The 144,179-nt window shown below is 43.4% G+C and overlaps 3 protein-coding genes across 6 annotated transcripts in view; 2 read left to right on the top strand and 1 right to left on the bottom strand.

Annotated features, from left to right (window-relative positions):
* ppm1ab (protein phosphatase, Mg2+/Mn2+ dependent, 1Ab) overlaps nt 1-10,817 on the bottom strand; it is an 18,297-nt gene extending 7,480 nt beyond the window's left edge. For 2 of the 3 annotated variants that reach the window (XM_076272944.1, XM_076272945.1), the window contains exons 1-5: nt 10,415-10,817; nt 8,371-9,316; nt 7,795-7,912; nt 2,550-2,661; nt 450-507 (exon numbers count right to left, since the gene is read on the bottom strand). In XM_076272944.1, the coding sequence (XP_076129059.1) occupies nt 450-507; nt 2,550-2,661; nt 7,795-7,912; nt 8,371-9,297 (1,215 nt within the window). In that variant the 5' untranslated portion in view covers nt 9,298-9,316; nt 10,415-10,817. The remainder of the gene's footprint in view (nt 1-449; nt 508-2,549; nt 2,662-7,794; nt 7,913-8,370; nt 9,317-10,414) is intronic. The other variant, XM_076272946.1, reaches the window with a different exon arrangement.
* A 65,197-nt stretch (nt 10,818-76,014) lies between these two features.
* On the top strand, nt 76,015-130,820 carry rtn1b (reticulon 1b). 2 transcript variants are annotated; one of them, XM_076272139.1, is made up of 9 exons: nt 76,015-76,403; nt 101,089-101,994; nt 103,059-103,898; nt 126,260-126,467; nt 126,844-126,982; nt 128,763-128,832; nt 129,216-129,262; nt 129,370-129,428; nt 129,601-130,820. In XM_076272139.1, exons 1-9 carry the CDS (start codon nt 76,181-76,183, stop codon nt 129,641-129,643), a joined length of 2,535 nt encoding a protein of 844 aa, XP_076128254.1. In that variant the 5' UTR covers nt 76,015-76,180; the 3' UTR covers nt 129,644-130,820. The 2 variants fall into 2 exon arrangements, with proteins under 2 accessions (XP_076128254.1, XP_076128255.1); XM_076272140.1 differs by lacking the exons at nt 76,015-76,403; nt 101,089-101,994; nt 103,059-103,898 and adding an exon at nt 119,406-119,493.
* A 7,963-nt stretch (nt 130,821-138,783) lies between these two features.
* Nucleotides 138,784-140,415, top strand: avd (avidin). The gene is made up of 5 exons (XM_076272246.1): nt 138,784-138,856; nt 138,968-139,004; nt 139,263-139,464; nt 139,749-139,866; nt 139,979-140,415. Exons 1-5 carry the CDS (start codon nt 138,807-138,809, stop codon nt 140,013-140,015), a joined length of 444 nt encoding a protein of 147 aa, XP_076128361.1. The 5' UTR covers nt 138,784-138,806; the 3' UTR covers nt 140,016-140,415.
* The last annotated feature ends 3,764 nt before the right edge of the window (nt 140,416-144,179 follow it).

Here is a 144,179-nt window from a genome sequence, read left to right as displayed (position 1 = left end):
AAACTGTGAACAGGTAGAAGTAAGTTGAGTTCGGAAACATTCACTCATTCACTACCTAGTCTACTATAGAGTGAACAACAACATGGTGGCTATTCACTACATGTTCACTGTATAGTAGACTAACAACATGGTGGCTATTCACTACATAGTAACTGAGTGAATGTTCTGAATGTTCTGTAGGGCTCATTGTGGGACAGAGGAGACTAGTAATTCTCAGGTCACCTGAATGTCCCGTATTAAACAAAGGCTAAATACTTAAGCATTTTTCCACACGAGCCTCACACTTTTGAGCTGACTCATGCAATGTTGTAATGAGGGCTGGGCGGGGGGTGGGGGGGGGGGCTTTAGAGAATGAAGGTGGATTTTTTTTTTTTTTTAGGTCAGCCCTATTGCCCTTCCTCTCTCTCCCCCTGCCGATGTCAACAATGTGCCAAGGAGGTTGTACTCACTGTGTCGTCGCCTTTGTGGGGATTGAGTCTGTTGTACACGGCCTCCACCACACTACGCCTGGGGTAAGACAACACACACACACACACACACACACACACACACACACACACACACACACACACACACACACACACACACACACACACGAGAGGTGTTTGAATGCCAGGCAGACACTAACCCTGAAAGGCTACTCTCTCTGTCTGTCTTTCTCTGTCTCTCTCTCTCTCTCTCTCTCACACACACACACACACACACACACACACACACACACACACACACACACACACACACACACACACAGCAATGGCCGAGACGCTAAGTGAAGTGTTGGGAGGTGAGGGGAGATGGGAACTTTTTTTTTTTTTTCTTTCCTTTTTAAAAAAAAAGAAATAAACGCCTGTCTGGGTATTGAACTGTGATGAGCAATTTACCCTCTCCGGCTGGTTTCCAAGCAACCTGCACGCCAGGGCGCAGGAGCGTTCTACCTTGTTTGAAAACAAACACACGCAGGCGATTATCCCAATCATTTATTCAATGGGGTCCCCAATTATGTACTTGCCATTGCTCTTGCTTTTTTCCCCCCTCCCTGTTCTCCTCTCACGAAAGGCTCTCAAGAATTTCATTTTCAAAAGGACACAAAAACCAGGAAAAAACAGGAAAGGACAAGAAGCAATGGCCTTCACATGCAGGGGGAGTCCAAAGGTTGCCTCCTCACCCATCCTCTATTCTCCACCAAGAAGTCATATGAGAAACCAGAGGACGTATTCAGGACGACACGCAAATTAAAAATGTGGCATGAAGCATCGTGATGTTATCACGATATCATCCGGCCACGAGGTCTCTGGTGCTTCCTGGTCCCTTCCAAACCAGGGTGCCGCCCCCCTCCACCTTCCTAAAATAATCCAGGAGATCTGCGACGGAAGCTATCGTTGTGACATATTTCCAGCGTGTCGACAAAAGCTCCTTGTGAAAAAGCAGGCGGCGGGCACACAGGAGAGTAAGCTACGGCAGGGTGTGAACAGTAACCACCCCTCTTCCCCCGCACGCACGCACGCACGCACGCACGCACGCACGCACACCTCGGCCAGTACTACGCATGCTCCTCCAGCAAGCGACTAGGTGTGAGCAGAGGGGAGGTGGCGCACATACGGTAACCACTGCGGCAGCAGCGACGGCACCACCATTTCATTTTCCCTGCGCCCATTTAATATTTAATTACATATGATGAATAATTTAACAGCAGAGGAAAAGATACAGTAGGGTGTGTGTGTGTGTGTGTGTGTGTGTGTGTGTGTGTGCGCGAAAAGGTACCGGTTTATAAACAGGAATGGATCGGGCCATGTTGCTGACAAACATAATCTTTAGAGGGAAAAAATAAAAACGAAACAGACACGCACACAAACAAAATAAAAAAAAACACCACAGGAATTCACCTGGAAAAACGGCACAGATAAGCTATGGGATCAGATAGAGAGAGTAACAACACAGGCACAGGGTTTGGGTTTCAGGGTTTCAGGGTTTCAGCGCCGCGTCCAGGTTCTGTTGGTTTAAAACATGTGTGAGCGGATTGAGTGAGCAAGAGAGTGGGAGCGAGCGAGCGAGCGAGAGCCTAGAGATCCATGAGCCTCGCTTTATGAGTGGCGGCGGGGCTAGAGGAACACGCTGAGTACTCTAATGAGCCAGCAAGCCAGACTGGGCAACGCTCTCTCTCTCTCTGTGTGTGCCACAGAGACGTTAATTACAGAAGCACGCAGTGAAACACAGCTGCAACCTGCCAAATGCTGTGAAGAGGACATTAAAAGCCTAAAAATGGGCGATGGATGTTAAAACGCTTTAATGTAAAAATGTTGTTAGTTATATAAAAAATATGTTCCATTTATATGCTGGAGTATACAAAGAAGTGTTTACAGCCGTACTTCAGTGCTTCAGAACTTGGTTAGGACTAATGTTTTAATTAATTAAAATGGGGATGGGGGGTCATAAGTCATACATCAACCTGTGTACTTTGGTGTGGTTTAACTAGTTATGCATGACTGTAACTATATGTATGTAAACATGGTATGTAATGTGTCCGTGTGTGCGAGGTGGGTCACACTCACTTGCTGGCCAGCTCTCCCCCAGGTGGGAGGTTGGGGATGCTCTCCGTCGCTAACGTATGCATCACATGGACTAAGTCCGGGGCCCCCTCGTCGCCCTGCTTCTTAATGATCTCTGGGGAATCACAAGGACTTCTGAGTAAGTGGGGTTTGTATTGCACAAGCATCGTTATTGAATTAAGTGTAAAGTTAAACTAAATATAAACATTTAATAAAATGTATATGTATTATATGCATAACAAACATAAAGTGAGAGAGTGCAAAATGAGAAAAAAAAGGAACTAACTAATGACTAAGAACCAAAAAAAGATCAGGAAAGTTGGCTAGTGTCATTACATGGTTGTCCTTTTTGGCTCATGAAGTTAGCCTAACTCTTACTGCACAGTCCTTTCCTTAAGCTAATACCTCTTCTCTTCTTTCTCTATTTGTTCAAATCTTCGTCTTCACATCACAGTGGTGAGACTACCACTTTGATTATTCTTTTCAAGTATGGCAAATCATGATATTGGTTTTCTTTTGCGTTAATATTCGTGTAAATGTGGAACGAACTCCTGATTAGCATTAGCAACTAGCCAAGCTGCTGCTTGATGCAAACCGGACATTTCAATTCAGGAAGTACAAAAACAGCCCCAAAATGCTCAGGAGGTTCAAGTAAATAACTTTATTTGAATACATCATTTCTTTAATGACAACTAATGAATGACAACATCACAGTTTGTCACTACAGTTTTCTAATACTTGGGTGCTTGCTAATATACAAATAAAATGTTTCTAAATCAAAAACAAATTAAGTACTTGGTGCCTAACCCTGATTCAGTTTATTAGTCTTCTAGGAAAACAGCTTTAGTAAAATCTCTTTTGAAAACGAGCTCTAGAAAGAGAGTTGCCTTCCAAGAGGTTACAACTAATAGACATGCCACAGCCCATAGGGGAAAGAGAAAGAGTGAAATAAAGAAAAGTAAAGATAAATTTTATACATAGCACAAATCTCCATGCTACCCATTCTGAAACTAGCAAATAAGATACAGAGGGAGCAAAATCTCTTTTTTTGTGGGAAGATGAATGTTTTTTTCCTTTCTTTTTTTAATTCCCCACATTAACTGTTGAGAACAGCAAATATATGCAGAAATGTACGATGTGTAATAGATTATATAAATATTATTTCAGTAGCTCCTGAATAGTGCAAATTTTGATGTTTTACTGTAATATACGAGAACAAGGCATAACATTTCAGCTGACACAGTAAACACAGAAACAAATGTAGTGTAACATACAGACGGCTATCCCTCCGAAATGGAATGTGAGGATTTTTTTTTTGGTAAACTATGTTTAAAAAAATGAAAAAGAAAGAAAGAAACAATCAGGAAATATATCATTCACACTAACATAACGGCTTAAGTGTCTGTTGCTGCAGCTGTTGCTGTTTGTATGTCAGTATCGACCCGAGACAGAGACTTCAATGTGCCTCTTCAATGAGATGTGGTGACTGCTTGGACGTTGAGTCGCAGCACCAACAAAAAAAGTCTGCTTTTCTGCAGGGGCTGATCAACTCCTTTCCATAGCACCACCACAGTAAAAGTGCAAAAATACAATCCCCCTTCCACAGGACACATGAACAGATTCAATCAAAATTCTCAGCAGACAAACAAAATCCCACAAGGTTTTTTTTTAGTCAAGTGACACTCTGCTACTCAAAGGTCAGTGTACCCTCTTAGAGTCCTACTTGTTTTAGAAAAAAAAAAAAATACATAAACAAAAACAGCTTAAGCTTTAGCATGGCCCACGTGGATGGGCAAGGCCACTCGAGCTTGTTAGCTGGAGCTCTCAGAAAGTCAGCCTGCTTGAATTTAGATCTGATTCCTTTAATCCTTCAAAGCCAGGCAGAGCACTGTCTGTTGGACAAATCACCACCACCGTAACGGTAAGGCTCTGGGCTATACTTCAGTTACTGGCACAGAAAAAACCCCAAAACATTTGGCTACAAATTGTTTAATTTCTTCACAAAGATGGGACACATTTTTATCGTGCAGACCAGCACGTCCATGCTCAAAGCGCGCGCACACACACACACACACACACACACACACACATACACTTTGGCTATCCAAAACAAGTCGATTCACTTTCCATTACTCAGATTTGGCTTGAGTCAGGTGGAATAAAATGACGCTGCCTTGAAAACCTCCACCAGTATAGGACAGTCCCTACATTGTCCTTGCCCCTGCCAAAGAGCCATGTTTGTACAAGAAACAGAGCCCAGTGCTACACAGACAGGGCTATGCTTTATCTTTGCCTCCAATGTTGACAGTTCTCAGCTGTTTTCAGGTACTTCAGCTTGCAGAACTGCAGAGACAAACCAAATTGTGGTTTTTATGGACTTCCAAATGAGAGCTACCATATGTGAACACCAAGGGTTTTAGTGTCTAGGCTTCCAGTTAGAGCACCTTATTATTCAATTTGTACTTCAAGATAGCTTCCTGTAAGGGAAGAGGTAAACAATTGGATTGGTCCCGACAAGCACCAAGACAGAAAAGAGTGATAGAGAGTGCCTGTGAGAGAAGAAAATAGAGAGAGAGAGAGAGAGAGAAAGAGAGAGAGAGAGGGTGAGAGAGTGCTGGCTCAAACACAGGGACAGAAAAGAATATAAGAGAGAGAGAGAGAGAGAGAGAATGAGTCAGTGGGAGAGGGAGGGAGAGAGAGAGAGCGCACTATGGCTCTGCGTTGGGGACCGATTCCATATAAAGACAGGCACCACGATAAGATGCGAGACTGGTGGTGGGAGAGCCCCATGAGTAATCATGCCTCTCCCCTCTCTCTGGTGCGCAGGGAAAATGGCTGCCGGTGGCACACTGACCAGCAGCCTCCACAGAACCAGGCAACAGGAGGGGAGGTATGGGTTAATAATAATGGACTTGGCTCTCCTGAGTGAGAGGACAGCAGAAACCCAACTTCATACACTCGGGCCTATCACTGCGTCAACTTTGAGACGCCGGGCCCTATTTTAAATTCTGAGCAAAGTACAATGTCTAACTAAAGCTTGCTTAATAAGTTTAAAATAATAACGGAAAATCTATTTGCAAATTTAATGCCATGAGGGCATCTTAAGCACAAACAGTGATGGGTCAGCTAATGGCTGTCTCACACCACACGATGCCGTTAGTTCGTGCTCAAGAACTTTGCTCGCAGACAGACTTTGCACTTTGCCCAGCATTTACATAAAGGGAACACCATTAAGGCAGGACATCAAAGGTTGTAGCTGACTGCTGACAACACACACACACACACACACACACACACACACACACACACACACACACACACACACACACGCCATTTGTGATGGCTAAAGGAGTTACTATGTACAACACAACCATTGTAATGTGGGAAAGGGGAAAAACTACCTGGTCACTGTTGTGGCTACCAGTGACCATCATTTTGAGAGGTGCTTTGTGTGATGGAGGGCTAGCTCATGTGAAAGACAATTTTGCAAAAGAAACCCTAATGCTACTGACTGACTGGGTCCCTCTCATAGTGTGTTAACATCTCCAAAATTCCTCCCATATTACTGTCCTCACGTTCAACCCTGAAAAGAACATCCATAACTTAAGACAAGCCATGATGAAAAAAGACAAATGTTGGTGTGAGGCAAAGAAGCAGTAAACATCTCCCTTATGCTAATAGCATCATTACAAATGTCTTATACAATCTTTCAAATACTGCGTTTAACTTCGAGACATTAAAAAACACTGAAATCTCCAGACATTAGATGACGTTAGTAAACAGTTCAAAAACAATTCGCTGCAAACTTCTACGTCTTAACAGGACGGGGTTGGGGAGGAGGGAGACGAGAAAAAAACTCCAATAATAAAAAAAGGTACTTTTTTTTTTTTTTAAGAAAACTGGATAAAATGGTTTCACGTCACATCTTCTCACAGGAATGTGACGTGCTGGTCAGAAAGACATGCTGTGGGGTACCAGGCATGCATGGGGGGATATCATCTTAAGGATGATTTTATTCCGAACCCCCCCCCCCCTTTCCAAAGTATTACTACTAAAAAATGAACCCTGGAGTAGCACAGGTGCTGTCAAATCTACCACAGCCAACTGAGTTTAGAAGGGTTAAAATAGAGAGGGGACGTATCAAGAACAGGTAAGGCAATTGTGTGTCGCATTACAACTAGGCCTACTGTTTTAGAGGCATGCAGAATTCGACTAACTTCAAGGCAATCAGGTGTCACCATGACTACAGGTGTGAAGAGATCCAGAAAAAAAAAAAAAAAACACCCCACCACAACTAGGCCATTTCTCACACTGTTAGCATACGGTGACTACATCAGTCATTTTCTGATGGTGACTTTACTACAACAAATTAGTGAGAAAACTAACGGCTGTAGGCTCAAATCAGTGGCAAACACCAAAGAACAACAAGAGCACATGCTTGCACAAAGTGACGCCCTAAGGCAAAGACTCTATACTAACAGTAACGGAACGCACAAACAACCAACGAAAAACACTTCACTGACTAAATGATGACAGATTTGGTCTTTTTTTCTTCTTTTCCTACAAATTTGTTAACTCTACTTCTATTAGCAGCTTCCATTGAAGTGTGTAGGAGAAGGCGGTGAGTATGTATGTGTGTGTGTGTGTGTGTGTGTCCGGGGTCCTAAGCCACTCCTTTTGTGAACATTCCTTTGACGTGATTGCACTACCTCTGTCGTAGCTAAAAAGGGTATTCTTCCACACCACAGTGTTTGTGTGGGGGTTGACAAATACTGGAAGAAAAAACAAAACAAAAAACATGCACCCATCAAATGTGGGATGCAAGTGTGTGAGGATAATTTGGTTTAGCTTTAGCCTAAAATGCAAGAGTTGCATTTACTTTTGTGTGCTAAAAATTCAGACATATATTCAGGCTTATTAGTCACTGTAAAAAGACAGAAGGTTTCCAACTTGACGTGAACTTTGCATTCTCTTGAACGTGCCTGGCTACACAGGCAAAGACACGCTACATTGAGTGTATAAAACGTGTGTGGGTCAAACACATCAATAGCAAGACTTTAGCAGGCAAATTTTTTAAGTGGGGTGGAGAGTCCTGAAGCTAACCTGTCTATCTTTGCAGAGGGGCCAAACGCCACCACACAACAAGGTCACGAGACTAATCAAGAATGCACTCACTCTCTCTAATGTGTCTCTCTTTTGCGCTCTCTGCAAGTGCAAAGTTATTTATTAGCCTTTTTAGATGCTCCACCTTCTACTCTGCTCTGCAGGTACTTATCCAGTTCTGCCTCTCTCTTCACAGCTTCAGGGGAGATCTTGGGGGCCCCGGGGAAGCAAACCAGTACCACGCTCATGTTGTCCCGGCTTCCCTGTGGTCAAGGTAAAAAAGATGACAGCAGAGAATTAATGAGGATCCAATCCGACCTGTAAAAAGCCTAGCTGTAAAATAGCCTAAGAAAACATTACACTTGCCATACTAATGCTTGGGAACAAGCTGGAATATAAATTATAAGTAGCATAATAGTTTTTAATAAGTAGCATTACCGTTATTCACTTTTACAATATGTCAAAAAGGATTCTATTGAAACACAAGTAATAGGTAATATTTCAGAAAACATAAAATCGCCAACATTTCCAACTTAATTGACAGAGAGAAAGAGCCAATACTTATGATACATTTCTGGCTCTCCATCTAGAATTGATATGTACAAGCAAGTACATATCATTCCAACCTTTAACCTGCAGACAACCACACAACTACTATACATATGCCCACAGGCAAGCCACAATCTCTCTGGTCAAACAGCGCTTATCTTTGTGACCTTACCTTGTACAAACAGGTGTCGACAATCTCATTGCACACACTCTCCAGGTCTTCGGTCACCTCAAGGCGGGAGCGCACAAAGTCGCATAACTCCTCATTGCCCATGACATCCCAGATGCCGTCGCAGGCCAGCACGACAAACTCGTCCTCGGCATCGGAGCGCTCAATCTCGTAGACCTCAGGCTCGGGTGACACCAACTGCTCAGTGGGGCCCTTGCCATGCACGCACTTGTAGTCGAAGTCGCCAAGGGCGCGCGAAACGGCCAACGAGCCGTTGACCCTCTGGATCATGACGGAGCCGCCAGCATTCTGGATGCGTTCCTTCTCCGCTGGGTTGCTGGGCTTGTGATCCTGCGTGAAGAAGTGCACACGGCCGCCGCGGCTCAGCAAGGCTCGTGAGTCGCCGCAATTGATGAAGTAGATGTGGCGCGGCGAGATCATCACGCCCACGGCCGTGGAGCCACTGCGGTCGGCGCCGTGCTTGCGCTCCGACAGTGCCCGCATGTGCTCGTCGATCTGCAGGAAGCCTGTGCGGATGCCCTTCTTCACGCTCTCCACCGACGGCTCTGTGAACTCTGAACACTCCTCTCCCACACAGCCTCGTCCTCCTCCACCACCACCACCACCACTAAGACCGACACTGACACTCCCACTCCCACTCCAGCCTATGCCTCGAAAGTCTGGGTTGCTGGTGATGTGATCCAGCAGGTGTTCGCAGCAGTAGCGTGCCACCTGGGAGCCTGCGTGTCCGTCATACACGGCGAAGAAGGACCAGGGAGCCAAGCCGTTGGGCAGGCCGATAACTGCAGTGTGCGCATCCTCCATCTCCACCCTCCAGCCCTGCATGCTGCTCAGTGCATAGCGGAGGCCGTTGCCCTCACCATGCGAATTGTGCTTCTCCATCTTTGGCTTGTCCAGAAAAGCCCCCATGTTCTTGTTCTGTTTATTTCTGAAGACAAACAAACAAACAAACAAAAAACATCAGAACGATATTAAATCACTTTGAATTATGCTTAGAATTTAACAGCTAAGAAGCTTAATGCTTTCATTCAGAATGGACATCAATCAATGATTTAGTAAGAAACATAGGTGATAAAAAATAACACAACATAATTGCCTTACTATCACAAATCCTAATGGATCCAGCTGACTTTATAGAATGCCACAAAAAATAAGTTTTTCAACAGGGTTAATCAATCAATAAACGTAGACAGGGAGGGAGATTGATGGTCAGCAGCAGTTGTCTACTTTAACATGATTACATCATGACATTTTAGCTAGCGTTAACTGTCAAAACTAACAAATCAATCAATCATTACAGATGTCTGCCCCTGCCTCTTTTAAACACGTTTACAAGTTAAGTCAATATAGACCTCAATTTCAAGTTTAACAACACGGAAAGAGCTGTATTCGTTGCTTGGCTACAAGTGCGTTCAGTACACTAACCTTAGCTGCCATTGGCTAGCCCGCTGGCTAAAAGTGACATTCGAGTTAATAACATGAACGAGCAATGTGAATAAGCCACTATGACAGTCACTTAGCTAACTTGATAAACTGGTGCCGTTGCAATGTAACAACATTAGTAGAATGTCTGCTGATATTAACTGATTTGTTATGGATGTAGGAGCTAGCTAGCAAGCAAGTTTTGGTAGTCGTAAATGCTAGTCAGCTAGCGATAGCTAATTAGAGAGCAAAGACCATAGGCAAAAACTCATATTTGAGTGAGGCTGATGGACAGCTAACAAATGAATGGCTGAGCTGTTTACAATTAAGAAAAGTTAAATATCTGAAGCACTATCGCCACTGCAATTGTGCAAATAGTGCTAATAAGGCTAAATATTGGGGATTTATCGACATGCGTTTTATGCCTAGCGACTTCACTAGACGGCCTGTTTTTCTCCCTTGAGCCCTCCCTTTGGCTGCAACTGGATGGTTGGTTATGCAACTAGCATGCTAGCTATCTACTTAGCTAACTGTCAGAGAGCTACAAAGAGAACAGAGTTCCATCATTGACATTCAAGAAAATTGAGACAATTTCGTCACTTACCGTTATCCGTATGCTACGATTTGCTGTGTGAAACCATACAGAAAAAGAAGAGGGTGTAGCTAGCAGCACAGTGGCTAGCAAACTATACTTAGCTGAATGGTTGCTAGCTAGCTTACTGCTGGGAATGGAACACCGAGGGAAAAGAGGGATCAGAGCGATTGTAATGAAGGGGAGAGACCGCCTTCAACCGGCTACATTCAGATGGAAAAAACATGGTATCTACATGGGCCAGTCAAAGATATATTATTCTTTGAAAGCTTTATGCGAAGTATTAGAGAACCATACTCTACGTACATATATTTCCCAATGAAGCATATCAGTTGGGTGCCCAATTTTTCCTGCATTACCTACCTAAACACAAGCTATCACTCTTCTTTCGAAGCCCGGATGTAGGTAGGCCTGCATACAGCAGGTTGCGTGCTTCTGAGAATTACATCATCACATACTGCACAGAAATAGCATCAGTTTTGGAGACAGAAATGCAGTGGGTGTCAACGAAAACAGTAGGGCTCAGCGGCAGAATTACGTGCCTTATCATTTCTCTTTTACATTAATCACGGAGTTCTTATACAGCCTGTAAATCGTTGGGTTATATTGGCATGTTTATATATATATATATACATCTGTCTTGTTTTCAGATCTTGCATTATTTATTGTAGGCCTAGGCCTACTTTAAGTCCACAGTAGACTGCTGCCTAATTCAACGTCTTTGTTGGCCTGATCAAATTGTCAGGTAGCCTAGCCCAGTGGTTTTCAAAGTGGGGGCCGGGGCCCCCTGGGGGGCCGCGAGGGGGTGCCAGGGGGGCCTCAGCAAGTTGGAAGGAAAAATAAAAGCAACAAATAAATACATTTGAAAAGTTTAAAATATACCTATTACTATGAGGATTGTTATACAATGGCATTATACTTTAATAATGTGACGCATATCTGAACATTATATTTCCCATGATAATGACTTGGAATAATAGTATAGCGATAGCTCTCATATAGCAGAAAGCCCCAAATACAATTTTTACACACTGTATGCTTCATCGCAAAGTACTTGTGGCTAAAATAATTATTAGGATTAGCTTAATGTATTTTTACATTTGCCATAGTATTGTCGATAGGTTTAATAACACATCAAGGGGGTCCTTGGCCAGAACCTAGTGGTATTTGGGGGGCCTTGTCGTGGAAAAGTTTGGGAACCCCTGGCCTAGCCTATAGCTTAAATGTAGGTTGGCATACAAATGTTTTTTTCATACATTTCAAATATAGGTCTGAAATGTGTTTGCCATTTGTTTGAGATACTACAGGTAGGCCTACTATAGGCTAGGCCTACATCACACTCACTGAATAGCAAAATTGACGTGATGGGATAGCAATTCACAATGCCTGTGACATTGCCCTCTGCTCTCCCATTGCCATTAAAACCCATAAGTGGGGCTTGATGATCTTCAGAAGCAGCCAAATATGCTAATTACTAGGGTAAATTATTTATCTTGAGCTGAGGGGTCAACATTAAAAGCTAAATTAAAGACAGGCAAGTCCACTGGGTGACTTGAGTGTCTGCTTCAGAAGGCTTTCTGCACTTAAGATATATGTTGCTCAAACACCAAGTGCATTAGGCCTACACCAGAGCAAGGGATGTTGTTGATTCAAATTTTTCATGATGATTCAGTGTCACTGAATGAGTGTTGCTGCTATCATGTACAAAAACACAGAAAGCCCTAAGGCTAAACCTGCTAGTCTCAAATGGCTTTACAAAAGCTTTCCTTTATGATGAACAAAAAGCGGAACAAAGGGAAGTCACATTTCAGTCGTTGTTGATGCTAATATGTATGGCGGTGGTAGTGTAGTGGTTAAGGAGCTAGGTTAGCATGCAGTAGCCTGGAAAGTTGGTTCAATTCCCAATTCCCTCTGTGCCCTTGAGCAAGACATTTAACCCCAAGTTGCTCCGGGGACAATGTAATCCCTTGTAATATAGTTGACATATGTAAGTCGCTTTAGATAACATTGTCTGCTAAAAGAATATGTGTAAATGTATCAAGAAGTTGCATAAATACATGAATAACAGTCCAAAATGTTTCTCAATCTTAACATTTGTATCCTGCTGGCCTATTAAAACTTACTTAGCCTCAGGGAGCTAAAAAAACATCTCTGTATGAGAAGATTATGAGTGTTTTCAGTGCAACTAATCAGTTGTGTACAGGCTACACCTGCACTCACTTACCATCTCACCACTCACATTTCGAGTCTTGATTACACATAAGCCTCTGAAAATATTCCCTTGTTCATCCAGGTATTGCAATCATGCGGCAATAAAGGAAAGCATTTCATCTTAGAGTCAGAGTAAAGTGAGAATCGGTGAGAGACGTGCTTTTGTGTACTGTACAATCTCTATCTTATTCATAGAAGTAAAAAAAAACTTTGTTAATAAAGAAACAACACATATGAAGCTAAGATTGCATTGGTCCTTGAGCAAAAGATCTATCTGTACAGATCTGTTTGTGCAAGTGCCTTGATATCACACTGATCCTATGTCTGAGTCAGGGTTGTCAAGGTATCAGATTTACAGGATTATGGTCAACATTATGGTCAACATTATTACACACTTTTTGTGTGATGTCTCATTTTTTGGCTCAATTAATACACAAAATATTAGTGAGTTGAAAAGCCTGTAACCTTATACAAAACAAAATCATACAAAATCATACAAAAAGATGACTTGTTTCTATATTTAATTTTATATCAAATTTATCGTCAAAATACCAGTGTGTGACTCCCTAATTTGTGTATGACCTTGTGAATGAAATTTGACCCTTCATTAAGCGTATGCTTCATTTTAATACTGCACCGCTAGAACATTCTTATGTTTTCATTTATCTATCACTGCTCTCATCTCACACAGAGATATTGCACCAAATGTTAATGTGATGAGTCTCAACTTTCTACTGTAGTGCCAGTGCTATAGAGGCTTAGATGCATGCCCAACTGTGTGAGTCGTTCATACAGACAGGTGCTTCAGACACAGCCAGGGTTACATGCCTTTGCCTCGGGGTGATGCAAGACACTGAGAAGACTGACAGACCACAGTATTGACAGACAGCCCACAGACACCAAATCCCATGTGAGGGTTTGCAAGGAGGGCTGGACCCAAGTGCCACAACAACAGTGCCCTCTTCCAGGACCTCCAGAGAGCCTATTTGGACACGGCCTGTCTGACACAATAACAATATCAACAACAATAGGATCTGTTGGGCTGGGTGAGTCACTATTCTCTGCACAACCATGCCTGTCAGCTGCTTCTTGACTCAGGGGTAACACAAACACGAGAGGCAATGTTTGACGCCAACTGCTTATTGGGGTTACAGCCTTGATGAACCCTGCATATAGTTTTTTTTAGAGACAGAAAGTGGTTTGAGTCTTTTTGAGGGCCCGCTGGGTTAAGAAATAAAGTGTGCACGAGAGCAAAAAGGGGATTTGTTGCTTTGGGTAGACACTCACGGAAGTTTCAATTCTGCGTCTTTTGTAGCCTCCAGGGTTGGTGGTGCAAGGCTCTCGTTTGGATATCTTACTGGAACAGCGGCATCGCCGCATCGTGATGAGCAACGACAAGCAGTGCCAGGCCTCCCTCTCTCTCACTCTCTTTTTTCGCTCTCTCCCTCTCTCTTGCCTTCTAGAGTCCAGTGAGGCAGAAGTTGATCTCACTAAGAGAGAGAGAGAGATAGAGAGAGAGAGGGGCCACAAGAGGAACTATCAACAGTCTTAGATTTGTTTAGGTTTGTTTGTTTGTTTGTTTCACAGGATCCGTAGCCTAATTCTTTTTATTTCAGGACTGATGGAAGAAGCCTCGGTGAAATGTGAGGGTTGATGTGGGGACATTTTTTTGGTCTTGTTTGTTTGTGAGGAGGATCCTCTCCTGTAGTTTCTTTCTCCCTGAAGCCATAGCCCAACATCTCACACTGTGCCAACACAGCAAAGAGAGCTCTACCCAGTTCAATGATGATGTGTACACTTTTTGAGCGAGGGCGTACTGTAAGTGCTGACAGAGCCGCATATTTTAGAAGGGGTTGCTGTCCTGAATTTGTTTTCTGAATCACACTGACTGATCCAAAAGCTACACCAAATTGGATTAACAATTACCAATGCACGACTGGCTAAAACAAGTTTGTTAATAATTGTTGTTCCTTCCCTTTTTGTTTATGGTGTGCAAGTCTGAAAAGTAATTGTGTCCAGTTTTGATGCACCTCTTATTGTCCCAGATTCCTAAGCTGCTTTGCGATCGGACATTTCTGCCTTTAACTGATTGTTATTCAGTCCTGTAGTCACAACAGACTACAGCTCAACCCTCCCCATATATCAAATAATGCAGGTAATTGTCTGATGTATAACATTGTAATAATGGTGTAATTACTATAGTTATACCTTATTTCTTTACATATTTACAGCCATATCTCACAGGAAGTAATAAACAATTGAATATGATTCCCAGCACACTGCAGAAAATCAGTGAAAAACCAATTTGAATATGTGGGAAGGAGGCACCATCCATCAACAGGTAAAAAGCTGTGAAATTTATCTGCCTCTGATTCCCTGGCATGTTCCCACGTCCTGGTTGGAATTTGATATGTAGGAATCATCTGAGCACATTTCCATACTTATACCATTAAAACAACACAAGAGCCCACACAGTCTAGCACAGCAAAATCACCTCCACCATGGCAAATGTCAAGAGGCGTTCACAGTGATTACTCTGATTGCCTCTATATGTTTCCTTTACTCTCTGATTCATCTGTCAAGGACAATGGAATTTTCCCACTTGCTATTTTTCAGTCAATATCTATACATTACATATTTCAATGCAACCAGTAAATATTGTAATCTGTTAGAATAATAGTTACACTTGCACACATCTCTCTGTAATAAGCAAATCGAGCATTCCTATCATTGTAGCATTTCTGTTCATTCGAACAAGTGGTGAAATGCCTTTAACCTGGCTCTGTACAGCAAATATTTATGATAAACAATTCAACAAAAAGTCATCCCCCTACCCACCAAACACACGCCAGAGTACAAAATCGACATTAGCATGTAATCAAATGCATTATTTCATCCCCACAACACAACAGCTAAATGCGCACTATTTTGTTCTGAATCTCAATTGCTCATTTCCACAGATGAACAGCAGCAGAAAAAACACCAATCATTTTAAAGTCTGCCGCAAATATAACACTGCTAACCCCTTTCCTAGATTAGAGGGGCGGGAGGGATTAGTTTACGGTATTCAATCTTTGCATGCCCCAACCTTTCTTTGTCATTCCTCTCATAAATTTGTGTCATCACACTCAAAACAACAAAGGGTCACATCTAAGCTCTTATTGTTGTCTTGCCCCAAGGATTGAATGTCTAAATGAGCATCACTGCCTGGTATACAGGATATTACCCATACAATGCTATCTGATAATTTTACTGCCTTATCCCCAAGTAATTTGTCAAAGTCCTTTCCGGTGGCCTTAATTCCAAAGAAGGATTACAAATCCAAAGACACTGTGGATTATCAATATTGACACTCGCCTCCGTAGAAATACACATATTTTTTAATAAAATAGCAGGCACAAATCCTCCGGGCTTATATTTCTTTTATTGTTCCATTTCTGCTGATTATAGGGATTTTCTCAGGCTAGTCTACACACGCCAGGTCTTATTCTCTCTCTCCTCTCTCTCTTTCTCTCCTTCCACAAGATGATGGTTCAGATGTTATGGTCTCAGTGTCTTGGTCTTGTTGGTGGAGTGTGGTGATTCTGTTTCACTATGTACTGAGTCGCCTGCCGTAATCTCATGCAGTTAAAGTCACCTTTCCCAGGAGGGCAATTTTGTCCTCAAAATGAGTTGTAATTGCTGTCATTCTTGACTATTCTCTTTGTGATTCTGCGAGGATGCCATTAGAGGGGGTGGATTGAAAACAGCAGAAGGTACAGGTCCATAGAAAATATATCCTTCAGCCAGATGAGACTGGAAAATAAGCCGTATCATTGGGGGATCCAGTGTAGTAACGTCATTTTCTGTGTCTCCTGGATCGCTCTGTGAAGACAATTTTCTGGACTGTGGCCTTGCTGGACTTAAGTTGGTAATCAATATTTGGAAATGTAACAGATCTGAAAAGGACAGCTATATGATGATTGATTATGTCAGTAGTTTTTAAACTAGGGGTCGGCAAAAATATTGGAGGGGTCGCAAAATGATTTGCAGACATTTTCTGCCTCTGCTTCCAATGCCCATCTCGCAACATTTCAAAACCAAATTCCGCCAGTTAGAGTGAAGGGGGTTGCGAGACATGGCCTATGTTTTTTTGGGGGGTCACCTGACAAAAAGTTTAAGAATCACTGCCTTATTGAAGTGACATGTTCTCATTTAACCTCGTGCTTTTGTATGCAAGCTGTTTCCCCTCTTTATGTTGGTTTGGCTGCACACAATCACAGATGTTTTCATAGTTTAGTTAGTTCATGACACTAATGCCGTGTTTTGCACGTTTCTCTGGCTGATCTCTTCCTATCCACCCATCCTTCCTTCACACATCCTCACTTTCTTCTTCCTTGTATCTGTTTTCCACTGTCAGCCAAATATACACATGACCTGTCACATTCCATTCTATTAACCAGATCATGATCCATTTACTCCCCCATCCACACACACACACACACACAGAGAGAGAGAGAGAGAGTTGACAGAAAGGGGAGAGACTAAGACACAGAGGGTCTCTTTCTTGCCAATTAACTATTCATGCACTTTATGCAGATGCCACTTAGAGTAGCACAATACTGTAGCTTCATGACATACGCATGTACAGTCCCCCCAAACATGTGACAGCACACGGGCAGGCGGACATGAATATATTTGCAGGCCTCTCCCCTTCTTGATTGGCCGTTGGTCCACGATGTTGGCCCTCAGAGGGTGCATAATCAGAGCTTTAAGCAAATCAGGGCCATCGGTCTCTGAAGGCCTGCGACTTCCATTGCTCATTTGCACTAATGTGCAGAAATGCATGTGCACTCAATCATTAAGCCTGGTTAGTGTGAGGGGGCTTTAATGCAAATCAAGTGTCTCTTGCTTGCCATACACATTTTTAGTGTGTTTGTCCATGTGTGTGTATGTGTTTGTAGGGAGGGATGGGTGCATGTGTGTGTGTGATGTTTCTATTCACAAAACGTGCCCTTGTACATGCAGCTGTATCAGACCTCATCAGTTGTTCTTCTGATGGAGACACAGACCTTGTTTTTATCCATAACCTTGTGAATTGAGGGGACAGAATTACAAAAAAATAAAAGTTTTGTTTGACGGAAGAATGTAGAGAATGGGATCTATCTTTACTTGACTTGAATGACAGTTTATTTTCATTCACCACAATTATATTGCTAATCATTTAACAATCTCAACTTTTTAGAATTTAGTTTGGAATAAGACGACAAAGCAGAAGTATATCAGTGTATCATATGAGTGACAGAAGACACACTTTCTAGTTTGACAGGCAAATCTAGTTTCAAATCTTATCAATAAAAAGATGTTTTAAATATTGGATTTATATTTAAAACAGTGCATAGAATCGGAGGGGCTTTTCACAGTTCACATCACATGCACCTGGTTGTATTTGAATGGATGATCTTTTCCACAGTATGGGATATGATGTGACAAGGCCCCCTGCTGGATAAATAAGGTAATTGCCTAAAGTATGGCTGCCGGCTCCAAGGAACGTATACATATTGATGTTTGAAATCAGATTTTTATGTTTCTTTTTAAAGATTAGATAACGATATCAACATTCTATTAACAATGTTAATAAACGTTAGTTGGCCACAAAAAAGTGATTCTCATTTGTCTCCACATTTCCCATATTTTATATTTCTATTTTTTATTTACATTTAGATTTATCATGCCTTTCTCTCCACACGATCTCTAGTTTAACAAATCTTCCAGAAGAGTCCTTAATGAAACAACACTAAAAGGGAGAAAGGAACTATGTGGTGGGTCCATGTGGTGGAGGGCTGACACAGAGACCTTCCTCTTGTCAGGGCTTTGCCAGGTCACCACTGCTGATCCATTTGGAGCTCGTTCCAGATTACATCTCCATATGAGAGGCGGCAGATTAGCGTCCGCCCCCCAAGAGAGGTGTCCTAAAGCGGGATTATCCACTTGTTGGGCTCCCACTTGACCCGCCAGAATGTCCAGCAGCTGTGAGCGGTTTTAATGGGGATTTCATTTTTATGTTTTTTTTTTCTCCATATTAAAGGCCAGCATCGTCATTAATGTGGAAAATCAGAGAGTGATAGGGCTGTGCAAAATCTGCAGACACTAACTATTTTTTATCATGCATGCTGGCACACACGCATGCAGGCACACATGCACAAACAGACACAGACACACACACACACATACTTGCAATCACACAACGCATGCCGTTTTTCTACATAAGCAAAGTATGCAATCAAATACATTTTTGTCCTTGTTGGAGGAAAGTCATTTTAAGAAACCAGATTCACTCCAAATGGTGAACCAAAATGCTATTCCCACACTACTGTTCAAAAGTACCAAAGAGTGTATCTCTCTGTATGGGACTTTCATTATCCCTCTTTTTTCTTTCTTAGTCTCTCTTTTTTGTCTGAGGCCTGACTTAAAACAAACAATTTGTGACATGCAGTCAGGTTTCAAGGGGCAATAGACATGTCCCCTGAATTAATGGCTATTTCTAAATATTAAACAGTTTGAAGACCTTTGATACATTTTTCCCAATTACACACACAGACACACACAAGCGCGCACACACACACAAACATCATCACTGAAGACAAAATAGCAAAATAAGCTAAATAGACACCACACGACTGTCTCCATAGGGTTAGTATGAGCAGGGCAGGGGTGTGTGTGACAGTGACAGGAGTGTGTGCATGTCTGTGACCCTGTGGTTCACAGCCCTCACACTCCGCTCAGTGGTGCGTCAGAAAGACCCTAAGGCCCCTCTCATCTGTCAGACGAGTCGATGGGTAGTGTTCTTAGCGGCAACTGGAGCGGAAGCGAGACCTTGACCTTTTCAGAATATCAAGGGCTGTCTCTAACAGCCTTGCACAATTCCCCCAGACAAAGTGACCACTCTGCTGTTTAAAGTTTAAGAAAAGAAAGACCCCCACAGACTAGGAGACAACCAATGCATGCAGTTGGAAAAGATAAATTGAATATAGTTATTTAAGTAGATTTGACCATTGGGTGACCCTGAGGTCAAAGTGTCAAGTATGGAGAAGTAAATTTGTGTCAACAGTGACGCTGTGTGTGTATCATCTGAAACTATACTCTGCTCTCAGCTCAGAGTGGCCTTCCTGACACCAGACCGATTCTCAAATCTGGAGACCCTTTATTCACTTCAGATTCCCAATAGGCGTAATCAGCTGTGAAATTAAACTTAAATTGGTACATTGAACTCTTATCAAATCTTTTCAGAAGTACAGCAAACACATCTTTCTTGTAAACAAAGGTTTTAAATGTAGTTGTTTACTCAATTCCAAAGTAAACTGAACACAGATGCGATCAGCACAGCCATTGGTTACCAGCTCTGCTAACTGCTCTCCGCTGTCTGTCATTTGGTTCCTTGGGTCTTGGCGATTCCGAAATCGGTTTCAATGGGAAGGTCATCAGATGGACCTTCAGGGCAAATTCAAATTTGCTAACTGGTTCGTCTGAGTTCCCTCAGGCTAAGCTCAGGGGTGATCAAACATGAGAAAGCTTGTTTTTGAAGTATGGATATTTGTTTGAGTGTGCCATGTTTCATCTGTTACAGTGGTGAAAGGATATTGGTGAAACTTGTAATGTGCCCTCGCTTGCCCTCTCTATCTCAGGAGAAGATAAGCAAACCAGGAGAAGAAACAGCCATCAAACACAGTGGAGCACATTCAATTCTGCATGAAATAAAGTTGTTGGCACTATGGTCAGTGATAAGATACAGTTACCCCACCAAGTGAACACACTTTGCATGTACCATGAAGGAGTGCCCTACAACTGCATCTTGTCCTCTCTCTCTCTCACATCAAAAGCACATCTCACATCTGAAATAAACACTTTGACCAATGTAAGTCATCATGTCCCTGGGTATTTGTTTGGTCACTGTGTTGGTGCCTGGCTACCACCCAATGCACATGGACAAACACATGCAGCCGAAAAAAAAAAAAAGACTCAGAAAAGACTTAGTGGTTTAATGAGGGTTTAGCATGAAAATGTAAACAAGCTATCTGGAGCATTTAGCCATTGCTTCGGGTGAAGGAGCATCAGTAATAAGCTAGAGCTTTGCTTTGCATCTGCCTTTTCAACTGGAGAGGGCAGAGTGTGTGTTGTTGTTGGTATGTGTGTGTGTGTGTGTGTGTGTGCAAACCTATCTGACTGTCTGTGCTGGATGTCTGTATTTGTGTTTGTGTCGATCTTGTCTATAGCTTCTCTCTCTTTTATAAATTCGAGCGAAGATGTCGGTGGTAAATAGCCCTGGGTCCTATTATCTGCACTTATCTTTTGTTCCAGATATAAAGAACAAATACAGCATGGTACCAGTTGTGTGCCTAAACTGCTGAATGGAGAATTGGTTGAGCACTTGGTTATGAGCACTGTGCAGAAACAACAAAAGATACTGTGTGTTGGTCGGTTAAAAAAAAAAAGAAGTTTGACACTGTCCATCCAATAATACCTTTTTTTATTCTCTGTAACTTGCAAAAGGCATTCAACCACCACTTATGTACTGACAAACACAGCAACCGTTGCTCCTGAACAGCTCCTTTTAAAAGTAACAGAGGAAGACGCATCTCTCCATTTCTTTTTCAATAGAACGAGTCTTAGTGATGACACTTCATTGCAAAGCATTCTAAGGTACACTTATGTTGAGGCATCCAACTTTAACAGCAAACATTCCCTGAGAAATACTAATAAAAGTTCCCCAAGCAAAGCACTGTGGGGGGACTACTGTATGTGAAAAATAGCAAACACTTCAGGAGAGTCCAAATCTTCTGCATACTGTTACACTGGTCACTCATTATATTTCTGTTTCTAATGGGGTAGGAGGGAAGAGAGCAGTGCTGATAATGGCTTTAATGGCCTTACTATCCCGCCTTTCTCAACATCATTAAGTTGTTCCCCCGGAAGATTTATTAACTGCAGTCATTAAACAAATGCTGGTGCAGGGCATGCTCTTTGGAGTGGAATAACCTGAGCACCAAACAAAAAAACACACACACACACACACACACACACACACACTCAAAGTGGCTAGAGACTCACTCATTATGCTGTAATTGAACACACAGAAACAACCAGTGGAGAGTGAAGCAAACCGCAAACTTGCTATTGTGTAAATATACTGTCCGAGCATGGTATGAGGAAAGATCGCTCCTCAATCTAAACTATTCTTCATCAAAACCCTTTATCTTCCTGAGGGTATTTATATTAATACCCTAATACATATGGTATACAAGGATACAAGGAAGTTTATTGTCACATGCATAAAGTTACTGGATGTAAGAAATGCAGTATGGCTGTTTCTATAGCAATAATAGGTCACCCAATCAATCAATCAAATCAGTAAATCTAATGTTAACAGATATTACATGAAGAAAATATTACCTCAGGTAGTAATTACAGAATGTGTGGATGCCTGCCATATACTGGACAGGTAACAGAGGTGCGCTTTGCTTATTGGATACCATGATATATTTCTAAAATTATTTGTTTATTTTAGGCCAGACTAAAACACCACCATGTGGACAAGGTCATTTTCTTTGGTTCCCCTAACAGAAGATTCAGGAGTAAATTAAGTAAAATCACTTAATTTATCACATAAATGAATAACTAACTAACTAACAGACAGACAGACAGACAGACAGACACTTTATTGATCCCCAAGGGAAAATTCATAAGATATAATTGCATAATGGCAGAAGTGTCTGTTATTGCAGACTTAAAGCAGTGCACACACGTTTTAACAGACACACACGCATGCACGCACGTACGCACGCACACACACACACACACACACGCACACACACACACACAGTAAACTGCCACAGAGTGACCGTCATACCATTGTAGAAATGTCCTATCTAAAATTAACACCTTCCAGACTCCTCAGGAGATACATGCACTGTGCTTCTATAGTTCCATCAGCATGTTGTGTGAAGGACAGATTGCAGTCAATTTCTGTGCTAAGGGATTTAGAGGTCTTGACCTGTAGCACCTGCCCTTCCAGCCTGAGTGGTTTTGAGAGAGGGTGTGGGAAGTCAGGTGTTCAGCTTGCCCCACAACCAGGCTATTTGGTTTTGCTGATGTTCAATTGCAGGGAGCTCTCCTTGAACCAAGGGACCACATGCCTTTATATGGACAGGGATTGCTCTGTCAGATGGGCCACCAAGGCAATTTCATCAGCATATTTGAAAAGGGACATTCCATTGTGCTTGCAGGTGATTTCATTAGCGTATGGAGAAAAGAATGGGTGACAAGACACAGCCCTGTTATTACCATTATTCAACCATTATTCAAAACAATGTTGCTGGATTTAGGACCCTTCACTCTGACACGATGGAATCTGTTTTTAAAAGTTCTGAAAGTTCTTAATCCTAAACAGCAGTGTTGTGCTGACTTTTAGTTCTTGGAGGCGATGCAAAAGTATGTTCATATTTACTGTGTTAAAAGCTGGTGAACAACCCATGAATAAAATCCTGACGTAGGCCACTAGTTTGGAGCATCAAGATGCATTTAGCCAGCCACTGTGTCCAGAAGATTTAGACTGGCATCCTCAGCTCCGTCTTTTGCCATACATGCAAACTGGAGTGGGTCCAGACTCTCTCCCTCTCTCCATACATTTGCAGAAGATCGAGGTAAGTGCCACAGGCCTGAAATCATAAATGGTTTCAGCATGAGGATTCTTAGGAACAGGGATGATAGTTTTCTTCTTACATGCCAAGGGAACGGAGTTGGTATACAGGTCGGGAAATAGTCTCTGGATAATTATATTTTATTTCATTGATAAAACTACTAAGACAAAAATATAAAAGAGAGAGATAATTGAACTGTCTAGTTTAATTAAATAGGTTACACTCAATAAAATATGAATTTGGGATCATTTGGGTACCTTATGCAGGTATTAGCAATGGGGAAACATATCAGTAATATACTTTGGAAAAGGACATGAATGAAGTCATTATTTTGATGACTGCAGATGTTCCCAGAAATTAAAATCACCTGTTTAAAATCTGCATCAAGTTCAAGAGGCATTAACATTCACATTGGCAAGTTAAAGGCCGTGTTGCAGGGTTCATTTTCCAACGAATTTGCACAATTTGCTTGTTGATAATACACATTTAAACTGTTATCCATTGTATTTGATGTTGTTGGGTATCACAAAACGGAATATAATACGAAAAAGCAGGCACTATTTCACAGCGTTTGAAGTGATTCTCCTTTCCCCCACAATGCATTGCATTACGTCACCTTGGGGAGACTACAGACCAAAGCCCACCTTGAGACCCTTGAGAGTAACCTGAGAATAACGAGAGAGGAGTAAAGAGAGACGAGTAAGGGGTTGTTCAGCAGTAGATAGCGCAGATTATAGATAAATAGATAGGCTATAGAGAGCCTAGATATGTATATAGACAGGTAGATAGATAGCTAGATAGATCATGTCATATGCTGGTCACAGGGGAGCTCCTCGACCAGCGGCCAAAATGCACTCGCTTCCCTAGTTACTGCAGCTCTCCACCACAGTTTCCATCGGGACGGCACAGCCCACACAAGCACCTGCAAAACTGCGACTTGCCCATATCTCCCTCTTTGGTAAGCCGTACCCTGACGATGTCAATGGCAATCAATCACGAGCAGTAGTTATCATAAATATTCATGCTGAACTGAAGACACGACCAGCCTAATCAGCGGCGGCTAGAAGCTAAGTAACTGGGGTGGCTCACAGGTGGGACTAAAAAGTTAGCCCAGCTAGCTATCATGATGCTTCATATTCTGATCTTCTGACTAAGTTTGCCCGGTAGCCTACTTATCTGAACTAATGACATGATCACTATCACTAGATATAAAGAAAATGTTGACTTTCATTCGGTGCTGTTCACTGACAGTAACAAAAAAAGTGTCGTAATGTTATAAGCATAATACATTGAACTGAATAGGTGCATTATGTAGCCTCATAACGAGGCCTCTCAAATTCAGAAAATTGCATTAAACTAAAATCGGAAGACATTGTTATCTTCGTTAGACCATAGGGTCGTTGTCATATAAATGCTGTAACGAAATTCGAAGTGTAAATATACAAACTTTATGTTGAAAGTGTAACCGCGACCGTTTCCCATAGGAATGAATGTAAAACATGCCCTCCAAAACGAGACCTCCCGAAATTCAGAAAAATTACTAAATTGATTTCAGGCACCGTTATTACCATTGGTAGATCATAGGGTAGCTGTGATATAAATGCTGTGACGAAATTCGAAGTGTAAATATACAAACTTTATGTTGAAAGTGTAACCGCGATGTCCATTGAAATGCATTGAAATTAATGAAGCGCAGATCAAGTAGTCCCCAAAGTGACGTCATCACCGAATTGCGTACAAAAAAACCGCTAATGCTAAAAACAACAAAAACTGGCATTTAACACCATTTGGAGACATTTTTAAAAATGATATACATATATTGAGTGCTTTATGTACCCATTAATCAACAGTGGTGGTTAACCTGACCAAAAATGTCTCCAAATGGTGTTAAATGCCAGTTTTTGTTGTTTTTAGCATTAGCGGTTTTTTTGTACGCAATTCGGTGATGACTCTCTTGTGTTCTCTTTTGTGACATCATGCATTCTATTTTGTGACATCACATCTAACCAACCAACCAATCACATTCAAGTGGAACTAAATGACTGGAACATTTCTAAACATGTCATAGAACTCTATTGACAGGTTGCTAAGGAGATAAGATTGTTTTGCTTACTTTCACTAGAAGAGGTTCATTTCATGATACCAGAGTGGAGAGACAAGGTGGGAAGTTAGTTAGTTCTTACTGGTAATCTGCTAATTGTAATTCATATCATAATAGTAATATATAGGCTATTACAATTATACAGAATAAATAATAATAATAATAATAATAATAATAATAATAATAATAATAATAATAATATAATGTTGATATTTCTGCTGGCTAAGGCTGGCTGACCTCACCACTAAGGTCCATTTTTCCCCTCCACTGGAGATCCACTATAGGACCACCACAAGGCCAAAAACTGATGTAATGAAGTAAGGTAAGCAAACTTCAGATTGTAGGTCACTATTGCTGTAAATGATGAACGGTTTAAATTACATTTAAATCCTAAATCAAGCACTAGAATTAAAACTATTAGAGTAAAAGAGGATAGATGACACAAACAACTCTGATGGTTGCAGGTGCTGGTGCTATATGTTTGGATATAGGTCTACAGTTTTCCATCAAATGTCAGCAAGAAGATGGTAAGTACCAGTGAAAATCTGGTTGCTACCCCACTCTGCAGGTAAGGCCACACATACGTTCAGATACAATAATGTTCTCATAGAGAAGAGGATATTACTGAGAGAGAGAGAGTATACTGTTACAACACTCATATAGTTCTATGAACCTCATAGCAATCTTTTACAAAATGTATATGAGGATATTATCTAGGTTTGTGAAGTGTCTAAATGCCAAAAAAAACATGGTTAACTGAGATGAAAGTTGAACGAATAATTACATGAGAATCTGATGTATCCTAATGAATATATGATTAATCTTTTATTTTCATGTAAACCATGGAAACAAATACAGGTTGGAGTTCAGAACAGGGCTGTAGTGGAGGCTAAATTCAAATAAACACAGTTTAGATCAAGGGCATAAAGACTAGATCGATAGATAGATAGATAGATACTATCTATCTAGATAGATAGATACTTTATGACAAATGCCTGACCAATGCTAGGAAATTCAACAATAATTTCAATCCAAAACAACAGGAGTCTTCTTTGGGCAGATGGATGCATTTGCACTGTTCGTGCTGATCAGAATGAGTTCAACAGTAAGGTCCTCATCTGGGAACTCCGATTGAGAGACCTGAAGAAATGAACAAAGAACAATTGTGTGTTAATTGAATATCTAATAGGCATTACATGTCAAGTGATACCATGTCATATTAAGTTTAACATTTTATCTTCAAACTTTTCCAGGGCAGTTGCATTATTGAAATAATTACTTGAAATAATACTAAGTAACTTCCCTGGAGTTTCTTGGTGAAAAAACAAACAGAAAAACAAAAGCTTGAAATGTAACTGCAGCGTTATTCGACACATAGCCCTGTTGTTCGAGGTCACGGCTGTTCGTAAGAATAAAATGAAAAGAATGAAAAAAATTGGTGCAACATAGACTGAGTAGTGGCCCAGGTGCTAGGCTGGCGCGAGTCAACAGTATGTGTAAGCTCCATAGTACACCGAGGCAAATAAATATAACGCCTGAATAGACGAGGATTGGATGAAACGTGTTAAAAACGGTCTCCACTGATAAATATCACACTTGCTAACTTGGAAATTAAGTCCTATGTCCAAAATCCTGAACCACCCATTTAAGCTGCTGGACCAGTATTTGCTTTATGTTGTGCTCAATTTTCTCATTGTTTTTCATTCTAATAGCATGCGTTGACCTCGAAACAACAGGCCATGGGTCGCTTAATGCCACAGTTACGCTTTAAATGTCATGTCAATACAAAACATACTTACTTACATCCCATGTCTTTACAAAAGTGGCATCATCCTCATGGAGGTAGAAAGGAAGGCCACGGAGCGCCACAGCACGTCGGATATTTACATCTGAGGATCCCTGCATGAGAAAACATGGAGTCAAGCCAGTTAATAACTACAAAATGCAATTCAATAGGATTACCTTTCTTTGATAGTACAGCTTCTGAAACCAAAGCATTCTTTTTATCTTAAGTCCATGGAGGAGTTGTAATCTACAAGACCTCTGCTTTCAAAGGGGGTCAAGCACTTGAATATAAGTCAAAGTATGTGGAAACAGGGCCATTGTTAGTAGGCGGTGTGCAATTTCGAGCAAAAACTCAAAATAGGGGGGTAAGTGTAAAGATTTAAAACACATTTGGTCAGAACCACACATGAAATGAATCTATTCAAAGTATTTTTACAAAAGAAATGCTTACCTGGGATTTCAACATGATTGCAGGCAAACCGAACCAATAGGCTATGTCTGCGGGGAAGGACGTCTGATATGATCTCCTTCCTTCTCAATGCCAATGTTGTTTGCATCAACTTCTGAATCTGTGAATTGAAGGACGAATACACATTTGAACATACTGACAATCTCTATTAGGACAATCCACCATCTCATGATGTCGCTTTAAATGCCACTTTAAATGCATCCTTAAATGGCCGAGAACAGTTTGCACATTAAATGGTTGTTTTCACCTACACAGCTGACATGCGAATAATACACATTCTGACTGAGCATGAACTGTGTGTGACCGTGTCAAATGAATTTAGGCTACTGACTTAAATGTGCAGACAGTCAGTAACATGACAGTGGACTAACGTTAATGGAGGAAACATTGCTAACATGCTGTAAACGATAATGTTGCAGGACCTGTGCCCTGTTATCAAGCAGTGCACCACAAAGCTTGCACTTCCAAGCTATTGTGTTAAATAGTGCTAACGGGGGTTAAATAGTTCATATTTTTAGTACTCACATTGGCAAATTGAGTTAGATCGCTGGCTGATCCAGCAAGTGCTGGCATACAGCAGCCAAATTCTTAGCTGCTAGTGCTAGCTAGTTCTAACTGGATAAAGTTACGTCACGTAGCCTAAGACAATATTTTCAAACATTCGGGTTTTTAAACAATATGATAAAGGACGTGCTTTAGGGTCAACATGCACCTCACTTTTCCACTTACGTTTAATTGCGGTCGTCTATTTTCACTGCTCTTGTTCTCGTCTCTTGTCATCTGGTGGTCGACCGTTGCCATTAATTAAAGTGCTTATAGGCTATGCCGAAATAGTTTTCAACATTTTGAATATTAGTGTCGGGTGAATTAGGAAATGTTCTCAAAGTAGCCTTATGGCTGAAAGCTGCTTGTCGGAACTGGCCATTGTAGGCTACGTAAAAATAAACTTCCAAAACTAACTAAAAATATTTATCTTCTTTCAGTTAATTCAAAAGTTTCCAAAAAGTTAAAAACAGATGACGTGATGCACGTCATTGACATTAAGCGCAAATAATATAGCCTAGATATTCCAATATATTCGAATACATGTGTTTATTTTAGAGGGAAAATTCGAACGTCATTTTTGAGCAATTTTGAAAGCCTTAGTCCACTGTAGGCTACGCCAATCGGCTAATACTGTAACACCTTCCACCTAGCCCCGGTGAGTGGGGGTCGTTATTAGGTTGGATTTTGTAGGTAGGCTACTGCAAATGTAGCACCCTCGTTTCTATGAAACTGGAAACAACTGAACCTTGAGACTTTGTCACAAGACAAAACAGATGTCTCAAAGCCCATTAGATTAACGTGAGCCTGTGGTTTAGATTTGTAAGACAAATATTTGGTTAGACTAGGCTAGCTAACTTTACACTGACACAACGTAACAATGCTCTGAAGTTGCGGTCAACATGAAATCCAAAACTTTTTGATCACCAAGTTGAAATTTCCAGCTCAACCACAAATAATTCCGATTATTTTTAATATCATCCAATAACTAATTCAATATTGATTTAGGCCTATAGGCCTAACTCGGCCTACTTAGCAACACCATTGAACACCACTTAAAAGTTCAACGAAGAGTTGCCATTGCTGCTGCTGTGCTGAAGAGATGTGGACGGCACGGCAGGGCATGCCCAATGAAAATAAATTAACGCAAAGCAACACAACACAGACCCCGCTTCTCTCGCGTCAGTCACTGAAATGAACGCAACACAGAACCCGCTTCTCTCGCGGCAGTCACTGACAGTAGCCTAGAATAAATGCATGGGGAAAAACACTTCCCCATGACAAAGACATCGTAAAACACTGAACGTTAATATTTTGTCACTAGCAACATACATCTGTCATTTGTCAAATACATCTCATTCATCTCGCGGTTGCATCCATTACAAACAAACATGCAATGTGAACGTCTGGGATTGGGGAGAGCACAAAATGCTCTACTGAATAAGCACAAAGTCAAACCTTTAAATGAAAAACACTCTTTAATAATCAAAAAAATAAACCGCTAATGAAGTAAACTTGTGACCATCAAAAATCGTTTATCGCCTGTAACTCCATGATAACAGGACGTAACAGGAAGGCATTTGGCTGAGCAACGGAGGTTAATATGCTCTATATTTTGTCCAAATGATGTCTGTCTATCATCGTTGCACTCGGAAAAAAACGGAATGTTTCATTCGTCCTGCGTTTCTTCTACGGCTGCAAACGGGATTCACTCGCAGTTAACCAAATATTTCTTTATTAGGGCAGGGCAGGCATATTTCTGGCTATTAAATTATTTCTAAACCAGTCTGTTAAAGTAGTGAAGTCTGTGTAGGGTTTTCCAGGCTCCATTTCTTTTTACGAGACACCCCGAACATTTAACTTTGTGGAGAAGAGGAAATGTTTCAAGCCTCTTAGAAAGCAGGAAAGTTAAAGACACTAAAGAAAGGATGAGGTTTCATGCCTCTAAGACAGCAGGTATATTACAAGTTTTTTTACAAGTCAGGGTGAGGCACAGTCTCTCAGTTAGCTAGAACCTATACCAGAGATGTAGTAAGGGTGCTTTACTAGCCTCGAAAATAAAAGGCGCACTACTACTCCTAAAAGAAGAGTGAGGTTTCATGCCTATCAAACTACAGGTATGGTACAAGTTCTAAAGGCAGGGAGGGGAGTGAAGCCTTTCAGCTAGCTGGAACCTATAGTGGAGATTTAAGGATGCTTTATTGTGTAGAGAAAAAAAGTATGATTTCCAGCCTCGTAAATAACAGGTATGTCAAATATACTAAAATCAGAGTGATGATTCATGTCTCTCAGACATCAGCTATAGTATAAGGTCTGGAAGCAGGATGAGCCACAAAGCCTCTCAGTAGCTAGAACCTATAGCAAAGATGGTGGGGTTCTATTTTCTTGGCTAAGAACCTGCATGGTTCTATATAATTTAGCTGTCAGGACACATCGACTCAGACAGAGGAATAAGTTCTCAAGTTTATCATGTTTATTGATCCACAAGGAAGTTGTAGGCCCAAGGCTCAGCAAACACACAGGAAACACAGTTTTAAAGGAAAGCAGGCAAAAGGTCCAAAGCACAAAAGATCTGAATTGGAGTAAAAGGCAGTCCAAACAAACTAACCAACTTAACCAGAGTATCCAGCAAACACAGGAGCTGACGTGGGATGTCAGGAGCACAGAGCCAGAGTTCTGTGTCATACGAGTTCATGAGGCCAGACACTGAGTACTGGGAAAGGGAGGTAAAAATAGGACTCAAGTCCAGTGAAACACAGGTGTAGCGAATTCAGTAATTAGGGGAAAGTGAACGGACGACATGAGCTGTGAGGGACTGATTGATTGGCGTGGCTGAGGGATTTGTGGTGCCTGAAGATGAGTGAGTGGGAGTGGCTTCAGGGGAACCTGGCATGGCTGTGACATTTACCCCCCCCCCCCCACGAGTCGAGGGCCTGGTCAACTGGGATGGGAGCGATGGAACTCGGCGAGCATTGAGGGGTCCAGGATGTTGTTCCGGCTGACCCAGGAGCACCCTCGGGCCAGTATCTCTCCCAGAATGAGATACTCCAGACGGCCCCTGCAATGCGAGTTGAGAATATTCTTGATGGCATAGACCGCCCTCGTCCAGGAGAAGTGGCAAGGGGGGTTTTGCCACAGCACCAGGTTCTGGGGAGGAAGGAGAATGGGGTAAGTGATAAGGTTTCAAGAGAGACACATGAAAAGTTGGGTGGATCCTGTAGCTAGTGGGGAGCTGGAGTCGATATGTGACAGGATTAATCTTGTGAATGATAGTGAAGGGACCTAGGAATCTAGGTATTCAGGCGTAGCTCACTGCCAGGCATCAGCATGGTGGCGGTGGATGGCTCGCTGAAGGTGATTGTGAGCTTGACTCCACACACTCTCACTTTCTCAAAACAAGACATTAACTGCAGGAACTTCAGAGGGCTCCCCAGACCAGGGGAAGAGTGTTGGCTGGTGGCTGAATGCACTGAAAAGGGGTTAGACCAGTGGAAGGCTGGAGTAGGTGAGTTCTGTGCGTACTCGGCCCATGGTAGGAACTGACACCAGGTGTCTTTGTGGTGGTGACAGTAGGTATGTAGGACACGGCTCACCTCTTGGATTTTCCGTTTTGTTTGGCCATTGGTTTGGGGATGGTAACCTGAAGTCGAACTCATGGTCACGCCCATCAGATGGAGGAAGGCTCTCCAGAAGCGAGAGATAAACCGAGACCCTCTGTCTGATACGATGGTATTCCAAAGTTTCGGAAAACATGTGTAGACAGAGCTTCTGCCATCTCAGCAGCAGTCGGGAGACCTCCAAGAGGTATAAGCTGACAGGCTTTGGAGAACCGGTCAACGATTACTAGGATACAGGTATTGCCACTAGAGGGGGGAAGATCTGTTACAAAATCAACTCCAAGGTGTGACCATAGTCTTCTAGGAATGAGTAAGGGTACAGTCTTGGCTATGGCGCAATCTGCACAGCCAGCTACAAACATCCATACATATCTTGCTAAGCCAGGCCACCAGTAGCGGTCACAAAGGAGTGAGAGGGTGGCACTAACTCCAGGGTGTCCAGTACTAGGAGATGAGTATGCGGTACTGAGGAGCTGGGTATGGAGGCAGCAAGGTACGTATGTGCAATGAGCTGGGGTGTGAGGGGGTGCATGGACTCTGTGGCTGAGGCAATCTGGTCATCAATGGCCCATTGGATGGGGCTCACAACCACCCCAGCAGGGAGGATGCTCTCAGGCTGCTCACACTTATCTGGGTGGTAAATGCGAGACACTGCAATTACGAGATAACTGATGGAAATGTGGACATGCCACCTAGCTTGCGAGGGTTGAAACGTCTGGCTTCTTTGAGGTACTGGAGATTGTTGGAATGGATGTTTGGATCCCTCTAGCCAGTGACGCCACTCCTCAAGGGCTAGCTTGATGGCCAGCAGTTCTCGGTTGCCGATATCATAATTGTACTCCGCTTGACTCAGTTCCCTAGAAAAATAAGCACAAGGGTGAAGGCGTGGAGGACCTACTCCTGAGGTGGAGGCATCAACCTCTACAATGAACTCCCAGTTGGGGTCTCGATGGCAGAGGCCCGGCGCCGATGTGAAGGCCTCCTTGAGTGTCTGGAGGGCCTGGGAGGCTTTCGGGTTCCAGGAGAGGGCCTTGGGTTTCTTACAAAGCATGGAGGTTAGAGGTGCAGAGATCTGGCTGAAGTTGCAAATGAACCTCTTATAAAGTGTTGGCGTTCCTTGATTGGACATGACAGCACTGATCTCACCTTTCCATTATCTATTGCTACTCCCTGGGAGTTGATGTTATAGCCTAAGAACTGAAAAGTGGTTTGGTGAAATGTACACTTCTCAGCCTTCAAGAAGAGGTGGAACTTGCGCAATCTTGCAAGAGCCAGGGAGACGTGCCTGATATGATCTGTGAGATTAGATGAATAAATTAAAATGTCATCGATGAAGATTATGACAAACTGGTTGAGGTAGTCTCTGAACATTTTATTCATGAAGTATTGAAATACAGAGGGTATGGTATTGATGCCATACGGACATACAGTCCGTATGGCATCAAGTACTCATAGTTTCCAGTAGGAGTCACAAAAGCAGTTTTCCATTCATCCCCCTGACGGATACGAACCAGGTTATAGGCGCTCCGAAGATCAAGCTTAGAGAACACTGAAGCACCACATATCTGTTCCAGTGCAGCAGGGACAAGTGGCAGAGGATAACAGAATTCCATGGTGATCTGATTGAGGGCACGGTAATCGATGCATGGCCTAATCCCACCATCTTTCTTGGCCACAAAAAAGAAGAAGCAGCTGGAGACTTAAGAGGGGCAGATATAACCTAGGTTCAGGGCTTCCATTATGTTTTTTTTTCCATGGCCTCTTGTTCAGGCAAAGAGAGTGGATAGACTTCCCCATGTGGTAAAGGCTGTCTGGGTATTAAGTCGATAGCACAATCCCATGGTCTATGTGGGGGCAGTTAAGCTGCACGTTGTGGACAGAACACATCACTAAAGCCTACATACTCAGGAGGAATGTTGAATGGACGACTCTGCTGAGGGCTCTTAATCGACATAGCCTTAAGGGCAATTAAAGGTTGGGTGTTACGGATAAGTGGGAGCTCAGGAAAGCCGGACGTCAGGCAACGAAGAACGACCAGGAGAGTGTGGGTGACAAAGGCCGCCCCACAATTAAATCCGCAGTAGATTCCTCAATAATAAAAAATGATATGGACTCCACATGCAATATTCGTACTTGCACTTCTAGGCTCTTAGCCAGAGGTGTTGGCAAAGGGCAGGGTTGTGCATAATTTAAATTGCAATTCTATTTCCCGTTTGCTACCTCAATTGAAATGCAAGTCAAATTCAAGAATTCAATTGGAATTTAAGAGCCCGTTTCAATTCAATTCTGGAATTTTGCATACAAGCCTGGCAGAGGAAGCCCGAGATGAAGGCATAAACCCTGGGCCAGGTGTCTTTGGCGCTCCGCTGGAGTGAGCCACATAGTATCCACTTGCATAGGTTCTCCTAAAAACCCAGAGGCAGCACTCGTGTTGGGCAAAGAACAGCCTGATGAAAGAATGAATTGCAGCTCCTAAAGGCAACTCTCCCGCCAGTGTGCCACTCGAATTGCCAGCTGTATGAAACACTCGTGGCATCGTAGGCTCGTGGCTCGTAGGACCATCGTGTCATTGTAGGAGGCGAGCTTGAGACACAAGGAGGGCTCCAGCCATCTGTCTGAAGGTGGTGATAAGGGCAGTCTCATTCCAGCCACTGGTTGGAGCCAGAGTACGGAACTGGAGGGTAACTCAGGGACTGATTGCTTCCATTGTCTTAGTACATGTAACTGGGCCCGAGCAGAAGAGTCTCCCTCTGGTTGTCCAAAAACTTCTCGAAAATGAATCAAAAAGTTGTCCACAGTAGCAGTTATGGGACCATCAAGACTCCATATGCCTTCGGCCCATTGGAGAGCACGACCAGTGAGCAGAAAAATTATATACACTATCCGTGATCGCTCTGTAGGGAATCTGTTAGTCTGCATCTCCAGAGCTAGGGTACATTGGAGGAGGACTCCCTTACATCCTTCTGGTGATCTGGAGTAGGGTCGGGTTTACCACGGGGCTTGAGGGCATTGCCACTGGATTGTGCACTTGTGTTGCCGTAGTGAGAGCCCTGTGGAACTCGTTGACCAGTTCCTGGAAAGGGGCTTCACGCGGAAGTAGTCATTGTGGGTCTGGCCACACGGACTCAGACAGAGGAATAAGTTCTAAAGTTTATCAGGTTTAATGATCCACAAGGTTAAACAAAGAAGTTGTAGGCCCAAGGCTCAGCAAACACACAGGAAACACAGTTTTAAAGGAAAGCAGGGTAGAGGTCCAAAGCACATAAGATCCGATCATGAATTCAAGTAAAAGGCAGTCCAAACAAACTAACCAACTTAACTGGAGTATCCGGCAAACACGGGAGCTGACGTGGTATGTCAGGAGCACAGAGCCAGAGTTCTTTGTGTCATACTCTGATGAGGCCAGACACTGAGAACTGGGAAAGGGAGGTAAAAATAGGGCTCAAGTCCAGTGAAACACAGCTGTAGGAAATTCAGTAATCAGGGGAAAGTGAACGGGAGACATGAGCTGTGAGGGACTGATTGATGGGCATGGCTGAGGAATTTGTGGTGCCTGAAGGTGAGTGAGTGGGTGTGACTTCTGGGGAACCTGGCATGGTTGAGTATACTGTGGAGAGAAGAGATTTCCAGCCTTGCTAAAAAACAGGTGCATCACAGATATTAAAAGCACAGTGAGGTTCATGCTTTTCAGACAGCTATTGTACAAGTTGACAGTCAGGGTGAGGCTTGAAGCCTCTAAGGTAGCTAGAAACTACAGAAGACATGTACCCTGAACGTTCAAATCTGCAGAGAAGAGGAAAGGTTGTGGACCTGTGGACGGCAGGTATGTTAAAGATACTAAAGAAAGGGTGAGGTTCCATGCCTCTCTGTTTTATAACCCAGAAGGATGTACTGTACTTGGTATCAAATGATAGCTCCGTGTCTCCTCTTTCATCTCACATGCTTGGCATATCTATCCGATCACAGGTCCGCGAGTAATTCAAACGAGAGTAATGGGTGTGCAGGATTGGTTTTTGTACATGACATTATTATTTTGCAGTCACTTCGTCTGTTTTCATAAGCCAGAAGGATCAACTTACTTGCTATCAATGGATAGCCATGTGTCTCCTCTTTTATCTGATATGCTTGCCATATCTATGTGTTCACAGGTTCGTGAGTAATTCAAACGAGAGTAATGGGTGCGCAGGTGAACGCAGAGAAGTATAGACTGTAAATATGGTGCAATTTGATTTAATTTCATGTTTTTTTTTATTTTCATACTTTAACGTACAGACAAGTGTGTGGTCTCGTTGGAAAGCCCCACTTCTGCTCTGTCACGCAATAAAGGTTTCATCTCGCTGCGATGAACAGTTGCGGAGCAATGTAACAGAAAAGAAAGGGTGTGTTTTTCGACGCACTTTGCGTCAATCGGGTTCTAAGGGTTAAAATCTCACGTACCCCCAGGGGTACGCGTACCCCCATTTGAGAACCACTGGTGTAGAGAAGTAGGATTTACAGCCTTGCAAATAAGAGGTGTGTCAAAGATATTGAAACCAGAAGGAGGTTTCATGCCTTTTAGACAGAAATTATGGTATAAGTTCTATAGTCAGGGTGAGGCTTGAAGCCTACAGCAGAAATGTACCCTGAACACTGAAATCTGTAGAGAAGAGGAAAGGTTGTGGACCTGTTAGACGGCAGGTATGTTAAAGATACTAAAGAAAGTGTAAGCTCCTGTAAAATGTTTTTCCAGTTTGATACTGTAGTGAACTGAGCCTAGCTGGTTCATGACTGAACTCCCATAATGCTGTGCAGTGTATGTGTGTGTGTGTAATGTTGATGTTGGTTTTAGTATGAGTAATTGCGTTTACCTTGTCATGTATGTGTTAGCTGGTATAGTCTTTCTTTATGTTGTACCTCATGTGTTTATCCCGTGTATTATATGTGACTACCCTGTTTGTGTATCGTAATTGTTTAATTGACTGCTTGCTGAGTCTCCGCCCCTCCCCACACAAGCCCGCAAAACTCAAGCCCGCGGAAACAACAGGTCTCATCCATGTCCGCTCACTGAGGCCGCCACTGCTCAGCTCACGCCCACCAGGGAGGAGCCAAGAGAGCTGGTTGAGCAAACACCACTCTCCGCTCAGAGAGCGCGGCCCTCTGTAGAGACAAGGCAAGCCGTAAATTAACTCTGCACTCGTAGCTGTGAGGGGCTGAGTGAAGCACAGGGTAGCCAGGTGCGGAGACTACTAGCAGCGTACACCGACATCTTCGCCGCAAGAGATGAGGACTGCGCCCGAACGAGCCTGGTCCAACACGACATCGACACCGGAAATGCCTGGCCCATCCGACTTCAGCCTCATCGCTTACCGTTCGCCAAACGACAAGCAGCTGAAGAAAAGATCAAGGAAATGGCCGCAGCAGGAGTGATAGAGCCAAGCAGTAGTCCCTGGGCTGCGCCGGCTGTACTCGTCCGGAAGAAGGACGGCTCGTGGCGGTTCTGTGTTGACTACAGGCGCCTCAACCAGGTAACCCGGAAAGACTCCTACCCGCTCTCCCGCATTGACAATGCGCTGGACAGCATTGCCGGCTCCTGCTGGTTTAGCTCGCTGGACTTACGCAGTGGCTACTGGCAGATTGAGCTAGCCCCAGAAGCTCGGCCGAAGACAGCGTTTACCATCGGGCAAGGGCTGTGGCAGTTCCGGGTACTTCCGTCAACATGCTGCGTGGTTTACCTGGACGACATCCTGTGTCATGCAACAGACAGACCGAAAAAGTGCCACCAGTTCCGGAGGCAAACCGGATTCCTGGGCCATGTTGTGGGGGCCGCCGGAGTGGCCACCGACCCAGCTAAGGTGGAGACGGTGAGAAGTTGGCCTGTTCCGCGTGATGGTGCTGAGCTGTGGAGCTTCCTGGGCCTGGCGTCATATTACCGGCGTTTCATCCGGGAGTTTGCTACAGTCGCCAGCCCGCTGCATCGTTTGACGCACAAAGGCCAGCTCTTCGACTGCCACCGGAGGGAGGAGAGGAGCCTGGCCGCGGCTCAACCGGAGCCCACTCGTCGGCTACAGGCTGCATCACCGCTGACAGAGAGAGAGAGAGTCGCTGTTTTCAACGCTCGCCAGCGTCGCGCCAATGAGAGGGTCAACGCTCGCCAACAGCACGCCAGTGAGGGGGCCAACGCTCGCCCGCAGCACGCCAGCGAGAGACTCAACGCTCGCCAGCGCCACGCCATCAAGAGGGCCACCACTCGCCAGCTTCACACCAGCGAGAGAGTCATCGCTCGCCAGCAGCACCCTGAGGTCGTCTCGCCGCCTTCCGCTACCAGCTACAGTGATCGAGAGACCGGAGACAGCACTGCAGAGCGGCAGCTGGGGCATGGATGTGCAGTCGCTGGTGGATGTGATGTCAAGGGAGGAGATCCGAAAGGCGCAATCGGAGGACGCCACACTCGGCCGAGTGTGGTCATGGATCGAAGCCGGTCAGCGACCGCCATGGACTGACGTATCAGCACTCGATCCAGAGACCAAAGCACTTTTTTCACTTTTTTGGCCGGGAATAGTAGCACGTCAAGGACTGTTGTATTGACACTGGCGAGCTCCCGATAGACAATCTGACATTTTCCAGTTGCTGGTTCCTGCTGGATAACGAGCCCGTGTACTGGAAGAGGTACATGGGGCAGTGGGGGCGGCTCAATTCGGCATTGCAAAAACTCTTCGTCGGCTGAGAAGCCACTTCTATTGGCCGGGCCGAGGCTGGACGTTGAACTGCATGTTCACTGCTGTGACGCCTGCACAGCGAAGAAGGGCCCCACGCGACGCTCGCACGCTCCGCTGCAGCAATACGCAGTCGGGGCTCCCATGGAGCGGGTAGCCGTCGATATCATGGGCCCACAGAGCGGGGAAATCGCTACGTGCTCGTAGCTATGGACTATTTCACTAAGTGGCCGGAGGCGTATGCAGTGCCAGATCAGAGCGCCCAGACGACAGCGGACAGACTGGTCACTGAGATGTTCTGCCGGTTCGGGGCACCGGAAGAGCTCCACATCGACCAAGGGCGGAATTTCGAGGCGGATGTGTTTGCTGAGGTTTGCCAGCGCATGGGCGGGGCGCACAACGCCAGCGTCGCGTCCCAGCCAGGCTCATGGACTGACGTAGGGTAAGACTTGAGTCAAAGGGACATAGACTAAGTCTCGGGGGACTGTGTAGTGAACTGAGCCTAGCTGGTTCATGACTGAACTCCCATAATGCTGTGCAGTGTATGTGTGTGTGTGTAATGTTGATGTTGGTTTTAGTATGATTGCGTTTACCTTGTCATGTATGTGTTAGCTGGTATAGTCTTTCTTTATGTTGTACCTCATGTGTTAACCCGTGTATTGTATGTGACTACCCTGTTTGTGTATCATGCTTGTTTAATTGACCTCCTTTGTGTTGCCTGTGTAATGACGTTCGTGTGTTTTGGTGCGTAACCAATAAAACCATTCTGAGACAACTTTGCAGTTTGTTACAATACTCTAGTACTGCACTGTTGTTCCCCATGCCACTACAATGACCACAACGCTTTGTGTTTTAAATACTCCTACTGTTCTAATGATATTCTGTACATTCATACCAATCAAATGCCTTTGTTATTGTGTTTTTATTTGAGTTATTTAATCAGCCAATGAATTTTTGCCAATGAACACAGAGTCTCCCGATTTGTGTGATTTATAAGTTGTGAATAACGCAAATTTACACTGACACACACACTCAGTTTTTTCGCCACAAGCGACCAGTGATTGGGACGGGCATCTGAGATTTGTTAACTTCTATTTTGTTTGTTTTGTTTGTAAACCTCTTAGAGAGCAGGTATATTACAGATACTAGAAAGGGTAAGGTTCATGCTTCTCAGACAGCAGATATGGTACAAGTTAGTCAGGGTGAGGCTTGAAGTCTCTCAGGTAGATAGAACCTACAGTAGAGATATACCTTAATATTTAACTCTGTAGAAGAGGAAAGTTGTGGACCTGTTAGATGGCAGATATTTTAAATCATTGAATGCCAAGCTGTTTTAGGAAGCTTTGTCCTAGAGTGCCAGCAATCTAGACCATTGTTGATGATTTTTGTACAGCCACAGCATATTCTGTGTTATAGCTATGAACACATACAATGGCTCGTTTGAAAGGTGAGACTTTAAGCTCTCAGTGGGTGCAAACCGCTGTTTTTTTTCTAGAAATGGAGATATAACGTCTTTCATGAAATATGAAGTGTTGCCTGTAAAGTTTCCGGGAAGTTACCTGGCGAGACTGCCACCTAGTGATAGACCCACGAAAATGGCCTGGTTTTGAGCTGACGTGCATGAGTCACTGATTCGACCCAAAGCGGCAACCGAGTTATGATAAAATGTCCAGATTGTGCGTTTTCATTAGTTTTCGATCGTCATATATTTCATTTCCATTCATCACAGAGTTCCCAAAATCACATATAAGGTGTGTTAGAGTGTCTAGTTTCGTAATTTTAAAAAAAAAAGCTAAAAACGTAATATTACGTTTTTGGCACTCAATGAGTTAAAGACACACACAGACACACACACACACTCGGTTTTCACCACGAGGGACCGGTGACTGGCATCTGTGATTTGTCAACTTCTATTTTGTTTGTTCAAGCACACGGGTATTATATATTTTAGCTGAGTAATACCTGCTATAATACTTGCAAACACCTTAGAGAGTACAGTATTTACAGATACTAAAGAAAGGGTAAGGTTCATGCTTCTCAGACAGCAGGTAGGCTACTGTATGTTACAAGTTCTACAGTCTACTCCTCAGTGAGGAGGGAAGCCTCTCAGCTAGCTAGAACCTATACTGCAGATGTAGTCAGGATGTTCAACTATGTAGAGAAGAGGTATGATTGCCAGCCTAGTCAATACCAGGTATCCCAAAGATACTATAAAAGCAGAGGGAGGTTTCATGCTTCTCAAACAGCAGTTATGGTACAAGTTCTAAAGGCAGGGTGAGGAGCGAAGCCTCTCAGCTAGCTAGAACCTATACCGCAGATGTAGTCAGGATGTTTTACTGTGTAGAGAAAAAGTATGATTTCCAGCCTTGTAAATAACAGGTGTGTCAGAGATATTGCAACCAGAAGGAGGTGTCATGCCTTTCAGACAGCAGGTATGGTACAAGTTCTAATAAAGTAGGCTAGTTGGGAGCAGAACTTTTAAGGCAAGCGTTAGACTTGAATTTGATGCGGGCGGCCATAGGTAGCCTAGTCAGTAGGTGATGTAACGTAAACCACGATAAAAATGTTGATAATAACAATTACTGTTTTCATTTCAAATATCTTAATTATCACGTTGGTTGGATTACCACCGTGTAGAAACTGTGTATTTAATCCTGCGCAGGATTAAAGCTGTGCAGCCTGCAACATGCATTTCTTGTAGTTGGAATCATGGCGGAAGAGCGCTCAGGACATTTATCAGCCCTCTAAGAGGACTAAGGGCCCGTCCCAATACCTCCCCTACCCCTAGATTTTTGCCCTAACCCTCGTTTTTGCGCATGCACGTGTAGGGCTAGGGTGTCCCATTACTTTAGGGAGCAAGGGGAAGTGCTATTTTCCCCTTAAAATCAACCCTCAAAATATAGCCAGGACCGATGCAGGCTTAAAACAAAGTGGGAGATGAAATTACCCAGGATACCGTGCGAACTCAGCAAGCCGGCCAAATTTTTCATATATTTTCGCAAATAAGCATATTAAAATTTCTAAATATGTTGGAATATGTTAGTTTGATGCACATCTGATGGACTGTTGAGTTTTGTACACTAATGTTAGAAAATATCTCACAAAGCTATCTGATGATGTTATGATATCTGCTGAGTGCTTTGAGAGAGTCTGACCATCAAATAACGTTAATATATCTGATCTGGGTAGTTTCGTCAAAATGTAAGGTGTGTGTTCTGGCGTTCACATGAACACGAATATCTTTGTTGGTTAACAAGACGTAGATAAACCAGCACAGCCCACACAACATTGACCGCTGGAATGGGCATGTTCCTGAATGAAAATAGTAGCAGGTTACTACCGGCAGACACGTCGGTGCTGCGCGTGACGTAGGTGAGCACGTTCGCGTAATTTGCATATAGTGGTGTCCCAATTCATAGGGAAAGATCTTCACCTCCACTTCCCTTGTCGAGGGGGCTTTAATGTTGAGCGCAATCAAAACCAAGTGGAAGTTTTAAGAGGGGAGAAATGGGACAGGCCCTAAATCTGAAGTATGGGCATATTTTGGTTATTATAAGAATGCCGACGAGGAACAGTTGATTGAAGTTAGTTATCCTGTCAGCAGAACGTGCAGGAATAAAAAGGTGCTGCTAAAGGCAGCAATATGTAAACTCTCCGTGACCATCACCCACAATTTTATAGCCAATGGTTAATGGCCAATGCATGGTAAGTTAATGTTAATGTTTTAGCTCAAATCCATGGTGTGGGGACTTCGGGTTGAGGGAGAATGCAATGATCCGTTTGTCTAACTTGTTAATAACTTGTCAATAAAGTAAACAGAAGCCTTCGGCATTATCTACCGAAAATGCACATTTTCGTTCAGTGGTGTATTGTGGAGCTAATCGAGCCTGTGTTGCAGGTTAACCACCACTGTTGATTAATGGGTACATAAAGCACTCAATATATGTATATCATTTTTAAAAATGTCTCTAAATGTTGTTAAATGCCAGTTTTCTGTTGTTTTTAGCATTAGCGGTTTTTTTTACGCAATTCGGTGATGACGTCACGTTGGGGGCTACATGATCTGCGATTCATTAATTTCAATGCATTCCAATGGACATCGCGGTTACACTTTCAACATAAAGTTTGTATATTTACACTTTGAATTTCGTCACAGCATTTATATCACAGCTACGATCTACCAATGGTAATAACGTTGCCTGATATCAATTTAGTATTTTTTTCTGAATTTTGGGAGGTCTCGTTTTGGAGGGTATGTTTTACATTCATTCCTATGGGAAACAGTCGCGGTTACACTTTCAACATAAAGTTTGTATATTTACACTTCGAATTTCGTTACAGCATTTATATGACAACTACCCTATGGTCTAACAAAGATAACAATGTCTTCCGATTTTAGTAATTTAATGAATTCGAGAGGTCTCTTTATGAGGCTACATAATGCGCCTATTCAGTTGGTTCAATGCATTATGCTTATAATGTTACAACACTTTTTTTGTTACTGTCAGTGAACAGCACCGACTGAAATTTTCTTTATATCTAGTGATAGTGATCATGTCGTTAGTTCAGTTAAGTAGGCTACCGGGTAAACTTAGTCAGAAGATCAGAATATAAAGCATCATGATAGCTAGTGCTATGGGCTAACTTTCCAGTCCCACCTGTGAGCCACCCTGTTGCAAACTTAGCCGCCGCCAATTAGGCTGGTCGTGTCGTCAGCATGAATATTTTCGATAACTACTCCTCGTGATTGATTGTCATTGACATCGTAAGGGTACGGCTTACCAAAGAGGAAGATAATAAGGGCAAGTCGCAGTTTGGCAGGTGCTTGTGTGGGCTGTGCCGTCCTGATGGAAACTGCGGTGGAGAGCTGCTGTTACTAGGGAAACGAGTGCGTTTTGGCCGCTGGTCAAGGAGCTCACCCCGCGACCAGCAGATGACATGATCTATCTAGCTATCTATCTACCTGTCTATATATCTATCTAGGCTATCTATATCTATTTATCTATAATCTACTGCTGAACACTCCCTTACTCGTCTCTCTTTACTCTCAAGGGTCTCAAGGTGGGCTTTGGTCTGTAGCCTCCCCAAGGTGACGTAATGCAATGCATTGTGGTGGAAAGGAGAATCACTTCAAACCGCTGTGAAATAGTACCTGCTTTTTCGTATTATATTCCGTTTTGTGATACCCAACAACATCAAATACAATGGATAACAGTTTAAATGTTTATTACCAACAAGCAAATTGTGCAAATTCGTTGGAAAATGAACCCTGCAACACGGCCTTTAACCTTGGCCATTTGAGTTGCGTTTATCAAACAGTAAGCTACAGTATTTCATTGCATGTATTTTTTGATTTCCTTTTCATGTGTAGGTTTTTCAGTGTCCTACTATAAGAAAGCATCATTTATATTTGTCTTAAGTTCAGTACATCGTTTAATTCTAGCAAAGTTGGATAACTTTAATTGACACAGTGATGGTCTGAACCATGTGTCTTTGAAAACACTAAATATTATTTGCCCTGTGAGATTATTTATTTCTAGCCAATCATTTTCCTTTGATTTAGCAACAATAACAGCTAAAGGCAAAACTGTATGAATATTATTATGAACGGTAGCCTAATGATGATAATAATAATAATTAATAATAATAATGGCATGGCTATTCCTTTTTTACAGAGGGCATGCAGTAGGACAACCAAGTACTGCTATTGGTTCATCAGTGACACACTTGAGCAAGCATTTAAAAGAGAGTCTGCTTATGCACCTACATCCACCTGTACATCCAAAAATGCTCAAGACCTAACTGCTGCACTCTCCTATTGCATAGCAAAAGACATGATGCATTTCCAGATGGTTGAGGGGCCTGGCTTTCTGAGGGTGATGAAGGTTGCCAAGCCTCATTACAAAGTGCCTTTTTTTCTTTAAAAGACTGAAACACCAAAGATGTACAATGCAGTCAAAGCTGATGTTAGGGAAAGTTTGGCTCAGGGTGAATTCCTTGCTCCAACTACTAAACTCTGGATCAGTGAAAGTGGGGCTGGCCTACCATACATCAGCTTTACAATTCATTATCTCACCCCAGACTGACAACTGGAATCACAATGCTTAGAAACCCAATTTTTCCCAGAAGATCACTCGGCTCAAAATATCAGTTTTTTGAGAAAATATTTCGGATGAGTGGGTGATAAACAAGACAGATCTGGTCTCCATAACCACAGATAATGCAACCAACATGATCATGGCCTTTGAACAGTTCCCAGGCTTGGATGCTTCGGTCACAATTTGAACCTGGCCATCTCAAAGGCTGAAAAAATTCAGAGTTGGAACAGCAGTCAGGGCCTGTCATCATCTGGTCCAAGGCTTCTCGTGGAGCTTGAAGAGAAAAAGAGGACTGATAGAAAAGCAAGCTGCCCTCAACTTGCCACTGAAGGCTCTCTCATCCATGATGTAGTGACCCTATGGGGATCTACATACAAGATGCTTGATCGTATCTTCAGCCGGCAGCAGGCAGTCTATGCAACACTTCGTCAATTTTACTATGACTATATTTTACTATATTAAGTTGTGAGTGACCTTTGGCTTTTGGGGCCTACATTGTCCCATGAGCCATAACTGCAACCATTATATTGTTCTTTTGTTAGCCTTAAGCCTAGCTCAGTCATTTTGCTATACCACATCACCTCCTGCCGTGTAATGAGCTGCATTGAACACATGAAGATCTTTTGAGAACACCAAATCCATATTTCCTGTTATTTTGGTGAAAGTAATGTAAACGTAGTGTAATGCCTTACAATTCAAAGACGGTAATATTGTAATGTAACAAATTACTTTGAGATGACCGTAACAAGTAATAAATAATGCATTACGCTTTTGAAGTAAGTTGCCCAACACTGTCCAGCAGTTACTAATATGCCAGTCATTAGTTGAAACTGAAAAGGTGTCTGTTCATCTTCAAAAGAAGCTGGTTTTCAAAGTTGCCAGAATTCAGTGCCCGGGAGTTTCAGAGTTTCAGAGTTTCTGAGCAAACAAGGCATATAGGGTTATCATGTAGGGTAATTGCTCTTTCTTACATTAAATAACTTTAATTTATCCTCTCTACTTGTCCCTGTAGTCATGGCCTTCTCATCACTAATTTCGGGCTCATCATTTTCAGTGGTCGACTGGTTGATCTTCTGCTCAGTCTCTCCTGGCCACTTTCTACCATCCATTCTTCCTGTCACTTGTGTCTAGCCAACTGTAGGGCCGGCTCAGCTATCCGTATCTGAGAAAACGTTTTGGAAAAGACGGGCTATATGGACCCAACCAACTCTTTTTGGGAGGGGAGAACTCCCTCACGTAGGCTACAACCCATGCAGAGGCATTGGTGTCATGCACAGAATGCGGAACGTGTCCTACTTTAAGAAAAGATAGACTAACGTGACAATGTCAATATTTTTTCCTCGACCAGCCCAAAAGTGAAGCGGCCCACCGGGAATTCTCCCGATTACCCACCCCGGGCCTGATTCAGTCTTACTGTTCCTGAACTGAAGACAAGTCCTGCGATGCTAAATAGCCTTTCACAGGCCGCTGAGGCAGGTAGCGGAGTGTTCAGCTACACAGAAAGCTGCCAATGTACAGAAACATTTCTTGCAAATACGGCCACGGGTGTATGACGTTCTCTTCACCACTACCCTGTTCACCGAGTTCACCACTATCGTCGGGGTGGTCGTCTATGATAACGGGAGGTCCTCCAGTAGGTGCTCGTGCTTCCATGGCGGTTTCAGTTGTGCGTCCTCCTCCCTCCTCCTTTAGCAACAAACACCCGCTGAAATAGAGCGCGGAGCGTGCGTAATGCAATCTAGGAGCAGTGATTCGCCAAACCTCCCTTATTGCAGTCACACACATTTCTTCTAATTTTATGTTTTAGTAAGAAGTAACGAAGATGCTTAGTGGAAATATAACGGAGTAAAAGTATACATTTTATCTAGGAAATGTAGTGGAGTAAAAGTGAAAGTTGACATAAATTTAAATAGCGAAGTAAAGTACAGATACGTGAAATGTCTACTTAAGTACAGTAACGAAGTATTTGTACTCCGTTACATTACAACACTGGAGAAGACCTACACAAAAGGTACACAGAGAAGCCAAAGTGTGTCATACAGATGCCTTGTTTCATTGACCCCAGGTTCAAAACTAACTTTTTAGATGAGCCTCCGAATGCAGTAGTAGTAGCTGTGTCCAGGAGGCTTTGAAGCTGACACCTGCACGAGTCAGGAACCACAAAGCACCAGCAGTACCTCCACAGCAGCATCAGGAGGGAAATGCCTGGCTGGGTTGCTAAAAAAGATAACCTCGACAAGGCACCTCAACTTCTATTTTGTTTGTTCAAGCACACAGGTATTAGATATTTTAGCCATGTAACACCTATAACTTTAAACGCCCCAGCTCTGGTAAAAGTTACAATGTGAAGGGCTTTATGTGTCTTGTAAAACTAAGAATATTATCTACATTTTAGGATGTCCCTGCGATATGGTGTATGTGGGAAAGACCACACATAGTTTAAAACAGAGGATCAGTGAGCATAAAAGCTATATCAGACATGCTGATCTGAACTACCCTGTTGCCTGTCACAGAGTGTGCTCATATACTGTACTGTCTCTTCCCTCTGCTTTCAGGGAATTGAGCAAGTTAAATTACATAGAGGTGGCAACATTGATAAAGTGTTATGCCAAAGAAAACTATATTGGATTCATTCTTTGGATATAGTATATATACTGTTTTGATCCCGTGAGGGATGCCTTACATCCTAAAGGTTTAAATGTGGACTTCGATATGAGTGTCTACACACACACAGATATGTTATAGTCACAGCTGTACTGTTTTTGTGAGTCTTGAAAACTGCAGTTAATGAAGTGCGGCATGTATGTATGTGTGTATGTGCTTGTATATATTTATATACATGTATGTTTGTTTCTTTTAGTGGGTATTTTTACTATGGTGTGTAAATATGTCAAATACCTAGATATCTCAGCATGTTGGGTATAGGTTAAAGAAAAACCTACAACTCCCACCCCTGGACAACAACTCTCCAACCTGGCTTACACAGGTGTGGTAATCACTGTTGATTGTCCTGATGTGTCTGAGCACATTTGAGTTGATTGCTACACTCCTTGTTTGTATGCCCTGAGGATGGTCGTCTGACCAAAAGGTTGGCAAATAAACTGGCAAAGGATTTAAGTGTGCAGACCGTTTATTTTGAGATTATCAGCTAATACCTGCAATAATAATCGCAACACAATCACAAAGTTCTACAGTCAGGATGAGGCTTGAAGTCTCTCAGGTAGATAGAACCTATAGTAGAGATATATCTGAACATTTAACTCTGTGGAGAAGAGGAAATGTTGTGAGCCTCATAGGCGCCGATTTATGTTTCCGTCGGTGGGTGTTCAAACAATTAAGTGCCCGATACCAACGCCCATGTGTATTGTTGCCATATGGTTTTTGAGAATTAATGTAAACACTTAAACACTTTAGGAAATCGACAGCGGCTGACACACAAAACGCCAATACAGTTTGCGGGAGTCCATGGGCGTCACCCCCGAGGACATTACTTAAATGCTGTTAAGCAAAGGCACAATTTTTGTGCACTTTCAGTCACCTACACTACGCCTAAATCACGCATGAACAGTTTACGTAACTCAGAAGGTTAATTGCGTTAACCCAAACTAAAAGGAAAAACACTTTGCTTTGTTTTTATAAACAGAAATTATATTTCGCGTTGACATCACGCCGTTAAAAAAACGAGATATAGCCTATCCATCCAGAAGCGCGCATTAGCCGACAGTAAGTGGAGGCAGTGGTACTCAAACTTTGCCATAGGCTATCCTACACTGGTGTAAAAGGTGTGTATGGTATCATATTTTTTGTAAAGGTCTGCCAGGGATATTCTTAGGCCTATGAATGGTGTGCCTTCTCACAAAAGCATAGTCACTGGGCTCAGCTAGATGTAGCTTTCTCCTTCACCAACCTGTGAGCCTATGAGGCAGTCACGCCAACAGTGGCACTCTCAGGTCCTTCTCATCTGCTGATACAGCAACATGAGTATTCCACTATAGCATTGCTCCTCATTGCCCTACTCCTTTCCTTTTCAGAATGTTCTTTCTATCCATAATCATAAGTCTTTCTTCAGTGAATTAGACAAGATACCATCAGAAGCCAACAATCATAAAACACCTGTGCGCGCGCTCTCTCTCCCCTGCACATGAAGCTGTCTGCTTGTAGGCTAGATTTGCGTGAGTTCTTTCCATCTGCTTTACTTTTTACGAGTTTACCCACGGTATCGGCGCCTATGGTGAGCCTCTTAGAGTGCAGGTACGTACATTAACGATACTAAAGGTGAGGTTTTATGCCTCTGAGACATGCAGGTACAGTATTTTACAAGTTCTATAGTCAGGGTGAGGCGCAAAGTCTCTCAGTTAGCTAAAACCTATAGAGCAGATGTAGTAAGGATATTGTACTGTGTAGAAGAAGTAGGATTTACAGCCTTGCAAATAACAGGTGTGTTAAAGATATTGAAACCAAAAGGAGGTTTCATGCCTTTAAGACAGCAGGTATGGTACAAATTCTATAGTCAGGGTGAGGCTTGAAGCCTCACCAGGTAGCTAGTACCTACAGCAGAAATGTACCCTGAACATTCAAATATGTAGAGAAGAGGAAAGGTTGTGGACCTCTTAGACAGCAGGTATTTTAGAGATACTAAAGAAAGGGTGAGGTTTCATGCCTCTCAGACAGCAGATATGGTACAAGCTATAGTCAGGGTGAGGCTTGAAGCCTCAAAGGTAGCTAGAACCTACAGCAGAAATGTACCCTGAACATTCAAATATGTAGAGAAGAGGAAAGCTTGTGGACCTGTTAGACCGCAGATATTTTAAAGATACTGCATTTCATGCCTTTCAGACAGCAGGTATGGCACAATTTATAGTCAGGTTGAGGCTTGAAGCCTCTAGATGTACCTTGAACATTTGAATCTGTAGAGAAGAGGAAACCTTTTGAACCTGTTAGACGGCAGATATGGTAAAGATTCTAAAGAAAGGGTGAGGTTTCATGCCACTCAGGCAGCAGGTATGGTCAGTGTTTCCCATGGATTTTTTCCAGCAGCGGTGCTGTTACGTGCCGGAAGTTGTAACCAAGCCACGCGAAGGGGGTCCTGGGCCATGCCCCCCCTCGGAAGAACATTTTTAATATTTTAACGTTTAAATGCATCAATCTGGTGCACTTTGAAAAGATGTCCAGAGGCTACACACACAGGTGGAATGGTTATGATGATACTGCAATAAGTTTACAACCACAAAACATATTTGCTGAATTTCACATTTCAGAAATAGTCAAAATTAGGGGCTCAGCCCTATGCTCCCACAGCCTAATGGTCCCACAGCCCTATGTTCCTATAAATGTTGACACTGAATGGTTTTGGTTGCTGTTGCCGTTATTGCATTCCTTACAATGCACAATTACTCCATCGTGATTGAGAGCTCCTGTAAGTGATTCTGCATGTGGATTTCAAAACTTTGCAATGTGGAACGATCCAACCAGCTGCTTACGATTGCTTGCAAATAGGTATTAGTAAGTTAGGAGTTCTCTGTACTACTTCTTCTAAGCTGTTGCATACTTAGGTGCTACTTTTGGGGCTAAAGTGCTTAAGTGTCACAAACAGGGCACTAAAAACTATGTTTTAAACGGCAACGAAATTGTGAATTTCCAGAGCGTGTTACTCCACACTCGGCAATCGACTCCTACGGACTTTCCCCTAAAGACGCCAGCTGCAGCAGCAACATTTCCGGAAAGGTACTGGCTTGATGAAATTCATTCTGGACTCTCTATCCGACCACATAAAGACCTCAGGATACTTCGGTTTGGCTTTAGGGACCCTCTACTCACTACCACGTAAGTGTAATGTTGTTTGGAACTGTAGAAGAGGTATAAAAATAGCGTTTTGTAGCGGCGAAATGACTTGCCCTGGTCACTTCCAGGCTAATGAGTTTTGACTAAAAACGGTAAAATCGAACTTTCTCAAAACACATCCGAATGACATGATTTTGATGTCAACTCAACGTGTGTACTCCCAATCATCCGTAAATTGATCTAAAGTGCATTTTACTCCAAATAATTTCTTTAAGTGACCATAACCTACTTTCGGGAGGGGTCTAAAGGCATATCTGTTCAACATGCACTTAGTTTATGAAGCGTTTTTTATGTGTTATGGTTTGTATATTATAGTATTTATTTATTTTCATTAGGCTATTGATTGAATTGACATTGTTGTTTATTATTGTTGTTTATTATATTCTACTTAATGTAGTCTTACCAACTTTTTAAAATGTTTACTGTTACATTTAACTTTGTATTGTTGTTATTTGTATGTCGTTTTGGACAAAAGTGTCTGCTAAATACCATAACCATAAGTCAAGCACGATTAAAACTATTACAGTAAAAGAGGATATATGACACAGGCCACTCTGATGGTTGCAGTTCCCCATCAAACGTCAGCAAGAAGATGCTAAGTACCAGTGAAAATCTGTTTGCTCCCCCACTCTGCAGGTAAGAACACACAATCCCATACATTAAGATATAATAATGTTCTCATAGAGAAGAGAATATTACTACTAGAGAGAGAGAGAGAGAGAGAGTATTTACAACTGTAACACTCACATAGTTCTATGAACCTCATAGCAATCTTTTAAAACATTGATATGAGGATATTAACGGCTCTTACACACAGCTGCGTGCGTTGCGTTGCTGGAGACACATCCCCTTCACTTTACATGGGCTCACGTCATCCGTTGCCGAACTGAATTGTGGGTCCGTTGCGTCGCGTTTCTCCCGTCGCTCGCGTTGAGAAGTTCAGCTGTTGCTGCACCGACAGACGGCACCGGCCAATCAAGCCAATCTACGGATGGCACCAACCAATCACATTACAGTTTTACTTCAAGTCATTTGCATATAGCTACCGTCGGGAACACCCACTGGCATGCGTTGACGAAACGCAGCTGTGTGTAGGAGCCGTAAATGGCAGCATTTAGCAGAAATTCATCGGGGCACATGTTAATAGCTTATTTAATATCATTCAAATTTCCCTCAGGATAAATCATGTATCTATCTACGTATGTATCACTTACAGCGAAGCTACACCAGGCGCATAACTGAAGCGTTCCGTTTGCGACGCGTAAAATCCATTTTAGATGAATGGTCTATTTTTTTCGAACGTACGCGGCGCTATCACATCTGGTGTAGCTACTTCCATTGATTATAGTGGAAGCTAATTGTTGCAGCAGACACAACGCGAACGGAACACTTCAGTTACGCGCCTGGTGTAGCTCATCCCTTAGTGTATAGGGGTTGAGCACTGAGGTTTTAAATTAAATCTGATATAGTAGTAAGTATAGTATATATACTCTTTTGATCCTGTGAGGGAAATTTGGACTGCATTTATCCCAATCCGTGAATTAGTGAAACACACTCAGCACACAGTGAACACACAGTGAGGTGAAGCACACACTAATCTCAGCGCAGTAAGCTGCCTGAGGAGCAGTGAGGGGTTAGGTGCCTTGCTCAAGGGCACTTCAGCCGTGCCTACTGGTCGGGGTTCGAACCCTCAACCCTCCGGTTACAAGTCCGAAGCGCTAACCAGTAGGCCACGGCTGCCCCTGATTAGCCTAACTGAAGTAATATGACAGTTTAAGAATAATTATATGACTGATGTATTCTAATGTAAATATGATGCATATATAATGTTTTCTTCATATGTATGAATGTATCTGCATGCTTATGCCTCTGCTTATGCCATCTCTTTGAGTATCTATACTGGGTAGGCCTCAGGAATATCAGTACGGAGTTTTTGGGGGCTTAAAAATGCAAAAAAGTGAAACCACCCTCCAGAGTGGAAATTTTAAAAACATGTTCCCGTCTAAAGGGTAAAAAGCTTTTTTTTAACTAAACTAAACTAGACACTCTAACACACCTTATATGTGATTTTGGGAACTCTGTGATGAATGGAAATGAAATATATGACGATCGAAAACTCATGAAAACGCACAATCTGGACATTTTATCTGGACATTTTATCATAACTCGGTTGCCACTTTGGGTCGAATCAGTGACGCATGCACGTCAGCTCAAAACCAGGCCATTTTCATGGGTCTATCACTAGGTGGCAGTCTCGCCAGGTCTCGCTAGGTCACTTCCCGGAAACTACAGGCAACACTTCATATTTCATGAAAGACGTTATATCTCCATTTCTAGAAAAAAAACAGTGATTTTGATGAAAACTAGCCACTGTTTAGCTTGCGATTTCTCAGGAACAAAAGCGTGTAGAAATACACGGTTTGCACCCACTCAGAGCTTAAAGTCTCACCTTCAAGTCTTCAATGAGTTAAAGGGTGAGGTTTCATGCCTCCCAGACAGCAGGTATGGTAGAAGTTCTAAAGTAAAAATGAGAGTTAGGATTCATGTCTCTGTAACAGCAGATATAGTACCAGTTCTGAATGCAAGATGAAACACAAAGCCTTTCAGTTAGCTAGAACCTAGAGCTGAATCTGAGATGTGGTAGGTATATTTTACTGTGTAGAGAAGAAATGCGATTTCCAGCATCGTAAAGAACAGGTATGTCAAAGATACTAAAATCAGTTATGATTCATGCCTTTCAGACAGCAGGTATGGTACAAGTTCTATTTTCAGGGTGAGACTGGGAACATCTAAGGTAGCTAGAACCTACAGTTTCACATCTCTGAGACAGTAGATATGTTACAGGTTTTAATGCCAGGGTGAGGCGCAAAGTCTCTCAGTTACCTAGAACCTATAGGGGAGATGTAGTAAGGATGTTTTACTGTGTTGAGAATAAGTACAATTTCCAACATGTAAATAACAACTGCAGATAACAGGTACGCCAAAGATACTAAAAACAAAGATGTTTCATGCCTCTGAAACAGCAGTTATGGTACAAGTTTTGAAGGTAGGGTGAGGAGCGAAGCCTCCAAGCTAGCTGGACCTTATCAGCAGATGTAGTAAGGATGTTTCACTATGTACAGAAAAAGTACGATTTCCATCCATGTGAATAACAGGTACGTAATAGATACTATGATCAGAGATCGGTGACAGCAGATATAGTAAAAGTTGTAAAGACAGGGTGAGGAGTGAAGCCTCTCAGCTAGCTAGAACGTATAGTGCAGATGTAGTAAAAATATTTTACTGTTAGGACTTGCAGGCAAGGACCCAAATGCAGACCAGAAACTTGCGTAGTTCAGTTTTATTGTTGCAGCTAGGCGGTCTAGACAAAAGAGACAGATCATTGGGTGAGGACAAACAAGGGACAGGAGAAATCAATACAGATAATAAGCAGACTGATGAACAGCACAGGTGTGGGCAGAAAGTGGTGGGAAAAAACAGGGAGTGGCAAGTTGGAGGTGGGATTCAGGCCACAACAAAGGCACATGGCATCAAAACATAAGATTGTCAGACAATACACAACCGGTCCAGTAGGGTGGCCAGAATCCCTTAGTACTAAGTACTGACAATACCCCCCTGCCTACGGATGCCTCCAGGCGTCCCCTTGGGTGGAATGGGGTGCCGGCGAAGGAAGTCCGTAATGAGAGTCCGGTCAAAAATGTGCCGAGCCGGGACCCAGCACCTCTCCTCGGGACCATAGCCCTCCCAGTCCACAAGAAACTGGAGTCCTCGGCCTCGACGCCGAGCATCCAGCAGTCGCCGAACAGAATACACTTCCGAGCCACCAACAAGCCGCGGGGGAGGGGAGGTTTTGGGGGCAGGGTGCAAGGGGCTACAGAAGAAAGGCTTGATTTTGGAAACATGGAAAGTGGGGTGGATACGGCGAAGGGGGGCAGGGAGCTTGAGACGGACAGCGACGGGGCTGATGAGCTTATCAGCGCAAAACTGTCTCCAGTTGTTAGTTAACTCGCTCGGTCTGGCCGTTGATCTGTGGATGAAACCCAGAAGATAAACAGACAGAAGCTTACAAAAAGCCTTCCAGAAACTGGATGTAAACTGAGGACCCCTGTCTGACACCACCTCAACAGGCAACCCGTGTAACTTGAATACATGTTGTATCATTAAATTTGCTGTGTCTTTGGCAGAGGGAAGACTGGGTAGAGGAATGAAGTGTACGGACTTGGAGAAACGGTCAACAATGGTGAGGATGGTTGTGTTACCGTCAGATGGAGGAAGACCAGTAACAAAATCCAGAGAGATATGGGACCATGGCCTCTTGGGAATCTGCAGGGGTTACAACAGACCTGCAGGAGGTTGAGTGGAGGTCTTATTCTGGGCACAAACCGAACAGGCCAAGACAAAATCATGGACATCCTCTCTCATTGTGGGCCACCAGAACTGCCGGTCAATGAAGGCCAGAGTCCATCTAATCCCCGGATGACCGGACAACTGGGATGAATGGCCCCACAGCAGGACCTGTGAGCGGACAGAGCTAGGGACAAACAGACGGTTAGTGGGACACTGACTGGGTCCAGAATCACTCGATTAGGCGGCAGCCATAATAGATTCGATTTGGAGTTGAGCTACCCCTACAACACAGTGTGCAGGCAGAACGGTGTCTGGGTCTTGGGGGCGTTCACTGGAGCTGAACCTTCAGGAGAGGGTATCAGGCTTAACATTTTTGGAGCCGGGGCGATATGACAAGATAAAATTGAACCTGGAGAAGAACATGGACCAGCGAGCTTGGTGGGAGTTGAGCCTTTTTGCGATGCGAATGTACTCGAGATTTTTATGATCCGTCCAAACCAGGAATGGGACCTTCCAACCAATGTCTCCACTCCTCCAGTGCCAATTTTACAGCAAGCAGTTCCCGATCACCAATGTCATAATTATGTTCTGTAGGGGTAAGGCGGTGGGAGAAGAAAGCTCAAGGATGGACCTTGTGATCCTTGGATGAGCGTCCTACACCAATGTTAGAGGCATCAACCTCTATAATGAATTGCAGGCCTGGATCTGGATGGATCAGGATGGGGGCTGATGTGAACTGCTGCTTCAGGGTTAGGAATGCTTCCTCTGCTGCAGAGGACCAGATGAACCTTACAGCTGATGAAGTCAAGGCTGTAAGGGGGGCAGCCAGTGTGACTTAGTTCCGTATGAAACGGCGGTACAAATTAGCAAAACCGAGGAAGCTTTGAAGCTCTCGGCGGGTAGAAGGTGTGGGCCACTCTATCACTGCCTTGATCTTTTGTTGATCCATCTGGACTGCTCCGTCTGATGACATAGCCGAGAAAAGTGACAGTATTACGATGGAACTCACACTTAGCCTTCACAAAGAGCTGGTTCTCGAGCAGGCGTTGAAGGACTCGGCGGACATGAGAAGTGTGTTCGGCCAAAGACTTTGAAAAGATTAGGATGTTGTCCAAGTACACAAAGACAAACTGGTTCAGCATATCTCTGAGGACATCATTTACCAAAGCTTGCAAGACCGCTGGAGCGTTGGTTAATCCGGAGGAAGGAAGGACAGACAAGGTACTCATAGTGACCAGACGAGGTGTTGAAGGCTGTCTTCCACTCGTCCCCCTCACGGATACGGACCAGGTGGTAAGCATTCCGGAGATCAAGCTTGGTAAACACTGAAGCCCCTTGAAGCAACTCGAAGGCTGACGACATCAGGGAAAGAGGGTAGCAGTTCTTAATGGTAATGTCATTGAGGCCCCGGTAATCAATACAAGGGCGCAGAGAGCCATCTTTCTTCCCGACGAAAAAGAATCCAGCGTCTGCAGGAGAAGAGGATGGTCGGATTATGCCTTGTAGTGTGACTTTACAAATATGAAGATGTGATAATAATTAATAATGAGAATCATAATTTGCTATTTAAATGTTTTTAGTCATATTACTGCTTAAATCCAGCTTGCTCTAAAACAAATAAAAATGTGCAAATGCGGCAAGATAATGATAGACAACCAGTGTGAAACAGTTAAACTTATAATGTTTAAAAACTTAGAAGCTTAGAATTGAAGTGTGTTTTCTTAATTAAAAGCATTAATTGTTTTTGCTAGAAAAACCTGTTATGATTTTGCTTAAATTTAGAGTGTTTTTCTTGAACATATAAGAAAGTTTGCTTATAAAACTTAAAGTGTTTTGCTAATATTTACATAAAATGTGTTTGCTTAGATATAAAAAGTTTGTGTTACAATTAAAGTGTGTTATGCTAAATGAGATGTGCTTTGAACAAAATGTAAAGACAGAATGTAAGAACATGATGTACCAGCTGTAAGAAACTGTTTGTCAGCAAAACAAAAAGCTGACTGACAACTAAACAAAAAAAAAAAACAGAACTAATATTTCATGGTGAGACATAATACCAAACTAGAACATGTCCTGCCTGACCGAGAGGGGTATAAAAAAAGAACGGCCCCTTCATCTTGGCTCTTCTTTTTCCTTTTCATTTTCTTTGGACCGAGCATTTAGCCTTTAGACTTAGACAGTTTTCATTCCTTGTATTTTTTGTTTGTATTTAATAAAAGTCAAAATCCTAACCTTTGATTAGGAGTTTGTAAAAAGACCATCTAGCGTTTTTTTCCGTATTTTTCTGCCTCTCCTGTGTTGCTGAGAACCCGGATGCCTTGCAACAGGGCCTCCTGCTCCAAACACTTGACTTTGCTCTGGGTAAGTAGGGCGTCCGTTTGAGGGCTACTTTCTAAGACACTGTATATGGGCAAAAACATACTGCACTGACATACACAGGAGTAGTGAACTCAGCCAGGCATTCGGGAAGGAAAGTCCTATGCTCCAGGGCAGACAAAAAACCAAATAGGCTTTGTTAGCAAATTTATTTGGCGCGTCAAATTGTTTGTGAAGCTAAAGTCTAGGAGCCGTTGTGGTCTAAATGCACATCACACACACAAGCGAGGATCTGTCTTTAGTGTATTTATGGATAGAATCTAAATTGTTATAGATCCGTTGTGGTCAATTGAAGTTATTATATGTTACATGGACTGTCATTTAAAAAGAGCTTTAATTTCAATTTGATAAAGCTTCCAAAAGAATAGGGTAGTTGATCTTCCCTCCGCTCTAGACAGACAGACGAACGTCTGTAGTGAGTCTTTACCCTCTCTCAGATTTTGATGACAAACAACTTTGGCAAATACAGCTCTGAATTTCTTCATCTTTTAGTGAAGTTAACCACATTTGAAGTACGAGTCGAAGGGAACAGGGAATAGCGACTAAGAGATAGAGAGAGACTCTGAAGTGGTCTATTTTCCTTAGCCTCTAAACCCTAAATTAGGGATTTTGATTCAGATAGAGAGAGCCTCTCCATCAAGTCAATCCTCTTGTACAGCCTAAACCTGTCGAAAAGGGGCCCTCGCATCAAACACACACACTGAAATATACTTCCTCTTTTACCCTGTGTAATCCTCACAGTCCGAAGACGAGCGCACCCACACCTACAGGAGTAGCGATCTCTACTGTGTTACGGGAGCCCCGTATACACCAGAGTGGACACAAAACGCAACAGCCTGCTCCAAGAGACTCCTGAACAGATTTATCCATAGCTTCAGTTTCAGGCCGGGACAGGGAATAAAGGCGACCTCTAGGGGGAGACGTGCCAGGAAGGAGATCTATGGCGCAATCGTAGGGACGATGTGGGGGTAGAGAAGAGGCTCTGGACTTATTGAAGACCATCTTGAGATCCATATACTCTGTTGGGACCCCTGAGAGATCTGGGAATTCTTCTGGAGGTCTGGAGACTGTGAGTAGAGGAGTCTGAGCACGAAGAAGACAAAGAGAGTGACACAGCGGGCTCCACCCTACAATTCTCTTACCCACCCAGTCAATGTGAGGGTTATGTTTAGTAAGCCAGGGGTGACCAAGGACTATGGGGGCTTGTGGGGAATCAATGACATAAAAAACTAACTGTTCATGATGGTTGCCAGAAGGACATAGACTCACCGGGATGCTGACATGGGTGATGTTGGCCAACTGCTGTCCATTCAATGCGTTGGCCACAAGTGGAGTCTTGAGAGCTGTAGTAGGCAGCCCCCACTGAAGCACCAAGCTGGAGTCAATGAAGTTCTCCTCGGCACCGGAATCGATTAACCTGCTGTTGGTTCTTCCATTTAAGGGTGGCAGAGAAGAGAGTGCGTTGTGTCATTGAGGGTCTTACAGGAGTCACGCTCACCAGTACCCCTCCTTCTACTGGCGAGCGCTGGCTTTTACTGGACAGGTAGAGATGAAGTGTCCTGGCTGGCCGCAATAGAGACAGGAACGTGTGCTAATCCTCCTCTGTCGCTCAGCTGGTGTCAGATGGGTACGGTCGATATGCATAGGCTCTGGCTCAGAAGTAGATGTTGATGGGGAAGCTGGTCGAACAGCGAGGGGGTCAAAACAAGAGGTCTTCGCAAGGGCTCCAAAAGCCCTCCCACGGCGGCGCTGTTGTAGCCTCACATCAATACGGATTGCCAGGTTAACCAGGTATTCACAGTTGTTGGGCAGGTCATGTGCAACAAGCTCATCCTTAATATCCTCAGACAGATAATTCAAAAAAGTATCAAACAAAGCATCTGCATTCCAACCATTAGATGTTGCCAGAGTTTGAAAATCTATGGCGTAGTCTGAGACAGACCTGCGCACCTGGTGCATGTGCAGTAACTCACGAGCAGCCTCATGCCCAGGCTTGGTCGAAGACCCTTCTCATCTCGGTTGAGAAATCCTGAAAGTTATTACAGGCTGCAGTTTCTGCTTCCTAGAGAGCTGTTCCCCATTCTCTAGCCCGCCCGGAGAGTTGGGTAATCACATAAGCCACTTTGGCGCGATCAGTGGAGAATGTAGCTGGTTGGAGTTCGAAATTCAGTGAACATTGAGAAAGAAAAGAACGACGGGTGCCGGGCTCACCAGAATACTTTTCAGGAAGAGGCAGACAGGGCTCATGAGCAGTGGTTAGGGCAGTCAGGTCTTTGATGCTTGCTGCAAGAGCGTCCAGCCGAGTCTGCTGCCTTCCCAAAGCTCTTCCTTGCTGTTCGAGGGCATTCTTTAGCTGGCTTGGGTCCGCTGGGTCCATCTTGGTCTGGTTGTAGTGTTAGGACTTGCAGGCAAGGACCCAAATGCAGACCAGAAACTTGCGTAATTCAGTTTTATTGTTGCAGCCAGACAGCAACAGAGCAAAGCACAAGAGATACAGTCCAAACACGAAAAGTTCCAAAAAGGGCAAAGCACAAAAGATCCAGCCTGAGTATCCAAAACACAGGCAAAAATACAAAAGTTCAGGCAAAAACAGGCAGAGTATCCAAAAAGACCAGAAATCCACAGAGTATCCAGGGGGGACCAGAAATACAGCTCTGACAGACACAGCGTTATCCTCACCAAAATCAGTTACAACCAGACAAAGAACAGAAAATAAACTGAACTTTAAATACTAGGCGGTCTAGACAAAGGAGACAGATCATTGGGTGAAGATAAACAAGGGACAGGAGAAATCAATACAGATAATAAGCAGACTGATGAACAGCACAGGTGTGGGCAGAAAGTGGCGGGAAAAAACAGGGAATGGCAAGTTGGAGGTGGGATTCAGGCCACAACAAAGGCACATGGCATCAAAACATAAGATTGTCAGACAATACACAACCAGTCCAGCAGGGCAGCCAGAGACCCTCAGTACTAAGTACTGACATTTTACTGTGCAGAGAAGAAGTATGATTTCTAGCCTTGTAAATGACAGGTAAGTCTAAAATACTAAAATTAGAGTGAGACTTCATGCATCTAAAACAGCAGATATGGGACAAGTTCTAAAGGCAGGGTGAGGAGCTAAGCCTCTCAGCTAGCTAGAACCTATAGAAGAAATGGACCCAAACGTTCAAATCTGTAGAGAAGAGGAACGTTTCTGAGCCTCTAAGAGTGCAGGTATGTTGAAGATACCGAACAAAGGGTGCGGTTTAATGCCTTTGAGACAGCAGATACATTACAAGTTCTAGCCAGGGTGAGGCATATTCTCTCAGTTAGCTAGAATCTATACCGGAGTTGTAGGAAGGATGTTTTACCGGGCACATAAAAAGTACAATTTCTAGCCTTGTAAATAACAGGAATGTCAAAGATACTAAAATCAGCTTAGGATTCATGTCTCGGTGACAGCATATAGAGTACAAGTTCTGAATGCAAGATGAATCACCAAGCCTTTCAGTTAGCTAGAACCTGTAGCGGAGCCCGAGATGTGGTAGGTATATTTTACTGTGTAGAGAAGAAATGCGATTTCTAGCATTGTAAAGAACAGGTATGTCAAATATATTAAAATCAGTTATGATTCATGCCTTTCAGACAGCAGGTATGGTACAAGTTCTATAGTCAGGGTGAGGCTGGGAACATCTGAGGTAGCTAGAACCTATAGAAGAGATGGACCCAAATGTTCAAATCTGTAGAGAAGAGGAAAGTTTCTGAGCCTCTAAGAGTACAGGTATGTTGAAGATACTGACATAGGGCGAGGTTTCATGCCTTCATAAAAAAAATATCTTAAATAAAAATAGCATATAAAATGAAATAGGTCAATCTTTTTCTGAAATAAATATATTTCTATGACAAAAGTAGCGTGCAGTTTCACAGCAGTGCAGAGAGGGGAGCAGAGCTCCGGTCAGCGGCTTGCGTGGAGCAAGGATCACGGCGCAAATTTGAACTATATCGATATATGAGATATGGTCTAATCCCATATCGCATTTTAAAATATATCGATATATCATTTATATCGATATATCGCCCAGCCCTAGTAGTTGTCTAATGGCTCAATATGAATATGACTCAACTACAGTTCATAAGAAGCAGTGATACCTTGAAGAACCATTTCCTTCCATTTGGTGTTCTCTTCTTTAAGGTCCTTGACCTCCTCCTTTAACTCCACCAGTGTCTTTCTCAGGTCATGATTGTCAACTGAATGAGGCTGGCCAGGTCCATATGTCTTAAGGAAGTCTTTTGCAGGGTCCGCCCTCACCTTTGACTTCCGGTTGTCAAGATAAACAGAATTGATAGCAATACTTGGTTACCCATAATGTACTTTAGAACTGAATCAGCAGTGTTCAATTTACATATTACCACTGGAAAATATGATAATTACATATACTACTGTAAGATAAAAGTAAATTAATGTCACCTTAACTTTCTTTGGCTCAGTCTCAATATCAGTGGAATCATCTGAATCGCCCCTATATTTTGAGGGGGCCACCGACACCCTTTTGGTCAGCTGTGGTCTTTCCACCTCTTCCAGCAGAGAGTTTAATTTACAGGTGTTTTCAAAGCGGGTACCTAGAGTTTGTCAAACACCATAGTTCATTTCAAACAACTAACTACTTTAGTATATGCCAATTATAGTTCATACAGATAAAAAATATTGTTTATGATTGGGTGCTAACCAATGCCTTTGAAGTGAGTGTTAATAGTGAGTTAAATAGGACAATTAAGGATAAACTTACCACTAACAAAAAGCACATCTCCTTTATAGTGAGGCCACCCTCCCTTTGGCTTCTTTCCGTGGTGCCACTCAATAAAGGCTGAGTAGGGGGAAATTGGATTTCCATCTTGATCCATTTTGGAATCATCATAACTCCTTATAGCATCAGTTTTCACATCACTGAACTTCCCTGAATCTTCCCCTTCAATCCACTGTACCACAGCAAACTTTCTCTCCATATTCTTAAAAGATATATATATATAAGTATATACTCTTTTGATCCCGTGAGGGAAATTTGGTCTCTGCATTTATCCCAATCCGTGAATTAGTGAAACACACTCAGCACACAGTGAGGTGAAGCACAAACTAATCCCGGCGCAGTGAGCTGCCTGCAATAACAGCGGCGCCCGGGGAGCAGTGAGGGGTTAGGTATAAGGCCTTGCTCAAGGGCTCTTCAGCCGTTCCTACTGGTCGGGGTTCGAACTGGCAACCCTCTGGTTACAAGTCCGAAACGCTAACCAGTAGGCCACGGCTGCCCCATGTGTACGGAAGTCAAACACCAATCTTCTGCCAAAGGACACTTTAGATCAGTGTTACTCATTGCGCGGCTCGCAAGCCACATGCGGCTCGTCAAGCTACTGTATAATTGGTAGCTCGCATGGTAAATTTGGTTTTACTCATTTTGAGTAGGCCTAACTGTTCGCCAAAGGCCATCATCTCTGGACCCAGCTTGATAAAAACAAAAGTAGGCTCTGATTTAGCCTACTGTATGACTTCAAGGAGGTGATCTTAAGTTTCGTTCTGCTTACAGTATCTCACTGCCACTGCAACGCCTTTGAATGCAATCCGCTGCCCTGTTTACAAATGCTACAGCGGACTTAAGTTGTAATACATTTCACGCAGCTGCATGAATCACGGAAAGCGCGAATGAAGTGGCCACTTCTAAATGGGACCCACTGTGGTAACAGTCAATATTTTTTTTCAAATGTGCTTCATAAACATACAATATTGCACTACAAAAACGCAAACATCTGAATTATACTTCCCCCTTCACCCAAATACAGTAATGAAGGTGAAAGGAAGTTATTAAGCCTTAATGGTGCTTCCTAAAGGGGGTATTGTCAAATACTAGCCTACAACTAATACTAAAAATACAGCATGAAGAAAGTCAAGGACATGCATGCCAGCTTCCGCTCATCCCAGTATTAAAGTAAATCTGATCTTAAATGAAAATGTATGTGGCTAAATGGCTGTGTTATTTCTTTTTTTGTGGGATGTCCAATTTATATGTAGAAATGCACATTTGTGAAGGTGACTTAGTATGTTGTCGTAAAAGTGGCTCTCCTTTTGATTTTGCACTGCCAATGTGGCTCTTGTGAAAAAAAAAATAGTGAGGATCACTGCTTTACATATAAATTTTAAGATACATCTCGAAAGTGTAGCCTACCGGTTCCCTGCTATAACTTAACTCACAGCTAGCAGCTCACTTTCTGGGAGTTCAGCTTTCCTACCAGAGCACCCTCACAAATTATTTGTATTTTTATTTTAAAAATATGAGCTCAACTACAACAGCAACACGTCTATTAACATTACAAAAGGTAAGATTACTTAGTAATGTAACATTAACTTTATCTGTGGCAGCTCCATCAGCTAACATTACCATTAAGTTAGCAGGCTACACTGTATGACATTAGGTAGCACTAACTAAAAGTTATGTTAGCTTCAAAGGTGCCGTCTTCTGTAAACGAGGGAATGTTGGAAGCTACAGCCCAACAAAAATAGCTACACGAATGCACAACTATTTTAAGCCAAAACACTCAAATACTGGGTAATTCACTTACTTCTGGTCGATGCAATCCTTGGATTCTCTAGCTGACGTGACGACGACGGCTGGCATCAGTCCTCAATTAAAAAGTTTAGCCAGATCTCGTAGAATTTTGCGAGATCTGGAGTCGCGCCTTTTTTCTTTGCATTCGCTGTTTTCGTTTCGTTCTTTTCTTACCGCTGTGGTTGTTCTTGACCTTCCGGGTTTGAATGATAATGGCAAAGACTAGGGCAGTATACAGTAATTTAATTTCTTTTAAAAGACAAATGATGAAAAGAAAACGCACTTCTCAGGAGAAAGAAAACGAGTGGCTAAGGGAGAATGTTCCTAAATGTACTCTGAGCAGATGGAAAAAAAGGTTTGTAGCCTACAACCATTTCCTGATGCAGTTAGGCATTTCTTTTGGCAGCATCTTGGCCGTACCTGTTTATTTCTTAAATTCGAAATAAATTAATTGATTACCTGTTTAATTCCTAAGGAGAATCACCAGAACATGGGCAGACATTGAGCACATAGGCCTACTATGCAATATGTAAATGTAGGCTACCACATTTTTTGTCCTAAATGTTGTGGCCTGTGAAAAAATTTATGGATGATGTTATGACTCTTAGGCCTAGTCCAGACGTACGAAACCGATCTTTTTTTCCTCCGTCTTCCCTGAAACCGCATCAAGAATATTTGCGTCCAAACGGATCCATCTCAACACGACTCAACACGTTACTTCATACCCCAGGCCTATAGGTGGCACTGTTTCTTTACAGAAATTGACCAAAACTTGCGCTTTACAAACAGACAGAATAGGCTACGACCAAATTGACCTCTCCAGAATAAGTCCCGCCTCCGTAACTTCCGTATCCATCCAACTTCCGGGCGTGGATTGTCTATGAGAAATAACATGGCGTTTCGAAATATCATACCGGTAAAACATCTGTAGGTAGCGAAGTTGAAAAAGCTGGTGGGCAGATTGGCCTACACACTTCTGCCATATAGTTTCCACTGGATTATTTGATTGTCGGTGCCGTTTAAGTAATATACTATAGACTATATTTCTTAAACGGCACCGAAAATCAAAAAATCCAGTGGAAACTAGATGGCAGAAGTGTGTAAGCCAATCTGCCCAGCAGCTTTTTCTACTTTGTCACCTACAGAGTTTGACAGGTACGATCTTTCAAAACGCCATGTTATTTCCCATAGACAATCCACGCCCGGAAGTTGGATGGATACGGAAGCTAGGAGGTGGGATATATTCTGGAGAGGTCTATGGCTAGTGCAAGGAAACCAGAATTGTTTGTGTGGACTGATGGTGAACTGTCAACTGTAGTCAACTGTAAAACTAATAAACTTTATTTTACGGTTTGTGAAGGGTGCAGTCCCGTCCTTTATTTGGCTAATGCAGGTAGGCCTACTAATCACCTTTACTTTCTTTGGTTGTAGGATAGTCCGTGATTCACATTAGTTTTGGCTATCACTGCAATTAGGCTACTAAACGCAAGGCTTACCCAAGTTCTAGGCTATTCGCCACATTTATACTATTGCTATAAAACCTTCGTTAACAGTCAATACTTTTGCCTGCATCAAATCGCGCATTCGCATTCAGTGTGCTACCATCGGCTTAACGTGAGTTCTAAGCGTCTTTGTATGCTTATATCTAATTTCACTCGACTGTGAATGCATGTATATATGTTGTAAGACATGTAAAATAAATTAATGACACTGGCACTACGCACAAATTAATGTAGCCTAAACTTACACCGCACTTTCCTAATAACTTAAGTTCTCTCGCGTCACTGACAGTAGCTAGAATGCATAAAAAAACACCGGGAAAAACAGTGTTCAGTCCACCAAGTCATAAGCTATCGGCGCTGCGCAGCACCAGTTGTGATATTTATCTTACAGAGTGTAATCGTAGGTAATGTCATGTATGAAAACTAGTATTGTTAGGCAAGTGCAAGTCCAGGGAAGCTGAGGTGTGGCAATGACATCATCGATACGCAAGCAGGATGTGCGGTTTCGCTGTCTAAACGAATTCAAACGGGCTACGGTTTCAGATTTCTCCACTCTGGGACCAGGTTTCAGAAAAGTGCGGTTTCGGGCAGTGCGTTTACAGGATTCGTTTGGACGCTCGGCCAAGACGAAGCAAAACCTCTGCGTTTAACCCAAAAAGCGTCTCCGTGTGGACGGGCCCTTAGTCTAACTTTGTGAAAATAGGCTACTTGTATTGTTTCAATGTTGCTTTTGTATAGTTATGCATAGCTTCATATCTGCACTAGTTTACCACTGGATTATGGAAATTTATTGAAATGATGGACATAACATTTGGGAAAAAGAGATTTTCTGCAATGTCTGAGAGGCAGGTAGCCTAGAAATCTAGACGCACCCTAGCGGCGGCAAATTAATTTGCTCAGCCTGTACGTCTAGTATCGAACCATATAGGAATTTCTATTGGCTTAACACCGTGGATGTTCTCCAATCACAGCGCTCTATTTCGTTAGAGAGTCTTAAGGCGGGCTTAACAGGATAACGACAGTCCTGTGACGGTGAACAACAAGGAAGGTGGCTATGGCGAACGAAGATCGGTTGTTTGAATCGGCGTTGCCGTCAACTTTGGAGGAGTTGGACTTGTGCTTTTCTTTGAAAGTTGAGCAACATAATGCACTTAAGTCATTCCTTTCTAAGAAGGATGTGTTTGCCGTTTTGCCTACCGGATACGGATATGGTCGTAGCGCTGGCCTATTGCATGCCTAGGCAGTTTGAAAGACAATTCTCTGCCCGCCTCTTGGATTAAGCGAGGTGAATGATTCGATGCCAGACTATACATCTCAATGATATAGGATGGCCCCGCCAGGCTAAGAGGCAGGCACAAGTGAGACAAAACTAGACCTGTAGCCTATGTCATTGTAATTGCCCCTATGCTTTTTCTGACCACCCACACAGGAAAATTATGAAGATTGTAGTCAAAGAGAGATTGTTGTCAGTTGAGGCATGTGAAAAAAAGAGACAAGTGTATAGCTGCTTTTTTGAATATTACAAGTCAATAAGACCTGTATAATAATTGGGATTTTGTAAAGTAAAAAGTATTTTTACAGCATGTTAGATGTTCACAGTGCTGTGTCAGTGGAATGTTGACAGTGTCAACATGTCTTATGTTTTGTAAGGTTGTTGCAATACAATATTTGCATTACTGTGTTTTCACCATGGTTGACCAACTCAAGCAAGCTCTCTTCTCTCTTCACACACTCTCAATTACACACACACACACACCATCATACTTTTCTCTCTCACTGTCATACACAAACAACACAGCAATCAAGTTTAAGCAAACAATCATCATTTCCCTTGTTTTTTTTTCTATAATTAGCCTATGTGTTAAAAATGAACTTTCTCCCACACTTGTAAGGATATTGTATGTGGAATTAGTGTCATATATAGCCCTTACAGGTTACGGAGTTTTATATGTTTCATGCTACACATATTTACCAAGGATCTTGTAGCTGGTTTCACTGTCATATAAAAATCTTTCAGGATTCAGATAAAACATGTGAAAATTGTGTATGATTTGTCTATACCTTTTCCATATGGAAAGGGTGAGGTTTCACACCTCTGTGACAGTAGATATGTTACGGGTTTTAATGCCAGGGTGAGGCACAAAGTCTCTCAGTTACCTAGAACCTATACTGTAGGGGAGATGTAGTAAGGATGTTTTACTGTGTTGAGAATAAGTACAATTTCCAACATGTAAATAACAACTGCAGATAACAGGTATGCCAAAGATACTAAAAACAAAGATGTTTCATGCCTCTGAAACAGCAGTTATGGTACAAGTTTTGAAGGTAGGGTGAGGAGCGAAGCCTCTAAGCTAGCTAGACCTTAGCAGATGTAGTAAGGATGTTTCACTATGTACCAAAAAATTATGATTTCCATTCCTGTGAATAAAAGGTACGTAAAAGATACTATGATCAGAGATCATGTCTCGGTGACAGCAGATATAGTAAAAGTTCTAAAGACAGGGTGAGGAACAAAAGCCTCTCAGCTAGCTAGAACGTATGGTGCAGATGTAGTAAAGATATTTTACTGTGCAGAGAAAAAGTATGATTTCTAGCCTTGTAAATAACAGGTAAGTCAAAAATACTAAAATTAGAGTGAGACTTCATGCATCTAAAACAGCGGATATACAAGTTCTAAAGGCAGGGTGAGGAGCTAAGCCTCTCAGCTAGCTAGAACCTATAGAAAAAAATGGACCCAAACTTTCAAATCTGTAGAGAAGAGGAAAGTTTCTGAGCCTCTAAGAGTGCAGGTATGTTGAAGATACAGAACAAAGGGTGCGGTTTAATGCCTTTGAGACAGCAGATACATTACAAGTTCTAGCCAGGGTGAGGCATAGTCTCTCAGTTAGCTAGAATCTATACCAGAGTTGTAGGAAGGATGTTTTACCGGGCACATAAAAAGTACAATTTCTAGCCTTGTAAATAACAGGAATGTCAAAGGTACTAAAATCAGCTTAGGATTCATGTCTCGGTGACAGCATATAGAGTACAAGTTCTGAATGCAAGATGAATCACCAAGCCTTTCAGTTAGCTAGAACCTGTAGCGGAGCCCGAGATGTGGTAGGTATATTTTACTGTGTAGAGAAGAAATGCGATTTCTAGCATTGTAAAGAACAGGTATCAAATATATTAAAATCAGTTATGATTCATGCCTTTCAGACAGCAGGTATGGTACAAGTTCTATAGTCAGGGTGAGGCTGGGAACGTCTGAGGTAGCTAGAACCTACAGTAGAGATGGACGCTGAACGTACAAATCTGTAGAGAAGATGAAGGTTTGTGACCCTTCAAAAGAGCAGGTATGTTAAAGATACTGAATAAAGGGTGAGGTTTCACACCTCTGAGACAGTAGATATGTTACGGGTTTTAATGCCAGGGTGAGGCGCAAAGTCTCTCAGTTACCTAGAACCTATACTGTAGGGGAGATGTAGTAAGGATGTTTTACTGTGTTGAGAATAAGTACAATTTTCAACATGTAAAGAACTGTAAATAACAGGAATGCCAAAGATACTAAAAACATGATGTTTTATGCCTCTGAAACAGCAGTTATGGTACAAGTTTTGAAGGTAGGGTGAGGAGCGAAGTCTCTAAGTTAGCTAGAACGTATAGCGCAGATGTGGCAAGGATGTTTTACTGTGTAGAGAAAAAGTACTTACAGTGAGTAGTGAGTTTCTGCTTTCGAAACAGATCGGTTTGAGCTCTGCTAAACTGGGACCATAGACCTATAACCTCTGGATGAAGCCTCCATTCGCCCAGCAGGGGCTTTGCTCTGGACTGGAGATCTGCGGCTTCATTCTTGACCCCTGGAACATAAGGGATAATAATAGGCATAGAATGTTGTTCATTTATAACCGTCTTTGAGATACCCAGACCTAGATGTACTAAGAATTACCGCCAAATTACCAGCTTTTTTTGACACTTTTTGCACCTTAAAACATGGCATCGTCTGTACATAACTGTTTGCACGTGGATCAAAGCACATTTTGCGTGCCACTGGAGTCAGAATGGCTATCTGCACTCTTCTTTCTGATGCATATGCATTTATGAGAGGGCGATGGAAAAGTGGGAGTATCGCGCAAACACAGGGGAGAAGTGCTAATAGAGATTGATGAAGGTAGTATGAAAACAGCGCACGTCTGTTTTGCAGTCTCCTGCCTTCTACCTGTTAAAACCAGGTGTAATCCAAATTGCGTTTAAATGTGTCAATTAGAAAACTTCCAGAGACAGAGTCAGTATTCAGAGCATCGATTTTCTTCATTGTACTTTCTTGTGTCACGCTCAGGGATTGAACCCGGGCCTCTAGATCCAAGAATTGACTCTTTACCTAGGATTTACACTAGTGCAGAGATGATAGACAGTAACTGTTCTTTATTCCAAAACAAAGTATCTTTTCCAAAGCACACAGGAGAACACAAAATCCAACAAAGGGGAATATAATCCAAACAAGGGAAAACGGCAACTCAAAATAGGTAACTCCACAACAGTACCTTTACAAAGTTCAGTTCATCCACAAAGTGGGGTTTTAGTCCAGTATTCCTTACAGGGCAATCCAAGAGAATAATCCAAAACACAGTCCGCGTCAAGAGAAACAAAGTGACGCAAAACAGTGTTCTGTAGCAAGGCTTGGCAGTGTTACGCAGCAATGTCAAATAAAGACTAAGCAAAGGGCCTGGCAGGAGCAGAGTTTAAATACCAGATGATCAAGTCAAATGACAACAAAGCACAGGTGAATTGAGTAACATGGAATTGAGGCTAACAAAGATAGGCAACATAGCATGTGTTATAACAAATGGCCACCAGATGGCGCTAAAAGTCCCAAAACCATGACAGGACTCCCCCCTCTAGGGACGCCTCCTGACGTTACCAGGGTGGTCAGAATGAGCAAGATGAAAGTCCCTCCGGAGGTTTTCATCAAGAACATCCCATGAACGTTCCTCCGGGCCGTAGCCCTCCCAGTCTATTAGATACTGCAATCCACCACAAACTGTGCGGGAATCTACTATGCGGCAGATAGTGAAAGCTGGCTGACCATCAATGACACAGGGAGGAGGTGGTTCCTTGAGAGGAGGTGCAAGGGCACAGGATGGAGCTAAGACACATGAAATGTGGGATTTATTCTAAAGGAGTAGGGCAACTGGAGGCGGTAAGACACTGGGTTGACCCTGCAGACCACCTTGTATGGCCCCACATAGTGCGGAGCCAGCTTACGAGATTTCTCCCTGCAGCTAGCCAAACCCTTTCCCCTAGGGCGGGAACTGGGAGCTCGTCTCCGACGCCGGTTGGCCTTGTGCTGGTTCCTTCTGGTAATCCGCAGAAGAGCCTGTTGAACCCTTCTCCAGGTCCTTTTGCACCACCTCACGAACTGCAAGGCTGATGGCATGCTTACGTCCCTCTCCTCCTCTGGAAACAGCGGTGGCTGAAATCCAAAAATCCAAACTGGCACTGGAAAGGGGACATGCCAGTGGATGAGGACTGGAGCATGTTGTGGGCGTACTCTGCCCAAGCAGCCGGGAACTCCAGGACAAAGGGTTATCAGCCACCAGACTCCTCAGAGAAGCCTCCAACTCCTGGTTGACCCTCTCTGTTTGCCCTTGAGGACGTTGGTGTTGGGTCTTGCTCCAGACAAACACTACAGCCTGCCACAAAAGATTTGACATTCTTCTCCATCTCCGGCCACCAGAAATGTCTCTTCAGGAACTCAAGGGTCCTTTGACAGTCAGTATGTGCTGCCAAGCAGGACGAATGCCCCCATTGTAAGACTGAGACCTCATCCTCTGAGGGACAAAGAGCTGATATTGGGGGCCCGTACCAGGACCCAGATCCCACTGGAGTGTCCGTCTACCTCAGTCTCACCTCAGCCCCACCGAACTGAAGCCACAATTCTGGAACTGGGGATGATGGGTGCCTTGTCTTCTACAGAGCGAGAGGTCTCAAAACGTCTGGAGAGGGCATCCGGCTTCTGGTTCTTAGTGCCTGATCGATAAGAGATAGTGAAGTCAAATTGGGTGAAAAAGAGTGCCCATCGAGCCTGACAGGGATTCAGTCACTTGGCCTGTTTTAAGTATTCCAAGTGTTTGTGGTCAGTCCAAACTAAGAATGGGTGTTGGGCTCCCTCCAGCCAATGTCTCCATTCTGAAGCTAGCTTGACTGCCAACAATCCTCCCCAATGTCATACCGGGCCTCGGTGGAAGACAAGCATTGTGAATAACAAACACAAGGGTGTTGTTTGCCATCAGTAGAGCATTGGGAAAGTACTGCTCCAACACCCACATCGGAAGTATCCACCTCAACGATGAAGGGTTGCAAGGAGTCTGGTAACTGAAGAATGGGTGCAGACGACAAGTGGTTCTTCAGCAGTCAAAAAGCCCCCTCTGCTTTAGCAGTCCAGACAAAAGGCACACCACTCATGACCTGGTACTCATAGTGCCCTGTGAGAGTGTTGAAAGCTGTCTTCCACTCGTCACCCTGACGGATGCGAATGAGGTGGTAAGCATTTCTGAGGTCGAGCTTTGTGAAGACAGTGGCACCTTGGAGCAAATCAAAAGCAGTGGACATTAGTGGAAGCGGGTAGCGATTGCTGACTGATGTTATTTAGGCCATGATAGTCTATGCAAGGCCTCAATCCACTATCCTTCTTTCCCACAAAAAAGAATCCAGCACCAGCTGGAGACGTGGCGAATAAATCCAGTGGCCAAGGCTACTTTAATATACATTTAATATAGTGTCCCGCCATAGACATTTAGCATTATAGGCTGTTTTGCATTCATTACAAACAAACATTACATTATTGATTGAATGGACATCAAGCTGAATGGCCTGAGAAACCAGAGCCTCAAACTCCTTGTAATGACCTGCAGAAGCCAGTCCGTCCTTTAGTGTATCTGACAATCCATGATGGAACACCAATATGAGGCCCTCCTGATTCCACCTACACTCAGCTGCCAAGGTTCTAAAGGTGATGGTATAATCCACTACACTGCTATTGCGGAGTTGCAGAAGCGCATTTTCTAAATGATGTGCACGTGTTGTCAAATGAAGATGAAGATGTTTTCTTAAGTTGGTTGTGTTTTATCTATTTGCACGTGTTTTGTTGATTTGCATCTGTTGTCATAAGTTGCACGTTGTTTGCACCTGTCGGCCACCGTACAAATCAGACCCTGTTGGACCCAGATTGTCCAAGCCGTTGCCCAAGCCAAGGCTTTGTCAGTCACAAGGGTTATCAAGTAGGCTATTCGGAATCGGTCAGAGGGATACATGGAGGACTGTAATTCAAATGTCACGTTGTGTGAGAAAACCTCGGCACCCACCTGGATTTCCGTAATATCTTTGGGGCGCTGGCAGTCGAGGTTCAGAGCTAGGACCTGGAAGGGGTGCAGGAGCCACCAGAGCTGGGGATGGTGCAGGAAGTGATGGATTAGCGATCCTCCGCTCTTTTTGCAGCAACTCCATCGTGTTTGATCGTTTCTGACAACTATGTCCTGTTGCCTATAGAGGGTTTGGGCATGTGTGTCCATGGTAGCTCCAAAACTGTCTAGAGTAGCCATTATGCATTCCATATCCGTGACATTCATGGGGTGGCTCCTGGGGTCTCTGCTGAGTCATTCATGGCTTAGTCTTTCTGTCACACTCTGGGGTTGAATCTGGGCCTCTGGATCCAACTTCTGACTCTTTACCTATTGGGCTATTAGCAATAGGATTGACTTAAGTGCAGAGATGACGTAGACAACAAAACAAAGTATCTTTTCCAAAAGGCCATATGACAGAAACAACAAAACACAGGTGAATTGAGTAACACTGAATTGAGGCTAACAAAGATACATTACATAGCATGTGTTATAACCAGTGTTGTGTGTAACACGTTACAGTAACGTAACTACTTTTTCGAGTAAAAAGTAGTGTAACACGCTACTACTGAAAATTTGGTAACGTAACGTAGTTCCTTTTTCATATCGGCGCAACGTTACTTTTCCCAGGGACAGATTTGACAGCGACACTGCTTTCTTAGCTGCGCACTTGCGCAATAGGCACGAGCTCCACACGGCAGCCTACGTAACAGATGGAGGCTGGTAGCATGAAGTGCAATCATAGCAAGTGAGATGCAGCCAACGCTAATGTCTGAGGGATAAAAGTAACTTCCCCAACACCTGTTTAGCTCAATACGAGATAGACACCACCAGAGATAGACACCAACAGACATTCTTGCCTCATCCGACTTCGCTCTCACCAATGCCACTTGCCAAGAGAGCAGTAGCCTAGGGCTGGGCGGTATGTCGATATGACGAGTTATAATGATATATTGTAGAGATATATGTAGTTGAAACAATACCGGCATACCCGTATATGATATTTTTTTATGTTGTGTTACGACTGCTATTTATTACAGCCGTTTGCTCCTCTGCATCCAGACAGGCACAAAGCTTTCTCTGCTGCTCCAGACAGCGTCCAGACAGGCACAAAGCTTTCTCTACTGCTCACTTCCGCCCCTTGCATGTGCACAAAGGCTTCTTCCACGCGCAACGGTGCAACACAACAAACTTTTAAAAAAATATATCAGACATGGTGGTATGATTAAGAGCAAGAGCTAGTTCCTAAGATAAAAAGCAATGGTTCTGTAATTTGGACGTATTTCGGATTTAGGATTTCAGATGAAGAGCAACACGACATTGTTTGCAAAACCTGCTGTAAGCAAATTGCTTCAGAAGGTGGAAGCACTTCGAATCTCTTTTATCATCTGCAGCAGAATCACCAACTGCTTTATGAAAAGAGTGTGAAACTATTTGGTACTGCTGTAGCCTCCAAGCTCTCGCAGCCTGTGTCCAGAAACAAAGTTCATTACAAGAATCCTTTAGCAGTGCCCTAAAAGTTTAAAAATGCAGGGACTATAAACTACCATAAACTATCGTATATTGCCATTCGGCCTAAACATACCGGGATATGAATTTTGGTCCATATCACCCAGCCCTAGTAGCCTAACAGAAAATGTGTGCTTGTTGTCATAGTTAAAAACAAGCCGCTAACTCTTAACTAAACGGAAATATTGTTTTACAATTGCTGGCAGTGGTTCTTGGCATCCATCACTTCCGTACTTACCTGTATGGGCAGCTACCTGTTTGCTTGCTTGAAGGCTACCAGAGTGTTGGCCTATATAAGATAACGCGTGGTTGTTGTTAGAGCATGATTTGACGCCAATCTGTAAGCAAAGTCATCGTACACCTTCACACCACGTTTAGTTAGTGCAGCAGTTTTGTAGCCTGCATTCTTGCTGTCAGCAGAGGGATAGCAACAGAAAGATGAATGTTGACAGAGAAAGAAAAGGTAGGACCAAGGAAGAAGAGGAAGGAGATTTCTGCTTGGCCCCCAATAGCTAAATTAATAACACTATGGATGCCTACTTAGCTCTATAGTATTTCCATATAGTGGGAAATATTTACTGCAAAAATAACCAAAAAATGTGATAACCTCCCATCAATGTATTTCATTTTTGGGTTCTACATGCACAGTGAGCCCGGTTGTTTGGAAGGATGGCACCCTTAACATCTACCTGATATGGCAGCAGCCTATACACACGGGGGATGTAATGTTTAACTTATGACCTTGCTTTCCTCACTCATTTAGGCTACATTCATAGATAATTGTCATGGAATTGTTGACCTGCTCTATGCTCAGAAGAGATATAGAACCATTTTTCAGCTAGTGAGAGACATCTTTCTCAGATATGGTCAACTGGATTCCAAACAGAAGCATAATGGCTGTCACATTCCCACTGCAAGATGTTGGGGTGTCACAGCTCATCCATCAACCTGTAGGGCTATAAGTAGCCTACCATCACTGGTAGGTGTACAGGCTTATCTTCATCTATAATCTGTAACATAGCAGCAAAAATTCTGGCCAAATTGTTTTGATACACTTTCCATGTGTCTATTGTGCTCCTGTTATTGCTCTTTTAACCATAATCTAAACCCCCACACCCTGCCCCAACCCTATCCTTTCCAGGATGTAATGTAAATATGCATTTCTAGACTCGCCTACGTGACATGAAAAGTTTCCCCATTACCTTGCTTACCTACACTGTGAAGCAATAACCCATCTGAACTGGCAGCCATTTTGCATGGTTTAATCCAAGTGCTGGAGAAAATAGAATGTTTCTACTTTAATGAACCACGGGGTGGCGCCAGTTATCTGTTTACCAGTAAGTCTATAGACCTCTAAGAGTGCATAGGCTAACCCTCAAGTGTCTTAAATATAATCTTATTAGTTTTTATTTAAAAGCGATAGAAATCGAGCCATGAGCAAATTAACAAACTAGGCTACATAATTTATGTGTGGTAAAAAATAATATCCCTCATTCATGAACATTAGGGTATTGTATTTAGTGTTTTCGTATTTTGTTATACATTTTTGTTTTTAAACTATCAATGTGTTGATGCAAGTTCAAGTAATTGGCTTGCCTAGTGTCTCTCTATGTATTTAGGCAAGGTAGTAAATATTGAAGAAACATTAAGCCTTTTATTATTGTTGGTGTTGTTACTTTATAGCCTAGTTATACATGCAAGAACTGTGGGTAATTATTACTGATGAGTTCTGTAACTCAGTAGCACAATCCTCAGCAGAATGAATGGACAGCCTCACTACAAACAGTTAACAGAGTGTTTCTATCCATCCTAAATCCTTGCCCACCACAAGCCACAGACACGATGACGTCAGCATCGAAAAACTGAACTAAACAAGCCATTTCCACATGCGTGAGGCTCTGCTGGAGAGCTCAGCCAACGCTGCCGATAACACTTGTGACAGTGTGACAATAGCTCTGAATTGTGGTCAGCGTTTCTTCAATAATTTCACTGCGATTCTTTTCCTTTGATCAGATTTAGTTTGGGGTGCGTCGCACACTGTCGAGCATTCGACAAGCATGTCAGTGAAGCCGAGTGAGGAGCCAAGTTCGGAGGCGGGGTGGTTCGGGGACGATTTCGAGAAGATTGATCGCTTTGGGAGCAACGCGGCCCAGTTCGACGACTTGGATGTGCAGCGAATGAAGGACTGGGAGGACGAGACAAGTGAGCAGAAACAGTTCTCGCACCATCCCGAGAGCAACCGGCAACCGCTCCCTGTTGTCATGGAAACTGCATCTACAGGTAATCCGGGCAATCTAAGGCCCAACGCATCCTAAAGCAAGCAAAGCCTAATGTCGACTCTGATGAGTTGTCCTATGAGAATAGCATCCTGCCTCGCCTGTTAGCTTGAAATTGTTAGCCACCCAAACAAAGTGGCCTGGTCGATCAGACTTCGATAAAGTAAGGTGCATGGACAACCTGGGTAAGTTGACATGGTAACTAGCTTCTTCCGCGCTAACACCATCTTTTACTGACCGTGGAATTTACATGCAGGTGTTTTGTAGCATTTTTTTAAATGTTGAAACATCCTAGATGGGGGTGAAATAAATAGACGTTCCATAGATGGAACGTCATACAGTAAGTGGAATCCGGGGGCCATTTGCACAGAACGTCAGACATAGCCTTTGCTACTGTGAAATGACAAGAGATTTTACCAAGCCGCCGGCTTTGGGGTGTACAGTATCTGCTACGTATCTGGATGTTTGAATACAAAGTTGTATGCTATTATTGTAGTCTGTTGTCATAATTGCTCCATTCTTCGCTGACAGTGTGTCTAGTCGTGTTTCTTTAAATGGGTAAATAAACGTGCATACGGTGTGACTAGTGAGTTTGTCCGGTTAGCTCTCGCTAAAGAATGCATTTATGTAACAGTCTCGTTTGGCACATTCTGTATCCTGGAGGGTAGGGGGTGGGGTATTGGGGTGTCTAGAGCGCTTCAATGGGTCAGGGGACTAAATTATGTTTCCGTGTTAGGCTGATAGAATTCACGATAAGGGCATGCCTTTTAGGGCTACTAATTGGAGACAAAGCATCCTTTCCTAGACGTTGCGAGCAAGCTGTAGCTTACCAGACATATTTATCAAGTTATGTATGATAAGTTTTGTAGTTCAAAACAGAGTTGACCGGGTGTGTTCAGTTGCAAGTGGGAGTTAAACGTTTTTAATAAGTTAACACCATATTTAGGGTGGTGTTTCTATTTCCCATAAATTCTTTGTTGCGTATGAGGTCAAGGAACTCATGCAAAAGGAAGTCAGGGCATAAGCAACACCATGACAGTGTAGCCAACGTTCAGATGATTGTGGGTAGTCAAGGGAACATGCTCTGACGTTCAAGCTTTTTTCCCCTAGTATAATTAATTTTAGCGTTGTGCTTACCATATTTGTCAATATGGAGACAATGAACACGTGGATATTACAGCTGTATTGGCCTACTTAAGATACTCTATTTACTTTATTTTGGGAGGGGGGTGGGGGTGTGTGTGTGATAAGGAAAATGTGTCTTGTCACCTTTCGGCCATTTTCTTTTACCCAAGTGTTTCTCAGATTTTCTCAATTGAGGAGATGGAAAATAGCCCCACTGAGACTTGTACTGTATATCCCACTAGCCTCAGTGACAGGATGTGACGATGTGAATAACCCTGGTGTCACAGACTCTAAGAGGGGGAGTAACAGAGGAAAAGGGATTCACCTCAAAATTGAAAATTGTCTGGTGATTTCTTAATGTGCAAAAAAGGTCTTTGACTTGCATCCAGTGTAATACTGTAATGATAACCATGTCGTACTGTAGAGCAGCACAGTCATCTTCAGCAGAATGTCAGCCACAGTGGCGACTGTCAACAAAGTCTGAATCATGATGGAAATATAGGTGGCCCTCTTGCTTACATGATTACATTCCAGCCGTGGGCTACACAAAGGCATCAGTGTGGCTCTGTCATCAGTGCATTTGCTTAGTCTACAGATATTTATGTTTCACTGTCTGAGAGTGGATGTGGAGTACAGTTTTGCCCTAGGCGTCGAGCTGTCATGTCATCAAGTTACCAAGTCATGATAGTAACTAGTAGATCAGTGACGTCCAACCACAACATTGCTGCTCCTTGGCAATGTAGGCTAAACACGGACCTTTGTCTCTTTCTCAGTCTGTGTGTGTGTGTGCTGTCTGCCTGTCTCTCTCTCTCTCTTGCCTTGTGCGTCTCCAGTGCAGTGTGTATTTTCAGTCAAGTCTCTGTCTGTCCTGTGTTTCGGACAATTTAATGAGAACATGATGTCTGGCATTAGGTTGTGGCAAAACTCAAACGGCCACAGTCCTTGTTGGCAAGTTTTTGCACATAGCAGTTTAAACTGTTATTTGTCTACAAATTATTGTCAGTTTTGCACAGCTACGTGGGGAACATTGTTAGCCTATTTAAAATCAAATAAAGTGTAGACTAATACCCATTGTTGTTACAGTTAGGCTAAGTTACAAGTAGGCAGTTCATTACAGTAATGCATGTAATTTCTTTCTGTGCATCATCGTCTGAAGTGAGTATTTTGTTAACCCAATAAGTAGGCTAATTATAACCTATTGCCAAGTGGCGATCTTTTGTTCTTTTTTAATCAAAATGAAGGTTATGTTGCTTTGTGGCCATCCCAGTGGCAGTAGAATCAATGTCTCTCAACCTATTATTTCCAGGCAGAATCCTTCACATGATTGAAATAAGAAACCAAGGTCAGTTCAAATCAATTGTGGTCATGTTTAGGTTTTCCAATTTAGACTTCTTGCCTTGCTCTCTATCACCGCCATATTTAAAGGGACACCAGGCAAGCCTGATGCTTTTTCTCTACGAAACTCCCCCTCGCTCGGTCTGAAGCTCTTTTCCTTTTCTTTGCGTCTTCCATCAAGGGTTTTCGCTGCTTCTTTGCCGGCTCTGCCATTATACACACGTTTGCAACAATCTCTTAGCGTTTCGTTAGCCTCCGCTTCGCGTCGGACAGTTCACGCCTCCGCGTCGTCCATTTATTTCTGATAATGGACACCTCGTCGGGCATTATTCCTTACATATACCGACTTACGAAGATGATTAATTAACGCGAAAACGTTGCCTGGTGTCCCTTTAAAAATGCAGGCTGTGCATCTACCTCTTCAGATGGATGTTAGTGACTTCAAGGTCATAAGCAAAAAGAACAGGTAGCACACAGACTGTGAAAAGTGACGTCTTACCAATACAAAATACAGTAAATAGCTGAAAAAGGTTCAACAGTGGCTTGACACTATTCAGATATGGAAAAAAAAAGACTATCTGTAGGATAATAGCTAACCTCTGTAACTTTGTTAGACCATGACCAGGGTGCAGGGACCCAACATGCTGAAGCCACAGATTGCCACCGAGACAAAGAACTGCTGTTTTCTATGTCCTGGCTCGGGTCCAAGCCAAATAAAATCATCTGGGCTCTCATCATGGCATAGGTAGATTTGATTGTTTGGGTTTGTGGTCTCATATTGAGCCACATAAGAGTTACAACAAGAGTTACAACAAGAGCTCTACTGATAGAGGCTTTGCTCTTAATCTGGGCATCCAATCAAGCCTTGAGTTCCATTGGCTCTTTGGCTGACATCAATTTCCTAATTGAATTTAAAAAACAGTCCAGATTCAATTGAACTAATCACGTCATTGCCCTCTCTGGTCATTAGCAGTTTGATTAGACCCATAGAGATCAGTTTAAAAATGGACCTGAATGTGTGAACGAACGTCTGAAATCAGAACAGACTATTGTGTTAAAGGTTCTCATATTTCAGTTAGGCTGTCTGTTAGAGTATACCATGTCGGTCTTCTGTGTCCTCCATCGCCGCTTCAGACACACGATCTGTCACTTTGCTGTGCCATTCTACTGACACAACACTTTGTTTTCAAGGTTCACTGAAGTGGTCTTTCAGAGAGCAACTGCAACTGTTCGCTCAGCACAACTGAATGTCAACACAGACCACGCACATCATCAGCAGCTCATGAAATATACATGCCATTTGCATTCTCCTCTATGTGGTTTAAAAAGTGATTTTGTTTTCCTCGTTATCAAATATTGTTTTAGAGTATAATGTGTGAGACCTGTTAAGGCTGGATCCATTCAGTCAGGGTCTTGTTCTGTCCCCAGTGGGAGAGTCATAGAATATGGGTTTGAGTCGAAGAACATTAGTGATCAAATATTCATGAGAGTGCGTTTTGAAAGGGACATTTTCCATCTTGTCTCTCTCCACCCGGGTGATTTCTTTATCCTAGCGAGCGTAGGGGCCAGCAAACTGAAAACAGGCATCTATTTTGGGGGGGGGGGGGGGCATAACCACACAAGTTGTCAAGTGATGATGACTCTCTAAGCAGCCATCACTGCTAAGACTTGCTGGCAGTTAAGGCACGCCTTAACACCCCTGTCCCAAGACCGTTGAAAATGTAGTGGTGTACAGTTGATAACGGCTGACATTTCAATTCCGCATCACACACCACATCCTTCTGTGCTCCCTGATGTGATATGTTGATTGACTAGAACTATTGAATAGGTCTTTGGCTTGGTCAGATCTGCTGTGTTTAATCAGAACCTGGACTTTGTTCAAGCACCATCAATGATTGAATATTAATATTCATTAAATTCATTGATACATTTTTTGAAACACATGCAAAGGAGTGGTGCAATTTAGTGAACAGGACAAAAAGTATTTTGGAGTAGAATCACAGACTACACTTTCAAGATAGGGTAAGATGTGCTATGCTAACTCCCTTGTGTATCTCTCTCTCTCTCTCTTTACTTCACCTGGCAACGCAGCGTGAGACTTGAGAAATCTCTGTCAGGGGTTAGAATGGGTGACAGACAGCTGTGAAGTTGATCCCAGAATGCCAGCTTTGCCACTCTGTCAATGGGATTACGCTGACTGACAAGTGCTAGGTTGCTAGCAGCACGTCAAACTCATTGCACCCTATCTCTCTTCACTGAGAGACACTGAGGGACAACGGCAGCAGCAAGGTCGCAGCCAGAGCCAGTGTAGTTTGCCTTTATTAGCCTGATTGGCTTGGAAGGATGCATAGTGGACTGTTTCCATGGTGCCCCAAAACAGCCCATCTGGCTCAGCTTAGTTTAGCGAGTGAGCGTTAGCAGGAAGTCAGTTGGTATTGACTGACTGACTGATGCAGGGTCGCATCCACTCCTCAGTGAAAGGTGTGTGGGTAGGTTGTTGAGGTTGAAGGGCGGATGGTGTGCTCTCTGGATGAATAATTTAGCACTTGGAGTAAGAAATGCCTTGTCAGGCCTGTCAAGAGGAGAGCTAAAAGACAAAATTAATGGCAGTGGAGTTGCCTTAGCTCAGTTTCACCACATCTGCTTAGTCTCTTGGTTTAGGAGGATCAAAGGTTGTTTATTGATTACCTTGCTCAGTTCAATTTTAGATGTACTTATTTATGTATAGTGCCATTAACAGTGAACATCATTGTTTCAGTGGCACTTTAAGAAGCCAAAGGCCTAACCACCCTAAATTACAAAAAGCAACTGAAGCGGTAAACAAATCCCTTATTAGAGGAACAAAGCTTAACCCAGCTGTAAAGGGGGCACCTCTCTGCCTAAGTTGGCAGAGCTGGGTTGAGGGGGAGGATGAGAGACAGGGTTGAGGGGGAGGACTCTTACATGCCCTAGTCATGAGGTGGAAGTAGTTTACAGTTGGGTCTTTTCACAGTGACCGTGACTTTGTTGATGTGGAATATTTTTTTCATGTCACTTTAACCAGTTTAAACAGCAGAGCTCAGGTCCACTGTTCATGCATCACTGTGCAAATCATTCATCTTCCTCGTAATTGTTTACTCTAATGAAGACAATCTTCATTAGGCATCCACAAAGCCCACAGAGCCGAGTGTTTTGACTTGTATGTGTGTCAGAAGGAGAATCAGAAACTCGTCTTTCACACGGTGAGTTTAGAAGCACTGTTTACAGAGCCTCACCCCCCTAAGAATCCTCTGGAGAGACGCAAGCTACTGAAGCCGATCCAATTAATATTCAGCTCTTATAAACAATGCTGGCTGGGCTGTGCCTTGCAAAAATAGCCCCACCAAGGCAGGCATTGTTAGCGCTGTTTCCTTCTTTTCAGTGCTAGGCTATCTCTGAGACAATGCCCAGGTTACCTCAGCAGGCGCCCTTGAGTCACTGTACTTTGAAAACAACCCAACCCATGGAATGGCGGAGGCTTGTCAGTCAGTGACCCCCCCCACCCCACCTCCCACCCCCAAACAACCCCACCTCCTCGGACATAAAGCACGGCGGGGGGGGGGGGGGGGGGGGGGGGTTCCGCTTTGCTGTTTTGTATTCATCACCACGGATTGAGGAGGCCATACTAGGAATGAATGTGTACTTTGTACGGCATCCTATTGGGCTATACCTCCCACTCTTGGGACATAGGCTATTGACTGTTGTGTGCTTAGTATGCATCGTTATACAGACAAGTACAGCCTATATTATGAGCTTATGACACATTACACATTTGTGTGAGAATGCGAGTATGCCCACTGACTGATGACTGATTGACTGATGACATGAAATCTGACACAGAGTTTTTGCTTTCCGTGTCTGTGAATGTTAAGTAACTTGATATTGTAATATTAACTAACAGGATTTGGTAGATTGCGTTGTTTTTTATCCCTCAGTTTTCCCTCATCTACTTGATTCTGTACAGCAACCCTATTCATTCTATTGCTGTCCCTTGGACAGCATTTCTGGGGCCTTGCCCAAGGGGTCACTTATGCCAATGCTTTGCCCATTGATCATTTCACAGAACATAAACGCTACATTCTTGTTAAGCTACTGGATAACACCTAAATCGACATAGAGAAAGAGAGAAGGGGAGACGGAGAGAGAGAAGGGGAGACAAAGAGAGAAGGGGAGCAAATTTGAGGTCAGTGGATTGGGAGCTGCACAGAAACGGTGCGGAGCACGTTTCTGTCTATTTTGTTGGCCAGCACACAATCTAGCAAGCCGGGGATCACACCACTCTCTCTCCGAGCCCCAAATTAAAATTAGAGAGCCGACAAGGAGCACCACTGAGCAGACTCATTAGCGGACACCCGTAATTAGCCCAGCGCTCGGCTCCGCCGTTTGGCTGAGTGAGCAAGGACAACACGAGGGGAGCGCTAGCAGCCATCCTTGCTAGCTGTTTGGCGGCTCGTTATGTTTGCCTTGCAAACAACAACTCTCCACAGGGAGAGAGAGAGAGAGTGAAAGAAAGGAAGAGATAGAGAAAGAGGGATAGAGAGAGAGACTTAAAATGCCTGCGTCAGGCTCAATGGGTAAAGAAAAACAAGCCTCTCTCGTCACCTCAAAATGCAACCTTTATTTTCTTGATCTTGTCACCTTGTTTTTAGCATCTTTAGAGAACAGCAGAGTTTTGATACATTTTAGCATCTCAATGAATTAAATCAAAGCTTAGATTCTCCGATCAATTCTATTGTATCTCATTCATTCATTCTCATTGTACAATTTGTAAACAGCCCTGGGTTTTATTTACTGTTGTACAGGTACTGATGTCCAATACCAAATGCCTTACCTTCAGAAATGAAATGTGTCTGTGTCTGTATTTATGAGGTCGGTAGTCAGGATCAGGCTGGAGAGGATGCAAAAATATTGTAGCCTACATGGAAAGAAAGACAGCACTGGGTCTTATGGATATTTCCCCTCTTAAACTACAAATCTCTAGTGGAATTGAGTGGATTAACAGACTACAACTCCTTTTTGTAACACTTTCCTATCTCTCTGCCTGTGGGGGATGGGTCACTGCTATTTTAGGCCCAAGACCAAAAAATATGCTTAATTTCTTTGTTTATGTAGGCAAGGTCATCGGCAGGTTAGCACATTAGCCTAGTTGTGACGTCACTGAATGACGGAATACACAGAGGGAATGTTTCTGTGCATGTTTCTCATTTTCTGTGTTTATATGTGTATGTGTTTGTGTTTACATTTGTGAAACTGGAAGGAATTACAGTTGACCATGGCCCCCTGCTGTTGCTACTGCTCTGTCTTGATGTCTTGAGAGCTAAAACTGGAATCCAGATCTCTCGGAAGTAGCCACCAGCCTCTCGCTGACCCTCTGGCAACATCTGTATGTCCTAATCATAAACAGCTACTACCCCCCCCTCCCCGCCCCCACCTCCACCGCCATCACCAACAAGGCCTTTCCTCCCATATGGATTGTGTGTGTGTCTGGATTTGTGGCTTAGCACAGGCATCAAGCAGCCTCTCCACTTGAATGAGTTTGACGGAGCCTGAGAGAGTCCGCCGTCACCGCCGCATACTCTCGCATACGCCACGCGCGTCCACTAACAGAAGCTGCCAGGCAGCAGCCTCTGAAAGGGAAGACCGTGTTTCACTTCTAAAGTGCCGACGCCAGCATTGTGGGTCTCTCCCACTCTCTCTCTCTTTCTACTCTCTCTCCCTCTCTCTCTCTCTCTTGACCGTCTTTCTTTCTCACTCACTGTCTTGTCTGTTCCTCTCTTTGAAAAGCAATCACACTTTCTCTGAGGGTGAAAGCGAAGGCACTGGCGTCTCTTGGAGTGAATTTCCCTGTGAGGGGAGGCATTACAGCATCCAAAAATAACACAGAGGAAGGAAGCTCCTTCTCTGCCACCGTCCTTTTCACAGGATCTCTCTCTCTCTCTCTCTCGGTTTCTCACTATATCTCTGTCTATCTATGTCTTTCACTCGTTTTTCCTCTCTCAGTCTCTTGCTTCCTTCCTATCTTCCTCTTTCTCTCTCTCTCTCTCTCTCTCTCTCTCTTTCTCTCTCTGTCTCTCACGCACACACACACTCACTCAGACACTTGCATTCACTCTCCCTCTCGCTTCCTTTCTATCTTTGTCTGTTTGTGTCTGTCTGTCTACACCCCCCTCTCTCCTCTCTCCCTCCCTTTCTCTCTCTCTCTCATTCTCATTATCCTCCCCTCTCATATTCCACATAATATTCCACCACTTCTCAAACAATCCAATTTAGCACAGCCTTGACATGTCAGCATTTCAGCAGCCCTCCAGCAGTTAAAGAAAACCCATTCCCACTCCACGCCATTCAACATCTTTGGGTCTTTGTGCGATAGCTTATCTTTTCATGCTACGTGGAATGGAAAGGAATGGTGGTGGTGGGAGAGGAAAACAATGGCTGTTTAAGAAGCTTTTGTTCTCCTCACCTCCGGCAAAAGCTACCTTTGGGACACCACTGCTCTGTGCTACACTCCCTCCACCCCCTCTCCTCCCCGATCAATGACCACTCTTTCCCATCTCCTCCCACCCCGAAACACTTCCGACCCTCTCTACCTTTCACTGATGGACCACAACATATGCCATGCCGTGTTGTGAAGTGAATTTGATGCTGCGCTGTGCTGTGCTGTGCTGTGCCATGTTTCGTGTTTTGGTCAGTCCTCCAGGGACTCGCAGCCTCACTCAGCCCTTCAGCTGAGTGTTTATCAGGATGTGCCTCCCACCCCTCCACCATCCACCCCCACTCCACCACGGTAGAAAGTGGATGCAAGCAAGACGGCGCCCATATCAGCCCTTTCTCCCTTCCGCACTTGCACAGATGGCATGGTGTTTGTGTGTGTGTGTGTGTGTGTGTGTGTGTCTGTGCATGTTTGACATGTTATCAGCCTCTGTCTTCCAGTCTACATCCGTAACCTCCGGTCTCGGTCAGAGATGCCTATTTTTTATTGTCTATGTTACTGAAGGAAACAAAACAAAAGTGTCAGCAGTAGTCCCACAACAGAACACTGGTACAACACATTCTGAGGTAGGATGATAATTTAAGTCCTCAGTTTTTCAGTAAATTGTTGAATATTATTAAATAATGTCATTAAATATTATGAAGTAATGTTAAATATCATCATCCTCTCTGTTAGAATAATGGTTGCCCAACAGTAAATCCATTTTTCAGTCACTCATTACTCCTATTTTCTTTAAAGGAAGACACAGGCATTTGGGGAAATTAGCCTATTTTCTGTCTAATCCAGAGTTAGATATGAGGATACATACCCTTCTCTGTGTGTGCAATAACTCTATCTGACAGTGTCAGCCTAGCTCTGCATAATTGCAAGCAAAAAAAAGAGAAGGGTATCCTCTCATCTAACTCTGGGGTAGATGGCAAATTAAACTAATTCCCCCCAACTGTTGCAGTGTTTGTTTAATTTAAAATTTTGTCCATCAAGTACTTACTGTAGGCTATCTGACTTGAAAGAAAACACCATGTTTTCTTTCTGCTTCTTAGGTATTAACTTTACTCATGGATCGTCTTAATGCCCACCTAATTCTCTTAGACTTGAGTGATTAACACTGCTAAACCCTGTCTCTTACACAATGCCTGGCCCTAGCCTGAGTCCCTGTGCCAGCTTCTCCTAACTTACGAATAAACCTCTTAGCATACTGTATGTGTGTGACTGTGTTTGTGTGTAACTGTGTTTGTGGGATAAGCATTTGTAGAGTATACTTTCTGAGTATGTCTCTGTTTGTCTATGTGTGTCAGATATTGCATTAACCATTTAGGAATTACAGACACACTCTCACCCCATTTTTGTATTTTGACATACAAGCAGTTTCATGTCCAACTGTGGCCCATTTCTAGCCTGACGAGCCAGACCCACATTAACATGTAGGGTCTGGACACTCACCGTTCGCAGTGCTCAGTCCGAGGGGCGGGATAATCAGTTGTCTTTCAAATTCCCTCTGCACGCAATAGGACAGCGGCAGCGATATGAGTCCCATGCGTTTTCCTAGTTGGGAGCTAGTTGGCTAGTTCAAACGTTTGCCAACCTGGGGTCAGACAGGTAGTATTGGATGAGACTCAGGGATGGCATCAGATACCCTGGGAATCCAGAGTTCTCGGGGAGGCATTTGCTCAGCGAGAGACTCTGGCTACGAGTAATGATGCAAGTAACTTTTACCCCTTGCATCGCGGGGAACCAATCATATCTGTGTATCTGATATAGGCAGGCCAGAGGCGAGCTAAACAGATGACAGTCGTAGTGTTATCCAATTGCATCAAAGTCTTGAATCAGTCAGTTAACATTGGTGGTATAGTGTTATCCAATTGCGTGTAGTGAGATTTTCTAATGCATGCTTGGTGCCGCCCCTCGAGTTGGGCCATTACATTATTTGTGGTCAGACCCATAATCTTTCAGATTTGGGTCTGGAATCTCCAGTTAGGCATCAGAATGATGGGAAGAGAAAAGTGTGCAGAACAAAATGAAAAGTGAATCATCCAAAGCATGCCACATCGTCTACCAAACATGGTGGAGTTAGTTATAGTATTGACATGTATGGCTGCCAATGAACCAGTGTCACTGGTGTTTGTTGATGATGTAGGCTAACTGCTGATAGAAGGGGTGGGACAGATTCTGATGTGTATAAGGCTACACTCTCTGTTCAGATTCAACCAAATGCTGCAGCATTGATGGTACAGTGCCAAAATATACAGCAAAAGGGTTCGCCAAGGCAAAGAACATGAATATTCCTGGGCCCAGTTCCCCGAAAGCATCTTAAGCCTAAGAGCGTCGTAAAGTCCCTCTTACGAACATCTTAAGATTTGCAGACTGTTTCCCAAAACCATCGTTAGCTTAAGAGCGTCGTGAAAATACTCGTAGATCTACGAGTGCTCCAGAGTTCTCGTTACCAGCTAAGAGCGTCTTAACAGTACTTCTCACTGAGGTCACCAACAGGACATACAGAGGAATTACAACTTAGAATACATAATCCAATTTACATTACCATTCTTTATTGTGTTTACCTGTGATGAATCAGATTTTAGCGTGCAAAATAGTATAGCCTATATTTAATGGTCATGATAATGTGATGAAAAGCGGACAAAAATGCAATCAAGTTATGAAACGAGACGTTGCCAGAATAGTTTGCCATTATCTTTGCTAAGTGAAGGTTATATTTTATTAGGCCTATGAGGTAAAAGCAGAGAAAGGAACATGTGTTTAGTCTGTAGGCTACTGCATCAAAATCTAAGCCTACACATTTCCTCACTGTCTTACTCGACTTCTTTCTTATCTTCAAACGTGTTCTTAAGTGACACCGCGAAAAATTATTGCATGGTGAAACAATCTAATCTTAAAGGAAAATTCCGGTATTTAGCACTTTAAGTCCCTTTTCTGGTTTGTTTTAGTCAGGACCAGATTTCAGGATTCTGTAACCCTGGAGGCATTTTTGAGGAAAAGTTGTTATACAGCATTTTTAGATAGTTCAAATTGTCCTTAATACATTTTTTTTTAGGTCCCCAGTTTCTCGGAATTTTCATTCAAATATAGATGCCTTGCACTCAGGTGAGAAAAATACTGGTAGATAGGGTAACATTTTAAACTTTTATGTATCACCACAAAACTTTCCCAGTTTATCACTTACATTAAGAGAAGTATTTTTTGTATTACAAGTTTTCTGAAATGTAATGTTGAGGCTTAATCTACTGAAATATGCGCTAATATGCACAAATTTCCAAATTTGACACGTACACATTGGATGAAGCCATTTGAGGGGAAAAGTTGTTATACATGATATTTTGAAGGTTCAATGTCTCCTGAATATAAATCCACTATATAACATATTCATTAGGGCAGTGGTTCTCAACCTTTTTTCAGTGATGTACCCCCTGTGAAATATTTTTTCAGCCAAGTACCCCCTAACCAGCGCAAAGCATTTTTACTTGAGAAAAAAAGACTTAAAACAGAGCACTGTGCCATCAGTGACTAATTTATTAATTTATTAATTATGACAGTGATTGACAGGTGATGGTGGCATGTGACAGGTTGGGTCGAACCATCAATGAAACAATGAAATTGTGGATGTGTGGATCCGAAGTTTAAACGGTAGGCCTATAGCTGTGACATGCAGTCACCTGACATCACCATCAAATTAGAGTATATTTTAGAACTATTAACATGGACAGCTCCCCTTAAGAGCATCTTAAGAGCAGTGCCTGCGCATTCACGCTACGAGCATGTTCGGGAAACAGTCGGAAAAACCAAACGAACGATCGTAAGATGAATCGTCGAAAACCCTCGTAAGAGCGTGTCTCTGTCGTTATCGGGAAACTGGGCCCAGAAGGGCAAAGTCGGTCACCTAACCTCAACCCAACTGAGCATGCTTTTCACTTACCAAAAACAAAACTGAAGGCTAAGGATTGGGATAAATGCAGAGACCAAATTTCCCTCACGGGATCAAAAGAGTATATATACTTAAAAGACCCAGAAACAAGCAGCCACTAATGCAGGCAGAAGTAAAGGCCTAGGAAAGCATCTCTTGGGAGGAAACCCAGCACCTGGTGTTGTCTACCGGTATAGATTGCAACATTATAGTCATAAAAATATAATTATAGTTATGTTTGTTAGTTCAGTTACTTTTGAGCCTCAACGATCATTTACTGTATAAAATTGCTCTTTTTTGTTTTTGTTGTTTTTTGTACAACCCCTTAGATTACAGCTTGAAGCGTACACTTCAAGCTCATCTTGACTGCTTCATTTCACATCATTTCTTGTGGTGTACAGAGACATAATTATAAAAAACAAGTGTATCACTGTCCAAATACTTACTGTATGGACCTAAATGTATGAGTAGACTGTAGGCTCCACATAACTGATTACCCTTTTGCCTCTGCACTACTTCAAGGCTGCATTGTGTATATGTGTGCACTTAATGAATGGAGGTCCATCACTGTCATCACATCTCTTTTTGTATTACCACATTCCTCACTACTGTCCATGCTGATGGCCGTTGCGGAGCCTCTGTATCGAGGTAACCGCCCAGAGACTGGGTAGGAATCTGTCGCCTCAGAGTTAAAGTTGGAGCGTGTTAAGAAGGATAATCTGGGTTGAAGTAAATGGCTTACTGTCAGTTCACAGATGGTTTCCTACGCAGGCTGGCAGCCCCAAAAGTTGTGTACCCCCCAGGCCAGCACAAAACCTTTAAACCTCTCAAGATTGAGATGTCTACACAAGGCTGCCACTACCGTTGTAGCTAAGGGGATCCCCTGGATCAAAAATCTTAATCTGGGTTCTCACAAAAAAAAAACCCACCTCAGCCTAAGATGATCCTATTTATTACACGGCTCTCTATAATGCTGCAGAATGCTTCATTCACTTGAATGGGCTGTCAAGGAAAATGGGTTTTGTGCTTCTTAGTAAAGTCTTTCAAGTAGTCCAGTTAATTCTTGCAATGGAACTTCATTCAAAAGTGAAAGCAGACAGTTGATCAGCTGTGTTCTAAAAAATGTTTAATTCAAGTTCAGCGTTTGTTCCAAACTATTGTTCTCAGTAAAAGCCACGATGAAACGGTAACAAATAAATGTAAAGAGACATATCGTGGAGTATATTTTTGTGTTTTGGCAACACAAAACACAGTACGAAGCAAGACCCCTCCGCTGGTGGGTCAGGGTCCTGTTTGCCCTGTCGGGACTTATTTTCCGATAATGACCGCCGTTCTATACATTATCCCTTACATGGTCATCTGCCTGCCTGCTCGTCAGATGGGCTCATAGGCCATGTGTGCTTTTAAGACAAGGCCCAATGCAAATTATTCAAAATATTCTGATTCATTTAGGTTGAATATTTAACCAGAAACTATGATGCTGCTGTGATTGTTATTTAGTCAAACAGTGAGTAGATAGCTGAAGCTAAGTAGATCAACCTCCTTGGATGAAAATAATTTCATTGGGTTAAACACTGTCTGCCCCACACCCCTGCTCTCAGTATAAAGAATCTTAACACAAGGTTTTATACCGTATAGGCCTATTTAACTACTGAACACTGCATGTAATTGTGGATGGAGAGGCTTGAGTTATTTAATGTACAAAGTGTATTTGTACACCACACAAATAGTCATAGTGAAATACTTTTTCTAGTTATTCACATCATAATTACAACCAATACAAAAGCAAAATGACTTCCTAGTACTTTTCCAGTGTTTTAGTGCAGGAGTCATTATTTAGGTAAGTAACTGGGTGTGTTAATCTATGGCTTGTATGTCACTCAATTGATTAAATGGATGGCTTGGCCGTTGAAAGAAAAAGTCAATGCCACAAAATAGTGACATGATGGCAAAAGCTACGATGATGTATTATCATAAACATTGGGCCTAACTGATTGGCACGGCTAGGGAAATCAATTTGGATGGGACTGCTTAAAGAGCTGGCTATTAGCTATTGATAAAGCATTCAAAGTTCATTGTGTTGTGTTTCTTACATGTGTGTGATGCATTTGTAAATGTGTGCAGTTGTTGTCAGTGCCAGAACATTTGCTGCCCGCTAGATGTATTTTTTGTAGGACAATTAAGCTTAAGTCCTTTTATTGAACTCATGTAGCAGCATAACTTACAAACACTTGTTTGTAACTCTTGGTTTCTTGGTTATGAGGACTGTGAGGTCTTTGGGGCAGTGGAAGGATATATAGCAACCAGCCCCTTTTTTACCCTGTTCTCTTCCTGTAAAGCAACACAGTAGTGATTCAGTCCAATTTTGTGTGTGAAGGCTTTGGGAGTGATAGTCGGGGTGTGACAATTGCTTTCATGGACTTCACACATACAGCTATTGATTCAGCAGCCATGACTTTGGGTGCAGGTGTGTGGTGAATACCGATCAGCTTGACAGCTTGCTTCTCTCTCTCTCTCTCATTCTCTCTCTCTCTCTCTCTCTAATTTCTTTCTCTCTGGGCCAGGTGAAAATGTGTGGAGATGGGAGGTTAGTAAAAGGCACTCACTCACATTGGCTCATCTACCACACAAGGTCACCGTACACAGGGATGACTCACGTATCGCTTGTGTAGGTCAATACGATAACCATCTGAAATGTGGGCTTAAGTGTGTGTGGAGGAGGATCAAACACACACACACACACACATATATTCACAAACACAGAACTACATGCATACATAACCTATGCACCAAAAAAAAAAATGCCCACACACATGCAAAACAAGTCCTCACCATGTGGCGTTTCCATTGGTAGTCACTTAATGGTGGAGTCACATTGGCAGTGATAAGTGCCACGTCACACCCACCTCTGCTGCACTTACCAGGAGCGTGTGGGTGTCACAACCACTTAGAACAAATTAGCCACCAGCCTGGCTCAGGACAATAGCTACTAAGCAATTAATCTTGATCAATGTCCCCACATAGGCTAGTATGGCTAAAATGTCATAAAACATTTTCATGTCATTGTTGTAGATGTTTGGCAGCTAAGTGGTTAGTTTAGTGGTTGGTTTAGTGGTTGGTTAGCTAAAACATTGATGGATTGTCAGTTTCATGACATGACATGGCTAGGTGGTAAAATAACATTGTCTTTTGTGTCATGTTAGCATGTAAGTTATTTGTCTAGCTAAGTAACAGCTTGGTGGATTGTTAGCATTTAGCATAGCTCTACTCATTCTGCTAACTTGGTGGGTTGTTAGAGTTTAGCATAGCTCTACTCTTTGTGCTAGCCTGAGCTGGCTTCTTCAGCAGCACTGCGGTCATGGAGCAGCAGATGGCTGCGAGTGCTCGGCGTCGCCGGCCTGCCCTGCAGCTAGCATTGTTGCTGGACAGCAGTGCCGCCCCCTTCTCTGCTATCTCATCCCTCCCTCCCCCCCATCCCTCCCTCTCAGTCTCCCAAGGACACCTTCAGTTAGCCCCAGCTCTAACTGCTGCCTCTCGTCAGCACAGCTGGGATGGGAACGGCACAGGATGGGATGGATGGAGGTTGGAGGAAAGGTTGCCTCCCTCACTTCCATCTTTAGTTTGCAGCTACACCAGATAATCCATTTAATGTTTGTTTGATTTTTTTCCCAGCTAGTGAAGGTTAAATATAGAAGCCCCCCCACCCCCACCCCACCCCACCCCACCCCAGAGAAGGCAGTTTACCAAGGCTACTGTATGTAGGTCACTGCAGGGATGGAGAAACAGCCTAGTGGAGGAGGCACTAGGGTAAGGTATCTCTGGGTTTTTTTTTTGTTTCTCTGTCTTTTCTCTTTCCTACTTTCTTGCTCCCTCACTCTCTGGTGAGACAACCGCTGGCAGAATCAAATTGCATTGACTCCCTTTTTGTGGAGTGAAGTGAATGTCGCAAATGGAATGTGTGTTCTCTCCCTGTTGTCCCTTTATCTGTCTGTCTCTCTCTCTCTCTCTCTCTCTCTCTCTCTTCCTTTCTCTCTCTCTCTCTCCGCCGACCCCATTGCAGCAGTGTGTCCCTCGTCTCTCCCCTCATCCCTGCCGCTGGCAGCATGTTAATCTCGGGTTTAATCTCACTGGTCTGTGTTGCAGTAGCCCCCCCCCCCCCCCCAATCTCATTCTTGATTGGTCGAGGACAGCCAGCTGACGTCTTCACACTTGTGCCCAGAGAAAGCACAATGACTGCCAATACATTCCTCACTTTAGCTGATGGCCATTATGCAATATCCAAGACATAGTCCACAAACTATGTTGTGTTGGGATTTGTTTTTGTGAACTATTGATGACTGGAAAATGACACACATTGTTTTTTTTTTTCCATATTAATCCTCTCCGTGCGTAAACCCATGGAAAACATACCGAGCAGGCAGGAGGAGTTGTTTGCACGGCAGATGGCGAGGCGCAGTCACCCGGCCAATCCGAAATGCTCGCCACATACAACATGTTAAACACACTGAAAATATCCCTCCCTCTCTCTCCCTCCCTCCCTCGCTCACTCACTCGTTCACACTGCCCACATGCTCAGGGTCAGTGAAGCGTCATGACTTGGTTTTACACATACTAGAAACAGGAACACGAACAGCCATTTTTCACCTGTGACTGTAAATACACCACGGAGTGTGGAAGCGTCATGACTTGGATGTACACATACTAGAAACAAGAACAGCCATCCTTCATGTGTGACTGTAGATAGTGTGGAAACACAGTGTGTTGTCAGTGTGTCAATCTGTGCCATGCAGCGTCGGTGCACTCGAGAAGCCACAAATCGGGAATGTTGGCGTGCATTCATTTAGCAGCCCTTTTTGTGTGTGCGTGTGTGTTTGCATGTGTATGTGTGTGTTTGCATGTGTGTGTGTGTGTGTGTGTGTGTGTTTGCATGTGTGTGTGTGTGTGTGTGTGTGTTTGCATGTGTGTGTGTGTGTGTGTGTGTGTGTTTGCATGTGTGTGTGTGTGTGTGTGTGTGTTTGCATGTGTGTGTGTGTGTGTGTGTGTGTGTGTTTGCATGTGTGTGTGTGTGTGTGTGTGTGTTTGCATGTGTGTGTGTGTGTGTGTGTGTGTTTGCATGTGTGTGTGTGTGTGTTTGTGTGTGTTTGCATGTGTGTGTGTGTGTGTGTGTGTGTGTTTGCATGTGTGTGTGTGTGTGTGTTTGCATGTGTGTGTGTGTGTGTGTGTGTGTGTTTGCATGTGTGTGTGTGTGTGTGTTTGCATGTGTGTGTGTGTGTGTGTGTGTGTGTTTGCATGTGTGTGTGTGTGTGTGTGTGTGTGTTTGCATGTGTGTGTGTGTGTGTGTTTGCATGTGTGTGTGTGTGTGTGTGTTTGCATGTGTGTGTGTGTGTGTGTGTGTGTGTTTGCATGTGTGTGTGTGTGTGTGTGTGTGTGTGTGTGTGTGTGTTTGCATGTGTGTGTGTGTGTGTGTGTGTGTGTTTGCATGTGTGTGTGTGTGTGTGTTTGCATGTGTGTGTGTGTGTGTGTGTGTGTGTTTGCATGTGTGTGTGTGTGTGTGTGTGTGTGTTTGCATGTGTGTGTGTGTGTGTGTTTGCATGTGTGTGTGTGTGTGTGTGTTTGCATGTGTGTGTGTGTGTGTGTGTGTGTGTTTGCATGTGTGTGTGTGTGTGTGTGTGTGTGTGTGTGTGTGTGTTTGCATGTGTGTGTGTGTGTGTGTGTGTGTGTTTGCATGTGTGTGTGTGTGTGTGTGTGTGTGTTTGCATGTGTGTGTGTGTGTCGGGGGCTGTTTTGTAAGCCGCTGCTGCGTTTGGGGTCCCAGTGGTGCGGTGCAGTGTGTGGGGAAGCAAGAGAGCGAGCAGGAAGTGGGTCCATGAGCCTCTCTCTCCCTCTCTGCCTCTCTGCCTCGCTGTGGTTGGACGGCCACGGGGAGAGATGGGAGCGCGGGGTTGGCTCGCACGCCGACAGACGGGGAGCAGCAATTTCCCGTAGCCCTCGTCTGACACCGCCACCACTGCAGTGAGTCAACCTGCAGACAAACGTGCGCGGAAGAAAACGTGCATCAGACAAAAATAGCACCATGCGAGAGAGAGACATGGAGAGAGACAGAGAGAGAGAGAAGGATAGAGAGAATGTCTATCCCTGGGAGACTGAGGGAGAAAGAGAGAGATCCATTTGCCTGGGAGGGAGGGAGAGGGTAAGAATGAGAGATGGATGAGTGTGAGTATATGTGTGTGCCCATACATTTGTGTGTTTGTTTGCTTGTGTTTTTGTTTGGTGTGTGTGTGTTTTCAGCCTTTCAGAAGAGAGAAATCGTATGAGGGAGAGAATTTAAGGAAATACACGGGCAGGGTTAAAAAGGAAAGAGAGGGGAAGGAGGGAGAGAAGGAGAGAGGTTGGTGTGGAGGATGGGTGGAGTGTGTGACCGTCACCCACTGCTGCCCTAAGCTGTCAGTGCCACACCCTGGCTGACCATGCTGAAGGGCTCTCACGTAGAACACAAGAGTGGCCACCTGCAACCCTCACACACATAAACACACACACACACACACTATGCAGACCCACACATAGACACACACACTGACTGTGTATGAATGTGAGTATATGTGTGTACCAGAGGAGGCTCCTTCATTGAGGAAAGGGAGGAACACCCTCCCTAAAATTTCAGAGAAAAATAAAATATATATAAAGTGAATTACTAATCTGATAAATTACTGTTAATATTACTATTTTTAACACTTTGAAGGAACAAGGATTAGGATCAAAGGTTAGGATCAATGCAGGAAGACCAGTTCCAAAAATTCATATTCCAAAAAAATATGGTAAGGCTAGTATAGTGTAGGCTACTGAATGCTACATAGTAGGCCTATGACAAATACTAATGGCTAACTGGTAACGTTAGCACAGAAAACAATCAGCTATAGCCCACTGCTGGCCTGTCACAAACGTGGACAGTTCATTTGGTGATAAAACATTTTTGGATAGTTATGCGTTGTTATAATCATCCAAGTTATATAAGTTATAGCGGCTTTGGCTTTAAAAACAATAGCATGTTACAAATAACCACATTTAAGGTCTAATTTTTAATGGTAAATAGTTACATGGTTTTATAAAACAAGTGTCTGTTTTTAGTATTATAGACTTTTCTGCAAATGTATTACATTTAGCAAAACCTCCAGACTTTCCATAATTTTTGCAAAACATCTGGAAAACAGGAAAACATTTCATATCTAGACCTACATATCTTCCCTGACTTCTCAGACCTAAATTTACATTTATTTACATTTACATTTATTAATCCCCCTCCCCCCCCCCCCCGAGAATGTCAGAACAGCATTTATTGCACAATATTGCCAGTTAAAATGCTACATAGTACATGCTGCTGCTATAAACGTGTCTGGGTAGGTGGCCTACATACTCTATTGTTCACATATGCCACCAACACCATCACAACCTCACATTTGCCACTAACACCAATCAAGCAGACATTCCTTCCTCCGTTATTTTTTTAACCACCGGCCGCCACTGGTGTGTACATGTTTGTGTTTGTTCTGTTCTGTTAAGTAAGCATGCTTTTTACATTTTGTGTGTGTATGTGTGTGTGTGTGTGTGTGTATGCAATTATATTATGCCTGTTTGTGTCCTGTTGTGTAAAGTAAACACCAGGTAAGTATGTTTAGCTCTACCCTGAGGGTGCCAAGCCAAGCCATTCAACACAAATGAATAACACAACAGGAAATCAGACACACCATAATCAACGTAATCATCTCCCATAGTTATTGCTTTTGTGTTATTGAGAAACATTTTTCCCCACAGACTTTTGCTGTTATATTACTGCCAAATGAATCCCAGCCAGGGATGTTAATGAAAGACTACAATGTCCCCCTGTGGCAAAGGGAGAGGGCAGTCAGTCTGACTGCCCTTTAAGCTAGGCATCCACTACTGAAGGCTCATATAGATGACCTTGCAGTTGTTTGCAGATGTAGTCATGTAGCTAAAGCAGGATGCCTTCGAGATGCATTTTTTTGTTTTGTTTTATCAGTGCATTTTTAATGTGTTAGTCCTAGTTACGATTCATTTGCAGCTTTGGTGTTATAGACACATGTTTGTTCTTTGAATTAAAATCTTACACTTCTTGAGATCTACAGTATCTGTTTGCGAAATCATTTTGATTATGTAATCTTCTGAGTTGACCTGAGTGGTCAGTTTATAGTGATAAGGCTGTGGAAGCGTAGTGTTTGTAAAGGGAGTTGTTGAATATTTCATGTGTTAGGCCTCGCTATGACTCATTTAGAGTGCCAGTGTAACAGACACACCTTTATTCTTAGAATTAGATCAATCATGAATAAATCATCGTGATTGTAATGACTTGAGCTGTTACTTTAGCTCTGTTTTTAGTAATGGGGTTGTGTAAGTGTAGTGTTGTAAAGGGAATTGTTGCTGGGATTCACATCAGAACGGATAAAGTTCCGATAAAGAACGGATTTGCTTGTTCAGGCTCTTAGAGTGTAGCAGAAAGTGTTTTTTCGGGATCAGATGTCCATGAATTCAAGACAGTCTGTGAGTCTGGCAAAATGTTGTTGATATTTGAGCTGAACAACCAACCAAAGAACTCGCCTCTCTTGTGCCTGAAGCAAAGTGTTGATTGGCTGGAACTGTTTGATCCAAACCACTGTGTTTGTTTGCCATACAGATCAATTTGAGGTTTTTTTTTTTTTTAAGCACACACACTGAACAGCCCATTACAACTAGAGGAACATGAGTAGGATTTGCTGTGTCTGACAAAAAGGCGTGTTGGATTTAAATCACAGACTCAACCATTGGAAATATTTCAAAAAGTAAATATTTTCTTTTGACATGTCCATCAAAACTAATCTCATCACCGCGGACTTCCAGTAGCTTGCCAATATAGTGCAGTAGCACATCTCACCACGGGTGCCCTAATTTAGGGGTATGACAGGTTAAATCCCTGGGGCAAATAGACACCAGAGTCCCATTTTGCCCCTGCCCCAGTCTCTGCCCCAGTCTCCTTCAAGGCAAATGCAGCACCATGGCTGAAGGAAGAAGGCATAAGGAAGAGTTACGGTCAACAGTTATTATCAACATTTAGTGAAATCTGTCTGTTGAGCTTGGAAAGTATTTTCTCTGTAGATATCCATCAGCTGATCCATCATGTTTGAATATCTCTCCGATTTAGAGTGGTTTAGAGGCATCAGCATCAATGGTCCTGGCTGATGTGAGGGATTCTCAAGGCCCCTGAATGCTGTCTTTTAAGCAGAGAGGCGGCAGCGGCCCTGGCTGATGTTAGAGACTCTCTCCGAGGCCCTTGTGCTTGCAGCAGATGACTGCCTCTATGTCCCTACCGGCCGGCTCCCAGGGGACGTGCAGTACTCTCGCGGAGACTGATGGGCTCTGAGCCGGAACAAAATTTCGCTCTGTAATACTCCTAATAACTCCGCACATTAAGGAAGAAAAATCCATCTGCTGGAGAAATCATCTTTCTATCAGTGATGTGAGTGGCATCGGCTACAGTCAGAGACTCTTAACGGCCCTGGAGTTAGCAGCCCAAACCTGCTTCAGTCTCTGCCTCTGAGGGGGGGGGGGTTGGGTGCTGTTAGTCAGAACGATGCTGGTCTGTTTCCAGCCAGTCGCCTGTATGCGAGTGGCACCCGTTAGTGCTGCATGGATGGGCTGTAGACCCCCTTCTGCTGCTCACACACACACACACACACACACACACACACACACACACACACACACACACACACCACCACCAGGAGCCACAGTAGACACACTAGGGTTCTGCAATTAATCAAATTAATCAATACATTGTCCATTAAGACTTCCAACGATTATGTAAACAACGTAATCAACAATGATTATTTGCTGCATTCCGTTTTTCCAGCAATGCAAAATGTTTACATTTTTTTAGTTGTATTATATTTATATAATAAGTCGTTTTAAGTTATTTTGTACGTTTAGAAAATGGATGATGTTTCCAGTCAATGAATAATATGTGTATGTGCAAATATCAGAGCAGAGTGCACACACTCATGTATGCACATGTGTACACATACACACAGCTGCACACACACACACACACACACACACACACACACACACACACACACACACACACACACACACACACACACACACACACACACACACACACACATTTGAATGCACTCAGATAATATCGTAACACCCCCAATTATCACCACTTTTGTTCAGAAATTCTAAAACAACAATGTTTTTTAACACTTCAAAATAACATTTGCTAAATGAACCTTACATTTTTCAGTAGCCATATGTGTGTAGATTTGAACAAAATCTGGTTTGGTTCTTAACGGGAGCATTTACTGCCTGAAATATCCGTTTTTGTTTACCACGCTCGGAGTTATAGTGCTGGCCTGATGGGTCGCCTATTTACGCCACATGAACGGTTAGACCGAGAATTCTCGTAATGAATCTAAAATTCCACTGGAGCTCCAAGCGGTTGTGTACACGCAGCCTTACAACACTGTTTACAGCTCTTCGAGTCACGGTAAAATGTAATTTTTGGTACATAGCTAATTTAGATACACCTATGGTGTGGGTGGTTGCGTTTCTTTAGGAATCCGCCGTCTTGGTTTGTATAGAAATGGATATTAAGTGACACATACACGCAAGACGGCGGAAATACGGGACAGACGGTAATAGGGGGAGTTCCGTTATAGATTTCATTTCATACAGATATGGGCAGAAACACACACACTCACACAGAAACACACACACACACACATTTGTATGCACACACACTGCCACATTCACATTCACATGGCAGAAATTCACATGGCAGAAAAGCTAAAGATGTGGGATAACAGCGCAGCTCACAGAGCTCATGGATATTGCATGCATGCACCTTGTAGGCACACCCACACACTCTGCAGTGTGCCAACACACACACACACACACGCTCACACACACACACTCACACACATACTGTACACACACACAAACCCTTTGTACCACACACAGGCATACATACACAGACACAAACCTACCACACACACACACATTCTGCACTGCACACATGCACACACATGGCACAGCTGCCTCACACACACAAACATGAAACAGCCGACACACTGTTTCAGCATCAGGCTCTGTGCCTTCAACAGACTTAACCAGATTACTCTCAGCTAGGTTCAAATGTCATGCAAACACAATAAAACACCCCCTCAGCCTCTCCCCACCTTCCACACACACACACACACACACACACACACACACACACCCACACACACTTCGTCTCATCCCTACATTTAAACATTAAACACATTCATTCACACACAAGCAGTCACACACACACACACACACACACACACACACACACACACAGAAGGGGATGAAATGCTGGCTTCCGAGCCAGTCTGCCTCACAGAGAACAATGCTTACTCAAAGTGACAAATTTTGTGGGCATTACTTATGCTCCAAACCCCCTCTCAGCCCAGCCTCTGAGCCGACTGAGCCAGCTGTTATCACTGTTTTCAGTTCACTTCCCTGTTTAATGCACTGGAAGCCAAGCCAAGCTAATGACCTCTCTCTCTCTCTCTCTCTCTCTCTCTCTCTCTCTCTCTCATTCTGTGACTTTCTCTCTTTTTATTCGATCTCTCTCTCTCTCTCTCTCTCTCTCTCTCTTTCTCTCTCTCTCTCTCATTCTGTGACTTTCTCTCTTTTTATTCGATCTCTCTCTCTCTCTCTCATCGTGTTTTAATCACTGTCTTACTTTGTCTCCTTTCCTTTCTTCTCTCCCCTTTCTCTGGGGTATAGGCAAGTCGGACTCCTCGAAGAAGTCCAGTGACATGGATGACCTCTACACCTCCCTCCTGTCCAATCAGAACTACTCCTTCCAGCAGGACTCCTCTTCCTACTTCTCAGGGAGCGGTGGTAGTGGGAAGACCACTGGCGGTGGCGGTGGCGGCGGAGGCCTGATGGACGACCTGATGTCCGGCCTGGACTCGCACACCATGTTCAGCTCCGACTCGGGCATCGAGATGACCCCCGGCGACCCGAGTGACTCGTCCTCGTCCCGCAAGATTGCAGAATCCGACCGCAGTGGCGGCATCGGCGGCGGGATCACGTCTGACTACAACTACATGGACATCAGCCGCCCACAACAGCAGCAGAAGCAGCAGCAGCAGCAAAGCCCTCTGGACGACGACGACGACGATGATGACGACGACGACGACGACTGGGGGAACATGGGCAGCAGCAGCAAGTCCAAGCCCAGCGACCTGCTCTCCGGCCTGGGAGGGCTTGGTGGGATGGGAGCCAGTAGCGGTAGAGATAGCATTAGCGCTGGAGGAAACATAGCTGGAGGCTACATGGAGAAAGGAGGCCCAGGGGCAGGGGCCGGTGCCCTGGGGGGCCCGGAGGTGGAGACCCTGGGGCCGGCGCTGGATGCCCAGTCCTTCCCATACGTGGAGGAGCCGTCCGACGAGGAGCTGTCGGACTACCAGCCGTACCGCTCGCCGGGCGCCGGGAGCAGCGCCAGCCCCGTGAAGATCACGCTGACGGAGACGCCGCCACGCTCGCCCTCCCCGTCGATGACGCCCGGCGGGCCCCCGGCAGTGTCCGAGAGGGAGAGCATCCTGAGCCTGGGCCTGGAGGGAGTGCCCACCGTCACCCTGTCTGAGCCAGAGGACGATAGTCCTGGATCCACACCACCCCTCACAGGTACACTAGGCACTAGTCTGAGGCACACACACACACACACACACACACACACACACACACACACACACACACACACACACACACACACACACATACACAAATGCGAGAGCCCTGAATTGTCCACACCACCCCTCACAGGTATAGGGGCACTAACACACACACACACACACACACACACACACACACACACTCATACACAGACCCACACCCACTCACACACACACACACACACACGCACACACTCATTGAAAGCAATGTTAGAGCCAGATTAGGAAAGCATATGGTTAAGGTAGTAGACCTAGAACGTACAATATGAAGATGTAGGTCATTGAGTGTTCACATATATTTGTGTTTGTTAAAAATGTGTTAAATGTGTGTGCATTTGTGTGGTTGTGTGTGTGTGCGTGTGCGCGTGTGTGTGTGTGTGCGTGTGTGTGTGTGTGTGTGTGTGTGTGTGTGCCTCTGTGTCTGTGTGTCTGCGTGTGTGTGTGTGTGTGTGTGTGTGTGTGTGTGTGTTGAGGTGACCTGCAGCTCTCTGTGTGAGTGGCTGGACTCCACATGCTCTCTCCACAGAAGCTCATATTAGAGCAGATGGCATCCACAGGGGACGTACCTGCCGCCCTCACTGACCTCTCTCTCTCTCTCTCTCTCTCTCTCTCTCTCTCTCTCTCTCTCTCTCTCTCTCTCTCTCTCTCTCTTTCTCACCCTCCCCGCTCCTGCTGTCTGAATCTATGTATCTCTGTCTCTTCTTTCTCTCGTTGTTTATCAATCAATCTGTCTCTTTCCCTCCTCTTCCTTCCTTCTTCATTCTCTCTATCTTTCATTTCTGTCATATCCCTCTTTCCTCCCCTCCTTCCCTTCCTCCCACTCTGTCTCTTTCATTCCTCTTTTCTTTCCCTCCCTCCTTTTTTTATTATCTCGCTGTACTTACTCATGTCACCATCCATCTCATCTCTCTGTTCTGTCGTCTCTTCTCCTCCATTCTCTTTTCCCCCGTTCTCTCTCTCTCTCTCTCTCTCTCTCTCTCTCTCTCTCTCTTTCTCTGTCTATCTCTCCTTTCACAGAGGAGTCTGACTCACCTTCCGACCTCAAGTACAAAACGAGCGGCTCCAAGAGTTTCACCCCAGACAAGTCTCCGAGCCCAACCACGGCCAGACCCACTGCCCCCTCCTCTGGCTCCGCCTTCCCCCGCTCGTCCCACGACGCCGAGGGCAGCAGTGGCGGCGAGTCCGGCGACTCTGAGATCGAGCTGGTGTCCGAGGAGCCGGCGGCCGCCGTGTCTGCCGCTGCGTCCGCTCACAGTGCGGGGTCCAGCTACATGAGCTTCAGCAAGCCCTCGTCTGCCCCCGCCTCCAGCTCCCCCGCTGCCCCACCCCCCTCCCTGCCCTCTGCCCCTGCCCCTGCCCTCCTGGCCTCCGCAGGGCCCGGCCTCAACCAGTACAGCATCCTGCGGGAGGAGCGCGAAGCCGAGCTGGACAGCGAGCTGGCCCTGGAGTCGTGCGGCGAGGAGAGCCCCAAGCGCGCCGGCCTCAAGGGTGCCGCTGCGCAGCGCAAGCCCGACGTCGCCCCGACGATGCCCGCCGCCACCGCCGTCCCTGCTGCCGCTGCCCCTGTGACACCCTCACCTCCACCGGTCACCCCCGCGTTCGCCCCCTCCGCCCCAGCAGCGCCTACCCCGAAGGCCCCCGCCGTGGAGGAGGTCAAAGCCAAGCCCAGCACCCCGGCTCCCAGCAACCTCTTCTTCTCCACCACCAGCAGCAGCAGCAGCCCCCCAGAGCCCAAGCAGGAGAAGCCCGCGGCCGAGGAGAAGCCTGAGGCCCGGAGGAGCCCTGGCCAGAGCCAAGGTCCAGACAGACAGGCTGCCCCACCACCGCCCCTCCTCCAGGGCCTGACCAAGCAGAAGGGTAAGGCCACAGTTTTATGGAGTGTATGGGTGGACTGGGTGCAGCCATGCTACACACAATGTTTCTGTTTAGAGAACAGTGCTTATGGAGCTATAGCAGCATGCAACTCTGTGTGTGTGTCTGTGTCTTTGTCTGTGTGTGTCTGTGTCTATGTCTGTGTGTGCGTGCGCCCACATTTGGTTCTCATTCTCTGCTTTGTTTATGTTTGGAACACTGGTGGAGACGCTATGACCCAAAAGCCCTGTGTGTGTGTGTGTGTGTGTGTGTGTGTGTGTGTGTGTGTGTGTGTGTGTGTGTGTGTGTGTGTGTGTGCTTGTGTGTATGTGTGTGTGTGTGTGCTTGTGTGTATGTGTGTGTGTGGTGTGGCTCACAATCTATCTTTTTCAATGTGGGTGTTTATTTTAGTGATGCTTAGACTCCTCTGCAAGTGCTATCTTGGCTATTTATGGATTTTGTCTGCTTACGTACATCAGAAAAAATAGGCTACTTGCGGTGTTTCCCTTATTTTACCACCACTGGTCACTGAGTACTTTTTCTAAAGTCCTTGGAGACAAAGAAAAACTCTGCTAAAATTACACATGCATGACAGGAAGCTCAAGAGGACAGTCTGTGGAATGTTCTAGAATATAGGCGACTCCTTCTAGACTCCAGCTAGCAGCAAGCTGCCTGTGGAAGGTCTATGTGAGGCTAATGTTGCATCAGCTAGCGTGTCGCTAATTGAAGTCTCCTCATGGTGTTCTGTGTGTTACAACTGTGTGTGTGTGTGTGTGTGTGTACGTGTGTACGTGTGTGTGGACAGACAAAGCCTGTCTGATGATGGGTAGCGGGTAGCTGTAGACAACAGTCTCTCTTTGTGTCGCTGTCTTTTGCACATTTTCTCTCTCTCTCTCTCTCTCTCTGTTTGTATTTCTGTCTTTTTCTTTATCCCCCTCTCTGTCTGTCTATCAAGTCAAGTCAAGTCAAGTCAAGTCAGATTTATTTGTATAGCGCATTTAACATGCACAGAGTGCAACCCAAAGCGCTCCACATATAAGACATTGTCATTGACACAGACTAACAAAGACAATAGATGCCGGACGGAGCGGCGTAGTCGCCAGCGTACCCGTGACACCAAGACATACATTTAAGAAATAACAAACACAAAAGATGCCGGACGGAGCGGCGTAGTCGCCAGCGTACCCGTGACACCAAGACATACAAGACATACAACAAACAAATTAATAAATAAAATAAATAAAAATTTAAAATAAAATGAGTCCAATTTCCAACCGGCTGAAAATGTCCAAGGGCAAAGATGACCCGCGTGAAAACTGCGCACAGCTGTGTCTTCTCAAGGATAGAGTCTCTATCCTGCCCTCTGTTCTAAAGTGCTTTCTGTCTGTTTCTCTCTTTCTCACTGTGCATGTCTTTCACAGTCTTTGTGATTCTTTCTCTGCTCCTCCCTCTCTCCTTCCCTCCTTCTCTGTCGCTTGCTCACTGTCTTTGTTGTTCCATCTCCCCAGCTCGTCCCTCTCTCTCCCTCTCCCTCTCTTATCTCTCTCTCCCTCTCTCTTTCTCCCTCTCCCTCTCCCTCTCTCCTTGTCTCTCTGTCTCTCTCTGTCTGTATCCATCTCTTATCCTTTGTTTTGTGAAGAGCTCATATACGTTAATGCCCTGACCTGGGGAGAGACGAGAGAGAGAGAGAGAGAGAGAGAGAGAGAGAGAGAGAGTGTTGAGGCTAGCCAGCTTTAACATGACATAGACACACACACACACACACGCACACACAGTGTGTGACACTAAGTAGCAAATCCTACGGCCAGTCTCTGGAAAGCAATCCCCATTTAATGGTGTAAACAACTGGGTGTGCGCGGGCGTATATGAGTACGCGGGAGTCAGCAGTACTCCACACTGTCACCTGCCTTCTGGGAGAGCCAGCAGTAGATTTGGGAGCCTTGTGCCACCCCTCAGCATTTTGGGGAAGGAGCGCCGTGTTTCACACTGCTTACCGAATGGATTCTCTGTCAGATTGTGCTTGCTGACCATTGCTGACCAGGCATACAGTTGTCTAAAGGATTAAAGTAGTGTAGTGCATTTCGATGGGATTCAGAATGTAACAAACACACACACACACACACACACACACACCTGCACTAAGGCTTGTGCGTTGTGTGACATCTGGGAGCATGAGACCTGTGCTCATGGTGTCAAACTAGCAAAAGGATTTCGGCAAATTGTTGAAATGACCTTTAATTCATTAATTCACAGTTGCCAGACTTTGTTCTTTGCCAGTCAATAAAATGAAAACACCTTGAGTGTTACCCCCCCATCCCCATCCCCCTTCCCTCAGTAGCCATCTGCTCTGGTACCAGTAGAGTAGACCAACCAACCGAGTGAGCAGCAGGCCTCTGTTTAGGCGTGGCTCTGTTGCACACGGCCTCTCTCAGTGCTTCCTCTGCCCCAGCACTGGCATCCGCCATCCTCCTTAACTCACTGGGCAGGGCAGCACACACAACAGGAAGCACTCCTTAGTGTGTGTGTGTGTGTGTGTGTGTGTGTGTGTGTGTGTCCCCATGTCTGTGTCTGAGACTTTGACTCTATGTATTTAAACCATATTTATTGTCAAAGCAGAATCCTTACATCCCTCCATCCATGCATGCATCCATTTATACATCCATCCATGCATCCATCTCTGCGCTGGCCTTGCGGGCCTCATCTTGATGGCAGAGGGGAGTGGGCATCTCTGAGCTGTGAGCCAGATGCCTGGGGCTGGTGGGTGATGGAGGTCGCCTGTGCCTCTGCCTCTGCCTCTGCCTCTGCTCCCTGCTATCTGGGCCAGTGTGGTTATGTCACCTCTCCCAGGACAGAGACAACGGGAGGCCTGGGAGCCCCCTGGTGGTGAGACTGAGGAATGGCAGCTCACAATTGCACTGCCGAGTCACACAGCTTAGTCTGAAGCGAGAGTATGCAAGCGTGCCTGTGTGTGTGTGTGTGTCTGTGTGTGTGTCTGTGTGTATTCATGCAAGTGTGTGTGGGTTGAGGAGACGTGGGGGTGTGAGGTGTTATGGCGGAGGTGACGGCAGCAATTGAATTGTGTGAATGGGCGCTCCAACTGTCATTTCATTTCAATTAGTAGCGTTGAGTCAGCCGCTGCTGAGCCCCCCCCACACACACACACACACTCCCACCTTCTCTTCCACTCTGTGGCTCTGCCATCCAGACAGAGAGCCGCACGCTCCCCACACCACTTCCCCAACACTACTAACATGCTTAGAATTTAAATTTCACAGAGAAGGAGGGAAGAGGGAGAGAGATGGAGAGATAGAGAGGAAGAGGGGATTAACAGTGCTTGAAAGAAAGAGGTATTGAAAATCAGTAAGGTTGTTCAAAATCACTCATATTGGCTACCTGTGATAAATGCAGCCAGAAATTATGTCAGGTATTTCAAACTTTGACTCATCCACTTGCATATTTTCTCAAGAGGATGTCTGTTTGTTACACAATTTAAAGCAGTACATCATGTGAGCCAGAGCCGATATGGCCAGCTAGCTGCTGCTCTGTAAAGGTATTCTGTCCCACCCAAATTTGCTGAACTACTTGCGAAGTAGCCTATTATCACAGACATCACATGTATCACACGAAAGAGCTTTTTCTCAGCTTTTAAACGATTAGTGGTTAGTTGTTGTGGTAAACGGTTCGCGAGAAAAGTAACTTTAATTTAATCATATTTTTTGCGCCCGTCTCCCTACCCATTCATCTTGGTGGAATACTTCACGAACTTTACCTCAACACATGACAAACCATATATCAGAATAAACAGCAGACCTTACCGAACACAAAGGTAAAAGCATAAAGCATGCCCCTGTACAGTTAGCCATTCCAGAGTAATCCGGTTTTAAATTTGCAGCAATGTCTTTATGCATGTCTCCAACTTTGCGGTTCCCAATGTGTTTAAATTGTTCAATAGGTCTACATGATTTTATAACAGGCCAAATACAAAACAAATGTTACAAATATCGTCTAGATATCTGTAAACATTACAATCAGAGAATATACATATAGGGCAGACAGACGCTCATGAGTTCATGCTTTGTTTTTTCGTTGGATTTTAGGATAGCCTATTATGGCAACTGATTGCATTCTAAGCTACAGTCAACTCTAGCAGACATTGAATGAGGAGACTTTGTGAATTTAGAGATTGACATAATGTTCTGTCTCTGCTATTGCTTTTGATCAGTTAGATTTTTTTGCTGCTGGACATTGGGCTGGACATAGCATCGAAATGCCCGCCCAGATTCCCCTTTCCGCCTTGACCCATTCACACTGGTGCTGGAACGAAAAAACTCGGCAAAATTTCTAGGGGGCTTGGTAGTAAATTTGGCGAGACACTTTGTCCCGCCGTTCCGCCTCGGTCTATGTGAAAGGGACAGTCGTTCCGCGATTCTGGTACATAAAATCGCGGCGATTTCGCCAGTGTGAAAGGGCCTACAGATGATAGCAATGACATCATTATTGATTTTGTTAGCATATTTCATGACCAGATAATAACCGACCAGAGTTTATGAGATCCTCCTTTTTGTCCTATTTGGAAAACACGATCCTCTGAATATTTTCAACACCAGTATATTAAATAAAGGTGGTAAAGGTGTGAGTAAAATGACCCATTTCAAATTACCCATATCAGTGAAGGTCTAAGTTTGATGTGAAGAAGGAAGCGTATGATTTACTAATGGCTGAAACAATTATGTTTCTTATTTAATGTGCATTATCAGAGTGGGCAATAAACATGGACATTATTTGTCCCATTGGGTCAGAAGAACTGAAACAGAAAAATGTAAGAGGAGCCCCAAACACGTTTTGAATCTGGAAATAATTTGTAATAAGTTTAATGTTAGCTTAGTATTCTATTTGTTGCTATGTTGATAACCCGTTGATGGATGTGTCTTTTGCAGCCGGGAACATTGTGGCATATAGCACATGAGTGTTGAATGGCAGGTCATAAACTAAATGAGAGCTTTGCGTCAGCTCCTCTCTCCCTCTCCCCTCTCTCTCTCTCTCTGTCCCGGACAGGCGCGGTGGCACATTGTTGTCTGTTGCTGTCGGCATACGCGGCACGTCCTCTGTCGGCCATTTTGGGAAAGAGTGAGTGTGTGTTTTTTGTGTGCTGCGTCACACTGGATGGGGTGAGGCTGTCTGGAGGTTATCCAGAGGAAGCCCTGTCTGTCACTCCCTCTCTCTCTCTCCTCTCTCTCTCTATCGTTCCCTCTCTCTTTCTTGTGCTCTCTCTCCTCTCTTTCTTTCTCATGCTCTCTCTCCCCCCTCTCTCTCTCTCTCTCTCATTCTCTCTCTCTCTATCTTTCCCTCTCTCACTCTCTCTCTCTTGTGCTCTCTTGCCCTCTTCCTTTTTCTCCTCCCCTCTCTGAGAGTGTACCTCTGTATCTATCTCTCTGTCTTTCTTTCTTTCTTTCCTTCTCTCTCTCTCTCTCTCTTTCACTCCTATTCTCTCTCTCTTTCTCTCCCACCATCTCTTTCTATCCTTCTCTCTCTCTCTCTCCTCTGCCCCCTCCCCTCCCCTGTCTGCCTTGCTCTCACTTGCATAGTGTGTCATGGAAGGTTCCAGAAGCTGAGGTGAGGAAGGCAGTAGCAATGGCAACAGCAGCGATTATGGGTGAAGGAGAGGAGGAGGCGGAGGTTTTTTTTTCTGTATTTGAGGAGGGTGGGGTTCTTGCAGCTGTGCCAACTACCACCAGCAGAGGTCTCCACACACCACGCCGTCCTCCTTCATCCCAGAATACTCTAACCTGTCATGTCAGCAAGCTGTCGCTATGTGGCACAGCCTCTCTGGAGATGAAAGGAGCAGGATGAGTGGATCCGATGAAATGTAGCGCCGGCTGATCTGTGTATGTGTGGGGTGTGTATGTGTATGTGTAGGGTGTGTTTGTGTGTGTGTGTGTGTGTGTATGTGTGTGAACATATGAATTAGTGGGTCGACCTCAATTAGCTTACAGTATGTAAACATGACTCATTGTCATTGTGAGTGCAGGATGTATTGACTGTATACGATTATTTTGGTTTGTGCAGGTGTGTGTGTGTGAGTGTGTGTTGCTGCAGAGGTGCAGTATTGCTCAGAGACAGAGCGCTTGAAAAGAGGGTTTATTTTTAGGTAGGGAAGGTTCCAGCCAACCGGGAGAGCTCTGATTTGTCGTCAGGGCAACAGAAAGCCGAAGCAACGGCGGAGGAATCCTAGGGAGGCCATTGCAGTGTGTACTCTTTCATCTCTCTCTCTCTCTCTCTCTCTCTTTCGCTCTCTCTCTCACACACACACACACACACACACACATACACACACACACACAGATTTTCTCTTAATAACATTCACAATTTCTCTTCCTCCCGCTGTCGTTCTCTCTTTCTCTCTCTCAGTCACTCCCTCCTCCTCCTTTTCTCAGTCTGTCCATCTCTTATCTCAGGTTTTAATTTTCCATGCTAATTCATCTGGTTGGGCTGCTAAGAGGGTGAAAATTAAATCTGTGTGTGTCGGTGAACGCTCATCATTCTTCATTATCAGCTCGACTGGGCTCTTAAATGGTCTGTGTCATTGTACAGGCATCTGAACTGGACAAGGCCCTGACGCCACCACCATGAGATAGCGCTCTGTGCTCTGACTGCACATTAGGAATGGGAGAACGTTTTGGAAGAAGTGTGTGTGCAGTGCTTGTGTGTGTGTGTGTGCGTGTGCACAGTGTGTTTTATGAGCTGCACAAAAGCAATAGGGACTCGCCCTGTGCTGTCAGCAAGTGCCTGCGGTTACCATGGTGACACCAGTTAGTAGAAGAGGTTTATTTAGAGCCGGTGATGGTGGAGGTCCAAGGCGCTGCCATCGCCAAGGACATGGCCATGCAAGTCATGACAGGACGGCTTTTGGTTTATTGGACAATTTCAAACAAGTCAGAGGTCAAATTTATAAACTGTTATTTTATCATATAGTAAATGTGTACATTGATTCATAGGCCGTGAACTGAAGTGAAATGGCTTTTGATCAGGTCTATGTATATTTTTACTTGTAACCCAGGTTGCAATGGAAAATGCCCAAGATTGTTATTGTAACAGAATGACAGGGCCTTTGATGTAATCTTCAATACCTCGTCTACCCAGTCATCTCTGCACAGCTTTGTCGCTGACGCTCTGCTGCATTGTGGAGGTTTATGTGTTGGCGCTTGACTCCAGGGAGCCATTGGCTCCTGAAGAGGCGTTGTAATGTAATGCCGCACTCCCAGGGTAATAAGTGCAGGTCAGCCTGCCAAGAATGCCAAAGGGCTGAAGCTGACTCCGGCCCTTCTTGGCCCAGATATGGCCTGAGTCTGGCTCAGATGTTGCCCAGACGCACCAGCAGTGCTGGACTGTTCCTGGAGAAATAAGGGCAGGTCTGTCTGCCAAGAATGCCCCCCCCCCCCCCCCCTTCCCCACTCCGCCCCCCATTAGGAGTTGACTCCGCCCCTCATTTTGTAGCAGCCCAGATATGGCCTGAGTCTGGCTCAGATGTTGCCCAGACGCACCAGCAGTGTCAGACTGAATCCATCTTACAGGCAGTCTACTCCAGGCCCGTAACTGAAGCTACACCAGGCCCGTAACTGAGGCTACAACAGGCCAGTAACTGAAGCTACACCAGGCCCGTAACTGAGGCTACAACAGGCCCGTAACTGAGGCACCCCATTTGGGGAGCATATGCTGCGCCAATTAGCTTCCACTATAATCAATGGGAACTGGTTACAAAAGATGTGATAGCGGTGCATACATTTAAAAAAAAAGACCAGTCAACTATTTATACGCTCCACGAACGCAGCGCTTTAGTTGCTCAGCCAGTGTAGCCTGGCTGTTTGTGTCGGTAGCTGCCTGTCCCTGATGCCAGTTATGGAATTTCCCCAGAGTGTCGCCATTGGCAGGCTTGGCCCACCTGTCCACTGCAGTTTCTGCCGGGAGAGATGGCGTCTGGTTTGACGGATATTGAGGTCAACGTACGACTCGGGTTCTGTCACCTCTGTGGGAAGTTTTAATGAAAGCATCTTTTATATGATTCTCGACCAGCTTTGGAAACCTTTGCTAGACTTTTAAAAACTAAAGAGATTTTACCTTAACTGTTAGCATAAGAAAATTTATATTGGCCCAGTTGTGGCACAAGACCAAACGCAGACAGAATGTCATCGAGTTAAACATGGTATAACTTGTGTCCTCCGTGCATAGTTACATTACATGATATCATGTCAATGAAGTTACACAAGCCTGCAAATATAATATTTTATTGTATGTTTTGAGGGTGTGTTCCATCTATCATTTGGGAATGTGCATCCTCTCTGTTCTGTCTTTGTGGTGAATACTAATGACAATTGTTTTTAAGTAAGCAAACACATTTTATTGGTAATGATGTGTATTTCACTTCTTTTTAAGCGTATGGCTTAAGCCATACTATCCTATCGACAATATAGGCTACTGGTAAACAGTATACATATGATTCTCTCCCTGCTTCTCTCAGTGCTGGTAAGGAATTGCAGTTGAATAGCATAATGTGATATGATCCAGTGCTGCATATGTAGAAAAATTCAAGTCATTTAGGTCATTATGAAGCTGTCCTTGTTCTTCCCCTTTTCTAGTGCCCTCCAGCCACTGCTGGTATTTCAGTGTGCAAAGCCGAGGGTAGCAGAACGGAGATGGGTTTCATGGAAATAGGCTTCACTGAAGTACAGATTTGAAGATTGGAATAGGTAGAAAAACAGCTGTGAGTCACAGCCATGGTTTAGTGACAGCTTTATTACAGATTTAATCAAGTATAATGGGTGTTAGGATTGAAAGGCTTTTTTCACAGGCATTTCACAGACTTTTATGTGAGAAAGCCCTTCTTCTGTGACAACTGGAAATGAAGGATTCCCACAATTTCTATATCGAAAGATGACAGTTTATTTTGCCACAGTTTGTATCATATGAAATATCCCAATCTCGATGATTTGCATGATTTTATGCCATTTACCATTTATGAATAAGCAAATTAGGGTAGCTTAGTGAACAAAAGATTGCTTAATATTTGTTTAATCATACTTGAGGAATACGATCCACATTTGATTCTGATTGGCAGCCCCCTCAGGCAACCTCTCAGGCAACCTTTTTAAATCCCATGTAGGCATATCTTGAATTAAACCGATAGGTGTCTTTACGATAGGCACTTTTTACCAGAACATCATTTTATATTTTATATAGTAAATTGTTATATTTTACTTGTCCCAATCCCAAAGCCCATAACCAATAACTGACGATAATGAATCTGCTCCTAGAGTCACTGAAAGAGAACAGATAAAGTCACTGATAGAAACCGGTTGGAATTATATATTTTCCTTTTATGTTATGCAATTTGTTTGTGCAGCTATTGCACTTCTGTGATAGGTTAGGAGTTGGACAGTAGTGTTGCCTAGTGACTAGGTAAGGTCATAAGTGCAGAACTGTAGGATTTAGCTACGTACTGTAGCATGCTGCTTTCGGAGCACATTGGCTGCTATGCTTTCATTAATGATTTAACAACAAACACATTAAATCACCACAGGGTTTGCATTTATCATGAGCCTTGCATGACAAAAGTGCTTGTGTTGTGTTTTTATTGTGATGTGAAGAGAACAATGTTCAGGCAGCCTAAACTGGAATAAAGGACTGCCTGCAGGGGCGCGGCATCAGACAGGACAGGCATAATCAATGCTAGCATCTCCGGCAGCATTTAGCAATTGTTTACTTAATATACCGTCCATAAAACCCATCAGGTGGTTCTAGGTTAAAAGATCATATTGGCTTTTGGCTGCCTACATTGATCAGCCAGATGGACACTTTTAGCAGAATTCTAAACAAGAATTTCAGTCAGATGCCTTCCTTCCTGCTTCTATGCAGCCTATGCTTAGAATACTACCTGAGTAGGCAGCATTGACAGTGATGACAATAATGGAATCCTAAAGAGGATCCTGAAGTCACTGCAGTCAGTGTTGCGACAGTGGATTAGTGGGTGTTTTTAAATAAGTGTGTCTGTCAGATTTTTGCTATTGTGCACTATACTGAACTATCTGTATTATGCTGTATGTTTTCCAAGTCTGCAATACTTACATTTGAACAACTACTACCATCTCTGTTTGTGTTTGCCACATTGGACTCATAGTACATTCGGCATAGAAAGACTATCCGCTTAATAGCAAGCAGAGACGAACAATTACTGATCACACACATTTCTATTCTTGTTATAATTAAAGATTTAAAGACGTGCAAAAGGGTTGGCAGAATAATGACCATTCCCTTTAAATGCTCAATAGAGAATTATGTGGGCATTTATAATTGAAGCGTAAGCCATCGATACCCATTAGGGGGGTAGTCTCTGCTCTGCAGTGTGTTCTCCTGGGATTGTGGCCAAACAGAGAATGGAATTGAAGTCACCAGCAGCAGGATTATAGCCCATAAACTGATCTAGAATCAGTTATTTTATTGGGGCTGTGTGAGTGAGTGCCCAGTGTAACTGATCTGAATGTGTTTCCTGAAAGTGTTGTTAGGCAACTGCTATTGCTAAATGATGGTGTCTGTAGCTGTAGCCTGTAGCTAAAAGGGCAGGGATGGATTACTGCACGGGCCTACCGGGCCCAGGGGGTCAGGGGGCACTGAAGCCCAAGCCTTTGCATGGAATCATTGCCTCAATATCAACACATCAGGATGTAGGCTATGAATCTGATTGAATTTACTATTGGCCATCCCCAAAATGCACCAGAATACAGGAAATCACATCAAACAAATTAAAAAATGTTCTGGGGAAGACCCCCAAACCCTCCCTCCCCCATATGCGACTATTAGTGGGGGTCCTTAAAACATCTGGGCCCAGGGGCCCGAAAGTTCATAATCCGCCCATGTAAAAGGGAGCTAGGCTATAGGGTAACTGGTGTGACCAAAGCCCTTATAGGCAAGTCCCCCCACTCGTCGGCCATCTTGATAGCGCACTTCCAGTTAATTATGCTAAGCTAGGCTGGCTAACAATGTCTTTGCACACACAGTGTATGTTTCCTCTTACCTAACTCTGCGGTAGATGGCAAATAAGCTAATTTCCCAAAAAGTTGGGTCCATGGTTGAGTGTCATATGTGACTGAACTGGAATCAGTAGCCTATAGTGGTGTCTCAGAGCCCTGTGTAAGTAAACTGCAATCACCCAGCCATATTGTATTAGTGCCTTACCCACAGTCACATTACAGTAGCTACAAGAGACAGTGACAAAGCGGCAGGCTGCCATTCATTTTCAATGGGAGTGGCCGTTTGCCAGCGACAAGCGACGAGCTTGCCGCTACCACGAGCCAGGCGGGGCCAAAATAGACAAGAAGTCTATTTTATGCAAATGCTGAGCGATGCGACAAAGCGACTGCCAATCAGAGTGAAGGCGACGTGACATTCGTTGCTTAAAAGTTACCTCGAAAATGGTATCCAAGATGGCGGAGCTAACTCATCAAGACAGTATTTTTGTACTAACAAGTAAGTTCAGGGTTTGTTGCCTTATTTGCAATACCTAGAGAGAAATATGAACTTTTAAATCTAGAGTTGTGGAGTTGTCGCTGTCTTTTGTAGCTAATGTGACTGTAGGGTTATGTAGCAGGTCTGTGAACAGGCTTATGCTTCTGTTGTGACAGTGATCTGTGTATGGGGCATGGGCTATGCTATTAAAAGAAAAGGATCTGATTGAATAGGGACACGGACATCTGAGCTAGGCTATATAGCACCAGTAGATCTATAGATATAGTAAAGGCCAAGGTCACAGCCTCAATTCTTTGGAGGTGCAAAGGTGTCATCTGATACCAACCCCTGCTTTTCACCTTGGTGCTTTTCAGCGTTTTATTTATGTAAAATCAATTAGGCTTAGCATGTGTAGCTAACCTGTGTGTGCTAGCAAGACCTCTACACGTCCTTCTCATGTTCCTCTGCCATGGCACAATTTAGTAGAAGACTAATAGCAGAACAGTACAAACACTTAGACTTAAATGCCACCCTGTCTTGACTCTGGGTCCTACACCTAGATGGAAGCCTCAGGACAGTTTTTTGCTCCAAGGGTCTGCATTAAATTGATGTGTTAGAGTGAAGGACATGTTGTCAGGACATGCAATTTAGTTAACGCTAGAGTAAGCAAGAACAAGCTGTTCTCCTCCCCTCCCTTCCTCACTACATACATACACACACACACACACACACACACACACACACACAATTACACCAACACAGACACACAAACATACAGACTTTCACTCTCTGTCACACACACACACACAGACACAGACACACAAACATACATGCTCTCTCTCTCTCTCTCTCTCTCACACACACACACACACACACACACACACACACACACAAACACAAAGAGAGAGAGAGAGAGAAGTACAATCAACAGTTCACTAGCCGTTCTCTGATTTATGAGGTTAGCTTGTTGGTTTATAATACGGCAGTGCTAATATTGTGAGCTGTGTCATTGTACTGACACATCAACCAGTTTCCAACACATGGATTAAGCCTAGTCCTAGACTAAAACACTTAAAGAACACACCAGCTTTTTGGGAAATTACCCCTAAGAGTTAGATAAGAGGATACACACCCTTCTCTTCTCTTCTTGTGCGTGCAATAACCTTGTCTGGCACTGTTAGCCTATCTGGTTACACTTTACTTGAAGGTATCTACATAAGAGTGACATGACACTGTCGTGAACGTGTCGTAAACATTATAAACAAGTCATAAACGTTTATGACATAACGCTTATGTCATTAAGTGTCATACGTTTTTTGTCATGACAAGTTACGGTTAGGGTTCAATCGTTAATGACAATGTCATGTGTTCATGACAGTGTCATGTCACTCTTATGTAGATACCTTCAAGTAAAGTGTTACTGTCTAGCTTAGCTTAATTCACTGGAAGTGGGTTATACCATAGCTTCCTCTATGAAGAAATGAAATGTCCATTGAAAGGGAAAGTGTTGACTCTCGGACTAGACTTTGTCCATGTTTAGGAAACTGGCCCTCTGTGTTTTGGCTCTTGAGGGTGAAACTGACCCATTTTCTGCAGTGAAACGGAGATGTAATGACATTGAAAAGGACAGAGTGTACAGATAGGTGCACTGTGCCAACACAACAAAAACAGCAGTTTAGAGGTGTGTGTGTGTCTGTGTCTGTGTGTGTGTCTATGGCTGTGTCTGACTCTCAGTGTGGGTGTTGCTCTGTGTGTGTGTGTGTGTGTGAGAGAGAGAGAGAGAGAGGTGTGTGTGTGTGTGGGGGGGGGGGGGTGCTTCTATAGGTGTGTGTGTGTGTGTGTGTGTGTGTGTGTGTGTGTGCAGTTGCATACAGATGAGCGTAAGAGCAAACACAGCATTTTCCTCACACACTGCGCTACCCACAGACAGAACGCTGAGTCATTCTCCTGGCTTTGAGACATTCGCCTCATGATGTCACACACCCCTTCCCCACAAGTGTAGACACACACACACACACACACACACACACACACACACACACACACACACACACACGCCTTGTATACATAGTGTACAAGGATTGTATGGATAATAATAATCACATACTTTTGCCATCTTCAAGGGGATGGGATGTGGTGCTTTGGAGAATGCTTCTCCTCATAGTCTCTAAGTGTTAAAATCCTGGTAACTCAGAGCATGTGACTGTGCTACTGTATAAATGATCTGTTTGTGTGTGTGTGTGTGTGTGTGTGTGTGTGTGTGTGTGTGTGTGTGTATGTGTGTGTGTGTGTGTGTTTATAGTTGTTAGAACAAGCAAGTGCACACACACACTTCCCACATCAGCAAGCAAGCACACACACACACACACAAACACAGAGCAGAGAGCAGGATACATCACCGAAGGCATTTCTAGAAGAGGTGGTTAGTCATCTTGGAGCCCTGGAGAGGGATTAACTCATGCAGGGGCAGGGGTGTTTACAAGTGAAACACACTCAAATACACACACATACACACACTATCTCTCTTTCTCTTTCGCTTTCTCATTATCTATCTATCTGTCTGTTTGTCTGTCTATTTCCCAGGCACGCTCCATCCCTCAATCACATACAGAAATACACACACACATGCACACACTTATTTGTTATTGCATTGTTGGCCTGTCTGTTGCGTTATCTTTGTGGACATCTTTGGAGACTGTTGTCACTGTTGTCAAGGAGAACAGAAGGACGACATTACTATTACATGACTGACAATATTCCAGCAATATTCCTGAGTTTCAACAGGAACCACTAATGCAACCGAAAAAAGCCCCGGTCATTGACCAGCTGCTGTGGTCTAGTATTGCAGCTGTTCCAACGAACCAAGCTTTAAATCTCACAAACAGACAAACACAGATCAAACAGGCTCAAGAACGGGGGCAAAATAACACCAATAAACAAACACAACTTCAAATCGAAATTTGTATTTTTTTTTTTATGTTGTCTCGTTCAAAGAGCAGATTTGGGATTACTAATAATCTGAGTTGAGAGAGAGAGAGATGAGCTGGGAGAGAGAGGCTGAGAGAAAGACTGAGAGAGATGGAGAATGACAAAAAGAGATAGAGAGAGAGAGCCAAGATGATGGGAACAAAATATATTCAATGATATTTGTCTCTCCAGTCTGTCTGTCAGATGTGAGATATGGGTGGGGTTAACCATTTCCTTCTTGTGTGTCCAGAAGTGAGGACTTTTATTTTGGAAGGATTTTGCAGTGAGGGCCCCTTAGGCTGTTGGCCAGCTTAAAGACTGCGGCTTTCCGCTTCTGGCCGGTCCCGTCGTCAATCATCGCTACCCCACCCTTCCATTTCCCCCCTTTGATCACCTCCCCCTCCCCTTTTGCTCTTTCCTCTTCACCATCTCTCTATTCCTCTTCTCTTCCACCAGTCGGCAGCATCGGGTCCTCCACCCCTCCTCCCTCCCTCTCTCCTCTCCCCCCTCCCTCCCTCTCCCCCCTCCTCCCTCTCCTCCCTCCACCCCTCCTCCCTCCCTCTCTCCTCCCCCCCTCCTCCCTCTCCCCCCTCCCTCCTCTTCTTCTCCTCTGCTGTGTCTCCTCCTCCACTGGGTCATTCATGCACTGGTGTGTGTGAGAGAGAGCGAGCAAGCGCACACAGCCCAGCGAAAGAGAGAGAGAGCGAGCGAGAGAGAAAAAGGGAAAAAGAGAGAGAGAGCGAGCGAGAGAGAAAAAGGGAAAGAGAGAGAGAGAGAGAGCTCGGCAGCGGCAGTGGCAGCAGCAGCATCAGCAGCAGCGACAGCAGCAAGAAGCCGTTAGCGCTAGCCGGCGGAATCTCTACGCGTTTCTTTTTTTTTCTCTTCCCCTCCTCCTCTTCTTCCTCATCCACCTCCTCCTCCTCCTCCTTTACCTCCTCCTCCTCCTCCGTGCGTCTCTCTCGCGCTCGCTCTCGGGGTTTTTTTTTTCTCCCCCCCCTTGTCATCCCCCTCCTCGGCCGCCCGGCGTTCTCTCGTTCACGCGTCCGTCCCAGCATGAGCAGCAGCACCACGGCGGCAGCAGCGGATTCCACCAAGATGGAGGGATTCTGGAGCAACTGGAAGTGCCAGGGTACCGTGGGTGTGTGGTTGCTACGCATGTTGGGGGGGGGGGGGGATGTTGGTGGGGGTTGGGGGGGATGTAACGTGGAGGGGGGTGGATAGGAGAGAAGAGAAGAGCAAGGACCAGTATAGAGAGGGCTGGAGAGGGAGGGAGGGAGGGAGGGAGATTTTGGGGGTAGAGAATGAATACACATGTGTCAGGGCCCCAGTGTTATGGGTAGAAAGAGACAAAGAAAAGAAAGAAATATCTGTGTGTGTGTGTGTGTGTGTGTGTGTGTGTGTTAATGTCTGTGTTTGTGTGTATTTAAATGGGGATTGTATGAATGCATGTTGAGGGTAGGAAGAGGATGTGGGCTGCATAGACTCACGGGGGCTATTTTTGTGTGTTTGTGCATGTGAATATGAGGTTGTGTGTGGATGGTTGTGTTACGTCTGTTGGTGTGTGTGTGTCTGTGTGTGGGTGCGTCTTCCGACTTTTTTTGTGCATGGTGGCCGATGTCGTCAACACCACAGCCATGACAGACAGATAAACAGGCCATGGAGGGGCTGCTCTTTCAGGTCCCAGACCCGCCCTTTCCATCCTCTCCTCCAGCCTCTCTATCTCTCTCGTCATCCCCCTTTCCATCCTTCCATCCCCTCAAAGAGAGCATCAGATGCCGCAGAACTAGGCCTGGAAATTTGCAAGGAAAAACGCAATGACAATGCAGAAAAAAAAAATGAGATAGCGACGCAAGCCAGGATTGTGTGTGTGTTTGTGTGTATCAGTGATGTTGCGCCGCTAGCTTGCTAGCGTCCTCCACGGCTCAGCGCCTCTCCCTCTTTGTGTCTGGCCTGGCTGTCATTTTATTTATTGCCATGGCGATCGGAGGAGAGAAATGTAAGTGAGAGAGAGAGATTTAGATGGAGTGAGATGGAGAGAGAGAAAAGGGCCGTGTGGTGGTCATGGTGACGGGGCGTGGTTGTGCTCCACTGCCCGTGTGTCTGGGCGTGTGTCTGCGTCTGTGTGTGTGTGTGTGTGTGTGTGTGTGTGTGTGTGTTGGTGCTCAGCTGTGTGGGCTGCTGCTGCTACCAGCAGCACTTGTGCTACTCCTGTTTCTTTGTTCTAGTTGTGTGTGTGTGTGTTTGTGTGCGAATTTAAGTGTGGGTCTGTGTGATATGGGTGCGTTTATTAGTGTAAAGGGCGCGACAAGGAGGGCTGTGTGTGTGTGTACGTGTGCCCGCATGTCTGACACATTCAGGGCTGTGTATGATAGTGTGTCTGTTTACGAGTCTGCCAGGAATCTGTTCTACCTGCAAGCATAATCTCATAGGGCAGGAAGCCATGTCTCTCCCTGCGCTTGTGTCCGGTCTGCACAGTGACTCATTATGGGGACCCTAGAATGTTCCAACAGGAGGATGCGGTAGCTGTGGTCACTTTTGTCCATTCATAATCAGAAGATGGCTGAATAAATGTGTCAATGAATTGACCATTTTTTAACATGCTGCCAGCACTATATGTCAGATTCAGTAAACAGTTATTGTGTGAAAGGTCTGGTTTAGAAAAGGAAGTAGTTTTGTTTACATATTGCATGTATGACATTTGTGTGTGTGTTTTTTTTTTATTTGTTATGAGTTTGTAATTTCATTTCTGAAGCTGGAGTAGTTATATTCACTATGTATCATTTTTGTGTACTGTAGTTTTGTTGTGGTCACAAGTTGATATGCAGGTATTTTGGTCTTGGTTTGACTGTTTCTTTTTACATTTATTCTGAAGATTTGTTTCATCTTGTTATTGTGTTGTTCAGCCAGATTACATGATGAACATGATGATGGTCATATGATCACACAAAGTAAATCTGTTCCCACAGGCTTTACTTGTGAAAGTCCTGTGCCACCATTTCTGAGAACCAATGCTATGCAGAGGTATGAGAAAACATAGATGTTGGATAAAAGCATTCAGCTCTCTGTACCTTTGCTCGCAAAATGGTGGAGAACTTCAGGCAGATGGTAATGTGCTTTATAGCAAATGTTCATCACTAGTTCTGTCAGGCCTTTGAAGCAGTTGCTCTAGTCATGTGCTTTAGTGCAAGACACACCTCAGCATTAAGACACCCAGAGGTAACTGTGATGTCAGCACTATCTGATTCTGGCCATGGCATGTGGAACTCGGTGGTGTGGTGGCCAAAGGGAGCGGCCATCTTGGCTCCATCACTACTTACTATGTACCCTACTTGCAAGCTGTCGAGAGCCAGAATGGATGCTGAGTTTGATTTCCTTTTTTATAAGGGATCTAGATCTTGCGTTTCAGATGATTTATACCACTGGATAGATTATTGTTATTTTCTCATTTCTTCAGTTCCAAAGGAGATTGCAGCTTTCTATATTGTGCATCCTGAATTCTACATGGTTTAATGTGGTTAATGTGAAAATTTCCATTCAACTCAGGAATTAGAATCCTGAAATGAAAATCTCCTGAATTTATTGAATTAGGTTATCCATAAACAGGCAACCTGTCTAACAAGGTAATAAGTATAATCTCGTGATGATATGTTCAAGTCCACTTTCCTATCACCTTATTATCCTGGCTGTTAGCTTTAGCAGAATCACTTGGCATCTTGCTAAAGTATACAATATTAGGTCAGAGAGGAGAGTGAAGAAGGTGTTCTCATTGCATCAAAACTGGATCAAGCCACCCGAGTCCAGCCTGCATCAAAGGGCATCATAGCGCAGCAGCCAGGGAAAAGATCACAACTCCCCATCACCACACGCTGGCTCACAACTGTTAACTGACCCGATACCGAGGCCGTCAGTCCAAACCACCATCATGCCCACTACCACACCCCTGATCTCTCCCCACCTACACCACCCGCATGGCTTCTCTCACTGGGAAGACTTTCCACGAGACCGCCTGGTTTCCCATGTACTGGAGGGAGCGAGGAGTTGTCTGTGACTGAAACCTGATTGAGATAAAAGCAGATCTCCGTAGGGAACGTCTAACCCAGAATTGGTGTGGGGAGGGTGCCTCAAACTGGTTGGCGCGCGTGCCCCGGGCCACTTTCATATTGCTGCGGATGCTGGTGAAGATAGCTCACCCATTTAGAGGAGAAAAACACCGCCTCTGTGATAGTCTACTCTACAACACTGAATTATGACTTGGAGCCTTTGATATAAAGTAGCTTTCAGGCACTGAATGTGTAGTAACTTGTTGAGGCATTGGAAATAGACATAGCTTTAGCAAGTACTGGATGTTAGTAGAACCTGTTTAGGTGCTACAGAGATAGCCTATAGCTTTTGAAGTACTGGATGTTGCTAGAACCTGTTTAGGTGGTAGATAGATATAGCTTTTAAAGTACTGGATGTTGGTAGAACCTGTTTAGGTGCTAGATAGATAGCCTATAGCTTTTGAAGTACTGGATGTTGTTAGAACCTGTTTAGGTGCTAGATAGATATAGCTTTTGAAGTACTGGATGTTAGTAGAACCTGTTTAGGTGCTAGATAGATAGCCTATAGCGTTTGAAGTACTGGATGTTGTTAGAACCTGTTTAGGTGCTAGATAGATATAGCTTTTGAAGTACTGGATGTTGGTAAAACCTGTTTAGGTGCTAGATAGAAATAGCTTTTGAAGTACTAGATGTTGGTAGAACCTGCTTAGGTGCTAGATACATGTAGATATAGCTTTTGAAGTACTGGGTGTTGGTAGAACCTGTTTAAGTAGCTTTTGAGGTACTGGATATATTTTGTGGTTATGGTTATGGTACTTAACAGAAACTTTTGTCCAATGCGAAGCAGTTACTTTTTGAAGTACTGGGTGTAGACAGCTTTTGAGATATCTTTGGGTGGTTTTGCCTAAACAAACACTTTCTGAAAGGATTACAGTGTAGTTGTAAGGGAGGTTTTAGCTGAGACTCATTGTGATGTGTTCATTTTCTGTTAGAAATGGGGTGGCATTCCTAGTGTGCATCTTATCTTCTGCCATTGGTGCACACAGCCCTGAGCACGTGCTCAGTACCCTCAATGTCCTCAGAGATTAAAAGAGCAATCAGCTTCCTATTGGTCAAGCCGGGTGTCAGTGACGCACCTATGAGCTCATCCACCCCAGTGCACTCTCATGACAGCCAGTTCCCAGCATCCCCCCATCCCGCCGTGACCAATCCCTTTCTTCATGACGTGTGATGTCATACTTATGTCTTTGTGTGTGTGGCCCTGCGGGCCCAGAGATTACTCAGAGCCAGAGCAACAACACTGGCCATCATCGTAATGTCAACACATCTGTCTATCACCGTGCGACTTTCTTCCGGTCCATCACGTGTCACGTCAGAGTCACACACACCTCACGGCTAGCTTAGCGCTGCTGTTATCACAGGTGAGGTACACCAATGAGCGAGATCGACTGTTATCATTAGTATCTTGTAATTTCTTTGAAGACATGTCTGTTCGAAACAGATACAGATATTTAAATGAGTTTTCCCAGTCCCAAAGTCTTTGCTCAGATTCATCACAGGCAGATTTGTGTTTGGTCACTGCCTCAGTTTGTCAGTTAATCTCTCCATGACCACATCCCAACCTCCCCCCCCCCCCATCTCTCTCTCTCTCTCTCTCTCACTCTCTCTCTCGCTCGCTCAGGTCAGTCAGTTCCTGTCTGTCAGACTGTAAGCCTCGCACTCCCCCGCTCTCCCCATTCGTTAAATTGCTTCATTCCTCCATCGCTAAGCTAATCCTGACTGCATGCTAACTGGAGTGACTGCAGTGTAAGGAAATCATCTAGTGTCTAATATGACAGATGTTATGATGGACACACTCACAGGCTCCTGTCATCAGCAAGGAAACTGTGGGTTATTTGCATCTCCAACCACTAGTATGTTGGTAAATTACATTGTGATGTTGCGGTCATCAAAGTGAAAGTAAAGTGCTGTGAGGCACTGATTTCTTGCTTTCCTCTCCATTTCAGGGGGACAGGCAGGTGGGGTTTTGGTTTTGAAATGGATTTATTTGGATTTCGGCATCACCTTTTGCAATTCAGTCATTGCCTCCCAACGGGAAGCTTTTAAGCCCTGCTTTTTAGATGTGCATGTAAATCAGACACACAACATTGTTTTTCTTTGTGCATTTGTCAGTCAGAATTTCAGAGATAGCATTTATTAAGCAAGACCTCCATGCTATGTTTTATAGAGGATAGGACGATGCTAGGTGCAAGGGAGCATTAGTTTTGGCTAAGCAGGGCAATGTCCCCCACCCCCTCCCCTCCAGTTCGTCAGCACCTCGTTACTCCGTCTGGCAGTCAGTGGGAGCTCCTGTGCAAACGGAGCTGGCGAGAGAGAGAGAGAGAGGAAAAATCTAGAGCGAGCGGTCACCATGGCAACTGCATCAGGGCCCATCGCTCGCTTGCTCGCTCTGCTGCTGCTGCTGCTACTGCACCTTCCTTTCTGTTTCCGTGGTGACCAGGCACCATTCGATGGAAGAGGGCTGCATGCCTCACCTCTCCGCCTCTCTCTCCACAGATGTGTTTTGTAGCGTTTGCTAGCGAAAGAGGAGGATTTTATAATGCACATGTTTGTTTCTGTGTGTGTGTGTGTGTGTGTGTGTGTGTGTTATGAGGTTCATCTGCGGTCATTGGATGGCATAAATAAGCTCATATGCTGGCGGTATGAATAATGGATGTGCAGGCTGGCTGTCGACAGACCAGCATTGCCTTCCTTTTCCTCTTCCTCTTCCTCCTCCCACTCCTCTTCCCCATTGCATAATGTGTGGCCTCGGCCGCGCCTCAAAAGAACAAAACAAAGAGGCACCTACTGAGCGTGTGCGAGAGGAGCAGGTGACACAGCACTGGGTTCTTGGACAGCCTTGTTTACATCAGGCTTTTATTAGCCTATTATGTATTTATTTATTTTTTAAAGGGTTTTGACCAGAATCTACACAAAAGGAGAAGAACTATGATGAAAATGTGAGATATTTCAACAGTAGTTTGTGCTATTGGCTCTATATAGTGATTGTGTATTGCTAGCTATAGGGGTTGTTTTATCATTTATCTGCATTATATCTGAAACAATTGATATGTTAGCACAAAAACAGTGTCATCCTGTAATCTTTGGTGAGTGTGTTGGTAGGTTTAGTCTAACGGGCGTGGTGGGGTTTGGTAGATTTGGGGATTGGCACCGGCACATTCCGCGACAGCTCGCCACACCTCAGAGGACAGGAGCGGGCATCGATGCTGCCAGATCACAGTCGATGCCAGGCTGTTACCATGACCACCACCGTCTCCCCTAGAGAGATCTGTTCCGGCCATCCTGAGGAAATGTGATGAGTGACAACAAAACCAGACGGAGAGAGAGAGAGACAGAGAGAGAATGAGATAACAAAGGATGTGATCTAGGGATCAGAGAAGAATCTAGATTGTTGGCAAGTATAGATATTGCTATAACTCTGACCTGGCTTTAAATCGGTCTGTATGGTTGTCATGAACCAGTTCACGGCCGATTCAAACTACACTCCCATTTATTCCATCTACCTGTCTGTCTGTCTCTCTGTCTGTCTGCCTGTCTGTCTGTCTGCCTGTCTACTGTTCCTCAAGAGTGCATGTGACTGAGCCAGATATATGAGGAACAGTCTGGAAAAATCCTAAACAAATAGAACAAAGAAACTTGGGAACCAAGTTCCCATTTACATGCCATCAATGCTAAATCAATCAATCTATCTATCTATCTATCTATCTATGTATCACTTTCTACCTCTATCTATCTATCCACCCACCCACCCACCCACCTACTCATCTAATGCTTCCCTCTCTCTCCCTTTCTCCCTCTGTGCAGCGATGGAGTTGCTGTACTGGCGGGACCTGAAGCAGTCGGGGCTGCTGTTTGGCAGCGTGCTGCTGCTGCTCTTCAGCCTGACGCAGTTCAGCGTGGTCAGCGTGGTGGCCTACCTGGCCCTCGCCGCCCTCTCCGCCACCATCAGCTTCCGCGTCTACAAGTCCGTGCTGCAGGCCGTGCAGAAGACAGACGAGGGACACCCCTTCAAGTGAGTGTGTGTGTGTGTGTGTGTGTGTGTGTGTGTGTGTGTGTGTGTGTGTGTGTGTTTGCATGCAAATGTGAGGTGCAGCAAACAGTTACATTTTTTAATCAAGCCGAGGTGTAGAAGCTTATTAAAGGTTGTCATGACTCATAGTTATGTCATAGGTTGTGTCTTAGCAGATGTTATATAACTGTGGTATTTACTTGTATGATAGAAAACCTGTGACAAAAATATATATTTTAAAAAAAGTTAAAGAACACAAAGCAACCACCACCACTTGGATATTTTGTCTTGCATGATATCGACTCTATAGTAGCAACTCCAAAGATAACAAAGCTTCCTAATATTGTTTGTGTGTGTGTGTTTGGCGTGGTTGCTGCAGGTCATATCTGGACATGGAGATCTCCCTGTCCCAGGACCAGATGCAGAGGTATGCTGAGAACGTGCAGTACTACCTCAACAGCATGATGAAGGAGCTGCGCAGGCTCTTCCTCGTACAGGACCTGGTTGATTCACTAAAGGTGCGTCAGAGCTCAGTCAGAACTTCTGCTCAACTCATATGAAATAGAAGATGTCAGACTCTTCCTCGTACAGGACCTGGTGGACTCACTAAAGTTACGTCAGAGCTCAGTCAGACTCCCAGACGCTCTTCGTTTCAAAAATAGTTAAAAAGCCTTTTCATTTTCTTGGCTTGGTCATTTTAAACCTTTAAAAAATTTGCACACGTTTTAGCAAATCTACCTCAGGGTCATTCCAAAGTGGGACTTTACAGAACTCATATGAAATGCGAGATGTCAATGTACATCTGCCTACATCTGCCTTGTACTTGATACAGCCGTGGCGATATCCTTTACCAATACTTCCACTTTGGTCGCAGCGCTTAATTACAGTATTAGGCCTATGTTAAACATACTACATACAAAGGAAAGCAGATGATAAGACAACAAGCTCAGACAGATTATAACTTCTTTTTCAGTTATGTACAGGTCAGGTATTAAATGCCTTGTGCTATAGGTAGGGCCTAAGCGTCTAAGCCTATTTAACATGACACAACATGATGCAGGATTCAATAACAATGCACAGCTGGCTGGCAGCAGTTGCGAGTGTGACGCGTGTTGTACCCAAGATCCATGAATGTCCAGATGCGCTTTCAGTTGCAACAACCAAAGCAACAAAAAAAAAAAAAAACAACAAGGCAACATTCATGCACAAAAAACAGCATCACCAACAGAGCAGCCTTCTAGAGCATTTCACTGGGCTTATCAAGCAGGAACCTTCCTTCATCTGTGTATTATTGAATGGACCTTATGCACAAAAGGCTCTTCAGGTAGCTCATTTGTTTCCGGTGGAGAGTCAGCTGTGTTGTAATGGCATCTTCTGTTATATTCTGCTCCTTATATGTTCACTCCAACAATGAAAATATTGTTTGCCCAATAATAACAATTTTGACGCATAAATCTTTTTACATTGTAACGTGGTGATTTACGAGGTGCAACAACCAACGGTCTGTGTAGACACTAATTGCATCAACAATAGCGGCAGGTTCAATCACACCTGGCTCCACTGGAAACAAATGAGCTACCTGAAGAGCCTTTCGTGCATACTGTAAGGTCCATTAGGCCCACAACACCAACAGAAGGCTCAACAGTGGAGTCTGGCGTCCCAGGTCCATCCCCCTCCACACTCATGATGGGTTTTCTAACAACAAATACCAACAGATTCTTCAGTCATTCCTCTTCGTTACTGTGATCGTCTGTCCGATCAGCGATCATAATCCAATCAACGACAAAGCACAAGCCCTTGATAAGGGCACAAAGAAATGAGGTTGTAGAGGTTGGTGTGTTTGAACCAATTTCCTGAAATTTACAATTTGGTGAAATCTACTGCAAAAGTGTCTTAAATACACTTGTCCAAAAGCCAACAGCTGAGACTGGGATTATACTGTAGGTGTTGTTACTGCTTGAAATGTCTACTTTGTGTTCTGTTCCCCAAAACACTGCCCACATTCACTCCCATCACATGCAGTGCGATAGAGATGTTTACAGTAATTTACTGTGTATTAGCCGCATTGTGTATAAGCTACAGGACAGTGTTTTATGCATGTTAAAAAACCAAAACCATATTAATACCATATTAACTGCCCCCTTGTATTAACCTTATAGCTGAAGACATTTTGCGAAATCAGTGTATAAACCGCAGCTAATAGTTGAGAAATGACGGTACACCTTTCAAGTTTTCCACTCTGCAAAGCACTGACTGTTAGTCGTTTTTTTTTTTTTGTTTGTTTTGTGCCTCATTCAGTTTGCTGTTCTGATGTGGCTGTTGACTTACGTGGGAGCCCTCTTCAACGGACTCACCCTGCTCATCATGGGTAAGTTCTCAGACCTCCTCCTGGGTCTGCTGATGGGGATGGGGAATGGAGGGAATTTATTGTTTCTTTGTTGGTTGCAAAAGGATTAATTGATGTTTTTTTTTAGCATAAACGTGTAGGAAGCATTCAGTCTGAGCACCTACTGTACACACTAAATAAATACTCAATGAATGGTTTTCAGTGTCTGTCTGAATGGGGCTTAGTAGATGTTTAAGCTCATCAGCTTCTCTCAGAAAGACAGTGTACACACAGTGAGAGACCTATTACCTTTTTTATGTGAGCAGCTGAAGGAAGAACAAATACAAGAGTCAGGAAAAGGACTGTTGTTATTCTCCAGTGTATTCATTCATTCTCTCTCTCTCTCTCCCTCTCTCTCTCTCCAGCTGTGGTGTCCATGTTTTCCATGCCTGTGGTTTATGAGAAATACCAGGTAAGTACCACATCAACATGCACTGGTATAGAAAAATGAAGACGCATCAGCCTGGGGCTCAATTTTTACCTCTTGTTCACTAACACTACCGTCTTTTTTCCCTATAGGCACAGATTGACCAGTACCTGGGCCTAATAAGGACTCAGGTCAACTCTGTAGTTGGGAAGTAAGTAGCCTTGACTCATAGTTCATGACATATTCATTCCATGGTCTTTGATTCTCTCTTGCAGTAGTTGGGAAGTTAGTGGATCAGTATATATCAGTATAGTAGCAGTATGATAGTTTAATAGTATGTTTTACAAACCACTTCACCTGAGTACCTTGATTTGTACCTGCAGGATTCAGGAGAAGATCCCAGGGGCCAAGCGAAAGGCCGAGTAGGCCTCTAAAGCCCGCTGGAGAGGTCAGGTGCCCCCTGTCGCTCACGCCCTCCCCATTCAGGAGAAGGCTGAATGACCGGAGGGCTCCCGTACACAAACAAACGCACGCTCACACAGACAGATATATACACAATGCATATACACACACACGCACACACACACGCACACACACACAGACGTGCATACCTACACTCATACATACATGCGCAGATATAAACACACCATGCACCACATGGTCACTGGAACATAGTCTTATTTCGTGTGCACTGTGGTGTTTAGAAGCTGAAGCCACGCTGTAAAAGAGAAGTCCCCACCCCTGCTGTCCGTCATAACGATAGTGTCAAAACAGCGCCCTCTGTTGCTCATGTCAAGCACTAAGATCTAGTCAGAAAAAAGTACTTTGAAAAAAAAAAACATTAACAATGTTAAACCATGTAAAATGAAATTTCAACAACAAAAAAAAAAAAACAGAACTAGATGTGTTTTTTTTGTGTCGCTTTATTAAGTGCATGAAGTCAAGAGTCTGAACAAAAGAAAAAAATACCTTTCTTTCTGTTCTTTTTTCATCCTTCTTTACCTCCTTTCTTCCGCTCCAGTCCCAGCTGTGCTGAAGGCGTTTCTTAGTAGTGTGTGAAGGATCTCTCCAGCTTTAGTGCTCTCCTGTGATAGTCTCTTCTTCTTCAAACAAAAAAAATAAAAAATAAAAAAATAAATCATGAAATTGAAAAAGCTTATTGTTGCCGGGGCAACGGGTGGGGCTTCTCTTCTATCGATATACCTGTAAACATATGAATACACAGCTTGACTCTTGGACCTTTTTTTTTTTTTTCGTTGTGTTGTCTGGCACAAAAAAAGCGACTATATATAGCAATGTTTGGATTAGGTATGGTAAACTCGTATAGCGTTTGTTCTTTTGTATAACTCTTTAAGAAACTACACCGACTCATGTTTTTAGGTACCGTCATCAAAGACCACTTCTTTTAAAAAAACAAAACTGCGAGAAAGAGAGACGGGAGGAAGCTCTAGCGAGTAACGGCCAGCTTGTTGAACCTGTCCAACTTTGTACTCTGTTTCAGTGTAGTTTTTTCTTTTTTCTTTGTTTTTCTTCTTAGCCATGGACTCTTAACTATTTGCACTTAAGATGTAACCATTAATGAATGCGAAAATAAATGTTCTTAAATGTACATCAGGTTTGTTGCCTCACTCTTTACACTTCATCCTTTCACTTAGGCCTACTCCGTATGTGTGTGTGTGTGTGTGTGTGTTCATCACATTTCTTACCTTTGGCATGCACAATATTCCAAGTATGGAATGACCATAGATTTAATTCAGGTGTGATATTGCTGACAGACAAGAGTAATCCACTGAAAAGGGGTATGAAGTTGCCATTTGAGCACAAGTGACTATGATGTGGATGTTCAATTCTGATCTGAGAAATGCATCAACTAAACAGCAAAACCCATCCTTTCCCTGCTGATTAAACTGTAAACTGAATTGATGAGCGTCCTCATGCGCCTCAAACACCATACGCTGCACTCCATCAGTCTACCTGAGCAGACACAGCACGCCTGCGCGTCAGGAACAGGTGGCCAAGACGCGGACGCTGCGCCACTCGTTGGGAGACCGGCCAGAAAGGACTCAAAACACTGGGCCACTCTCCATCTCATAGACAAAGTCAAGAAGGACAGGTTGTTGCATAAAATACAGTACATTGAATGTAATTAGAAGTGGACAACTGGATAATAACCTGACAAATCAAATAAAAAGATACTGTTAGGTTGGCCAGGAACATTTTATTTTATAAGCTAAGTAGGTCTACTTGTCTTATGTCTTATTACTTTTTAATGTAACCCTCTGGATGACGTATGGTGTGTCATTTCATCAATAACTATTGACTGAAGTGATTTTTCTGTCAGGTGAAATGTGATATCTACCCTGTGGTAGTGCCACAGCGATGTAGGCTACACAGTATGTATCACACCACCAGTAACTCATATTGGCAATCGGTCTAGAAAACAAAATCCAAATGCCACTGTAGTCTATTGGCCACTGAGCATGCAGCCTCTGACTTCCTATGATTTGTGTTCCTGGACATACCACTGGATATGTTATAAAATAGACTAGTATAGCGTGTGACAACGACACAAAAGCAAAAGTTGCAATAACAGTACATTTGACTACCACGGTTGAGTTTAAGCCCATAGGTAAAGAAGCCAAAATAAGCATCATTAACCGTAAAAGAATGATGTCACTCTGATAGGACGTAGTGAGCAAACAGCTCCACCTACTGCTAACATTGGAGAATTGCAGCTTGACTACACAGAAAGTGGGCCAAGAGCAGACAAAAGGGGGTGGGGCAGAATGATTAGACCATGAGCTCATCAGTTAGCCCATTAGAGATGCCAAAGCCCCCCACTCATTAAGCAAGATGCCCTTGGTTAGTATGCTCTGTTTACGGTCTTGTGTCTTGTATAATGTTGGAATCCTCGGTTTACTCTTATCAGTGCAGGACCAGGTAGAATGCAGGTAACAAGCTTGTAATAAATACTTTTAGAACTACCAACTACATTGATTCATGTAAACAGTTCTACAACCTAAAATCAGAAAAAGTTGTGTACAATGCGAATAAAAACAGAATGTACTGTAATAATCTGCAGATCTTGTAAATTCATATTTAGTTGCAACAAGGACAGAGACAATATCAAATGTTGAAAATGACAAATTTGACTATTTCATGGAAAAAATATGTTAATTTTGAATTTGATGCCAGCAACATGTCTCAAAAGTTGGGACGGGGGAAACAAAATGCTGGAAAAGTTGTGTAATGATAAAAAAAACAAAAGGAGGAATGTTTCGCAACAAATTAGGGTACTGGCTACATGATTGGGTATGAAAAAGAGCCTCCCAGAGAGGTCAGTAAAGAGGGGTATTCATCACTCTGTGTAAACCTGTGTGCACAAATGATGAAACAATATAATTGTAATGCTTCTTAAAATGGAATTGTGAAGTATTTGGGGAGTTCATCATCTACAGGACATAATATAATTGAAACATTCAGAGAATCCAGAGAAATCTTTGCAAACAGGGGATAGAGCTGAAAAACATACTGCATCAAATCCAGACCTGTTTCTGTACAGAAAATCATTGTATGGGCTCAGGAAAACCTCTGAACCATTGTCTATGTGCACAGTTTGATACTCAATTCAAAAACTTTAAACCATGCAACAGCCAAAATTGTATGGAGACATTAGAAAATACCACCGTCTTATTTGAGCCTGTGCTTATTTAAAATGGACTTAGGTAACATGGAAAAAGTTCCTGTGGTTAGACCAATCAAAATTTGGGTAAAAAATGTTGAGACTTGTATATTATCACATTCTGTTTTTATTTGCATTTTACACAACGTCCCAACTTCTTCTGATTTGGGGTTGCATGGAATCCTCAATTTTTGGAATCCTCATATCTGTTTATTCACATCAGTGCAGGTAGCATGTCACAAGCTTGTAATAAATACTCCTAGAACTACTGTACCAACAACAATGATTCATAAACAGTTCTAAACAATGTGACATCTGAGTCTGTAATTATATGGGTCATGACATTTTCTACAAACAACAGCTGTTAGAATCAGATAAGTGACAAGGCTATTACACTAAGGAATAGGATATTGTCCTTCCTTATTTGGTTGTCAAACCTCAATATTACAAACCTCTTTGTTTGGGGATAACAGCAAATGGCTTAATATAGATGACAGCATAGGACTTTTAGAGGGAGAGCAGCTTCACAGAAGAGAACTTCTGACAGCAAATTTGAGGAAAAGTTGGTAAACCACCCTTCTTACCTAATTTGAGGGTGCTGATTCTGAATATTTTGTTTACCAAGCTCAATTCTGAGTTCTAAGCTGCATAATCAGCATTTTAACATAAAATAGTGATTATTTTTGCCCTAAATTGGGTTGATTTCAAAAGTAATTACTAAAACCAAATAAAAGTGTTCTCTAAATACATGTTTGAGCATTAAAGAAGCCATACTATAGTTTATTAACGTATTTAATGGGAACATGATGCAGTTATCATGTAATAAACTCGGAAATTCTAATCAAAACACAACCATATTTTTATTGCTAACATAGTGAGTCACTTGTGGTGTTTAATGCATTTCATCACAATAACAAATTTGCACAGATAACCTTCAACTCAGAATATATCCTACAGTACATATGAACTTAGATAGCGGGAATAAGCCTAATGCAGAACTGCATCTACCGTCAGCAACAACCAACAAGTAAAAAACATTTTACTTCTAGTAACACTGGATTTGGTATGTGTGCTTGCTTCCATACTAGAGCTCTTCTAATATGCCATTGAGCAGCATCACTTGTTGGTGGTAGAGCCTCCGATCCTCGACATATAGAAAACAGAGTGGCTCTGTCATAGTGTTGTATGACTTCGATACAATACCTGCCATAAATATCTTGATACTCGATACTGAAACGATATCCAAATCCTAAAATATCTGGAAAAAGAAAGGACACAGGCCTCCTCCAAGTGTATTGAGTCATTTGTGTTGAATTTAATGCACTTTTGGTCAATTCTGGGTTTTAAACTTCTAAACTTCCTACATAAATATTTTTGTAGTCGGTAAAATAGTAGTTTGTGTGTGATTAAGTCCTTTATTGTTTGTTATAGCTCATTTATATTGTGTGATGTTTTGGCAATAAATTAACTTTAATTAGCCAAAGTAGGCTAGATCAAGGTCAGTGTTCAAATTACTGCATGCCAATCGCTTAATGCTATGCAGAAGAGCCTAATCTTTAGGCCATCTGATGTAGGATACCCTAGGCCTTCCTGTGTTTATGGGATTTCTTTGACAGTTGCAAAGGGAAAAAAGTGAAGATAGTCTTCTTTGCTCCCATATTTAATGAGTATGTTTCAACCACTCGTTGGGTCTTAATCAGATAGGCCTACTCCATTATTACATTACATTACATTACATTTGGCTGACACATTTTTAACCAAAGCGACTAACAACATGGTAACAGTTAAGTTTTAAAGCAATTCTTTCAACAATTTTAGGACAATTTAAAAACGGTAGAGAACAGTAAAAATAAGTGCATCAGTGAGTGCTGTTTTTAAACAGTTGAGTGTCAGTTCAAGACGGGTGGTAAGTGCTAGGATCAGCAAGACTTGTTGTAAGTGGTGCTATGAGAGGAGATGTTCTCTAAAGAACTGGGTCTTCAGGAGTTTTTTGAAAATGGAGAGGGATGTCCCTGGACCTGGCAGTGTGTTCCACCAACAAGGAACAACAGATGAGAAAAGTTTGAATTGGCCTGAGCGTATCTGTTGCAATATCTGTGTGCATTTCTACATTAGGTCTATTTCTTTGATAGTCAACATCATTTGCTACCACATAACAAATACCAAATAACAATACAAAAGTTTCTTACAAACTTTCCTGCATAATTCTTAAATGTGCTGCAGTCAGATGGGTGTCCTAAAGACATATAGATCTTGAGCATCTATTACCAGTGTTGAATGAGCAGTTTTTGCAGTGATCACTACTGGACATTCCACATTGCTAGACAGCACTTGAGTGAGGATAGACTTATTTCCACTTCACAAATAACCATCGCTATCTGCAATAGCTACAGTACAGGGACGTTAATCAGTTCATAGCTGAGGATTTGTCCTAGGTCCACTTCCCTTTCAGCATCATATGCAGTAATGATGCACTGGAGAATGTTTCTTTTTGTTGCACTATAAAGGATATTTTTTTGCATGGCTGGAATTTGAATGATAGGAAAGAGCACCACTGCACCAGTGAGATGTTTTAACTAGGCAAGCACAGTCACCTTTACAGTAAAAAAAATACAGTGTAAATCCTCTGTAAAGACTGACAACTGTTCATAGTGACAAAGTACTTTCTACAGAAAAATGAGCAGTCACCTACTATTCTATCAATTTATTATCAAGGAATCTATTTTGCTTCTAAACGTCATACTGAATTTTAGCTATTATTTCAATTTATATTTTAATTTTCATTTGCTACTTGAGGGTCATTGGGGTAATTCCTGTCCTGTCCTACATATCTGATACATAAAGAGTATATTAATGCCTTATTTTTTGCAATTATGATATCTGATGGCAAAACCAAAAAGTATATGAATTATGCTAATTATGCTAATTAGCAAGCTTAAAACTCAAAATTGAGCTTGGTAAACAAAATATTTTAATTCAGCACCCTCAAATTGTGTGAAATAGCCCCTTTACCGACTTTTCCTCAAATTTGCCAACAGGACTTTCTCTGAGCGTTTGTTAGCTATCTGCTCTCCCTCTATTTCTATCTATGCAAGCCTATGCAAGGTTCCACATTACTTTGCATAAACTTTTGAACTCAAGATGATCTTTTTAACTTCAAGAGTGTGATGCTAGACTGAGTGCTGCTCGTGTCCTGGTTTGGCAGACGGTCACCCCAGGATGGCGGCCCCTGTAGCACTCTGGGATGTCTGGGCCACAGCTGTACCTGACGAAAGGTCAGACGCTGTCGGAGGGAAGACATCACACCAAAAAGGGAAGGGATTAAATGGATGGAAGACATCATCACAAACTCACAGATCCAAATATGCAGTGTAATATTGCAATGTACACACACATACTTTCTCTCTCTCTCTTCCTCTCTCTCTTTCTCTCTGTCAACCAACCAACAAGGTCACATTAGTTTAAACTTTAAAGGAACAAGTCCACAGGTATTGGCACAGCCTTACACACACACACACACACACACACACACACACACACACACACACACACACTTACATGTTATGCTTTCAGTTGCAACAGCCAATACATATTTTTGAACAAGGGCTAAGCAGACATTCCACTGTTGTCATTTTGGTCCTCTGTTCCTGCAATGCCTGATTATGACCAGCAGAGGCCAGACTAGCACCAGTCCTCAGCCCTTTTCATGCACAAAGCAGACTGAGAGGGACCACAGTGTCTGGTCTGTCCCCCCTCGAAAGACAGCGCCTCAGCCAATGACTTTAAGGTCTTCGGACAGGTCACAACACCCAGACAGCACAGCTCAGCTGGGGAGACCAGCTTGAGCCCCCAATCTAACCTAACAAACCCAATTGACACGTAGTCATTTTCAAGGGTTGAACAATAAAGATGATCCCCGAAATGACACTTGGCTATAACTCTAGACAGTGCAGTCGAAGCTCAGGTTTTTTATAGGTGATTCAAAGTGACAAGCCTCAAAGCCACTAGGTTGAAGTAAATTTCAAAAGTGAAAAATCTGACCTAACAGATCCATTCTCTGCCCACTCTTGTCCCCATTCCACCTCTCCCTAATCTTCTTTCTCTCTTCAGCTCTCCCATCGTCTTTCTCTTTCCACCTCTCCTGTCTTCCTCTCTACACATCTGCCTCTTTTCTTTCCTCGCTCCCATCCACATCTCTCTCTCTCTCCTCCACATCTCTCTTCCCCCCCCTCTCTCTCTCTATCTGTCTTTTCAGAGTGCACCTGCAGACACGTTCAGCATCACTTGGTCCTGTGTGTGGACTTTCTGCTCAGCTGTCATACACATCCCCCACCACCCCCAAATACACCGTGCTCAGATACACTCACTCATCCCCCACCACCCCCAAATACATAGTGCTCAGATACACTCACTCATCCCTGGGGCCTTTACTCTTAACTTCTCATAACACATGGCACATAATGGACTTCTGTCTTTAAAAGCATCAATGGAGTGCAATTGCACACACACACACACACACACACACACACACACACAGTTGCATTCCAGAAAGTCTCAAATGACATACACAACACACAATGATGACTGGATACTCTGATGGCCTGAAGTGACAATGGATCAAAGCCATAAACAAAAACAGCACCATCTGGCTCAGGGATATAATGGCATTCACTCTGCCCCCTGGTGTCAGGGAGGCCACACTGCAGCCTGTCTGGACCCATTACTCTCCCGACCCAGCCACCCTGCCAACGGCAATGACATCATGCACCCCGGCACATGGACTGACAGCCAAAGTTAGACATTGTCTATGACATCTCCTCTCCAGACCACACTGTCTGATGACCTACCCCTGACCACACCCCCACCCTCCACTGCCCCATCTTCTCTCGTGGACACACACACAGAGGGAGGGGGCGCAAGGAGACGACCCGCATCGCAGGGGTTGCCATACCGTGGTGTCATGCCAATTTCCGTTTAAGTCAAGCGCCCTCTAGACATGTCTTGGTCTGCTTGGACCCTTTTCACACAAAATCGCATACACACACAAATAAATGTAACCTTTACCTTGGATAAACCTAGTCATGCTCATTTGATAGTATGTGCCGCTTTGAGAGAAGAAATAGGCTACATATTTGAATTCTACAGAAGAAAATACCCTTAGTCACCTTACTGCAGTTTAAAATAGCCTTTTATCAGTGCAGGAGCTATGGATGTCAGAAATTGGACTACTAAGGTAAGGTAAGGTAAGTTAACTTTATTTACATAATACATAAGTCAGATTATAAAACACATTAAGAGGCAGAGGTTTGAGAGAATCGAAGATGCTGTTTCAGCAGGGGACAGCGATTGTGTATCTAGTGGCGAGACAGCTTCCTTAAAACATGACCAGTCATGGTTTTGGTGTCCCTGTAATATAGTCTAGCAATGTCTCAAGCAACCAGCAAAATACAACTTCCTAAAAATGAATAGCAAAAAAAGTGAATTGAAACCTCCTCTCCAGTTTGGGTAAAACTGGCTTGGGCATCGTGATTAAGAAGAGGAAGTGGGAGATGAGGAGCATGGATGGATGGTGCTCCTGTTGAGATGTTCTGCAGGTTTTAAAGAGAAGGCCATCAGGCAGGCTCATCTGTCATTACAATCCAGTGAGGTTTGTGAGTGACCGAGTTTTATTCACAATACTGAATTCCTAGACTACCTCAGATCTGTGCTACCTACAGTGAAGTCAAGACCAGATCAAGCCAGGCCTTTTGAGTAACACATCAAGTGTAATTGCAACATGGTGCTGCAGTACAGATACAGTACGTGTCACTTTACAGCAACCACTTTACCCGCAGAAAAAAAAGGAAGGGGAAATTGTGTTTTTTTCCAGAGCTGTTCAAAGTACATAAAAGGAGGCCCACATCTCACATGCTAGAAACAGAATTAGGATCTTTAAGACCAAGAGGGGCATTTTACACGTAAGAACTCTATATTCTAGCTTGTTTGTTGTTGTTCACTAGATCTGTTTCTATAATCTTGTTCTTTTCTATTCTTTTCATGCATTGTATGCTTGTTATGCTTTGTTATAGAACACAACATACCCAGATTAGGCAAAAGATGGCAAAGGTAATAGTGACAACTAATTAAGTATAATAAATACACAATATATCAATATAAATTTAAGTTAAAATAAGTCATAATTAATCAAATTAACATTGCTACAGCAGTATTAGACTACATTATCAGATGACAAACATGGATTAAGTTTTAAAATAAAAATATCCTTATAACATGGACACTTACTGTACTGTAATGTAAAGCATTTTACTGAGACATGTCATGTTTGGGGGGAAAAACATCTATGTTGTTGTTCCCTCCACTAAGAGCTTGGTTGGACTCTGGACCAATGGAGATTGCACAGAAATGGACATTGCGGAGCCAGAGAAGGGACATCTGACCGGCTGGTATAAGATAGCAGTGGGCACACCAAGGGAAGCTTCAGTGCCCCTAAAGGGACTTGTGAATCACACCAAGGCGGACAGTCCGTGTTTCAGCTTCTGCGTGTCCATGGGAGAGATTGGAGGAGGTATGGGTTGATAAAGCTGGCCAGTACATTTTTCCCTGTTTACGGTAACGCGTTCTAGAATGCAGAGGTGTGTCCTCTGATACACTGATGACCTGTGTGTTTTGTGTGTGTGTGTGTGTGTGTGTGTGTGTGTGTGTGAGTGAGGTGAGTGTGTGTATGCGTCCTTGTTTGTGTGTATTGGTCTCTGTGTGTGTGTGTGCATGCATGTGCGTGTGCGTGTGTGTGTGTGTGTGTGTGTGTGTGTGTGTGTGTGTGTGTGTATGTGTGCGTGTGTGTCTCCACAGACTCATGTAATGCAGTTGTTGGACAATATTTTAACCACAATGGGGAAGAAGCCCTCAAAACACTATGGTTGATGCGTGCAGGTGTGGACAGCCACGAAGACAACTGGGGGGCCACAAGGTAAGTTGTGTATATCGTGACATGACCTTGCATCCTTTAAATGTCATGTTCATTTCCCTCCATTTTGAGATTTTTTTTTTTACAATAATGTCCAGTCATTTTTTATCTGCAGGGTTGGCGAGAACACCTTCAAGAGAAAAACAGCATGAAAAGAACGCCAAAAAGAGTCCTTCACCTAGTACTCATATTAACCTGTCAAAATCACAGCAATTGTTGTCATTTCCTTAACATAACAAACACAGGTGTAATTGCTCCAAACATCTATTTCATTGTTGTTGTTCACGATAATGTTATTAGAGTGCATGAAAATGCACTCTACTGTTCTTCCTAGGCTTCTTCTTATTACAGTGCATGAAAATGCACTGTACTGTTCTTCCTAGGCTTCTTCTTCTTCTTCTAACGCAGTTAATGCAGCTTCAACCGTTTAACGTAGAAACTTCATTCAAACTGCGTTGCGTAGGTCTTACTTATGACATGTGGGCTTTGTATTTTTCATCTTTGTAACTTTTATACTTTTTAAACTATTAATTAAAAACGAATCAAAATTTCCCCATAGACTTAACATGGGCTGATGACATCACAATAGAGCCGTTAAGCAATTAGAATCCTGTGGCAGGTGTTCGGGCCACCTGTTTCAACTGCCATTCTCAGGCTTTAAGCATACAAACTGGCCCTATTAAGACTACACATCCTGTTCAACTGCTTCCTCTGCCAGAAACTGTTTCAAAATAAAAGTCCTCACTACAATATTTCACTGTTAAACAATTTAACCCTTTAAACTACTGAACTTTTTAACTGTTCAGCCATTGTAACTGTTACTTGTCATCAACTATGACTCCTACCCACTGTAGCTAGTTAGCATGGTTAGCATAGTTAGCATGCTAGCATGTTAGCATGCTAGTTAGCATTTTTAGCAAAACTGCTAAAAATGATTAGCTAAGTTAGCTAAGTCACATGGTTAGCATAGTTAGCATGCTAGCATGTTAGCATGCTAGTTAGCATTTTTTACAAAACTGCTAAAAATGATTAGCTAAGTTAGCTAAGTCACATGGTTAGCATAGTTAGCATGCTAACATGTTAGCATGCTAGTTACCATTTTTTGCAAAACTGCTAAAAATGATTAGCTAAGTTAGCTAAGTCACATGGTTAGCATAGTTAGCATGCTAACATGTTAGCATGCTAGTTAGCATTTTTAGCAAAACTGCTAAAAATGATTAGCTAAGTTAGCTAAGTAACATGGTTAGCATATTTAGCATGCTAGCGTGTTAACATGCTAGTTAGCATTTTTAGCAAAACTGCTAAAAATTATTAGCTAAGTTAGCTAAGTAACATGGTTAGCATAGTTAACATGCTAGCGTGTTAACATGCTAGTTAGCAATTTTAGCAAAACTGCTAAAAATGATTAGCTAAGTTAGCTAAGTAACGTGGTTAACATAGTTAGCATGCTAGCGTGTTAGCATACAGCTAGCATTTTTAGCAAAACTGCTAAAAATGATTAGCTAAGTTAGCTAAGTAACATGTTTAATATAGTTAGCATGTTAACATGTTAGTTAGCATTTGTGGCCAGGCTATATTAAACCTCATCTACCTAGTTCAGTCATTCCAACTGTTAAACCTCATCTACCTAGCAAATAATTTAACCTTTTAAACTATCCACCTATTTAACTGTTCAGTCATTCTAACTATATTAAACCTCATCTACCTAGCAACCAATATAGTTTTTGTTTTCTGTATGATATTTTACATCATATTTTTTGCATTTTCATGCACTATATTTCCTTCAGGAAATGCTTTTCTAGTTCTTATTATTTTTCTTCTTCTAACGCAGTTAATGCAGCTTCAACCGTTTAACGTAGAAACTTCATTCAAACTGCGTTGCGTAGGTCTTACTTATGACATGTGGGCTTTGTATTTTTCATCTTTGTAACTTTTATACTTTTTAAACTATTAATTAAAAACTGCTCAAAATTTCCCCATAGACTTAACATGGGCTGATGACATCACAATGGACTAATTAACTTGATTTGCACCTGGTATCATCTTCCAGCTGCTCATCTAGGCCCCATCAAAGAATCAGTTCAACTGATTGCACCCGTATCAACTGCTTTCTACTGAACTAGACCAACTCTCTCTGTCTCTCCATTCTACAAGGATATAAGACACATTTCCTCCAACTTTCTATCCATTCATCCTCTTCAAACCATTCACTCATCCACCCATTAAACGTCCATTAAACAATCTGCCTATCAACATCCATTCAACTTTCTGTCTATCAACATCCATTACACTATCTACATTTAACTTTTAAACTATATACTCTGTCTCAGGCTTTAAGCAATACAATATGGCTCTATTAAGACTGCCGTTAAGCAATTAGAATCCTATGGCAGGTGTTCGGGCCAGCTGCATCAACTGCCAGTCTCAGGCTTTAAGCATACAAACTGGCCCTATTAAGACTACACATCCTGTCCAACTGCTTCCTCTGCCAAAAACTGTTTCAAAATAAAAGTCCTCACTACAATATTTCACTGTTAAACAATTTAACCCTTTAAACTACTGAACTTTTTAACTGTTCAGCCATTGTAACTGTTACTTGTCATCAACTATGACTCCTACCCACTGTAGCTAGTTAGCATGGTTAACATAGTTAGCATGTTAGCATGCTAGTTAGCATTTTTAGCAAAACTGCTAAAAATGATTAGCTAAGTTAGCTAAGTCACATGGTTAGCATAGTTAGCATGCTAACATGTTAGCATGCTAGTTAGCATTTTTTGCAAAACTGCTAAAAATGATTAGCTAAGTTAGCTAAGTCACATGGTTAACATAGTTAGCATGCTAACATGTTAGCATGCTAGTTAGCATTTTTAGCAAAACTACTAAAAATTATTAGCTAAGTTAGCTAAGTAACATGGTTAACATAGTTAGCATGTTAACATTGCTAACATGCTAGTTAGCATAACTACTAAAAATGAAAACATTAGCTAAGTTAACTAAGTTAAGTATTATCCACCTATTTAACCGTTCTATCATTCCAACTATATTAAACCTTATCTACTAAGCAAATCATTTAACCATATAAACTATCCACCTATTTAACTGTTCAGTCACTCCAACTATATTAAACCTCATCTACCTAGCAACCAATATAGTTTGTTTTTACTCTGTATGATATTTTACATCATATTTTTTGCATTTTCATGCACTGTATTTCCTTCAGGAAATGCTTTTCTAGTTGTTATTGTTATCCATTTTAGAATCGTTTTGGTAACACTTTATAATAACTACACACAATTCATCATTTATAAAACCTTTGTTACTTATTAGTTAATGGTTTGTTCATCATTAGTAATTTCTTGTTCATACATAATTTATCATTAGTAAAGCATTTGTTCACACAATTATAAATGGTTTGTTCATAGTAAATAAGCCTATCCAAAAATATGTTTGTAAGTACATGATTTATACTTAATAAGTAATGAAACAACCACTTATAATTAAATAATTTTCTTATTATAAACCAGTTGCAAACTATTACAAAATGCTTTGTTCATCATTTGTAAAGCATTGTTCCTATGTTAATTCTAATAAATAAAGTATTTGTACACACAGTTATAAATGGTTTGTTCATAGTAAATAAGCCTATATCTAAAATATGTTTATGAATTATTGTTAATACTTAATAAATTATGCAATATACACATGCACTAATGATTAGTTAGGGTGAGGATACATATTTTATAAACCACTTCCTAATACTATAATTCATGATTAACTCAGGGGTTACAAGTGGTTAGTTAATGATATTTTGTGAGCTTATCTAAAGTGTGGACTTTCTATGCCTTGCAACACATTTTCAAATGAGTTGTAAAGATTACATTCACATTCATTCATTTAGCAGACAAGCGACGTACACATGTCAATTAAATTGAAGGCCATTGACATAACAGTGAAAGCCGGTGAAAGGCTACTGCATGCTAGTCCAGCTCCTTATCCACTACACTAGCAATTGGCCCAGATAGAAACCCCAACAACTATGCAAGAGTTTCTTTTTTCTTCTACTACGCACATGTTATTAAACATCTGTAAACTATTTTTAAATGCTGTATTCTTCATTTGTAAAGCATTATTCCTACATTGATTCTCATCTGTAAATCATGTTTACACACAGTTAAAAATGGTTTGTTCATAGTAAACACGCATATCTATATTATATTTTTGAATTGACTGTTGTAATACCAATGGGCAGAGGTAGTGTAGTGGATAGGGAGCCAGGTTAACATGCAGTAACCCATAAAGTTGGGGGTTCAAACCCT

The sequence above is a fragment of the Alosa pseudoharengus genome, unplaced genomic scaffold, assembly GCF_046254945.1.
Source record: "Alosa pseudoharengus isolate Yale_2024_CS ecotype anadromous, Long Island Sound unplaced genomic scaffold, YU_APseudo_1.1 YU_APseudo_1.1_scf_7, whole genome shotgun sequence".
Lineage (NCBI taxonomy): Eukaryota > Metazoa > Chordata > Actinopteri > Clupeiformes > Clupeidae > Alosa > Alosa pseudoharengus.
Note: the sequence above shows the minus strand (reverse complement) of the source record. Positions and strands in the feature narration are given on the sequence as shown.

Excerpts from the sequence above, each read along its gene's own strand:
- rtn1b (XM_076272139.1), top strand. The coding sequence starts at position 76,181 with ATGTCAGTGAAGCCGAGTGAGGAGCCAAGTTCGGAGGCGGGGTGGTTC. Across the intron at positions 128,833-129,215 it reads ACTCACCCTGCTCATCATGG|CTGTGGTGTCCATGTTTTCC; the intron begins GTAAGTTCTCAG and ends CTCTCTCTCCAG. Across the intron at positions 129,429-129,600 it reads GTCAACTCTGTAGTTGGGAA|GATTCAGGAGAAGATCCCAG; the intron begins GTAAGTAGCCTT and ends TTGTACCTGCAG.
- avd (XM_076272246.1), top strand. The coding sequence starts at position 138,807 with ATGCTAGAAACAGAATTAGGATCTTTAAGACCAAGAGGGGCATTTTAC. Across the intron at positions 138,857-138,967 it reads CCAAGAGGGGCATTTTACAC|AACACAACATACCCAGATTA; the intron begins GTAAGAACTCTA and ends GCTTTGTTATAG. Across the intron at positions 139,867-139,978 it reads GACAACTGGGGGGCCACAAG|GGTTGGCGAGAACACCTTCA; the intron begins GTAAGTTGTGTA and ends TTTTATCTGCAG.